The sequence below is a fragment of the Lepidochelys olivacea genome, assembly GCF_965140295.1.
Source record: "Lepidochelys olivacea isolate rLepOli2 genome assembly, chromosome: 1".
Taxonomy (NCBI): Eukaryota; Metazoa; Chordata; order Testudines; family Cheloniidae; genus Lepidochelys; species Lepidochelys olivacea.
In genome coordinates, this window is record NC_140411.1 from 154,750,785 (window position 1) to 154,894,963 (window position 144,179).

At 45.7% G+C, this 144,179-nt stretch overlaps 1 protein-coding gene across 7 annotated transcripts; it reads right to left on the reverse strand.

Moving 5' to 3' along the window:
* Positions 1 to 10,997: 10,997 nt before the first annotated feature.
* Positions 10,998 to 78,502, reverse strand: BCOR (BCL6 corepressor). Of its 7 annotated transcripts, none has more exons than XM_084638755.1 (15): positions 78,022 to 78,502; positions 57,534 to 57,663; positions 55,889 to 55,967; positions 51,929 to 54,754; positions 51,189 to 51,242; positions 50,601 to 50,784; positions 40,255 to 40,536; positions 39,566 to 39,817; positions 32,147 to 32,475; positions 31,316 to 31,585; positions 24,183 to 24,349; positions 15,276 to 15,421; positions 13,628 to 13,705; positions 13,264 to 13,414; positions 10,998 to 11,921 (listed from the first exon to the last, which is right to left on the reverse strand). In XM_084638755.1, exons 2-15 carry the CDS (start codon positions 57,617 to 57,619, stop codon positions 11,627 to 11,629), a joined length of 5,199 nt encoding a protein of 1,732 aa, XP_084494881.1. In that variant the 5' UTR covers positions 57,620 to 57,663; positions 78,022 to 78,502; the 3' UTR covers positions 10,998 to 11,626. The 7 variants fall into 7 exon arrangements, with proteins under 7 accessions (XP_084494881.1, XP_084494880.1, XP_084494877.1 ...); XM_084638751.1 differs by having other exon boundaries at positions 10,999 to 11,921; positions 39,566 to 39,919; positions 78,022 to 78,501; XM_084638752.1 differs by lacking the exon at positions 78,022 to 78,502 and adding an exon at positions 77,404 to 77,467 and having other exon boundaries at positions 10,999 to 11,921; positions 39,566 to 39,919.
* Positions 78,503 to 144,179: the final 65,677 nt, after the last annotated feature.

Consider the following 144,179-nt stretch of genomic DNA (forward strand, 5'->3'; position numbering starts at 1 on the left):
CCCCGCCATCTAGGGGACTCATTCCTCTAGATCTCACTGCAGTCACTCACAGAGAAGGTTCAGCAAGGTAAATCTAGCCATGTATCAATCAGAGGCCAGACTAACCTCCTTGTTCCAATAAGAACAATAACTTAGGTGCACCATTTCATAGAATCATAGAATATCAGGGTTGGAAGGGACCCCAGAAGGTCATCTAGTCCAACCCCCTGCTCAAAGCAGGACCAATTCCCAGTTAAATCATCCCAGCCAGGGCTTTGTCAAGCCTGACCTTAAAAACCTCTAAGGAAGGAGATTCTACCATCTCCCTAGGTAACGCATTCCAGTGTTTCACCACCCTCTTAGTGAAAAAGTTTTTCCTAATATCCAATCTAAACCTCCCCCACTGCAACTTGAAACTATTACTCCTCATTCTGTCATCTGCTACCATTGAGAACAGTCGAGAGCCATCCTCTTTGGAACCCCCTTTCAGGTAGTTGAAAGCAGCTATCAAATCCCCCCTCATTCTTCTCTTCTGCAGGCTAAACAATCCCAGCTCCCTCAGTCTCTCCTCATAAGTCATGTGTTCTAGACCCCTAATCATTTTTGTTGCCCTTCGCTGGACTCTCTCCAATTTATCCACATCCTTCTTGTAGTGTGGGGCCCAAAACTGGACACAGTACTCCAGATGAGGCCTCACCAATGTCGAATAGAGGGGAACGATCACGTCCCTCGATCTGCTCGCTATGCCCCTACTTATACATCCCAAAATGCCATTGGCCTTCTTGGCAACAAGGGCACACTGCTGACTCATATCCAGCTTCTCGTCCACTGTCACCCCTAGGTCCTTTTCCGCAGAACTGCTGCCTAGCCATTCGGTCCCTAGTCTGTAGCTGTGCATTGGGTTCTTCCGTCCTAAGTGCAGGACCCTGCACTTATCCTTATTGAACCTCATCAGATTTCTTTTGGCCCAATCCTCCAATTTGTCTAGGTCCTTCTGTATCCTATCCCTCCCCTCCAGCGTATCTACCACTCCTCCCAGTTTAGTATCATCCGCAAATTTGCTGAGAGTGCAATCCACACCATCCTCCAGATCATTTATGAAGATATTGAACAAAACCGGCCCCAGGACCGACCCTTGGGGCACTCCACTTGATACCGGCTGCCAACTAGACATGGAGCCATTGATCACTACCCGTTGAGCCCGACAATCTAGCCAGCTTTCTACCCACCTTATAGTGCATTCATCCAGCCCATACTTCCTTAACTTGCTGACAAGAATACTGTGGGAGACCGTGTCAAAAGCTTTGCTAAAGTCAAGAAACAATACATCCACTGCTTTCCCTTCATCCACAGAACCAGTAATCTCATCATAAAAGGCGATTAGATTAGTCAGGCATGACCTTCCCTTGGGGAATCCATGCTGGCTGTTCCTGATCACTTTCCTCTCATGCAAGTGCTTCAGGATTGATTCTTTGAGGACCTGCTCCATGATTTTTCCAGGGACTGAGGTGAGGCTGACTGGCCTGTAGTTCCCAGGATCCTCCTTCTTCCCTTTTTTAAAGATTGGCACTACATTAGCCTTTTTCCAGTCATCCGGGACTTCCCTGGTTCGCCACGAGTTTTCAAAGATAATGGCCAATGGCTCTGCAATCACAGCCGCCAATTCCTTCAGCACTCTCGGATGCAACTCGTCCAGCCCCATGGACTTGTGCACGTCCAGCTTTTCTAAATAGTCCCTAACCACCTCTATCTCCACAGAGGGCTGGCCATCTCTTCCCCATTTTGTGATGCCCAGCGCAGCAGTCTGGGAGCTGACCTTGTTAGTGAAAACAGAGGCAAAAAAAGCATTGAGTACATTAGCTTTTTCCACATCCTCTGTCACTAGGTTGCCTCCCTCATTCAGTAAGGGGCCCACACTTTCCTTGGCTTTCTTCTTGTTGCCAACATACCTGAAGAAACCCTTCTTGTTACTCTTGACATCTCTGGCTAGCTGCAGCTCCAGGTGCGATTTGGCCCTCCTGATATGATTCCTACATGCCCGAGCAATATTTTCCAATATTTCTTATTGGAACCCTCTGTGAAGTCCTGCCTGAAATGCTCCTTGATGTAAAGCCACCCCCTTTGTTGATTTTAACTCCCTGAAGCCAACCCTTTAAGCCATGTCATCAGTCACCCCTCCCTCCATCAGAGCAACGGCAGACAATCGTTCCGCGCCTTTTTTCTTATGTGCGGACGCCATACCAAGGCAAGCATGGAGGCCGCTCAGCTCACTTTGGCAATTAGGAGCACATTAAACATCACACGCATTATCCAGCAGTATATGCGGCACCAGAACCTGGCAGAGCGATACCGGGCTAGGAGGCGACGTCAGCGCGGTCACGTGAGTGATCAGGACATGGACACAGATTTCTCTGAAAGCATGTGTCCTGCCAATGCATGCATCCTGGTGCTAATGGGGCAGGTTCATGCTGTGGAACACCGATTCTGGGCTCGGGAAACAAGCACAGACTGGTGGGACCGCATAGTGTTGCGGGTCTGGGATGATTCCCAGTGGCTGCGAAACTTTCGCGTGCGTAAGGGCACTTTCATGGAACTTTGTGACTTGCTTTCCCCTGCCCTGAAGCGCATGAATACCAAGATGAGAGCAGCCCTCACAGTTGAGAAGCGAGTGGCGATAGCCCTGTGGAAGCGTGCAACGCCAGACAGCTACCGGTCCATTGGGAATCAATTTGGAATGGGCAAATCTACTGTGGGGGCTGCTGTGATGCAAGTAGCCCACGCAATCAAAGATCTGCTGATATCAAGGGTAGTGACCCTGGGAAATGTGCAGGTCATAGTGGATGTCTTTGCTGCAATGGGATTCCCTAACTGTGGTGGGGCCATAGACGGAACCCATATCCCTATCTTGGCACCGGAGCACCAAGCCGGCGAGTACATAAACAGCAAAGGGGTACTTTTCAATAGTGCTGCAAGCTCTGGTGGATCACAAGGGACGTTTCACCAACATCAACGTGGGATGGCCGGGAAAGGTACATGACGCTCGCATCTTCAGGAACTCTGGTCTGTTTCAAAAGCTGCAGGAAGGGACTTTATTCCCAGACCAGAAAATAACCATTGAGGATGTTGAAATGCCTATATGTATCCTTGGGGACCCAGCCTACCCCTTAATGCCATGGCTCATGAAGCCGTACACAGGCAGCCTGGACAGTAGTCAGGAGCTGTTCAACTACAGGCTGAGCAAGTGCAGAATGGTGGTAGAATGTGCATTTGGACGTTTAAAGGCGCGCTGGCGCAGTTTACTGACTCACTTAGACCTCAGCGAAACCAATATTCCCATTGTTATTACTGCTTGCTGTGTGCTCCACAATATCTGTGAGAGTAAGGGGGAGACGTTTATGGCGGGGTGGGAGGTTGAGGCAAATCACCTGGCTGCTGGTTACACGCAGCCAGACACCAGGGTGGTTAGAAGAGCACAGAAGGGCGCGGTACGCATCAGAGAAGCTTTGAAAACCAGTTTCATGACTGGCCAGGCTACGGTGTGAAAGTTCTCTTTGTTTCTCCTTGATGAAACCCCCTGCCTCTTGGTTCACTCTACTTCCCTGCAAGCTAACCACCCTCCCCTCCTCCCTTTAATCATTGCTTGCAGAGGCAATAAAGTCATTGTTCCTTCACATTCATGCATTCTTTATTCATTCATCACACAAATAGGGGGACGACTACCAAGGTAGCCCAGGAGGGGTGGTGGAGGAGGGAAGGAAAATGCCACACAGCACTTTAAAAGTTTACAACTTTAAAATTTATTGAATGCCAGCCCTCTTTTCTTTGGGCAATCCTCTGTGGCGGAGTGGCTGGTTGGCCGGTGGCCCCCCCCCCACCGCGTTCTTGGGCGTCTGGGTGTGGAGGCTATGGAACTTGGGGAGGAGGGCGGTTGGTTACACAGGGGCTGTAGTGGCAGTCTGTGCTCCAGCTGCCTTTGCTGCAACTCAACCATACACTGGAGCATACTGGTTTGGTCCTCCAGCAGCCTTAGCATTGAATCCTGCCTCCTCTCATCACGCTGCTGCCACATTTGAGCTTCAGCCCTGTCTTCAGCCCGCCACTTACTCTCTTCAGCCCGCCACCTCTCCTCCTGGTCATTTTGTGCTTTCCTGTACTCTGACATTATTTGCCTCCACACATTCGTCTGTGCTCTATCAGTGTGGGAGGACAGCATGAGCTCAGAGAACATTTCATCACGAGTGTGTTTTTTTTTCTTTCTAATCTTCACTAGCCTCTGGGAAGAAGATCCTGTGATCATTGAAACACATGCAGCTGGTGGAGAAAAAAAAAGGGACAGCGGTATTTAAAAAGACACATTTTATAAAACAGTGGCTACAGTCTTTCAGGTTAAACCTTGCTGTTAACATTGCATACATAGCACATGTGCTTTCGTTACAAGGTCGCATTTTGCCTCCCCCCACCGCGTGGCTACCCCCTCAATCCTCCCCCCTCCCCATGGCTAACAGCAGGGAACATTTCTGTTCAGCTGCAGGCAAACAGCTCAGCAGGAACGGGCTCCTCTGAATGTCCCCGGAAGAAAAGCACCCTATTTCAACCAGGAGACCATGAATGATATCTCACTCTCCTGAGGATAACACAGAGATAAAGAACCGATGTTGGTTGAACGCCAGCAAACATACACTGCAATGCTTTGTTGTACAATGATTCCCGAGTACGTGTTACTGGCCTGGAGTGGTAAAGTGTCCTACCATGAAGGACGCAATAAGGCTGCCCTCCCCAGAAACCTTTTGCAAAGGCTTTGTGAGTACATCCAGGAGAGGCACGAATGCCAGGGCAAATTAATCCTTTCACATGCTTGCTTTTAAACCATGTATAGTATTTTAAAAGGTACACTCACCGGAGGTCCCTCCTCCGCCTGCCGGGTCCAGGAAGCAGCCTTGGGTGGGTTCAGGGTGTACTGGCTCCAGGTCCAGGGTGAGAAACAGTTCCCAGCTGTCGGGAAAACCGGTTTCTCCGCTTGCTTGCTGTGAGCTATCTACAACCTAATCATCATCATCTTCGTCCCCAAAACCTGCTTCCATGTTGCCTCCATCTCCATTGAAGGAGTCAAACAACACAGCTGGGGTAGTGGTGGCTGAACCCCCTAAAATGGCACGCAGCTCATCATAGAAGTGGAATGTTTTGGGCTCTGACCCAGAGCGGCCGTTCGCCCCTCTGGTTTTCTGGTAGGCTTGCCTCAGCTCCTTAAGTTTCACGTGGCACCGCTTTGGATCCCTGTTATGGCCTCTGTCCTTCATGCCCTGGGAGATTTTGACAAAGGTTTTGGCTTTTCAAAAACTGGAACGGAGTTCTGATAGCACGGATTCCTCTCCCCATACAGCGATCAGATCCCGTACCTCCCGTTCAGTCCATGCTAGAGCTCTTTTGCGATTCTGGGACTCCATCATGGTCACCTCTGCTGATGAGCTCTGCATGGTCACCTGCAGCTTGCCACGCTGGCCAAACAGGAAATGAGATTCAAAAGTTCGCAGTTCTTTTCCTGTCTACCTGGCCAGTGCATCCGAGTTGAGACTGCTGTCCAGAGCGGTCACAGTGGAACACTCTGGGATAGCTCCCGGCGGCCAATACCGTCGAATTGTGTCCACAGTACCCCAAATTCGACCCGGCAAGGCCGATTCAAGTGCTAATCCACTTGTCAGGGGTGGAGTACGGAAATCGATTTTAAGAGCCCGTTAAGTTGAAATAAAAGGGCTTCATCGTGTGGACAGGTGCAGGTTTACATCAATTTAACGCTGCTAAATTCAACCTAAAGTCCTAGTGTAGACCAGGGCTTAGATGAAACTGTGGAAACACACAGTGCCTGCTGAGCCAGTCAGTTCAGTGGTGAGTAGCTTCTCATCAGCAGCGCTGCATGCTGCAGTCAGGCTCCTGGATGGGTGTAGCTTTCTCTCTCCATTTTAAAAACAAACACCACACTGAACATCTGTGAGAACCCTGACAATTGTTTGACAAGCGAGATGGACGTGTTACACTTCTCTTCCTCTGCCCTCCCAGCACTGATGTATATTTTAACCACCCTGGGACAGGGCAAAAGCAATACCAAACTTTTGATAGTAAGTTCAGTTTGCTTGTCTGAACCATACAGTCCAGTAGCAACTAATCTGCCTATTGCTCACCCTACTGTTGAAGAAATTCTGCTGTACTCTTGCTGATGTTGCCTGTATAATATTCATTAGCCAAAGTTAAAAGGTATAAATTGATTCTTGTATTAAATAGATATTCCTGTTCAATTATTGACAATTTTGTGAATGGCTTAGTATTTCAGTTATTCTGAATTTTTAATATTACATTGTTTTATAAATGCATATTTACTTTAAAAAAACCACACACAACTGCATCTATTAACATATTTAAGAGAAAAATAAACCATCCAGGCTGGTGTAATGTACTGTGTAGCATTACTTTGGGTGCTTCCTAAGCTAGGAAAATCTTGTTTAATAATAATTTTCTCATGAATATGTAAATCTGCATCAGTGCAATACTTCACTTCTGTCACTATTAATGAGTTGCAAATTAATGTGACAACAAAAGGAAAATCTATTTAGTGGCAGAACTGTACTGCATACCTGGTGAAAGAGAGCAGCCGATTCCCATCACTTCAATCTCATGGAGTGTGTGTGTGGGGGGGGAAAGTTAACATCTAGACTAACACCATACTACACTATTTACCCAACTGTGAGTTAACACTTGTATAGCACTTTTCACCATTTTCAGAGCCCTTTACAAAGCATTATCATTCCCATTTTACAGATCAGGGAAACTGAGGCACAGACACTGCTGGGAGGAGAACAAAGAAATGTACCATGCAGAATGAGGTAAGAACTGTAGCCGTATAAAGCATCAGAAGTAGCAAAAGGTTTCTAAGAGACTTCTGAGTGAAATCAAAGTTGAAAGGCAATGCTTCTTGTACCAGTTCATCACGGTTGTTACTTGCAAGAAGATACAATCTCTCCACTCTGCAGTCAAAGCGAACCAGTTTGGAAAACAAAACTAGCATGATTAACCTAGGAGTGAACATATACACACACAAACACACTGAGAAGCATTACATGCAACAATTCTTTTAGATCTGTTGGGGTGTTTTTCATCACCTAATGAGCCAACCCAATCTCATGGTGTGTGTCCGGTCTGATTCCTCCCCGAAGCAGGTGTATCTCCAGAATATGTAGAAATGAAATAGTGTAAATACAAATCTGTTCCCATAAAATATCAACATATTTGTGGCATCAAATCTTTTACCATAAATTCCCCTTTTCTGCCTGTGAATCAACACTGACATAAAAAGATAGTGCTCACAGACATAATTTTAAACAGACACTTTTAAAAACTACTTTACATTGTACAAGTTAAAAATAGTAATGCCTTCAGTTTTCTTTTATAAACTGAAATAATCTGAGTGTTTAAAGACTGTTTCATCAAGTATTACAGAATCTGTAGGGGACTAGAGCTACTGCTGTCTATATTTACCTTACTCTGACTTGCTGATCAGTTCACATTAATGCTTAGTCCACAGATCAGTCCTCAAGTACATCTTGTGCTTGGCAAAGAAATGAAGGGGGGTAGCCATCTTCATACTCTCTCTATTGTAGGATCAGCATGGCCCCTAGCAATGGTTAGAGCAGACTCAGGGCTGCTCTATTTTACCCTCTGCTTCCTGTGGCCATGTCTCCTACACTGGGAGCTACTACAGGACTGCTTCAATAGCTGTGTTGCGTGGGTACTCCCTTACATGGAGTGCACTCCCCAAGGGCCATTTTCAGCACCATGAAAGGTTTCTTTTGTGCCAGTTACTATGTCTATAGCTAGAAGTGTTGCTTTTAAAGCTCTTTGGAACAGCCAGGCGGCAGGATTCTGGAGTGCGTACGGATGAAACAAAACCCCAAGCCAGCACTCTTTTAGGGGAGAAAGGCCCCAAATGGAAGATTGCATGTGTAGCTGGGGACCTAAATAAATATTCAGCCCTGTTGGGAATCGGAGGGAGCAAAAGGTAGGTTTAAGCATCACAGAGCTGAGCTTTTTGCATCACTCGAAGGAACCATTTCCAAGATCAGGCTTGCTCCCCACCTAGCCTGGAGCAGGGTGTTTTCTAGACTTCCTCAACTATCACCAAGTAAATGCCAACCAAAATAAACTGTACATTGAGAGAGCTGTGAGAGCAAAAGTAGCCACAGGCACCACCGCAGTTCCCACCTGGTTTGTAAGCAGCTGAATCTGACTAATTACCGATGGGAATTGAGGGAAACTGTCATGGGCAATGCCAGATTCTGAGCAACATGATTCCAGACAAGCTGGTGGGCAGACTCGCAACTAGAGAGCAGCTCCACTGCCTCCGAAAGATGTTGATCGAAGACAACTGGGCCAGCAAGGTCACCACAGCACATTCTGGCAGGTGTTTGGAAAGGAAGTAGTCCTACATGCTGCATCATAAAAGAGAACAACTATTTTTTTTTAAACCGCATCAGGGATAAGTGTTGTAAGGAACTCCCCTACCATTGCTGTATTTACATAGCATAGACAGGTCCTTAATGTGCACAAAACACTTTGTAACAACAGTGCAGGTTTCTAACTGAAATTGAAAAAGTCCTGATGTGGACAAGGCGTGGGTGTATACTGAGCATTATGAAAGGACCCCATTGGCTGATGCTGAAGGTTCTGACTAGGCAGATATTTATTCTGAGCACATTTCAGACCATTCCGAAGGAGGTGGTTCAGAAAAGGAAATATACTTCCATTTCCTGTTTACCCACTGAACATGAAACCCACAGAGGTTTCCCTCCTTTACGCTCCATGCCCAGAGATGTGGTCTCTGCCAATACACCATAAAGTGGTATACTGCTGATACATACCCAGAAATCACCAGCCAATCAGCAAGCAGCTGACCAGAGAAAACAGGTCCAAGAAACATGTGTTTTTAATACTTGCACACAACTTAATTTCTATGCTTAAACCCTACTCTTGCCATGGAAATGAGAAGAAATGCAACCAGCAATTAAGAACAAGAACTTGCCACTTTCAGTTGCTGGCAGACAGCTGAGCAAAGCAAAATGCCTATTTCCAAAATCCAGCTGCAGACTATGCATTCAAAAGAGGAGCTCTAAAACGTGTACTTTTTTTTTTTTTAAACAAACAGGGGAACTTGCATTTTAAATTTAATTTGCTTTCGTGCAAATACTGTAAAACTGCTTCAGTGAGTGCGTTTCTGCTCTGACCTTCTACAAGCATCTTGGCTTCCGCCACATGTGGGTGTTGGGCCTATTTCTGATCTCACATTGTCATAACTCCTCTGGCGGGAGGTAGTCTAGATTTAAATTCGTGCCCAGATCAGAACCTGCCCATGATGAGTAACACCACTCCTCGTTGGGGGGGAGGAGTCAATGGGGGAAGGTGCCAGAAGACGCTTTAACCCTAATGCTTCATGTATTCTGGGCCCTTTTAGGAGTCAGCCAACCTCTAGCATCAGTTAGTGCAACCTCACAGATGCACTAACTTCACTGCTTCTCAGGGACCAGTGGGCCCTGGGAAGCAGATTTCACTTGCACACAGTGAGCCAGTCACAGCTCCTGCATGCCCCTAGTCCTTCTTCCCTGTAGATCTGGGGCTGACACTGAGCTCTGTGGCAATTGGAGAGAACACTCAAGGGCATAGGAGGTATTCTCAGGGATCCATTTCTGACCCCCTTTACAGTCCTCATGCATTTGGAGAAATTTAGGTATTCTTTTACAGGAAAAACACTCAGTTATAACTTGCAGCTGGCACAATATGAATCTTTGCTGTATTTCCCCAAATCTTAATACAATGGAGGAAGTGTCACAGTGCAAAAGAGAGAAAACAACCCAAGAAAAAATAAAAACCTTACTGTGTCTATAGAAAGTCAGATGTTTGTATGACAGCCCTCAACGGTTCCTTTAGATTTCAGTCCTGTAGACATTTTACTTTGGCTAACTGCATTGCTTCTAAATCTATTTAAGCACATGATGGTAGTACTGGTCAGAGAGAACATCCAATATATTGCAAAACTGACGTATAAGGAGGTTTAAGTGTTTGGTTTTCACACAGGGCACACTTTAATATTAGAGATGGATCTGAAACAAAAAACTCAGGATCTGGTTCACAATGGGAACCTGTTAATCTAATGTACCAAACTTGAACACTGAATCAAAAGACCTAGACAATTAGGAAAGTTAGATCCACATTTGGAGGCCAAAACCCCCGGATCTGGAAGGATTTGGTTTCAGGATATTTTGGTAAGGCACTTTATAAAGGTATGAAGTTTAAAACCAGGAATTTGGTTCAAGGCTGTCTCTTATGTAACAGGAGAGCACACACGAAGTGCCCACAGTGTGCCCACATACTCGATGCCTCTATACAGAAATTATCTAACAGAACATCTACCCTCTCTCTTGTTTTTTTCCCATTAGGAACCACTGAGAAAAAAAATTCAAATCAGTCCAACTTTAAAGATGACAAGTCGGAAAAACATAGTAAATGGATTCACCGTTCTTTAACGAAAAGGTACTCCAGAAAGTCTTGTGACTACTGTTTTTTTAAACGTCTGTCCCTGTAAAAGGCTCATGAGATATTTTTCTTTTGACCTTGACCATAGAAGGCTAATATAGATTCATCATCATATTTTATAAATGGCTCCCCAGCACCTGAGCCATTCCTGCTTGGCTCCAGTAAATGATATCAGATCCTCCTTTTACAAACTTTAAGAAGCTAGTTTGTTTTATAATCGTGCACAGAATAAAACTCATTTCAACATCTTCATTTTCTCAACAGTTTTATTGCCTTTAAGAAAATTTTTGTAAAATATAAATACAAAGGCAGGAGAATTTACTTACAAAGTTAAAACACAGATTTCAAACGTAAACACACAATTCAGAAAATTTTAGTTTATGTACAGTTTCAAGCAACTTCAACATATGTTAGTTTTTCAATATTTTACAAGATACAGAAAAAATAGTTCAAAGTCTTCTTTAAATAAAGAGCATAAAATGTTTAAACATATATAAACAATCCGGTTTGATGTGTGAAAACTAAATTTCACAGCTTTTAAATTAGGATATAAAAGTTCATACAATTAGTTGGTGTATATGGATATGGTTTTAATTTATATTACAAGCTATTGAATTATATTCAATAGTGCTTACCTGGCCGAAGCAGGTAATTCTGTAAACAAAAATAATATCATGAAGTGCCTTACCAAATTCTATCTCCCAAACAAGCCACATGACTTTGATCACATCACCTATAAAAGTATGTTCTGTGTAATCAGTGCTTTGTATGAAACAAAGTCAATGTGTGGGTGTGTTATATTTTTTAAATGTGTTCCAAGTAAAAACAAAAAGTATCCCAAAGCCTGTGTGCATTTAAAGAAACATTATATAACAATTTTGTAAAAACTGATTAAAGTTCTTAAAAAAAAAAAGTCCCAAAGTCCATCAAAATGGAATTCAAATCTCTTATATAAAGGAAAGATATTTTAATATTTAATAGTGTCCTTTCTTTACAGAAACAATTGCATTTTTAACACATATACATAAAGAATTAACTTTATATGGTACTATACATTAAATATCCTGGTGGCTCACCAATGGATATCAGAGAGATCATCATCATCTGGATGCAACCACTCAAGTGAAGATCCAAGTAAAGTCTGAAGTTCACTTGTAAACTCTACTAAGTCCAAGAGTTCCTTGCTTTCTGGATTGAAAGCTTCAAGGTCCTTAGCACAAGAGAACAACTGACTCAAAGACGTCTGTTTGTAAAACTCTGCCTCGGTGATCGTGACAACTTCTACATTAGGGAAGTTGCAACGGAATATGCGGGATGACATTTTCAGCCTCTTTACTATGTCCGACAGCAATAGCCAGTTTCGTGGTCTGCAGAACAAAAAAAAAGGGCTTAAATAATGGACATGAAGTTATAATCCTCCTGCTTATGTAAGCAGTAGCTTTACATCGTATGTCAAATCCTGCTCACCATACTCCTGCAAACACTTTTACTTGCATCAGTGAGACTAGCTGTGGGATTAGAATTTAGCAGTGTCCAGCTGCATGTAGATAGACATGCACAAAAGCCGTGGATGACATTAGTATTCATGTGACAGGCTAGTCATATGATATATCAACACAGGCCTTGACCCCGTAAATTGTGGTTCATAATTTTACACAGGTGAACAGTCACACTGACCACTACTCACATGTGTAAATGTTTACACAATGAAGCCTTGCCTTTTATTTAGCAATCAAGAGTTAGCTTACAGTTAAATAATCAGTATCTTGGGCAGCTATGAATTCTAAAAAAGCAATTAATGGGAAAAAACAATGGATTTTTCAGATTAATATTAAATACTAAATATTAAATTCAATTTTTATATTTGTCAAATTTTGATTAATGAGCATTATTTAACCACAGTCAAAAAAAGCTAGTCCGACATGGCTTATAAACTCTTCAGAAATAATAGGTTGTGAAGAAACACTGTAGTTTTAAGTTCTGCAACTGTTGCAAACTATGAACAGTTGTTTACTGAGCTGATTCACATTTAGGAGATACTACACAACTAAAACAGTCCAGGTTTCTGCTTGTGATTAACAGTGTTCCTATATCTGTATACAACCAATATGCTATAAGCCATTTCTCGATGTGTTTGATCCAATGCATTATTCATGGGTCAAATCCAGCTTTGCACTGGAGCATTAAAACTGTAGTAACGCTGCCATGTTGTCACTCATGAAGTGTCTATTAAGTGATAAAGAGATGCAAATTCACAAGGAAAAATTTCAAGATAAAATGTTAAATTACTTAATATTAATCTGCCAGAAGCAAATGTGTTATTTTGGGACCATCAAGATCCTTTTTGGGTGGTGGGAGGACGTTTGATATATCTTGGGTTAAAACAGTAATTCACTCTTTTCTGGGATGTAAAACCAGCTATCTATGCTAACAGCATTTTGTAAAGCACTTTATACTATGGCAAATACAGTCAGCACAAGCAGAATGTTTAGACTGCAATTTCTTTGCGTACCCTTACGCTTTTGGAACTCCACCCTAGAATTGACATATCAGCTTTCTTCCCTACCACCTCACACAGTGGCACATGGTATGAATAACTGTACAGAAATACAATGTAGAGTTTAAATAGTGCCTGAATGCTGCTTTTAGAATAGCACAGACTCCTGCTACCCCAAACAGATTATTTCATAAATCGGTATCAGTTCTTACCCCTGAGAGAGACACACTTGGATATTGTAACATGGCAAGAGAGGCCCATCTGAAAATTCAAATTCAAACACATCGCTAAAGCCATCTTCATCCTCATCACTTGGGCCAGGGGGATTTGCCAGGATGTCAAAACCAGATTCATCTTTTGGATCTAGTTTAAAAAAAAAAAAAAAAGGCGGGTCCAATCAGCATTAGGTGTATATTGCAAGTCTTGCTTTATCATCCTGTAACTGACGCAGTAAATAAAACTAGACACTTCCCTTCAAAACTTCCTCTGGCATATAGCAAAAGAAACTCCCCCACATGCTAGATAATGTTTTGAAACTTCTTCACATACAAAAAATAAAGGATAACATTTGCTCACCACACACAGAGCTGCCACAGAAATCCCAGTACAAACCAGGGTCATCCACACTTCGACCTTGCAGGTCAGTTAAATACTCTAGAGAGGGAAACAACAACAAAAACAAACTAATCAAAATGGAAAGCTGTATGATACACTGCCCGCTAAGCTTGCCAGAGTCACAATATGCATTCATACCTCCCATCTAAAATCCACAACATATTCTTGATGCACATACTATGAAGAATACCATTCTTGTGACTATTCCTGGAATACACTTTTCTCATCTCCCCCCAAGCCCTAGGGGTCCCTTCCACCCCCCTCAAAATCCTCAACAAAACCCAACTCTTTGCAGAGACAAATTTTGACCCATGAATTCCTGAGCTTTACACTGCAGCACCTTAATTTTCTGAGAGATGCAATCTTGAGCCCTTGAAAAAAAATCAAATTTTTCCATTCTCCACAATTTTCAAAGATAAGGAATTTGGGAGGTAAGTAGCAGACATGAGAAGGGAAAAGGTTTTCACACTACGGGCTGGTCTTCACTGGGGATCCAGGCTGCTGAGATCGATGCAGAGGCGGTTGATTTAGCAAGTCTAGTGAAGACCCCCCTAAATCGATGGCAGAGCACTCTCTGGTCAACTCCAGTACTCCAGCTCCCCGAGAAGAGTAAGGTAAGTCTATGGGAGAGCATCTCCCATCGACGCAGTGCAATGAAAACACCAGGGTAAGACGACCTAGGCTATGTCGACTCCAGCTATGTTATTCACATAGCTGGAGTAGCGTAACTTAGATCGACTTACCCCAGCAGAGAACACAAGTCCTAAGGTTACATAACTGTGAGGCAGTATTTAGTTTGTGAATAGCCTTAAATTTTGGGGCATTTACCAATGAATAAGATGGAAGTACATTAGGATTAATTTGGGAACGCCAACCCATTGGACTCCAATACAGACCTAAAGCAACTAACGATTCCACAAACAGTACCATTTTGTATTTATACACAAGTATTTAAACTCGTTTGTTACAAACAATAAAAGAACAGGATATTTTTCAGTTGTGAGCCAATGAAATGACAAAAGGATTTTCAATTGTGTTTACCTTAACAGGGAAAGTGAAGGTATTAAAATAATTCCACACCCACCCACTCCATTTACATATTCAACTCCTTCATATCATAGTTTTTTTAAAAATAAAATGGTAGGCTGAACTTTTATAAAGGTGAAAACTAAGGGGAGGAATAAAAAAAATTCTCTAAAACTTGACACTAAAAGGTAAAAAATCTGTATCACCTGAATAGCTGTAATGAATTATACTTAACATATTGCTATAACATTTGGTAATTTTATTTTAGTTTCAAGTAAAATTTTATGTACCAATAGAAACTACACTGATCAATGTCCAATTAGCTGGTCTCCAAACCATAAAATCTGATGGCAGCATATCACACATCCCACATAGCATATAAGACGATAGTATCCATAGACATGCTTCTAATTTCTACCACTCAGTGTTTTCTTGGCAGGCAAAATATAAAGTCTGTTAAGTGTGTTCTAGTAATCGTTATTTACATTGAACAATAAAACTTTGGTTGTTTGGCGCCTAGGAGGCAGAGACAGGAAATGTCACATTACATTCACAATAGCAGACAGAGTATAGAGTTACTCACCGGTTAGAAACGTTTCCATCAGTTCACTATGTGTCATTTTCACAATAGTTCTACCTGAGTAGGTAGCAAGCGTTGGATCAGCGCCATAAGAAAGTAACAAGCGGACAATTTCTAAGTGATCGTTTTCTACTGCATCATGGATCGGCCTAGGAAAAGATGTCTTAGTGTTAAAATTTTAGAAACAGTGGGCCAAGTTTACCCCCTTTCCCCAGTGTAAATAAGGAGTGACTCCACTGACTTCAGATTATATATGGTACACACACACACACTTTATATATACACACAAGACAAATTAAAAAATCAACACAGAACTATCAAGAGATCTACCAGTCACTACCTTGCACCGTTTGCTTGTGCATCATCATTTCATCTTTCCCCACTGTTTCTTTTCAGAGCAAAAGCAATTTGGAAAAAGGCACTTTTGCTATATGCCTGTACATTGCCTAGCACCTCTCAGTTGTTACTGTAATAATTACACTGATATAATGAAGTGCAGAATTTGAACAAATTTGTATCACCACAATATACTTCACTATAGGCAAAGCACAACAACATTCCAAATTTCAGCCAATTTAACTTAATTGGATGTGCTGGGGAGGACACACATCTACCCAGAGGATAGCTGAAAGTCAAAGTTACCCAAGTTTCAGAGTAACAGCCGTGTTAGTCTGTATTCGCAAAAAGAAAAGGAGTACTTGTGGCACCTTAGAGACTAACCAATTTATTTGAGCATAAGCTTTCGTGAGCTACAGCTCACTTCATCGGATGCATACTGTGGAAACTGCAGAAGACATTATATACACAAAGACCATGAAACAATACCTCCTCCCACCCCACTCTCCTGCTGGTAATAGCTTATCTAAAGTGATCACTCTCCTTACAATGTGTATGATAATCAAGTTGGGCCATTTCCAGCACAAATCCAGGTTCTCTCAACACCCCCCCCCCAAAACACACACTTTAGATAAGCTATTACCAGCAGGAGAGTGGGGTGGGAGGAGGTATTGTTTCATGGTCTCTGTGTATATAATGTCTTCTGCAGTTTCCACAGTATGCACCCGATGAAGTGAGCTGTAGCTCACGAAAGCTTATGCTCAAATAAACTGGTTAGTCTCTAAGGTGCCACAAGTACTCCTTTTCTTTTAAAGTTACCCAAAGGTTCTAACTTAAGTACATAGGAGCCATCTGTGAAAACTTGCCATGAATTAAAATGTCACAGTATATTTATTTAAGTGGTAGTTTATATATATTCACAGCATGATTAATAAATTCCACTTGCAGAATACTATTAATCTAAAAATCAAAAATGCTGCATTAAGATTAATATATAGTGTAAAGTTACATAATAAAAGTTAGAAGTTTTACAGCAACAAACATTAAGAATGTGAAAAAAAACCTAAAAGTATCCTTTGAGCCTACAGAAGCAGTAAACTATTGTGCATGCCTATAATTCTAAGTTAAGACACCTCCCCCAAAATTGTAATTAATATCTGTCTTTAAAAATACAGAGTCAATGTAACTGGAGTTATTTGAAAGTCAACATACTACACCATTGATCTAATGAGCAATAGGTCTTAAAATCCCAGCTTTTAGAAGGAAGTGAGTAGAGGAGGCATGTAGATCCAGAAGAGGTGTTTACATTCAACAGACTCTAAAGCAGAGTAAATTCACTTTCTCCAAGAGGTAAGAGTCCTTTTATAGGCTTCCACTTTTAGGCTACCAAATAGGAGCATTGTTACCGCTAAACATGACACACAAGGGAACTTAAGCTTTCAAACTCAAGTATTTCCAGACACAAGAAAAAGTAAGATACTGTTTACAATTACAGGTTTCAGAGTAGCAGCCGTGTTAGTCTGTATTCGCAAAAAGAAAAGGAGTACTTGTAGCACCTTAGAGACTAACAAATTTATTTGAGCATAAGCTTTCGTGAGCTACAACTCACTTCATCGGATGCATTTAGAGTGTAACTATCAAAACGGTGTGCGCTTTTTATTCAATTCTACACTATACAGTGTCTTATACTGCCCTCATCACGGTAGCATCCAAGTACCTTCCAGAAGCAAACGATGCAATGTGACCAACATCCGTCATACGTGATTCTGTCTCGGTCTCATTCCCCAAATAGAAAATCGTGTTAGTGTGGTATCTTACTTTTATAAATTTTATGAACACGATTCTGTGTGTTGATATTAGACAAGCAAGTGGAAGATGTGTACCTTGCACTTTTGTAGAAGTTGGTGAGGTTTGAGGTGGTTCTTGGTTCCTGTGGAAGCTTGTCCCCCAGTTTTTCCACAGGCCACTGAGAAAACTCTGCCTCTACTATACAAACAAATTTACCCTTTCAATGGACAGCTCAACTGTGCTGAAGGAATGGAGTTGTCACATCTGGTCCTCATCCCACAGCTTTATGAGAACTTTTAGATATCCTGGCCCCAAACCAATGAATGCCTTGAAAATGAGGATTAAGACCATGAAGTTGATATGGTATTTTAGGTCATATCATAGATTTTTAAAGCCAGAAGGGACCATTATGATCATCAACTCTGACCAGCATAACACAGGCCACAAAACATCACCCAGTAATTCCTGCTTCAAGCCCGTAGTGTAGTGAGCAGAGAACCAGTTCAATCTGCTTCTGGTGGCCCATGCAGCTGAGGCTGTTATGGACAAGAAGAAATTTTGGAGTTTCTTGCTTCTACACTCCTCTGGCACAACAGAACTCTGTACAATAAGGGCAAAGCCTGTCTGTGCTGGAGACAGAACTTTCTCAAGGGCTGGTCTGAGACAGTGGAGTGAACTCCCCCAGAAAGCAAGGATCACCACAAACCTCACCACTTTCCACTCCAAATGCAAGGCGCATTTCTTTGACCTTGCCTTCTCCAACACAAAACACATAGCAACATGCATTAAAAAGAGACAACCAAATATAAAACCCTACCAAAACAGGACACTCCATTACCCACGCTTTTCCTGCTGGGGAGGACAAGAGAACAAACAACATGTGAAAGATGTGTAGCCAAGTGGCTTAATGTGCTACTGGAAGGCATTCCAATACTATGGTGATGAACATGGTGTAAGAACGTACATAGAAAGAAGAGAAGCTGAAGTCTGAGTCACTGGCCCATATGTGATTGCTGAGCTATTGTATATATTTGTATTGATAATAGCAGAAGGGACAACCTCTGAACTATGTTGAAAATGCACACAAGGTCTGGTACCTGTAGGGGACTAAAGCAGATACTTGCTGGCTAGACGGGATGAACACTGATAGCAGATCAGAGTTAGACTGTTTGCAGACATTAAGTACAAATTTTCTATTAGTGATATTTATTGGAGCCTTAAACTTTGAATTCTTTGGCTTTCAGTGTCTTATTATGATTTTCTAACAATTATTTTTATTGATATTTATTTACAATCTTAACTATGTTTTAAAGAAGTGGTTTGTCTGAGATGTTCCTCAAAGCCTTTCTACACAAGGAACATTGTGCAGAAGTTGCACTAGTGTTACTAAATCAATGTAGTTGCCCTGAGGGGGCCTCCTCAGGGGAAGCAGTATCGGATCTGCTGTACTCTTCTATGGAGGCATGCTGCTCCTGCTCCATGGGTCAACCAGATTGTGAAGAGGTCTGTCACAGCAGGTCTGACTGAGCATAGGAGATCAGAACACCTGCTGCATTCAGTGCCACTCCTCTGGGGGCAGGCTTGGCTGAGGCTATGAGCGATGGGCTCAGAGGACCATCCCTGCTCCTCTATCTCCTCCCCCCTACTGGCCTGTGATGATTGCAGCTTGCTGTGCAGAGCAGCTGTCTAACTCACCTCCCCTCCCCTCCCCCCGCAGCAAGTGACCTGGAGGAACTGCTTCCCCTACTTTAGTGCAGCAGGAAGCCTGCACAGGAAGCAGCTGCTCTTCAGGGCCTCAGAGCCCTATCTTCTTTGCGCGCACACACCCCAGTGGCAAGCAGAACTGCCTAAGCTTCCTTACCCACCCTCCATCCCTCCCTGCCACGGAGAAGCGCCTCTTTTTTGTCTCCCTCGGCTGTCCGCAGTTGGGTGAGAGAGGGGGAGGTGAGGAGGCTGCTTTTTTAAAAAAGTAGCAGGAGTGACAAGTTAAGGTGGCTTGAGAAAAAAAATGGGATACACAAGACCATGAAGAAGGGAAGGGAACAACACAGGGAAAGGTTGAGAGAGAGACAGCAGGAGGAGGAAATGAGAAAAGGAAAGAGTACACCACTCAGAACAAGAGGAAAAATATATCTAGAGATAGGGTAGATAAAGAGGAGGAAAGATGGGAGAATAAAACAGACAGTCGTTGCACTGTAAGCATACGGGGTTAGCAAATGAAGTCCCTACCAAAACAGTGTAAAGGCACAAGCAGGTACTAATATTTATACTGATGAAGAGGAGATAAGGAGATTTCCTGTTTCAAGTGGTGTTTATTGCCCTCTCTGTAAGCTGCTAAAGTACTTCTGCCAGGGATGACGACTTTTACCTCTGGTCCATAAAGATACACCAGAATGCATGAAATAATAGTTATTTTACAAAAAGTTCCCTTGGAATCCCCATACAGGGCTTTATTCACTACCACCTCCCACAAAGTATTTATTTTATGGGAATTTCAAAGGGAATTGCTACCTATACCTACGGGTACAATTAAAGTGGTACAACCTGTGTGTAGACAGGCCCTTACAAAAGCAGGAGGTCCCTCCTTGGGAACAGGGGTGGGCTGCCAAAGCAGTAGCATCCTACACAAAAGCATGGATTCAGATTCTCTCCCATGTATCACCTCTTCTTATCTCCTCTTAAATTAGGAAAATTTGCAAGCAGAGGTTTATAATTCCATCACTGGGTGCTAGCAATACACATGCCATTCAAGTTTTGTGCTCAGTCTTTATGACGCCATCAGAATTCCCTTGCTGCAACGGTAGCCCTGTAATTTAGTAGTTTGTTATTTTATTAGGCACTGTAGTGTCTCCGTGCCAGATTTTTATTTAAATACATACCTTTATATAAGGGGCTACCCTATAAGAGCATATGAGGTGCAACCTGCTTGGAGGGTGGCTACTCCAGTTGAAGTTCCTCTAGTAAAATTAGCTGTTACAGGAGATCATCTTGTCAAGATTAACACAGGAAAAAACATAGGAGGACACCAGTTTTGGCTTGGTCCTTAGGAAGAGGACTGACTAAATTCAGCTGCTAAAAGAACAAAAAGCTGACCGTGAAGAGTGAGTCTAATGTCCTAGTGAACTGACCACAGAATCTGTGACAAGAGAGAGAGCCTGGTAATAGAAATGTATGGTTGCAATGTGCATCAGACTTCAGCATCCCCAGCGTAAAAACTTTTAGGTTTAAAACAGCCTGCATCTCAGCTGAAGAATGTCTGCTCATCATGAAAAAATGGAAAAGTGCACATTCGTTGTTACAAATAAGAAGGAAGAGATAAGGCCCAACATGCCAATAATGGTACTTGCAAATATCAGATGGCTGTCTTACACCCGTTGTTGAAACGGAATACAGTTAAGAGCATCTTTGAGACACAATTTAAAGATCTCAATCTTTTCTACAATAATCTTTGATTAGCCAATAGTTTAGCAACAAAATAGACACGTATTCGCAAAGGCTGACACTACAGCAATAACTAAGTATTCTAGTGAACATCCACCAAGCACTGGATTTCTAAAACCACATTTGACACCCAAGATCACTGTATTCAATACCGGCTGGATTCTGTCACCTTTGTTCTCACTGAATTAAACTTTAATCCACAAGTAGTATCACTGGTTTAAATTATTACTCAGTGGGAGTATGGGTAACATGACTGTGCCCTACTCATGACACCAAAATGCAGTTGCACCCTCTAATTTCTTCTGTTACTCAGGTTTTGTTTTTTTTTAGTTCAGCAATATTTCATAGGATTTGGACCCTTCAAAAAATATAAAAAGGTAAGTAATAAACAAGAACACCCAAATATTACTCAGGAAACTTTCTTCCGTTCATGTACTTTGCCTTATTTTCTATCTTAAATATGCATATCTAAAAACGCCAGAGACAAGAGGAGACCGCCCAGTGACTTATCAAACCAAAGTTATTTTTTGAAGTACACATCACTACAGTACCCAGGCACTCAACATGAGGAAAATTATATGCATGACAATTATACATAGCAGACTTTACAGTGATTTCATAAAACCCTCAGATTTCAGGAAGCCATAAAGACAGCGTCATATCGTTCAGACTCCAGCAATAACCTCAGCTGTCACATCTTTTCATTGACAGAGCCAACCAACAGAGCTGACCAAAGGTAGAAGGCAATACAATTCAGATCCTAAATTTGGTTAACTGGGATCAATTTGAAAGCCAAGACAGGCAGACCAGAGAAACAGATAGTGCACGTAGATGTGTCACTGTGGGTTGGCCTTAAACTCACTTCAGCAATCTGATGGAACTCTGAGAATCATTGGTTGGCAACATCAGCGTTCCCCATCAGAGGGCAATAATGTATATTTACAAAAAGAAAAGGAGTACTTGTGGCACCTTAGAGACTAACCAATTTATTAGAGCATAAGCTTTCGTGAGCTACAGCTCACTTCATCAGAATGTATATTTAGTTCAGTAAAAAATAAAGCAGTCAACATTTTGTATTTGACTACTGTTCCTTTGATCTGATAAGTGGAGAACATACTTGGTAGCAGAAGAGATGAAAAACACAAGGTGGCTGAGAAAATCCCTCCCCCCCCTTTTGGGGGGGGGGGGGGAGACATACAAGCTTACAGGAGAAAATACAGTTCAGGCTCCAAGGGAGAAACGGTATTTGTCTTATGACCAGCACTATCTTATACTCAGATACAAGCTTGGCTATAGAAGCCAAAACAGAGGAGGAGATGATCCTCCTTAAGGAATCCTTCACAGAAACTTGTGCTCTGTATCCTGCTGAACTTCAAGAAACAACCCAGGCAGATCTGATTTGGAATAAGCTGTCCTACTCAGAAGCCTTTGAAACAGCTAAGAGAATCTGCCACCAGGAAGCAAAGGGAACCACAGGATGATTTCTGAGGGCAACACCTATGAGTGAGCTGTTGAACAGACAAGCTGATGATAAATTGTATTTTAAGACACATTTTTTCCAAAACACGTCAAAGAAATATGACTAGCTCCTGAGTGCATACGTACTAATATTTCTTCCCTGGCATAACTGGAATAATCTCCATTTGTGAATTTGAACTTATACATACTAACAACTGTTTGGAAACTTTCTTAAGTCATTTTTCTATACGGATTATTTTGGCAAGTGAGCTAGAAGCCATTTAGGATTCTTTTTTATAGCAACCTTACTTATGCGTGACTGATTTAGGGAGTCCCAGAGATGATATCCAAACAAAAAACCCTCCACCAAACTCTTTTCTGTTTAAGATCTCTCCCCTTTGTATTTTTAAGAGGTGGGTCATGGGAAAGGAATTTTTTACTATTCAGCCCTAGATTAAATGTTTCTCCAGAAACATCTTTCCAAACTGATGGGCTGGTAATGACAGACCATCATGGACTTCTAATGGACCATCTCTAGCAGGACTCTTGGAGCTTTGTTTTTCTGAATCCTCCCACCAACTATTTCAAGCTGATATGCAAAAACTTTTAAAACAAAAAAGAGACAGTCATAGTTATGCTAATTTTATGTCCTGGGTAGAAGGTGGGATATCTGATAAAACATTCAAGTTAACTAACTGCAGGAGCACCTTCCCCCTAGGATTTTTAAAAGAAGTAGAATATAAAATAACCTGCCCCCAAGAAATCATGCTCCTTAATATATTTAAGAAAAGTTGTCACCAGATCAGAGGATGAACCATTTACAATTAAATTAGATAAAGAACTTTCTTAGCACAAAGAGATATACATTCAAAGCTTGAGAAATCATGCATGGCAACTTCCTCAACCCCCACTTACAGAAAAAGGCTCAGCATCTACTCAAAACAGGAACTAAATGCATATGGGGATTCTGAGGAAGGCAAAATATGCCAGCAGAGGAACCATCAACTCAAAACACCAAAGGAACAGATCTACTTTAAAAATTATCTTGTTTGCTGAATTAAAAGGAATTTGTTTTAGATTAAAAATAAATCAAATTAGAGTATCAAGACACACAAATATAGCTAATGCAAGAGAGGCTCTCAAATAGAGTGTTGCTGGGCACAAATTTTAATGGAGCAAAAACACAACTTTAGCAAAAATAAAGGATGTGGAACGTATAAAGAGGATCATAGCCTTCAGGTATCGTTTCCTCTGGATGTTCAATAAGAAACTCCATAAAACTCCAGAGAACCAAGTATACTATTTCCTAGAAAAATACCAGTATATCAAACACTATTAAAATTCATAGGTAAAACAAGCGGTAAATCAAACAACCCACAATACAAAAATGTGTCTCCCACAGTGGAAAAGAAAGTGACAGGAATGTGAAGATTCTCTCACATCAGTTTTGGACAACAGAAAAAAAAAATGAATTGACGGTTAGAGGCCAGATGTGCTAAAGAAACATGAAAAGGAGGACTTGTGGCACCTGTAGCTCACGAAAGCTGATGCTCAAATAAATTGGTTAGTCTCTAAGGTGCCACAAGTCCTCCTTTTCTTTTTGCGGATACAGACTAACACGGCTGCTACTCTAAAGAAACATGGTGTAACTACTTCACAGGAGTTCTAAATTTTCCAGTGTATAAACTTTAGCTAACTCCAGAATTTACAAGACCAAAGAGTGATAGATCTAGAAAGCACACCAACTTTTGGAGAAATTAATTTTCTTTAATCATTCTTTCAAAACAGCTAATACCATGTATGTGACATTTATCCCATCATGTGTTATTTCATTAATGTGCCACAAAGCACTAGTTATTTTATCTTAGTAACTATAACATTGCTAACCTGGTTCCATCCTGAGCGCTGCAGTTAACATCAGCCCCATACTCTAGGAGATGTCGCACAATGCTCAGCCAGCCTCTGGCGCAGGCCTCATGGAGGGCACAATAACCTGCATTGTCACGATGATTTACATCACAGACCTTGTTTTCCAAACAATACAGAACCACTTCCTGAAAATAGAGAAGGGGGGGAGAATAGATAGGTCATGTTATTTGTTGCTGTGGAGATGTGCATACCTTTAACATGTTTGGGTTCTCTCTCTTTGAATGGGCAGTCTCAGGTTGGAAAGAAGTGGAGGGGGGGAGGAGGAAAGAATCATGTGGTTCTCATCCCCATAGCAGTAAAATTTTAAAAGCCAAAGACCGCTGTTTTTTCACAAGCAAGGCAGCATTGTATTGCGCAGCACTAAGATCTCTATGCACACCAGTGGGATTTTCTGCATTAACTAATGGTAGAAAACACAGAGAAAGGATGTACCCATTTCACACTAAATTATGGCTTCTGTTTCCTCAGAATTTGCTTGATGTAAACTGTTAGAAAGGTTATTAATCTTATCCCCGTGTATTAAATATGTATATGAAAATGTTCCAAGCACAGCAGCCATGTATTCAATGTTAGCTTGATAAAGAAAGTTTGTAAAGACATGAAGGACAATGGTTTCCATTAGAAAACTAATCATAAGAAAATCCTAGCTCCAATGAAGTCAATGGAGCCAGAATTTCACCCATAGTGATTTTCTTCATTCAGAACTAGAGCCAGATGCTCGTTTCCAATAAATAACCTATCACTGTGGGAAGCCATGTGGATTTAACACAATTCATCTTGCAGTCAAATTTACCATGGTTGAAGGCCTAGGCCATCCTCAGCTCTGTGCTCTCATGCAACCTTGAATCAATGACTGCTCCATCAGTCAACCAAAAATTTGGGAATAGTGCAAGTTTCATTTATTTTTGTGGGAGGCACAAACAAATGATGCAGTAAGTAAAACAGCTCATGTGCTCTAAGATTAGCTGCAATCCATTAATTTTGCATTCTCTACCTTTAAAGGTCAAGCAGTGAACTATCCGCATGTTTATTTGGAAGCAATGTGGGGTAGTTTCCTTTCTCAGACAGGAAGAAATAAAATGCTGGGCTCAATGCATAATATTCTTTCAGTTTCAAAATCTACCAGAAACCCTACAATAATCTGTGCTCTTGGTATACCTGACCTGAGAATTGGTATCTAGGATACAGCATGAAGCTGTTCTTTTAGCAGGCCCTCACTAACCAAACTAAAGTGGATAGCAGTAAGCTAATGAGCTGTCTATCCCAGCCAAGGAAAGAAACCCAGTCACATGACATTGGGATCAAGTGCATCAGCCACTTACTGCTGGTGCACTGATCAATTTACCTCTATCTCAGTCGTCTGGTGTCTCACCAACCAAAAGCTTTATTGTTCCTATTAATAATTCTGAAGGCCAAAATCAAAGAACTATGGTCTTTACCTGAATTCCCCCATGCCTACCTGAAAGGGTCTGTATAATTAATTCTGGAACCTGAATTTGCTTTAAACATAAAAAATGTTGATTGAAAATTTTCAGACTACGGGATTTTTACTTTGGTAGAAATTCATGTGTGTGTGCAGACACACATTTTAAGGGACATCATAAAAGGGACTGATTAAAAGAAAATGGTTTGTTGTAGCATTTTAGTAATTTTTCACTGCAACAGGGAAATAGTAATGTTGGTTTCAAATATAATACTGCTCAACTGTATATAGTTAAAACACAATTGGCCAAATTATGCACTCAGATTTGCATTTGCTTATTCGAAGGTGGAATGTGGCACAATCCTCTTTAAAAGATGAGTAGCATGTAGCCCACTTACTGGACTAAGTATGAAGCCCTTATTGGTTGCAAACTAGCTGACTTTTAGCTAACAGCAGTTCCTATAATATTGAGCTGTAGTTTTAAAATGCAGTTACCCTTTAAAACAATTTTAAGCCTCCAAATTTAGTTTTTATTAATTTTATTTTTATTTTTGTAAAAAGGAAAGACTTTCTAGGACAAAACATTTACTGGACCAAAAGCTAATTTTGTTGGACAAGTTCATCTTAAGAGGCAACAAGAAGAAGGTTATTAACCACAAAATGTAAGCATGAAGACCATAAAACTCTACATTGTTAATTAATTATATGCCTCATTAACATTTTTTTAAAGATGATTTACTCAACTCGTAGAAATTTAACCATCACTGCTGAATGTATGAACGTGTGGCAGCACAAACATTTTGGATTCATAAGCCTCCTTCTCTTTAACCTTAGAGAAAGGTTGTGAAGCTTGCATGGGCTAATTTAGATATATTCATGTGGCCCATTTAAACCAGTGATCTGAACATCACAAGCTTAATAAATCCAAAGAACCAGCTAGTTTGCCACCAGCAAAAGCTATACCATAGCTGTTTTCACTGCCTGCAGTTTCTTTAGCTAAATAGTAATGTTAAGGAAAACACCACATATTTAAAAAGCTTTAAGTTTTAATTCTATCCTCATTATAAAATGTAACATGCCCGCCACAACTTTAACATATTTAAAATAAAGAGGGCAGATCTTCCCCCCACTCCCAGATCTTAATGGGAATCTCTCCCTTTCCACATGAAAATGGAGGTCAGTTTTCTCTGTGCAACATGTTCTCTCACCCTAGACCCACAGATGGCTATATGGATTATCCTCCACCCAATCTAGTGTGGAAACCGCTGGATAAGATAAGATAACACAGCTGAAGTCTGTATTCTCTTTTCTGCTGAGCCACTCTGCACCATGGAGGTAGCCTCTTCTCGACCTTACGGGGGGGTGGGGGTGGGGTAAACCCAGGGGAAGCGGCCGCGCAGCTCCAATGCAGCCTCGTGAAAAGGGGACTAGGGAAGAACAACATGTGGCTGGGAGGTGGCACAGAAGCACAAGGCTTTGGGAAGATGGTCCTAGCCTGCAGGGCATCCTGGGAATCCATGGATTGTTCAGGCCAAGCCTCCTGCATGATCCATAATGAGGCAAACCCCATCCTCGATCTCCACTGAAACAATGGGGAGAGTCCCTGAGGGGAATTTCAGTCCTCTTCTTCCAGGCTCCTCCTGCATTTATTGCCCTCCCCTCATCAGCTATCAGAGGTCTCCCTAATGTCGCTGCCTTTCCTGGCATGATGTAATCCTGAATTGACTTAGGGAGAAGACTGTTGAAAACTTTCAGGTACAAACACTAACTAAAAGCACCACGCAGAATGAAAAGGAGTATTTGAGCTCAAATCAAATACAGTACGTAAGCCTTTAGTGTGTGGCTTTCTGCTCCCTACAGGCAACAACGAACAACAACAACAAAAGAGTGTACTTAAAATTGTACTTAAGTCATTTAAATAAATATTTATTTAATGGATCTGGTACAGAATGTACTTATAATACTAATATCCTAGTTAACTAAGGGCCTGATCCAAACCGCCTTGAAGTCAATGGAAAGACTCCCATCAGTGTGCTTTGGATCAGACCCTAAAGACATATAGGGCCAAAGACTACTCCACCCTACTTGCTTACGTAGCCCTATTGGCTGCAGCCAGGCTACACATCTGCCCAGATGAGAGCCAGATTTATCACTAGATACTTTATCCCTGTTTCACGCACACTCACATACACAAACAAATACTCCAATCTAGGGTAAGTGACAGTCATAGTCATCTACACTGTACTACGCAAGAATTAGAACTGAAAATGTTCAAATATGGTCAAGGAGGTAAAGTAAGCCTTCATTTGAAGACAAGTAAGTGGACAATCTGGGTAGGGGCTTGCAGAGATTCTAGAGCTTCCAGTGCTACTCGGCCCTATTGCAAAAAGAGACCCCTTTGCTGCCAAACATAAACCACTAAACTTTCTGAAATTCCAGGCATGTTCTTTACTCTAGTCATCTACAACAGGGTCTGATGGCAGGATTATAAATCATCATTCAGAATGGGAAGGTGTTGTGGGAGAGGGGAGACAAAAGCACATTACCTGCTAAGAAAGCATAGAGGGAGAGAATAGTTTTATCAAAGGCTTGTAAGCAGTGTCAAATACATTGCCTTCATTTAAAACATTGCATCAGTGTTGTACCCCCCTTCAGTATTATTTGGATGTGTCCACACTGCAGTAAAAAAAACCTACCACATGGCCACGGCTGGCCTGGGTCAGGTGAATGGGGCTTGTGAAGCTCAGGCTGTGGGGCTATAAAACTGGACATTTGGGTTTGGGCTGAAGCCTGGGCTCAGAGACCCTATAAGGGGAAGAGGGTCTCTGGAGCCCAGGCACTAATGTCTGCACTTCTCTTTTTAGCCCTGTAACCCAAGTCCGAGTCAGCTGACCCAGGCTCTGAGATCCGATGCCACAGGTTTATCATCGCAATGTAGACATACCATTATAAACCTGAAGAAGTCCTCCCCATTTTCAATTCATGTTGCTGTGCAGAACTGGCAAGGGAATGAGTAATGACAACTGAGAGCCTCTATCTACAAGGACACTGAAAAGGGAGTTCCAGTAATTTTTCTGGATGAAGCTAAATTCCGATTTTCCAGTGAGCCTCTCCCACTGTTTCACTGAGTACAAAGAGCAAATGAGAGTTAGATGTAACATAAGCATAATGGGGTTCTTAGACTTATGCTATGCATCATTCAACTATACGTCTACTGAAGGCTCCCTGCATGCACATATCATTTATTTCAGCAGATGCAACCCCAGAACATGGACTACAAAAGGAGGACCTGGTCCTAGGTGGAGAGAAAGCTAAAAAGGGGCCTCATTGTCTTGCTTTGCACAGAGCTCTGAAAATCACACAGCTAGTCTTGCATAGAGAGACAGATGAAGTGTCTTTTAAACATATATTTGGAGTTATTTGCTGGGGACCTACAGAATGATACACTGAGCTCTCTCAGTATACTTGGATATATGCGCTCTAGATCGGGGTGGGCAAACTACAGAACGCAGGCCAGATCCTGCCCGCCAGCCATTTTAATCTGGCCCTCGAGCTCCAGCTGGGGAGCGGGGCCTGGGGCTTGCCCCGCTCCGGCACTTCAGCCGGAGCAGGGTCGGGGGCTGCTCTGCGCAGCTCCCTGAAGCAGCAGCATGTCCCCCTTTCAGCTGCTATGCATAGGGGCAGCCAAGGGGCTCCACTCCGCATGCTACCCCTGCCCCAGCGTTGCCCCCGAAGCTCCCATTGGCCGAGAACCATCTGGCCTCGCCTCCACATAGGAGCTGGAAGCAGCGGGACATGCCACTGCTTCCGGGAGCCACTTGAGAAAAGAACTACCTGGAGCCCGTTCACCTTACTATGGAAGAGAGTTTTAGGCTCTGATTCAGGGCCATCCTTACCCATACGCAAAGTATGTAGCTGTGTAGGGCACTAGGAAATTTGGTGCACCAAATTTCCTGGTGCCTTGCGCAGCTGCATGCTGCTCCAGCCCCTACTCTGACCCAGCCCCCCTCCCCTGAGCTTGGCAGCTGGGCTAGGCCAGCACTCACCGGCAGCCAGAGTACAGCGACCCGGCCTCAGCCGCACTGCCAGTGAGTGCTGGTGGGTGGTTCCTCCCTGCCCCCCAAGCCAGCCCCGCCCCACGAAGACCTGGAGCCAGCCCCCTCGCTTCCACCCCCCCACGGCAGCCTGGAGCCCCAACCCCGCAGCTGGGCTGCATAGGGCCCCAGAATTGCTAGGGACGGCTCTGCCCTGTTTCTACCCAGACGTATGCATGTTCTTAACCTTATGCACTGTGTGTAGTCCCATTGGCTTCAATGAGACGACTCAGAGCGCTCACGAGCATCACACAGCAGTATGACATGGGAACTGTGGTTCAGAGACTCAGCTACTGCAAGAGCAAGAAAGACTCTGGAGCATTAAAAAAACCCTATGTTTAAATTTCAGGTCCCATGGGAACAGAAATAATGCAAATTATGAAGATTCCCACAGCAACTTCATAATAACATAACTTCTAGCTAAAGTAAGAAAACCCAGAACTAGAATACGTGTTTGTCTAGGCTAAACGAAAGATTTTCCAGACTCAATTCAGCCTTCCAAAGTTGGAACAGGCTTCTGCCTAAACAAAGGTTCCAAACAAGACAAAATCTTTATGGGCTAGAGCAAATCTTTCAAGCTGGACAGGCCTCTGCTGAAACCTGGCTTCCAGGCTGACTCAATCTTCAAAACTGGAGCAAGCCTCTGTCTAACCCAAGCTCCCAGGCCAAACTGCCTCTTTCAAAGCGAGGGCAAGTTTTATAGCTCCTTATCCCTGCTCTGACGAATACCATCAAGTCAGTAATCACACACTTGTGATGAACCACTTTTGTCACAGCAATACTTTGTAAGATTGAGACCCTAATAGGCTATTACAAAATGCCACTATATTTTCCCCTCCCCCAATAAATAAAACCATGTTTCTGAGACCTCAGAAATGGTGGATTCAGCAACTGATTTTTGTAGAAGCCAGGTCTGTTTGTTTAGAGACGTATAGATGCTGAGAAGCGTCCAACTCTAAAAACATTCAGAACACTTTCTGCAATATATCCAAACACACAAGTGGACATACCAAACATTACATTCTGGCTCAAACATCAAAACTGTCCGTTTTCTTTTGTAAATTACATGTCCAAGGAAAGCAAAACCACAGCTCATTAAAGCTCTCCATACACCACACGGAACATTAATTTGTGATTTTATACAGTGTCAGACAATATAGCGGTGGGGTTTCAACCCCTTATAAAACCTTCTATGTAGGAGTCCAGTTCTCAAGGCACTGCATGCCCTCCACTCCCAGCAGCTATGACAGGAGTTCAGGGTGCACAGCACCATAGGTTTAGGCCTGACTTGAACACCCTATGTCCAAGAGAGTTATCCAGTTTTGCCCCTCACTATCACTGTAAACATTCAAATTAAATGATGCTTTAATGCACAATAATAATAACAACAACCCCTCAAAGAGTAGAAATGCATAAACTACAAATCTGTTTGTAGCTACCTCATCAGTGCACCAGGATTACAAAAACTAGAATCACAAAGTGATTTTAGTCCTGTGTACAAAAAAAGAGGTTTTTTTAAAACAAAGCAAACAGCTCCCGCATCTCAATTCAGAGTATTTAAAAGGGATTCTTGCCTCATATCCCAGACGAGCTGCCCTCTGTAGAAGAGTTTCGCCAGCATTCTTATTGACAATAAGTCTTCGTGCTTCAGGCGGCATGGGACGACTTGGGGTGGTCTCCTGAGGGGTGCTTGCAATCTGCAACTGCGAGGGCTGAGAGACAGGTAATAATGAGGAAGTCTGCTGCAGGCGATCATACAGCTTCTGCTCATATGATTTGGCTGGTGAAGAGTCACAGTCTGAAGTAGGCTCTGGTCGCTTTCTGAATCTTCTTGTTACTGTGACCTGTCAAAATCATTATTGGATTTTTCCCCCCTTTTTTTAACAATACACTGATGGGAATATATTTGGCCAGTTAAGAATTACATTTCTGTTCTCATTACAAAAATCTACTACTGTTACTAAATGTACAACTGCTCAGTCTTTATGCCCGCACTAGGCTTTATCTCAGATAGACAAAGAGAACAAATTCGTAATATGCAAAGAGTAAAAAGGGGGAGGAGTTTGAATAAAATTACAGTCCACCTTCGCTAGAACATCCTTCATAATAATGACCCTTTGGCTAGAACGACCCCAATCCCTAGATCCACCTCGACCCCTGCCGCTGCGGCGAGGGCTGACAGCATAGCTGGAGGAAATGTCAGCCGCCCTCCTGCCCCGGAGGCAGGACTTTTTCACTATAAAGAACGCCTAGTTCTAATGAACAAATGATTTGGATCCCAATAGGTTTGTTACAGTGAGGGTGTCCTATATTTGTACATGGCACCATAACATGTTAGCTCAAGTAGGCTGGCTCTGCTGTACACTCTGTGTGGTTAGTGGATGATTAAGTCCAAATAAAGATACCTTATCTTCAGCGTTTTCAATATCTGTGGTGTCATCGCCTGTCAGGGATGATCTCCTTCTCCTCTCCTGTAGTGCCAAGTGTTTTGTTTTACACTGACGTTTCCCTGATGGCTTCTCGCACTCAGAATCTCTCTGCAGCAGGGATGTAGCTTGGAAATCCTCCTCTTCATCTGTGCACAGCACATCTGTATTCTGGATCTCTTTAATTTTCTGCTGTTTGGCAGCCAACCTCGAGGCTGGAGTACAGCTTGGCTGAGTCTGCCTTTTGCTGTTTGCATTGGTGGATGAAAGGCTCTTCACTGGCGGAGAGACCATGAATAAAGGCAGTCCTAAATGGGAGGAAAGGCATTACATGTTGCATGGTGTGTTGAGAGGAAAATGCATAGTTAACACTTAACACTAACTCCTTTCCTGTTTAAGAGATTCACCAATTACATTTTCAAGTCATTAATATTTTAAATTTCCACATTCAAAATGTAAACATGCTAAGTTTAAAATAGTTGTAATTGTCTGATAAAACCACTACAGGAAATTCTCTATCACTATTGTGCCTAGGTACTGCAGAGGCCTATCAGTGCACTGATATGCAACCTACACACTGGAACCTCTAGCCCGAAGGGCAAAACAAGGAGCAGAAAGTCTCAGCTGTGAATTTCCTGGCTTTGGTGGGTGTAAATGACAAAATTAGTTTCCTTACCTGTAATTGTCTTATCTGAATGGGAACTCACCTTCTTCATCAGGCTGGGAACTTCTGGGCTTTTCTGCCTTTTCCAAGTTTAAGTGGCAGGCAAGAGGTTTGTTGTTTGGTTGGGGGGGGGGGGGAGATATTTTGTGTTCTAGTTAAAGAAAGTAAGAATGGGCATACTTGGTCAGACCAATGGTCCATCTAGCCCAGTACCAATACCAGATGCTTGAAAAGGAATGAACAGAACAATTATCAAGCGATACATCCCATCATCTAGTCCAAGCATCTGACAGTCAGAGAGGGTCTTTGGCGGAGACCACTGAGGGAAGACTCAAAGGACTCTATCCTCAAAGACAACAAAGGATGAAGAAAGCAGCATGTCAGTGTTTTAGCGCTTTCAAAATAATTCTGAAATAGGCTTGCTGTGACTTTCTGCCTACAAAGTAGATGGATTCCTAGTGGAGTGAGCAACTAGATCTTCAAGACAACTTTGATTAGATGCCCTGTAAAACTGGAAGATGAATTAAATAAACTATCTACATACAAAATATTGTGATGCTTTATCCCCTCTCTACATTTCCCAGAGCATTGGGCTTCCTCAGGCTTTAGTTCTACAGAAGTAGAATTTTACATGTAAAGTGTGTAGTTTTTCTAGGGCGCAAGGGGGTCTAGGATAAAGTGAGGGCAAAGAACATGATAATTTTAAACAGAAATCTGAATTTCTCTTAGGAACAGAATTGGGGCTGACCTCTGAACCACCTTCTTTGGAAAAAATTAAAGCAAAGCCGTCTGATGAAAGGGGACAAAAGTTTCCCATCCTAATGGCTACAAAGAAGGAAAACTTCAGTCAGATTTTATTGAACCACTTTCTGAATCACTGGGGGAAGTGAGAGAGATTGCTGTTTTTCTTCCTAGATCCACAGGTTCTAAGACCATAAATGACCATCGTGATCATCTAGTCTGACCAACTGTATAGCACCGGGCACAGAACTTCCCCAAAATAATCCCTATAGCATCTCTTTTAGAAAAACATCTAACCTTGAATTAAAATTTTTCCGTGACAGAGAAGCCACCACAACCCTTGGTATATTGTTCCAATGGTTAATTTCTCTCACGATTAAAAATTTACACCTTATTTCCAGTCTGAATTTGCTTAGTTTAAACTTCCAGCCATTGGATTGTGTTATAACTTTCTCTGCTAGTCTGACTAGTCCATTATTAAATGTTTGTTCCCCATGCAGGTACTTACAAACTGTAATCAAGTCACCCTTTAACCTTCTCTTTGTAAACTAAATAGATTGAGCTCTGAGTCTATCACTATAAGGCATGTTTTCTAATCCTTTAATCATTCTTGTGGCTCATCTCTGAACCCTCTCCAATTTATCAGCATACTTCTTGAATTGTGAACACCAGACCTGGACACAATATTCCAGCAGCGGTCACACCAGTGCCAAATACGGAGGCAAAATAACCTCGCTACTCCTACTCAAGATTCCTGTTTATGCATTCCAGGACTGCATTAGCTCTTTTGGCCATGGCATCACACTGGGAGCTCATGTTCAGCTGTATCTTCCATGACCCCCAAATCTTTTTCAGAGTCACTGCTTCCCAGGATAGAATCCCCCATCCTGTAAGTATGGCCTGTGTTCTTTGTTCCTAGATACATTTATCCATATTAAAAACATGTTTGCCTGCACCCAGTTTACCAAGTGATCCAGATGGTTCTGAATTAGCAACCTGTCCTCTTCTTTATTTACCACTTCCTCAATTTTTGGGTCATCTACAAACATTATCAGTGATGATTTTATATTTTCTTCCGAGCCATTGATAAAAACATTAAATAGCATAGGGCCTAGAACCGATCCCTGAAGTTCCCCACTGGAAACAGACCCACTGGATGATGATTAGGGCCCTACCAAATTCACGGCCATAAAAAACATGTCACGGACAGTGAAATCTGGTCTCCCACCATGAAAGCTGTCTTGTGTGTGCTTTTACCCTATACTATACAGATTTCACAGGGGAGACCAGCGTTTCTCAAATTGGGCATCCTAACCCAAAAGGGAGTTGCCCGGGGAAGGGGAGTGTCCTGCAAGGTTATTTTAGGGGGGTTGTGGTATTGCCCCCCTTACTTCTGTGCTGCCTTCAGAGCTGGGTGGCCGAAGACTGACTGCTGCTGACTGAAGCCCCAGCTTTGCAGGCAGCAGCGCAGAAGTAAGGGGGGCAATACAATACCATGCCATCCTTACTTCTGTGCTGCTGCTGACTCCGGTTCTGCCTTCAAAGCTGGGCTCCCAGGCAGCAGCCGCCGCTCTCCAGCTGCCCAGCTCTGAAGAAAGAGCAGCACAGAAGTAAGGTGGCAGTACTGCAAAGCCCTAGCACCACAGCTCCTTTTTGGATCAAGCTCCCTACAATTACAACACTGTGAAATTTCAGACTGAAATCATGAAATTTACGATTGTTAAAATCCTATGACTGTGAAATTGACCAAAATGGACCCTGAATTTGGTAGGGCCCTAATGAGGAGTCCCCATTTACAGTTACATTTTGAGACCTAACAGCTAGCCAGTTTTTAATCCATATATGCCATGTTAATTTTATATTGTTCTAATAAAAATGTCATGAGGTATCAAGTCAAACGCCTTACAGAAGGCTAAGTCTATTGCATCAACACTAATACCTTTATTAACCAAACTTGTAACCTCATCTAAAAAAGATATCCTGTCAAACTAACAATGTTGATTAGCATCAACTACATTGCTCTTGTTTAGTTCTCTATTAAAACAAATCTTGTATCAACATAATGGAGGGACTATCTGGGTTCAATGTTATTATTTTTACTGGGTCATCTGATGACTGAGGCTCTGTTGTTCCCAAGGGCCTCAGATCAGGGCTCTCTGAAGTGATGATGCTTTCAGAAAGGGAAATGTGGATGAAGCAAGCTGGAACTAGAATAGAGAGGACATGTGGCACTCAGGACAGAGACCTGCACTTCAATCTAGAGTCTTAGGAGAGCCATCTAGTAGGATGTTCAGAATCTCTTTTGGGATTTGTCTTCTTTCAGTTACCCATATAAGATCAATTTGCACAGGGCTTTCTGGATTTGAGAAAAGTCAACCAGCTCTTCAGAGTAAATGGCCAAACATGTGTGTCAAACATATGGCCCGGGGCCAGATCTGGCCTACCTGATGTATTTATTGGCCCATATGATGCAAAAATCTACGCTTTTAAAAAAAAAAATCGAAGTTTTTAGGTTTCTGGGCCATGAAAACCTTCCAAACATGAACAGCACATAACCAATGTGGTGTTGTCTTCCTGAATTTGCATACAGACTGAAACAGTTACTTAGGTACAAACTCACCTTCCCCTAAATAGTCTCATTGGTGTAACCTGTAAAGCCCAATAACATCCTTCAATGTCATCATTATCTATTTAATCACCAGTTGTTTTAATAGGGGAAAGAGGGCGAGAATAAAACTGAATGGGGGTGCAGTGGGAAGATGGTGGAATTAGGAGTTGCTGCAGATAAATAAATAGAGATAGAAGAATAGAGAAGACTCTAAGAGATGTGGAAGAGGGAGAGAAACACAAAAAGGGAGGACAGGAAAGGAAAAGAGACAGAGGCTGAAAAAGCAGTGGTCCCAAAGAACAGAAGGTCTTCCCACTGAGTGATGCTGAATGCAACAATAAGGTGCTGATCAAATAAAGTTTAGTTACTACATAAAGGCTAGGTTCTACTCTTTAACTTGCTTGAGATCTATGAATCATGAGAAAAGTTGGGGAACTATTGGATCAGAAGAGCTAAGGCCGACTTCCTCCTCATGCAACTTCTGAGCATGGAGAGGCCTATCTAGATAATGATGGGGAAGAATTTCCAAGTCCTGGTAAATGGAGAAAAACAAATCAAAGAATTTACAGTTCAGTGGGGATGGAAGTAACAGTTACGACAAAATGACTTGAAAGCCCTTAAGTGTCTCTTGAGAATGGGTGGGCCGGGCATAATTTAAATCATGTCCAAGGTGCTATTAAGGGCTTATTCTTGTTTCACATTGTCAAAGGGTGCCAGGATGCCTCTGGAAATAGCACTGGAATCTAAAAACCACATATTTCTTCAAGCCAAAATGTTAAAAAGAGAAGAGAAGGTCTGGCAATATCATATCAGGCATTGCAAAGGAAAGCTAGCATCAACATTACAGAACCCAGCTTTCTGGCCTCCCCTCTTTGGGGTCCTACAAGACCTCTTCTTCTGAGAGCACAAGAAGGAGCAGAAGATGGACAGGTCTGTCTGAGCCAGTGCCACACACACCTTGGTAGCTCACAAAGTAATAGAAAAGAGGTTTTGACTCTCCTAAGACAGCTGTCGATCTTCAGGTCCACTAAAACCTACCCCATCGATTAACATCAAAATCTCCATCCCCACCATGAACAATCCTGACTGAAATGAAGGATAGACAAGGTAATTTTTGGGACAATTTGGTAATTTTATGCAATCGGACTGGATACCATTTTAGAGATCTTATTGACTGGATTTCTTTTTGTTGGGGTTGGACCACCTGGCCTCAGCAATTCTCAAGAGATTCGGTATGGGGCAAGTGGAGCAGCTTTTCCTATGCCTCATCGTGACGGGGTCCTAGCTGAAGGTTGGATGAGTTGCAGGTTTTAGGCTATCAAATCAACCAAGTCTGTTAGTGAACAAGCAACCTGGGACATCTGATTCAGAGTGCTCAGAGCAGGTGGGAAGCTCCTCTTCATCCTCCAAGAACTGGGGCAAATATTAGAGCTTGTCTACGTTTAAAACACTGCAGCTGTAGCACTTCTGTGAAGACTCTACTGACGGCAATGGTAGGGATTCTCCCATCGCCATAGGTAATCTGCCCCCTGAGAGGCAGTAAGTACTTAGGTCAGTGGCAGAATTCTCCTGTCGACATAGTGCTGTCTACACTAGAGGTTAGGCCAGTTTCACACCCCTGAGTGACGTAGTTAAAAATCCACACCCCTAAGCAACATAGTTATATCGACCTAATTTCCTCATGTAGACCAGGCCTTAGTTACATCTAGGAGAGTCCTCAAAACAAACAGACTAGATTTGCTTGGGGGCGGAAGGAGGAAGGAGACAATACTTACAGCCTTTGATCTGCATATCCTGAAAGGGAGAAGGAGAGCTTCATCCTCTACTTTTAAGAGTGGGATGGAGGAAGAAGGAAGAGCTATGTGAGAAGATGTGGAGGGTCTGTGAGCAGAAATAGCCACATGGTTTGGGTTTGCAGGATGCCAGTCAAGACAGCACAAAGCATGTTGAGGATATGTAAGTGCAGCTGAGATTTTAAGTTGTTTAGGTTTGTAGGAGCAATGCCTCCTCAAATTACTGAGGTAACTAATCACCTGAGGTTTGACAGCCAGGGAAGGGGAGAGAGAAGACAAAAATGAAGCAGCATGTGAATGGTGGGAGGGAGGGGCAGTAAAACAGGGAAAGAGCCGTAGTGCTTGGCCCCTCCCTGGAATACTGTGGGCAGCTGGAGCTGGCCACTGTGACAGTTCAGGGGAGGTCTCTGGGAGCACACCTCTTCCACCCATTGGCTCAACACTTGCTGGCTGCCATGGTGATGGAGCAGAAATAAGAAGCGAGCAAGCTCCAGACTGGAGTAAGTGGGGAGACAGTCCTGCTTAGGAGAAGCCCCCAGACTGAAGTAATAGAACATCAGGAGAAGACTGCCAGCATGCGGAGCTAAATACAGGAACAGGAGCCTTTGATGCTGCTGGTTGGGCCTTGCTCAGCTATTGAAGCAGTTGTGGGGGTGGGGAGGAATCATACTGTTAGTCAAGGGGAATCCCTGTAGCGCTTCAGTGAAGAGCTTCTCCCGCCGGCACACTTAATGCACCTCCCTGAGAGGCCAGTAGCTATGCTGACAGGAAAAGCCCTCCCATCAACATAGCGCTGAGGTCAATATAATTGCATCACTCAGGGGTGTGGATTTTTCATACCCTGAGCGACGTAGTTATGCTGATGTAAGTTTACAGCATGGACCTGGCCTGAGATGCACAGTGAACTAGAGGAGCAGGAGAGAGAGAGAACCTAGCAAGATATCCTGAAGAACAGAGCCCTCAGTGCGTGGCTGAGGGAAGCTCAGTGCCTGCGCATGGAAGAATACTGGGGAGCAATGTCAGGGCAGTTCATCAGGCGTGTCTGTAGAGAAAGCAAACAGGCAGACTGCACTAAGGGAAAAACACAGGGGTAACCTCTTGACTGCCTCTAAGCCTTTGAGAAAGCAGAAAAACTCAGCAGTTCTTAACCTGATGGAACAGCAGATTCCCAAGATAGAGAATCAGAGTCTTCATGGTACTCATACTGGACTTCTTGTTTGTTTTTAATTATACCCAAAAAGCACTAATCCATTTAGCTATACATGCAGTAAGTATTTTTACATGGACTAACAACCTGAGATTTTTTTTTTCTAAATCAGAACTATTCCTGAATTATAAGAATGCCAAAAGATCTGCAGACACAAAGCTTCAATTTTAAAGTCATTTGAACCACAATTTAAAACAAACAAACACACACCACACACGCACCCCCGCCTGACAAATTTTAGCTAGTGATCTTTTTATAGTGGAGCTGTAAGTCCTTATACATGTGGACTTCTATAAAAACTGCTGACGATTCCTTAACAGTGGTGGCAGCATGCATCACTACTAATGCTATGCCAGCTGATGTTTCCCTAGTAGTCTCTGCATACCTTGTTCATTGTCACTTGTTTTGAGGGACTCTTCAGACCAACTTCTATTGCTTTTGACCTCTGACCTTTTCCTGGTGTGCCTTTCTTCTGTGCAGTCTTTGACCTTTGCAGTGGCCTCTGGCTGAACAGCCTCAGCTAAATCTTTCCTGCTTTGCCGGCCCAACTTGCCGGACGGGGATCTCTCTGGTGACACCTGCTGCTCCCATAGTTCCCTAAGATGCTGCAGGTGACGCTGCTTTTTGGGATGGAGCCCTGTTAATTCAATGCACACCTTCAGGTTGGTCACCTCATTACAATTGGGCTCTTCTAAGTGGTTAGAGGAATTGTTTGTCATTTCCCTCTCAGGCCAGTCATCTAATGGAAAAATAACTAAAAATTAATCAAAAAGCCCCCTCAACTTAAAACAAAAACTACATTTCACTTGCGGGGCATATAGTCTCAGCTTTACCACCACACTATGCATTTTAAAAGGTTTGGTCATTAAGGGTCACATGCACTAGGGTCATTTGCATTGCTATGGCTACAGTGTCCAATCACTAGTGCTTTACCCTCAGATACCAAGAGATTATTTTAAGTGAAATGACAGTGCTCAGATTGGTAACTATCAAGTTCATAAATGGAGACGTTAATTCATAGGGATACTCCTTTCACAAGAAATTCCTTAAGGGAGACCAAAGCAATGGGGTTACCTTTGGAGCTCCTCCTCTTTTTTGCCTTTGACACAGCTTCATCCTGCAGTTCATCCACATAGTTTTCGTTTTGGCTGGCCCCATTCTGTACTTTCTCGCCAGAGGGTTTACGCTTTCTATCCAGACGTGGGCATGGATGCTGACCGATATAGTCTGTTGACTGGTCCCCTATATTTTCATAGAGGGAATGTCTCTCCAGATAATATTTCTCAGTTGGAGGGTCTCTTTCCTCTGAGGTTTCAAGAAAATGATCTTGGCTGTTTTCTGCACTATTAAAATCACCTAAAAATAATTAAAAAACAAAACTGAGTCTGTTGTGAAATAACTCATTTCTGATCTCTTCAATTTCAATCTCCTAATAATATATCCTTATGATTTCTGAACCAAAACAAGAAATAGTTTATTTTAGATCAAATTTTGCTACAGTCAGCTGTAAAACAGCAACTTTCTCAGCAGTCAAGTTGAAAACCAAGCACGTCTTCAAATTTTCGGCCTTCAATTTTTAGCCAGCATCCAATCAGGCACTTCACCATACAAGTAGCCATAGAAATGCCACAGTATACTTACCTTTCTCTTTAATTCAGGGTTTTTCCAGGACTTTAAAGAATCACCTTTAGATATCAAAAGCACATACTCTTTTGAAAGAGCAACCTTAAAAATCAGATAGCAATGCAAGCTTCATTTCTGCAATGGCTTTTATAAAATTAATTTCAGCAGCTCTGATACTTTAAGTCAATGCAAGACTAATCATGCCAGACTGCAGAGCCTGATTACAAGAATTCAACCCTGCTACTGTGTGTCCTTGGATGTACAAATGGAAAACAAGTGAATGCACATTCTAGCACTCACTCTTTGATACGAAAAACACTTCAAGAATAGCTGTGAAATGATAAGACACTACCTGAATTTATTTTAAGGTTATATGAAGCCCTGTACACCTGTAATAATCTCCCAGTCACCGTATAGCAAGGTCCCTCCATCTCTTCCTTCAAAAAAATCCAGCACTCACTTATTCCATGAAACTTTGCAGCTACAGTGACCATATAAGCCTTGAAAAATTTACCTGATGCTACCTGAGTAAGCAAAGAGTCCTGTGGCACCTTCTAGACTAACAGACTGTTAGTCTAGAAGGTGCCACAGGACTCTCTGCCACTTTTACAGATCCAGACTAACATGGCTACCCCTCTGATACTTGAATAAGATTACTAGCCAAGGAGAAAAACCCTATGCTACCATGTCCCTTCAAACTTAAGAACCTGATTCAGGATCTTAAGCGCATGCTTAATTTCAAGGGGACTTAAACATTGTACAGGGATTCTTTGACTAGAGATTATTTCCTGAAACAGAACCCAAACAAACAAAATAGGTGCATACTACTTATTATGCACTATAGAATTATAGAAGGTTAGGGTTGGAAGGGACCTCAGGAGGTTATCTAGTCCAACCCCCTGCTTGAAGCAGGGCCAATCCCCAATTTTTCCTCCAGATGGCCCCCTCAAGGATTGAACTCACAACCCTGGGTTTAGCAGGCCCATGCTCAAACCACTGAGCTATCCCTCACTTAAGTAACACATCCATCAACTTTGAATTTTTAATATTATATATACACACACTTTTATATATTAGAGTTTACATCTCTCATAAGTCTTACCCTTTCTGGCTCACTCTTCTGTTGTCTTTCCCCCCTGCCCAAGTATTGTTTACAGTCCATTTCCTCTTTTCTTTCTCCCCATCTCCCAACATTTCAAATCCCTTTTGCTTCCATATACATTGTCATGTCTTCCTCAGCCCCTCTCCCCTCAAAACTGCTCTCACATACACAAAGTCCACTTAGTTTCTCATTTATCCCATCAATCTCTTCTCTTCAACCACATCTGCTCACCCACTACCCTCTTCCTTTCACTCACCCTGGCCCCATTTACTCATCTCCACCCATCCCATCTACTTAGTCATGCTTGTCCCTTCTTACACAGGGCTTGACACATTTTCCAGAACCCCAACTATCTGTGAACTATATTAAGGGTCCCCACTCTCCTTTTGGCAATGCCCAGGCAAGAAGAAAAGCCAATCCCCATTGACTGGGAAAGGCAGAGGGTAAATTGAGCTGGCTCACCACCATTCCATTCGCCAGTACTTCTCCTCGGTGCCTGCCTCCTCTGCTCCTTGAACTTAAAAGACAACCTTCAAAATGTGAATCAGCTACAAACCAATGCAATTACGTCTGCATGAATCTGCAGACAGAATGAAATAATTATGTGTAGTGCACAGTATTTCCTTAAATAGGTGCTGGTTCTGAAGTCTCATGTTGACATTTACATTGTCTTCATTATTTTCTATTTTACTGCTGTTCAAAGAACACAAAAGAGGACTATCCTATTATGAAAATCTCAAAAGTCTTCTACAAGCAGCATCTCATTGTTCAGGGGTAGTCAATTTGTGTGTGTCAAGGTCCAAATTTCTTGGTCAACATATAGTCAAGGTCCAGATTCCAGAAAAAAATAATAAAAAATCCCAACGATAATAAATAAATAAAATAATAATAAATGAGTAAATAAGGATTTCAGGGTCTGTTCAGTCTGGGGGTCTGGACTTTGCCCACGGTGTACCTATTGACTACCCCATCATAGTGTGTCATAAGTGACTAGAGCTTGAGAAAGGTTTTCTCCCCCCGAGGAGTTCATGCTAGTTTTCCTACCAGAACCTGGACCCTGCTTGGGGCATCATCTTTTGTAGCCTTGAGCGAATAGGTTCCTGACAAAGCCAAGCACCCAAATAGTCTGGCTGTTGGAAGGAAGGGGGTGAGGGGTGAAAAGTGAGCGTGTTTCCCAAACCTCTCCTCAGACTTCTCTAACTACTATAAGGATGGTATCAAGTCCTTCCTTAGGCTTTGTCTATGTTCTGCCACACCACAGAGCAGCTCCAAAACTACCACCATCCCCTGCTGACCACAATACTTCCCAGCTGAAGCAAAGCTAAATTGACCTCATGTCTGTCAGTTTTACTGCTGCCCTTAGGGTTTCCTTTAGCAGCAGCGATAGTGAAGCAGCCTCTGGTCAGTTTCCACTTACTGTAACCTGGAAAAGCTCTAAGCAGCAGTTAAGGCATTTCAGCTGTCTGCAGGCTCCAGAAAAAACACTGCATAAAAGTTTAAACTCCATTTAGAAGCTTACAAACTCAAACCAATAAAAGGACAAGAGGTAAAAGCCAGAGGCACTTTCTCAAGAAAGCACTATATTTGTCCTGTGGAATGTTCATGCCCTGACCATACCTCTCTGTGGCTGTTTGGTACTGTGTGAACCCATTTTTTAGATTGTTCATCTTATACATAACACTGATATGTCTTATTCTTTTTAAAAAAAGAAAAAGATTGGAAGACTGGAGCAGCGACCTTAATTTATTATACTCTTTCTCCAAAAAGTTACTGTCCAAAATCAAAATGCACTTGTAAATATTAGACACCTGCACATCTGATAACAATGTACTAAGAGTATCCAGCCTCATATAACATCAGCACATCAGATTTGTTCTGCACAAATTTAAAAGAAGTTGGACCGGCAACACTTTAAGTTATCACTTCAAAAATGTCTCTAAAAACATAAAATAAAATCTGATAAAGTGATCTACACACTCTCTCTCATCATTTTGTGTTTAACTCCCTGAACAGACAAGGTCAAAGGGTATTTCATCACATTTCTAGTAGTTACATTTTTTAGGTGTTCACCCATACCAGAAATTATGTAGCGTCTTTCAGATTGAAAATCACTGTTGTGGAACGGTCTCCCTGTTGATAATGCACTTTGGAATGAGAAAGGGCAGGAACACCCTGATTACCTCCTAGAGATCCCTTGTAAGGACCTGGAGGAGGAGCAATCCTTATTGTGACCATCCAGAGACTGCAGATGGGATCTGCAGGGAACAGCCATTTAGCACCCCCTCGTTACTAATGAAAAAGTGACATCAAATTATTGTGACATCCCTAAAAGTGACATCCCTAATTCTTTTATTTCCAATCAGGATCTGACCTAGAAACCCAGAATGCCTTGCAAAGAATAGCCCCAAGAATGAAGAAGTGGCGATGTTCACTTTAGTCTCATTATCATCAGTCCTTCATTCACATAGTTTTTCTGATACATTGTTTCTAGAGAGAAGAGCAAAACCACCACCAATGCCAGTCCACATGTCTGTGGCAAATAGCTGATGGGAGTAGTTCCACTCATTCCTGTCCTCTGAGTCTACCACATAAGCAGTAGGAAACTCAGTGATGCCCCCATGATGGCAGCATGATAACCTATTACTGTCAAGCTAGCAGGCCAGTTCTTTACTGACCCATTTTAAAAGATTAGGAACATTAGATGCTCAACGTATATAAAGCGTGACACATTATAATCTGCCTATGCCAATGCTGCAAAGTGAGGGAAGAGATATTCAGGCAGAATTGTAAAGTTATTAAAATATTTTGGGAAGCATACTGACTATACTGTATTTGCAGACTATCAAAAATACACTTTTCTACAATTTTACTGGTAATGCCCTTAAAAACTAAAGACTCATTTCTGTTCAGCAAAGTTCTACAAACAAAAAGTCTGGGCTTTCAGATGGCCCATAGTTTGGCACTGTCTTCTCAGGCATGTGCCCTACATCAAAGCATTATCATTATGGAGTCTAGTTATGCCAAATGCCAAGAAGTTGTTAGTTTTTTGTTTTTTGCTCAGAACAACTGCAGTATTTTCACAGAACACAACTCCTGTGAACTCTATTAATATTTTACCACCAGATTCCACTCTGTCCTGAAACTGGTTTGGAAAGCCATCTGGACCAAAGACACAGGACTCCCAAAATCCAGGTATGAATATCAAAGAAAAGTGCATTAGCACAAGGATAGTCTCCCCTCTTTGGGCCCATACGCAGAGTTTGGTCTTCCTCAGGCACTCATGCCTCCCCTGTACCCTTTACTCTGCTAAGAAAGCAAACTGAAAACGCACTTTGGAGTTTTCAAATCACCACTACTATTCAAATAATAAGCAGCAGAAAGAGACTAATATAATAGTAAATGCTAGTTTTCATATCAAACACATCACATAAGAAGGTTAACTCTAAAACAGCAAATGCTGCTACAGTGAAGGGCAACACATTCCTGACATCATTTGCTAACCGCAGTCCAGTCATACTAACTCAGCAACAAAAGCCACCTTTTACTATCCTTTAAAATTGGAAACTGTAAAGAATGACGACTCTACACGTATTGTTTTCCACTTGAAGGAGTATCCCCAGTGCACTGGTCACACTTTGTGAGAAAGAAATGATTATTAAAAACTTTTCTTCATTTTCTTCTCCATCTTCCTTTTCTTGCCAGCACAAATTCTATTTAACAACACATCTCCCATACAATGTGAACAGAAAACACATACCTTAGTTTTTAAACTGCAGTTCTTTCTTTATAGATAAAGTGGCAACTAGAACCAGTTTTTCCTCTCCTCTTCAGTGACTTCTCACTGCAGGCATTTAAGTAAGATGCCTTTTAGTCCTCATCCCAACTTTTCACAGGACACTTTATCTGAACATGAACTAGCATTCATCACCAAGATCACAACAAAAATAGAATTCATTCAGCCAAGTTGCTTGTCAAGATAAAGCAAGCCATATTCTGACTATCCCTTGGGGGGAAAAAATTCACATTTTCCCTCTCTGGATGTCTTTTCCCGGATATTTTCCATCCTTGTTCCCTTCACCTAAATCCATTATATTCAGAATCATGAGGCTTTTTTGCACCACTGCCAGTCATTGCAAGGTAATGCTGACCAAGCCAAATGGCAACAACAGAATGTTTGCTGTTTTGATCTTTCATTACTCAGCATGCATACAAGCAAGAAACTGAAGGATTACCCATGCTGTGTGCTAAGAAACAGACACCTAGCAAAGAGGCTGCAGATCAGTTCTTAACATCTGAATTTTAACCTCCTTGCAAATAAAAGGCATTATACTTCCATGCACAGAATTGCCATAATCTCCTCCTCACACCCACATTCCCCAAAATCTCTGAACATACCCGTTTTTATTTTTCTCTATTAAGGATTAAACAGTATCTCTCTACTGTAATATCAGAGAAGCAAAACTACCAGTTTGTCTATCAAGACATTTGCAGCTTGTAGAATTTTATTTACTCTTACATATTTTTGTATGATTTTAGTACTGCTCAAAAATTGTGGTGGTTTACCAACATGCTTGTGTCACATGACCTACACTGAAGTAAATGTACCTATCTGTATGCTTAAATCACTTGATCACTGAACATTTCTATGACTCACGACACACACATCCCATAATTTATTGTGTTTGTGCTATGGAAATGCTCTATAGAAGCATTGCCACAGCAACATTTACTAGTCACCTTAGCAACAAAGCAGCTTCACTACTGTTCGCATATTTCCCACTGAGTCCTAAACAAGATAGAAGAGTATTAAGACACTTACAGTTTATCCCTCTATTTAACCAAGTTTGAATCTTTGTACTCTTCTGCAGAGAGAGAGAGAGCCTATTCCTAGCAACAGTCTGCATTCTAAACACTGAAGAAACGTCTTAGAAGTCATTAGACAATGTGAACCAGTTTATTACGTTATCATGGAGTTTTGGGGGATGGCAAGGCTTTACCCATGTGCCACTTGACTAAACCCCCGAGACAGCCCAGAAAAAAAACTGGGGCTGTCAGATGGCTGTACGAATTCATTTAAAAAAAAAAAAAAAAGGCAGAGTGGCAAAAATATTCATTATACCATTATTATTGCTGTAGGAGGCAAGAGTTATAGAAGTAGTGTCTGAAACTCCCACTAGATCTTAAGGCAATGATCCTGTATTATGTTCTATGCACAGACTACTGAACCCTGCACAGGGCCCCACTGACATGACTGGGGCCTTGCAAGGTCACAGCAGTTGAGCTGCATACCACATTACAGGATCAGGCTTTAAATTGTATTTGTTTTTCTTTCAAATTCAGGTTAGCCAGCTGAAGGTTCACAGCAGGGCTCAAATTTAACATTTTACCAAAAATTACTGATTAATCAAATAATTTTGTTCGTGCATTTCCTGCTAGCATCTGGAAGGCCTACTGCTGTAATATTAGATAGAAATTTATGAACATTATATAAAACAAAATGTAGCATCTTTTCAGCATCAAGATCCAACATAGGAGGCAGAGCATAAGCTAGGAGAAGTTCTGAAATACAGTTGTTTAAAGTTCTATTCAATTTTAAACCTTTCAGCAGAGATTAGGAATTGGATGGTAGGGGTTGGGGGGGGGAATGAGAGTATTTACATTTTCTCCTGTGAGCATGGTTGTTGAAAGCCACAGCTGGTAAATTGAGGAGAACACTAGGCAAAGTTTATCACATCTTTGCCAGTTGTTATTCGGTTAGAGAGATGGGTCAGGATTCCCAGCAATTCAAGCTGCACCAGAGCACCAAAAATACTATGCTAGAGGCATTCAAGAAGTGCAAAATTCATATCCATGATTTAATCAGCTGCTATACCAAGGAGCAGAAGGTGAAACAGGGCCGTAAAAATTTTTTACTGAGACCAGGTCTATACTATAAACTTACACCGGTATCACTAAGTCACTCAGGGGTATGAAAAATCCACATCCTTGAGCAATGCAGTTATACTGACCTAACCCCCACTATAGATAGTGCTATATTCTCCCATCAACATAGCTATTGCCTCTTCCGGAGGTGCATTAACTACACCAATGGTAGAAACTCTCACGTCGGCTAGTAACATCTTCACTGAAGCTCTACAACGGTGCAGCTATGCCGCTGCAGCACTTTAAGGGTATGTCCCACTACAAAAATGATGTTGACTTAAGTTACATTGATGTACAGCCAATGAGTAATTAAATCACTTTTGCATAGCCACACTATGCTCCTTGTGTCGGCAGCGCACAACCTCACCAGGAGCACTTGTGCCAATTGTACTGTCAGTGTGGGGCACTGTGGGATGGCTTCAGAACAGTGTAAGCAATGCACTGACACTGTGTCAACCTAATTGCTACGCCTCTCACAGAGGTGGAGTTATTAAGTTGGCATAGCGGACCGAGTTACATCGGCAGGAGCAACATTTTAATTAAGATGCTTACAGAGTTAGGTCGACGTAAGCTGCCTTGCATCGACCTAACCCTGCAGCGTAGACCAGGGCTAAGTGCAGACCTGCCTTGGGAACCAAATTAGTATCTGCAAGCATAGTTGCTGCAAAGCCCATCACATGCAAGAGAAACTTGCTAAAAGAAAGCTGCATTTTTAAAAGTTTATAGATTTTGCAATTTTAGCAAGCCTATAAAACTTCCCATTAATTCATAGCTAATTAATTGCGCACAGGAACATACTCACAAAACGTCATAATACCCTCCCCCACACCCAGCAATTCTTTACTAGTTCCAAATGCATTTCATCCAATGGAGTCTCATAAGCCAGAACACTGCTAAGTTATGGATTTGAGACAACTGCAATTGTACGGTTTGGTTTTATTTTTTTGCTATTTTCTGCATCTTCAAAAGTGTAATTAAGATTACATTTATAATAGTGAGGGATAATCCTCAAACAAGTGAGATGTGCATCTGAAGAAACTTTTCTCTCTCCTTCCCTCACCCTCCGGACTATTCCCTGTTTTCTCTCTCATTAATCAACTCCGGTTTGATCTACTTTTGGCAATAGCCTGTTCTTCCCTTCAGCCTACCTCTGTGAGAGCTTAGGTGACCTGCCCTCCCTCCAACAGTGGCATCCAGGTGGCACGACCCAGATGCTGCTGCTCTTACACCACTTTGATGTTTCAAAATGTGTGTGGGATTTAATGGAGGCCATTACAAGTGTGCAGTGCACTCTGAGGTGTGAGTAATGCTGGGAACTGAAAGCTCTAGCAGTAGCACCCTATAGAAAGTCTATCATGCTTATGACCAGGCAATGGGATACTGTAGAACAACAAGGCCTCATTGCTCCTGAAAACTCACTCAATAGACCTCAGGGAATAGGAGGCTGAGTTTCTAGAAGCTAAGCTTGGTTGCCATTCTGATATTAGCTGTAGATTAAAAATGAAATCTTCACTGTTACTTTGCCAAGCTACTTTTTTGTTCACATATTTTATTTTAGTGGCCGCAACACCACAGTAACTTGACTTAGGTGAGGAACTGAGCAGGTGCAGATCATCATCCTGTCCACCAAAATTATTAAACAAAGACCAGGACAATAACTCACAATTATTAAATCGCTTAGATGACATTTTCTACCAGCCCTACTCATAAGTTCCCGACTATGCACATCAACCCAACAAATTATACATATACTACAGACCATCCAGTGTTCTACTAACGTTTTTCTTGAATTGCAACTTTGAATTTTCTGCAAATACGGAATAAAACAGTGATCAGCTCCTTAATTACCTTGTTACAAGCTGTTGCAAGGAAAACGGTTTGGACACTGATGGAACCCACACCACTTGCTATGAATTAGAACTAATTTTACAAATATACATTAAAAAATTAATATGACTTAAGAAAAAAAGTGCTTTGTGCTTTTTGCAATAGAGCTCAATGACAGTACTTCCATACACTGTCCCACGCTACTGCAAAGTCTCTTTCCCTTGGTCCAAACAACAATGGCATCAGCAACAGACAGTTTCACAGCATGGTGACTGCCCTTGAGGACTTCTGATGGTCTAACACATACATACCCTGCCACAGTAATAAGTGGAGGGGATGAGATAGTTACACATGCATTTTCAATTTCACAGCTACAGTTTATTTATAAATAAAGTAGATGCGGTAGATTATATACTTGACTTCCCCTGCCACCCTTCCATTTTGCCTGCCCCCATATAGTGAAGGAAAGCTACATTACTGGAACTTAACGGTGCCACCCGTTTTTAAAAAGAACGTCACAAAAGGGAAAATCGGAAAGTTCTTAAAAACTTTAAAAAAACTGATGGTGCAATAAGAGCCTGGGTTTTTAGTTTAATCTGTTAAGGTACTAGTTCATCTACTGCAAAGTAGATCCATTTAGAGCGAGAACTACTATGACAATAACCTGCCGAAAGGTGCAACTTTCAACCGACATTCATAGATCAAAAAATATGCATGGAAAACGGCAGAGGTCACAACTCTATATACGAAAAGGTGACTAGATACGGTTATGTAAATTTGTATTAGTTACTGCTGTCACTATTAATCACTCTTTTATTTACAACATTCTGTAGTGATAAAAATTCTACTAGTTTCCATATACTATGTAGTTTTAGGACAAACTGCTACAGTATACATACATACACACACACACACACACTTCAAAAAGCCTTCTAAATGTGCTTACATCTATCATTGTCATTTTGATCAGCAATGGCATCTTCCAGAGTGACAGACTTTGGCTTCTTTTCATTATTTCCTTTCAAGTTTTCCCAGTCTGCCTGGTTGAATCTGCAGACCTCTGAGTCTTTGGTTGCTGTGTGGCCTTCTCTCTCTTTCATCTCCAACTCTGAGAAGCGCATCATTGCACGCTAGAAAGAGAATTGATATGAAAAAAAATCTCACAATAAAAGCTACTCCATTTACCTTACCTTATATGAAAGTATTTCCAAAGAAAAATCTGCTCAAAACCAAGGTTTGAGATATATATCTAATATATAAAAGTTTAAAATATCTCAGTTGTATAAAAATATTCAAAATTTCTAGTATCTATATGTAAAAATCCACACAATTCTTTCATATATAAAGATATACTGTATATAAACAAAAACATTCTGTTTTGGAGGTATAAGAAACAAAACAAAAACATAAAAACAGAAACTGCACAATGAATAAAGACGACCATGGCCCACAAACTTCCCTTTGTGTATTTGGAAATGAAATTTAACTCAAAGGTTTATGTAAGATTCTAGTAATAAAAATTTGAAGAACTGACCTCACAGTAAGCAGCAGGTAGACATAAAATACTGTCCTCTTGTAATCCTTCCATCTATGTAATTAAAATGGGCACTCAATGGATCATTTAAATAATTTCATCCATTTTTATAAGCATAACCAATTCTTTTCTTAACAATGCACAACAATTTGGTTTAACTCATCTTTTAATTAAAAGTAAAGTATCTTAAGGAAATTCCTATACAATATCTGTCATCGCTCAACATCAAATTCAATACTGCTTCTATTCTTTTACTACATTCTTGATTGGTGAAAAGGTTGCATAAAAGTTGCATAACACCCACCAACACATGGCTGCTACTCCTCTCCATCAAATGTCACGTATGGTATACTAATCAGAACTTCTGGATACCCTTTGCTATCTTACAGTACAAGCCTACTGAGAAGCTAAAGCAACCACGAGTCTAACATATCATGCATTCTTCAGCTTCCCTAACTGCAGAATATTTAATACTTATGTTATCAGCACTTTATCAGTTCTCATTTAAAGCATTTTTTAAACTGACTAGTGAATACATATAGTTCACATCTACTACTATTCACATAACCTGGCTTCACAGTTTTATAAACAAAAAGTTATTGTTACCATTTCTGGCAACATCTAGACCAAATAACATATTCCCCACCTGTGTAGGATATATCAAATTTAATACTTGACTGTGACTTTATAAACAAAAAAACACAAACAAATGCTTTGGTAGTTAAACCTCACAGACTCACCTGCAGTGCCCGCTGCTCTCGGCTGAGTTGACTAGAATCTGCATACAGTTCAGTTGTAACACACTTGAATCGATCACCTACATAGCCAGCAGAGTTTGCAATTCTTTTTGCCAATTTAGACGGCTTGGGTTTCAAAATTTTGCCATCAGTAGCTTCTAGATCATCAGTTCCATCTTTGGTATATGTCTGATTAGATTCAATATTTGACTGTATATTTCCCATACAAAGTTGTTTTGCACCATCCTGTACTTTGCCAAAACACATAGCTGGACCATCACTCCCATGAGTATTCTCTAAGAAAGCAGAGGAAGGCTGAACTGGTAATCTTTCTTTATTTTGGCTTCCTGATACATCCTCTTTCCTTAAATTGAACAGTGATGAATTCTGAGCCTGTTTAAAATTATAGGTTTCGTGGAAATCATTATTTCTTCCAAACTCTTCTCTCATTACAATAAAATCTCTGTGCTGCAACACTTGTTCTACCTTGCGCTTTGTGGAGTCACTAGTCTGATTACTGCTTTCAGTAGTAAAGCCAGTTTTTGCTACATTTGTTTCACTTTTCACATCTTGTTCATCTCGCAGAAGATCTGTAAAGATGTGTTTGTCACTTTTGGCCGCGTTCTTACTATGACTTGAACTTTGGTGTGATTTTGTGTTCTTATCAATAGGTACTTCATAATGTGTCTTTGTACTGGTTTCCAGCATCTCTGGCAATCTGTTTCTTGTAGCAGGATCCTCATAGCGGAGCCTTTCATGTGACCTAGATCTTCTTTCTGATTTTTCATCCTTATTTATTTCCAAAACTGAATGCTGTAACAACATAGGATGTACCATCCCCATCCCCAGGGCATCCTGATAGGTCATAAACTCTCCTCTAGCAGCTGGCAGGGTGTATGGAATGCCAGGTTTTGGTGCCAGATGCCCAGGGAAAAGACTGCCATTGGGTAACAAAAGTGGATGAGGATACACAGGTCCTTTTCCATGTAAAGATAAAGGGCTTATAGCTATACCCTCTGGAACAGGAAACGGGAGATAACTTCTTGGATACGGCAATGGTGGAGATCGGAATGCCTCATTTGGAGGTAAAAACATGGAACTTGATGCAAGGGCATTCTCATTTGCTTTGAAACTAGATTCTTGATTATTGGATTTAGTCACTTTACTGTTATGTTTTGCAGATGTTGCTAAAGGTTGTCCTATATGCTGTATGACAGACGCAGTACTTTCCATAGCACTCCTGTTTGTCTTGGTGCAGTCTACATTGGCGTTTGGAGCTGGTGAAGCAGATGCGGGCCGACCTCCGCTTGACACAGACCCTGAAATATTACTGACTACTGCTTCTGTTCCACCCATCCGAGGGCAAGAAGAGCTTCGCTGTTGTGGTATCACCCAGTCTAATGCTTTGTTTTTCAACTGCATGTTTTTACCACTGGTATCTTCGTTCGGACTTGGACCAGGAACAACCCAGGATGAAGGTGCGGTGCTAATTATTTCAGGTCTATAAAGAGGACAACCATTTCCTGAAGGAAAAATAGTTTCTTTCTGAACATCACTTCCAGGTAAAACTAATCCACTTCCACCTCGGCTATGAACTAAAACAGTTGGTGCCATTTTTTTAATAAGGTCAGATTTGGTTGTCTCTGCATCAACCACTTTTGATGACAAGTCTAGTGGTTTGTCTATGACATCTTTGGCAGTTGTTTGTTTTTCTAGTGGCAGAGGTGACCGGCTGTCCTTTCTATCGTGACCTGTTTTTCTTACATGTGTTGTAGCTTGCTGTGAAATTTCACCAGTGTCATGTGTTTTGGGAACTTTTCCATTAGACAGTCGGGAAGGAGGAAATTCATTACTTACACTCACATATGGCTTTGGGAGCGTAACTGAAGAAGGAGACGTCGAAATTCTGGAAAACTGTTTGTGATACTCTGAGTAGGTATCCCCAACTTGTGTGGGCAGATGAACTCTAGGAGATGGTCTCGGCGAATGAGATAACAAGATAGCAGGGTCTGTTGACATATTACCTGCAGCTGACTTTGCAGATGGGACTCTGGGCTGTTTGCTGTTCTGAATATGTGGATAGGCATGAGAGTCAACAGGATTTCCAGGACTGACTCCCATCTTCCAAGACAAGCTTTTATCTGGACAGTGTACTAGTGGGGGAATTGCTGGAGATGCTGAAGCAGCCGAGATCCTCATTGGTGAAGCTAAAGATGATGGAATGTGGGGAGTAACGTAGTGAGAAGGCGGCAGGTATAAAAAACGTTCACCATTTGTACATACAGGTGAATACGTCAGATGTTGTGGTAAGCTGTATGTGGACTGCTGAGGTAGCAATGCCTTATACATGTTCAATGAATACTTATTTGGTGAGTCAAGAAAAGGATATAGAGCGGGTGTTGCACCCTCCATATAAGGATTTACCCAGGGAAGCCTTAGGTAACTAGCACCATTGACAGTAAGAGGACTTTGTTTGTCACTTGAAGTTCTGTCCAAGCCTAGCGTTTCCCCTGTTGGAACAGAATTTTTTTGTATTCCAGGTGGTGTTTTATATATAGCACTGAAGCCATTTGGGGGTTTTCCAGAGACAGATGCACTTTCTATTGCTTCAGAGGGATTCGATTTGAACTGTATCTCTGGATTTCTTTCAGGAGTAAATCCAAGACCAGCTATAGAACTTGTAGCATCCCGTGCTTTCTCTGAGCCAAGTCCACATAAACTGGAATAGACAATACTGCTGGGGACTCTAAGTCCTTCCCGCATAAGTCCAGACCTGTCCATGCTCAGAGCTGCAAGACTGTCAATGCGATGTGCTGTGGTTGCATCCACCTTTGTAGAATAAGAAATGTGTTATTTTTGCATGTTGTTAAAAACAACATTACTCAAGACTATAGATACATCTTTAATTTTGAAGAGAAACAATACTAATACAAATACATTGTTCATTGTTAAAATGTATGTAGGTTGATTGAACTGGTGAACACAACTGCCGGAAATAAAACTCATTAATTAAGATGTTGGCTGCTTCGTTTTTGTCTTGGAGATCCTGACTAGCTGTAAAGGGGCACCATTTACTAAAACAAGTTTTTAAAATGAATAATTTGACAAATGTGTTGAACCTTTTGCACTTGGAACCTAACTTCGTTAATACTGCCTTTAAATAATCATCTCCTTAAATTTCCACTGCTCAGCAGAAACCCTTTCTACAAGGCAGATGACAGCAACTATGTCATCCCAAAATGCAATCCCTTCAGGGGCACAAGCCTTTTGAAATATCCAACAGGCATCATTTTTATAAGTCTGTCTGCAAGGGAAAATCCAAGATAGGAGGCTACGTGTGGTCCACACCCAAACTCGCCACCCCTTTTCTACAACAGTAGTAGTGGGAGAACAAAAACAAACAAACAATCTTAACAAATTTATTAACAGAATTATATAAACGGGTTGCCAGTGATAGCAAGGGGCTGGACTCAATAATCCAGGAGGTCTCTTCCAGTACTATGCCCCTATGAAAAGTACATCAATGAAACATTGCTGAAATTTTTTGATTTTCACTTCCAACTTTTTAAACAGATAAATCAAAACACCAGCTATTTGGCTATTTAGTGACTTTATAAACTAATCCTGCTAGAATCACAAGTGTGCCACAACACATTATTCCTAATGGCTTAGAAATAACAGTGTTGGTGTTGTACCACTCTGCATAAAAAAGAATTAACAAGATAACAGAACAGAATGAAATTATTTCTACCATGAGGCCTTCTTCACACCTTTGAAAAATAAAAAATAACCTTTTACCACAGCTTGAAGAAGGCCTCTTACCTGAAGGAACTTGTGTCTTAACTGTAGTCCTTGCTGCACTTAAAATATTTTAATCATTTATTTAAATGAAACTTCTCACAAAAATGAAATTAAAAAAAACCAAACAGATGTTATTTCAGTCTAAAGCTATTAATCTCTTACCACACTGTGATTCAGATGATTTTCTTCCCTTAATTCCAGTCTGCTTTTCGGAGCATCGCCATCATTTACTGGAATTTTCCTATTAAAAATGTAAGCTTACTATTTGAAAATATTCCTTGCATATAATATTAATAAAAGATTGTAAGGCTCCATATTTCAATTTCCCCATAACAATCCCATATGAAATGGTCTCTATCCTCTACATTAACTCACAAAAAATAATGATATTTAAATACTGCCTGAGAACAGATTCAAGGTAAAAAAGGTTTTGACATTACATTAAGAAAATGTTTCAGTCCACTTCAAAAGAACGTATCCCAGAAGGCTGGTGACTTGTTAGTTTTTTTTCTTTAAAAAAAAAAACAAAAACAAACTACTTCATATCTAGTGATAATTATGTCATTTAACGTACCATATTCACATACCATCTCTAAGTGTTAGCAAAGAGAAAATTAAATATACACTAATGTCATACAAGTGTCACCTATTCCATGCTAAAGAGGAAGCTCCACATCTGCGCCATACCAGTGTTACAGGGCTGGGACTTTTTATCACGGAAAGCACTGATAAAGAATATACTTTAGTGCCAACTTTCAAATCCCATGAATAAAACAGCTGACATGAAGCAGAAGGAAAGTTTCATCATTACCCAGAAGAAACAGTTTCAACCATCTGATATTTAAAGAGCTAACAACTACTTGAAAAAAAACTGAAGTTACACTCCTGATTTTTTTTAAATCGGTTACTGATACAAATAACCCCTAATATTACTATACCTGGAAGCAATTAGGAAAAACAATAGCAAAACTTTTTTCCCCAGTTTGTTTACTGTGTGTTTGCACAGAGCTGGCAAATAGTCACTTTCACTGTTTCCCCCTGCATAGATTGCAAACCCCTGTTTCTGAGGGGCTGTCAGTCAGCAACAAAGAAGAAAGTCATTTAAAAACAGAGGAGGAGTGGGGAAGAAACAGGAAAATGTTATAGTTTAAAAAAAAAAATCACAAAACTTGGCTGGGCTACTCAAAGCTAAGTGTAGTCTCTGAAAGTACTGTTGAGGCTTATTGTTTTTAAATAAACTAGATTTCAAGTTAGTGGTGTCCCTTTAGCCATAGAGTCCACTTAGAAAATATGTATTAAGAAGCATAACTAAGATTCTTGAATTAATAGTAGTAGGAGAAAAAAAATAACATATGGGATGACAATAAGGAATCCAGTACCTAGATAAAAAGGACATTGTTTCGATTTTTAATCACTGGGCAAGCCATTTGTTTTAAGGCACTGAGAGGCAAATCAGATGGGACTGGCATGCCTAGCATTTAGAGTTAAAAGAGTATGTATTTGGATTAATACTCCTTCATAGGAATGAAAAAATAAATTAAGTGTAAAAGTGCATTTAAAGGCTGCTTAGGGGAGTAATATTTTTTAAAGGACACTACTGCTTCACTGAACCAGGTGCCTGTTAAACAGTAAATCAGGGACTGGTCTACTGCTGTCACACACGTGTCTTTTTTCCCTCCTAATGCTGGCCTGATCTCGATGCAAGAAGGCAGCTATCTGCTCCGGCATTAGGAAAGCGAATGAACTCTGAAATCTCACATCACAGAATCTCAGCGTGGTTTAACTTGCCAGAAGCTTAAATATTTACCTGTCTTCATTAATTCCACACATGCGGACCCTTTCATTGCTCATCCAGCTATGAACGTTGCCATACAGGGGAGTTGCAGAAAGCATGTCGTCGTCTTAAAAGCGCTGCTTTTTCTTCAGGGTTTTATATTCTATTAAAACAAAAGTTAAGGAGATTAGTCTAGGAGGAAGTGCAAACAGCACAGTGGAGCAGCCAGCCAGCCTCCCTCCGTGTAATTAATAATGAATGCAGGATTGGTGTGGGGAGTGAGCTGCCTACGCTAAACGCTAAGGGACAGCTACCCTGCAATAAAGGAGCAAATTGAGGGCATTTATAGGTCAGAGGAGATGGATCTTTTCCCTCATGCACAGCCACAAAATTAAGAATCATTTCAGGCTATCGACAATTTAAAAAAAAAAAAAAGTTTCTCCAATGCATTTAATTTGAACTGAGAAACAATTCGACTGGCAAAGTCAACACTGTTCCCCAAAAGTGCTCCATGCACCTTATGTACACCCAAATAAGGAGAGATTCTGCGCGCTGGATAGTACGTTTTAAACTGGGGAGAAAAAAAAAATCTACGTTAGGAATACACAAGAGCAGAAAGTGCATTACAACAACAAGTATATACCCTCTATATCACCCACCCTACTAACTACTGAGAATAACTCGTACCGTACGAGTTAAACTGAAGAGGCGCTTCTGCGGAACAGAGCTAAAGGAAAACTCCCTTCTAACGTTTGCACATGGGTTAAAAATAGCAAGTGGGTTGCTGAGCTCCCCACCCCTTGATTTGATTAAGCACCAAACCCTGATGGCTTTTGCATTGGAGCTGCTGCGAGTGCTTTCAGTAATTCAAATGACGCCTGCTTACTCCAGAGAAAGGAATCATTAGCAGGCTCGCTGGAGGAGTATTAGCAGCCCGAGAGGATAGGCGCGGTGTGGTGCAGCAGCAAAGGCAGGTGAAAGGTAACCGGATTGTCGCGTCTAGCGACGGAGGGGGAATGCCTTTTCTTCCCTTTCTAATGCCATCGCCACCCCCATTAAATTCTAGTTTGCTGCATGAGTGAAGTGTCAGGACAAGCTGCGTTTTATTAACAGGATTATCGCGGCGCATGATTTATTCCAGTGCAGGATTTTAATTGCTCTTTGGAGGTTGAGTCGTTTCTTTTGACTGAGCTTCAGCCTGCATCCTGCTGTTAAATGCTGGGTTAATAAGTAGGGGGAGACTGTAATGCACAGGATATCCCTCAGCTCTTCCTCTCTTACAAAAATAGAGTCCTTCAAACGGGAGGCACGACATTCTTTTTACACATGCAGACAAGCCAGTAATGGATGGTTGACCATGGGGAATTTAATCCATAACGTTTCCCAGAGCATATATGCCTCTCGAGTAAACTCATTTCCTTTGTCCGAGTCCACGATATGCAAATGATTACTTTGCTATTTAATGGGGAAGAACTCCAGATTATGTGTTTAACACACCACTTCACACCCGTTCAGAGAGATTCAGGAAATAAAACGGCAGGAAAGCCCCGTGTTCTCAAACATTTTTTTCTCCTCCTTTCCTTAGAGAAGTCTTTTGTGTAAAGCCCTATGCCTGGAACAAATGTATATTAATGAAATAGCATGTTTCCCCTCCTCCCTCCAGAACTGTTAGCTTTCAATAATGAAGTCCACAAAACCTGCAGTGAGGACACAAAAATCTGTAGAGATTAGATAGCGCACTATCATTCAAAAGGAGTTATTTCACTGGAAAGACGGTTTCTGGACAGATTTACTGGTTTCCAGATGCACGGCTCGTAATGTTTTCAATAGAGCAGCAGCATGGAGAGAGTGATTTAGGGTTTTACAGACGGTTAGTAGCCGCCCCGTGCGCTGCCTCATCTGTAAGGAATGGACACAAAGTCCAAATAGATATGGCTGTGTGTAAAGGGGCCCACTGCTCTCCCTTTTTTAAACGGAGGGCACGAAAGGCAGACTGATATTACTCATTAGCGGAACTGCTAATGCTCCTCGTTTCCTCACTGGAAGTGTATCATTAACATCAGCTGCGGTGCCTGAATTAAAGCCTGTCAAGCCCCTGCCATTTGCAAAGAATGAAATACTAAAAATTACGTTCGCGGCTTCAAGGTTCACTCGCTGGATCCGGCAAGACAAGAGATCAAACTCAAAGGGCCCAATAATAAGGCAGCCAACGCCCGAAGTATTTAAAAAACACACCCTACTTTTCGACTGCAAGCCAAGAACCACCCCTCATCCCCCAGCTGCACGAAGTTTGCCTGAGGCCGAGGTGTCTGTGCCGGCAGGCTGCGTGCGGCTGGAAGCACAGACCTGCTACTGAGCGCTTGCAAAGAAATATGTTGCAATCCTCTCTCCAAAGCACCACTGCAATCCCCTGAGTGAGCGAAGACACGTCCCCCGCGCGCGCACACACTCGTTTCGCGTGTGCAGCTGAGCAGCTTCTAGAGGGCGTGCAATATTAATGCCCTCTAACAGGGCTACACTGATCCCAGTTATCCTTTCGGAGCGGAGGGGGGAGGCGGTGGCTTGGCGATCGCTTTCGGGGTCGCGCGGTGCCGTGGATACGTACGTGTGTATGTATTTATAATCGCCGCCCTGATGAACTTTTTGTGAACTGTTTAAAAGTGGAGGTCTGTTGAACAAACAGCGGCGCCACTGCCAGCCATAATTTCATTGCAACAAGCAAGAGACTTTAACTCTTCCGACTCCTTTTTTCCCTCTGCGGACAAGGGGTCGCAAGATGAAGGAGGGTGACCCACCGCCCTCGGGGATGGCTCCCCTCAGCGTTACAAATAATCCACCTCCCCCCAGCACCCCTTTGTCAGCAGGCAAATCCCTCTGTCGCTTCCACCAACCTTGAAGCATTTAATACGCAAGGGGGGAGAGGGGGCTCCTGCCCTCCATTTACAGCGGGTCCGCCACCCTCCCCGCAGGGAGAGGGAGAAACGCGGCTCCTTTGGTATTTTCCTCCACGGATCGCCCCGATCTCTGGGCTGGAGCGTTCGCGGCCGCGCTCCAGAACACAGAACTGTGCGTGTGTGACTACAGCCAGGGCAATAAAGGACGCGTTTAAACCCTTGCCCGCCCAACTCGGATCCAGTTTCCCGAAACATCCACACCACGGCCGGCTACTTCCAAGCTGGTTTATCCAGTCCGGAGTCAGTCGGTGCGAGACCCCGCCGCCTCCGCACGAGAGTCAACGCTGCAGCTGCTGCCGTGCAGCTCTCGCGTACGTACCAGCACGGACTGGAAAGCCCGTTCCCCTCGGGGGCAGGAATTACCGATCGCTGCTCCGCCAACTCCTCGGAAACTAGCCTGCTACCGGGGTTGCCCAGCAGAATTCAGCCTCCTGTGAGACAGGGTGGAATTTCCTCCTGGAGGTGTCTGGCGGGTCGAGCCCTTTGGTGCTATATATAGAGCGTGATACACACGCAATGTCAGAGCACTGCCGGCGTGTTAAAAGCACTTAAAAACACTAACCTGGCTCCTTTTTTCTCTTGCCCCCTTCCCCCTCACTGCCAGGCAGCCTGAGGCGGCCGCGCTGGTGCCCGGAACACCCAGTCCCCGGCGCTCTCCGCGCGCAGCCACAGCCCCGCGATGCAGAGACAGACACCGACACACACAGCGCTGTTTGGGCATTTGATTAAAAAAGGGAAACGTTTGGGTCTCCCTCGCAACGTCAACAGACTTTTGGCAGCCATTGACGCCAGCAGCAGCAAAGTTTTGTTAACACACTCCTGGCTTGGAAACTAGAAAAACCCGATGCCGGGGGCCAGGGGACGCCGCCGCTCATTCTTGCCTCTTGGGCAGGGAAGCCAGTGTATAAAGTGGTAGCGCCTTGCCCCTCCCCCCACTTCCCTTGAGTCACTATTGTGAGGACGTCTTCTTGATTAGGAACAAGTGGAAAAGGTGAAAGCAGGGTAAGGAAAGGAGAGGACGCCCGGCTGGGGACTGGCAGCTGCAGAGAGCCAGGAAGGGGAGAGAATGCAGCGGCGCACGAGTTCCCTTTTGGCGCCTTTACTCTTTCCACCTCCAGCTCCTTCTGGCAGCTCGCCAGTTTCCACTGCAAAAGCCACAGACCCACCCTCAATGGGACTGCAGGCGGCTAGAAAGCTTCATGGGTTAAAGTCTGCAAGTAATGTAGTAAGCAAGTGGCACCGACAGAGCAGGAGGTAGTCAAACAAACAATCTGACCTTCGGAAATGAAAATAGTGCAATAAATTACCCCGTCCTGATTGTCTCCAGGCCACTGGAATGATCCTTTCTAGGTCTGTGAAAATCCCTAAGAGAAGTGAAAAGGGATTGGGGATTCATAGCAATCGACTTCGATTAGACCAAACTGTTCAGCCGGACTTTGATTTATAGAGCAGGACTCCTACAGTATTTAGAAGCCTAAATACGGACAGCTGCTTGTAAACGTGTTTAGCCACCTCGTTTCTCTTATACCTATGGCTAACATATTTACAAGTTATACAATTACCGACACCGCTGTTAGAAATTACTTTAAAGACACCATATTGCACAGTTTGATACCGAGTGTACAGCTTTGGCAGCGGCGGTCCAATATTAGACCAGCGGTTAAAGGGGAGGGTTTTTTTAAACTAAAAAATACCCGAGGTATATTTTGAAAGATCTACACAGCATCACTGATTTGACACACATTTTGCAAGCCAGGCTAGGAAGCAGCAGGCTAAGTAGCCGCCGCATGGATCTGGGGATTAGAAAAAGAAGTTTGACCTTTACCCGTGACGTGTGGCATTTCATTTAACCATAAAGCTAAGTACAAATGTGCCAGCTAGGTCTCTAAACCGATTTAAAATACATATTGAGTCATGCATAACACTAGTGCATTTCGGTTTAAGAAACACACACACGAGGGTCGGTGTCTATTTTAAGATTTTAAAACAACCTCTTTCCTCTGCGTGTTGACTCCTCTTTCCTGCCGAGGCTCCCACACAGTCACGTGTAGCGAGGCTATCAGGACTTTCTACAGTGTAAACAAAACGCGGCGGAGCCATCTGAGGGCAGTCAGAGCTGCTGCTCGGCATCAGCTACATCGGGAAGAGGACGGGGACAGGGGTGCGCCCAGAGGGACTCCACCCACAGACAGACAGACAGACGCTGCAGCCGCGGGAGGGGGAAGTGGGGAGGCAGAGATGACTGTGGCCTCTGTCTGCGGCTCTCCAGCTGCCAGCGATTGGATTCGCGGGGGAGGGCCGCAAAGGGCAAGCCCCCGGCCCTGGGGCCGACAGAGAGGATCAAAGGGGGGGGAGGGGGCGGAGGCATTAGACACTAGGGGGCCGAGGAGGGTGTTTCCCACTGGGGCGAAGGATACGAGGGCCTCCCGGGGGCCGGGGACACGGGGCAGGAAGGCAACGAGGACTTCAATCGCTCCCCATTCACGGCCAAGCACTGTCCCTCCATGCCTGGCCCAGTGACGATTCCCTGCCCCGTGTGGGAGCCCTCCCGCACGCACCCCTTTCTCCGCCTCGGTGCGTGATCAGGGGCGCGGGCAGGGGACGCTTCACCGCCAGACGCTCCCGGGAGGAGGCAGAGCAGCAGCGCTCGGTTCACGTGCGGCGGCTCCGCTCGGTCTCTCTCGCGCGTCTGAGCCTGCCACAGAAAGTAACTCCGCGGCGCGGCCCCGCTCTCTCCCCCAGTCCAGCCCCCAGCAGCTGCCTACGCTACCAGGCGAAGCGGTGCCGCGCTCTCACCGCCATTTGCAAACAAAAGTTTTAAATTAATGATAAACCTGGGATCGGAGGAAGGGCGGCGGAGAGGAGGCCAACGAGGGAAAGTTAAAATGGCTGGCGAGCCTTCAAATAACCCTGGCCGCCTCGCCCACGTACGCGACAGAGTCCCAGCCTTCCCTGCCAGCGCTGATCCGCTGGGGAACCACCCCACCTATTTTAGGGAGAACCCCCCCGGCACATGGGGCTGGGAAGGGAGCACCCGGCTCACTTTGGTGAGTTCACAGAGGTGCCGGCGTCTGCAGGTTAATTAGATCTGCTTCAGCGTGGGGCACATGCTTGACCCGGAACCCCCCCCCCACTGAAATACATCGAGGAGGTGGGGGGAAAGGAGGATATTTTATTTGCTGAAGCAGAGACACGGCTGGCACTCAAGCTGGGGTTGCTTAGGGTGAAGAGGGGCCTTGACACAGGGAAGCTGACCCTCCCCGGGCCACCCTGGGAGAGTGTTAGAAGGGGTCACCGCTGAAACGTGTACTTGGCAAGCGGTGAGTGGCGACACCAGTTCCATTGCGCTTCTGCGCCTCTCCCCCCGCCACACATTTCCCTTGTGTGAATGGCGGAGCTGAAGCGGAAAAGGCTTCGGCTCCACGGGGAGGGGGGGTGTTCTAGAGTATAAATCGCGAAGGGCAGCTTCGCATTTCATCCTGCCACTTCTCCAGCAGCGACATTAAGAACGCCCCCTCCTCCTCCTCCGGGGAGGAGATGAGCGGGGGGGGAGAGGTAGCTAGGCGGACATGCTTGCCAGAGAAGGCAGCTCCTGCACCATACGCCACAGAGCCACTAGATCTAAACCCCTTTTATCGATGGCCCTTAGCCACAGTCTTGACCCCCTTTCCAAGCGATAGTTTAGGCTCCCTCTGTCACCGACCCCCTCGTCTGCATCTCTCACTTCCTAGACCGTCCGCGCCATTTTAGAGACACACAGAGGAGCGAGGGTTTCCGCCGCTGCTGCCGCCAGAGACAACAGGCAGCAGCCGAGCCTGAGCTGCGCAGAAGGAGCAGCAGGAGAGAGATAGATACAGCCGGCCTGGCACAAATGTGCATTTCAGGTAATTAAGCGAACATTGCATCCGCCGAGCGGAGTCTCGGGGAAAAGGGAGAGCGCGCAGGGCCGGGCTCCCTCACCCCATTAACCCTTCAGAGTCCTTACACCTCAGGAGCTTTCCATGTTGGGTTGATTTAGTATGGCTATTGCTTTTAAGAACACACACACACACACACACCTTTAGCCACCTTTCCCTCCACACACACACGGCTGGCTTTGGCCACGCTCGCTGTGCACATCTAACTCAGCTCCCTGAACAAACGCGTTTTCCATCCCACCCTTCCCACTTATTTTGCCGACAGGAAACTTCAGGTTGGAAAAAAAATACCCCTACACATTGAATAGATAAGTCCGCCTGTTTCTGTGAGAACCGAGCGAAATGGTGCACTCATTTCCGCAGCATTATCTGGCTATAAATACCACCGTTCCGGGCCCCTTCTCCTCCCCACACGGCACCCCCTGCTAGAATGATTAATGGGACATACGCCCTTGGTTTTCCTCTGACCGCCCCGATCCACGTTGCTTTCTCTCGCAGTCAGCTGCTCACGCTGTATCGTACGGTGGGGGAGCACCCCTCCGACCCCCCGCAGTATCCACAGGGGACGTTAGCAGATATTGATCACGGACGAGTTGATTTTGCATAATTGTGGCTGACAGTGCCTGTGGTTCCCTCATTTACGGAGCAACAGCTTTGAGATGCTGATTGATTAGGAGCAGCCCCCTCCCCTCCTTTCCCCAGACAGACACACAACCCAGCACCAGGAGGAGGCAGTTTGAAGGCGATTCTCTCCGGAGAGTAAAGCAGCTACTCATTATACAGCAAATGGCCGGCGCGCCGGCAGCGAGATATTAAACTTGCTCCTCTGTCTAACGTTTTATCTAGCTTAACTAGCCTGAGATCCTTCTGCTCCCCGCAGGACTTTGTCTATGCAGCAAGGTTTGTTTGGAGGGAGAGGGGCGGGGGACTCAACTGCACCGTTTTAGACACAAGATGGACAGTTATATTCAGCGATCATTTAAGAAAAGCGCTTGGGAAGTTGGAGCGGCTTACAAACAACTCAGTCGGCGTATGCTTAGCAATACTTGAAGAGTACCACCCCGCCTCAAAATATATACAGTGTTTACAATGCGAATGTTTCCCCCTCTTGGGAAATACTTTCCGAGTACTTCTGAAAATCACGGAACATTTTAGACAGCAGTTATAAACAAGCAGCTGCGCGCACGTCTATAGGTTTCTACATAACTACTGGTCCCAAACCCTCACATCATCTTCTTCAGACCGTTTAAAGAAACGGTTATCCTATAGAGACCAGGTAGGCATGTGCCAGTCATCTGATTTTAAGACTCTTCTTCAAACAGCAGAATCGTACGTTTATTACGTGAATCCGAAAGTTACTGTAAAAGCAAAGCCAGGCTTTCTGTACAAACTTTTGCGATGTTCCTCTGGGTTAATAACCCACAGTTGTAGGAAGACTCACACAGACATCGGTCGTACAGGGAAACACTAAGGACCATTGCAATCTCTGCTTTTTCGTCTTAGAACTCGGCACCAAAACAAAACACTGAAGCAACTGCTATGCAGATGGGCGGCTATGAATTTTTGCTGCTGCTTAGAGCTTTAATTACTCGCTCTTGATCCGTGGGACTACAGCACTACACCGCCAAGGTTAAAATGCCCTGAACAGCTCTGAGCAGATGTGAGCGAGTTGGCAGACGCGCAAATGAGGTCTGCCTCTAAGCACGATAACAAGTGACTAATACATTGCATATCTCTGAAAGAAAATTATTTTTCTCTAATTTGCATTAGCTTTTTTTAAAGCCAGCGACAGTCCCTCCGCAGAGGCAACACTATAATCCTGGAAATACTGCTCCGTGACTTTAAAAGATTTGGAAGAAGGAAGAGAGTGCCAGTATTTTGGCGACGGAGACTTGTTTATCTTTCCGCCTTAGCTTCAAGGCGAAACTAGTTTCGCAAGCAATGTTCCTACAGAAATGGCATACGTCATATGAAAGATTAATTTATAGCATTGACGCTAAGATTATTGAATTACTATTGGAGTAATTTCCACCGTCAATAGCACAACGTTATTCATAAAGACTCAACAGCATAAGAAGAAGAAAAAGGGAGACCGAAGAAAGATAATAAAGGTAGTTACCCTTAAACAAAAATTATACTCACTGTGTGAAATTAAGTCTTTCTAGAGAGTTCCAGGCCAAAGGAAAATAGATTTTAGAGGTTACTTTGTGTGTAAAAACATAAGGATTCTCTGTTGCAGTTAAAACTACCTAATTTGAAAATACAGGCCAGATCCTACAGTTCTTAATCATACAAAACTCCATCTGACTTTTGGGAGACTTCCATAAAGGCTGTGGGCTGAGTTTGGATACATAAGGAAACCTTAAGGACAGACAGAAATAGGTAGGTTTCAGAGTAACAGCCGTGTTAGTCTGTATTCGCAAAAAGAAAAGGAGGACTCTAAGTCTCTAAGGTGCCACAAGTCCTCCTTTTTTTTGAGAAATAGGTAGTGAATTTTCTCTTTAAGTTTCAAAGGCCTTTGTTTTAAGAGCAATAGCCTGATCAATTACTGTCTCATTTTTACTTTTTGGAGCTGTTTTTGACCCAGAATCTTACACACCTTCCTGACAACATACAGTCTAGTTGAGCTGAGAATGCCTACAACTGATCTCAGAATAACAACTTTGTTTTACAGCAGCACCTGCATTAAAAACAAACAATGCAATTCAGCATATTGTTTTTGAGAAATGCTGTCCAAGTTGGAGTCATCTCACATCGTCAGCTCAGTCTATGGGAAATTCAGAACATCATCCTCCCATGTGTACAATCCCCTGCACCACAGGGCCTGCTTTTCTTCTCAGGGAATGCAACGGGAACTTTGCTATTGCCTTCAATAGGATCTGGCCCGGTATATGCAAATTTCAGCACTTCCAGGAAAGGGAGCAGGGCTTAGTAGCCAACATATTTTTTTGCCAAATTCCGAGCTGGTTTAGACTCCAAAGCAGCCTGCTGTTGTCAGTGCGTTTGCCCTTGCTGACGGCCAGGGCAGAATTTGACCTTTAGACTCTCTCTCAAGTCTAACAAAAGGAATTGAAGTCATATCTATATAGAGTCTCTTGTTTTAGAGAGACCCTCCACTCCAGGAAGAGCTTTTCCCCTACAGGTGTATTACTCAACTGCGATATCTGGGGGTCTGTCTGAAATTTAGCCCAGGTCCGTGCACACAAGTTGTGATGAGAAAAATCACACCTCTCGCGAACTATTACATTAAAAAGCAACTCGCCCCCCCCCCCAGCTCATTAGTTCTTGATCCGCGCGGTCGCTATCTGTGCGAGCGCTCTGCCGTGCTACTGCTGCCTGCATAGTGAGAGCTTTGTTGTAGGTGCCGAAGAGGCGCGGGCTACTCGCGCTCCAACAGCTGTCACATTATTTGCACTAGCTGTAAACAGCCTTCACATCCCCCACACACACACCGCATAGTTAAATCCAGACTAACAATCCACAGTTCGAGATCAAACCAACAGCAGCAGCATTGTGTCTGCCTTCAGTGCTGTAGCATCAACTACTGCAGCTGGTTTAGTCCAAACAAGGAACCCCCTCTACCCCACTCCTACTGTGGAGAGAACTCTGTTTGTTTCATCCGATTTTTCGAACAGAATCTTGCTGCTGTCCGATACAGTGGAGTTCCTTTTATTAATTTCCCCACCAGAGGATATTTCAGGTTTTCTCCAAACTCCAGACAGACCAAGCACGCGCGCACACACTCTTTTCCTTGATAATAAAGTTTTGTCACAACTTCAATTGTTTCTGATTTCCCGTCACAAGAAGCCCCAAAGCTGCAGCTTTGACTTTCTCCTGTAAAGTACGCCGTGCCCCTCACTATGTCTCGGTCATTGTAGCGTTTGGAAGCTTAAGGCCCCTTGTTCTGCTGCAGAAATGTCACGACTGAATGGATACCAGTAACTGCCCCCATAGGGGTGAGGACAAGTTTCCTTTATTTTGTATTAAACTGACTTTCCATAATCGTCAGTATCGGTGCAAATTGCACCCCAGCTCCTCTTTAAGTATAAATCTCACTTTATGACTTAAGATATTTTTGTTATAAAGTTTCCCCATCATTAAGGCCTATAGTAAGGAACAATCCGCTTTAGCTGCATTACAATACCGAATCTACATAATGGACCATTCCAGATGGCTTTGCTCAGGTTGATATCCCCAGTGACTTTTTGGAGTGAGTAAAGTAACTACGATTAGATTTTAAGATATTGAGTCAAATCTGTTTGCCTCTAGTTTGACATAGCAAATGAAAGGGGCTGTGCGTCATACTTACATGACTACCCTTGGGTTTCCTGCACCCTTCCACCTCCCTCTTGCTTTGAGCTCTGCACATTTATTGATTATCCCACAATGGACATCCCTTATTGTCCCAAACACTTGAACAGAAGAAGTACTTTATTTTCTATCTCCATATATCCAGTTAAAATAAACGGTCACTTCTATTGATTCCACTCAAGTCTTAAGAATGTTTCTAAACTGGACCTTAAATCATGCACGTGCAGTTTCTCTTTTCCTACTTTAAAAATCTACTATTCTGATGCAAATCAAACTTTCCTTGTGAAATACTCTGTACAATAATTAAACAGCAGCTTAGCTATAAGTTGCCTGCTCTTTCATTGATTACACTTGTGCTAGTATCTCTCCCATTCTGTGCAAATTTTCTGTTGCGAAGGGAAAGGTGGAGATTTCGCTAGAACTGACTGATTTAATTTATTCTTGGCTAAATTATGTATGATTAATTGGAATGTATATCTTTACAGAAATGTTTAACAATAAGCTTATTCGCCTAAGAGTTTTAAAATAGATTAAATTTGATAAAGAGACTGAGAGCCGGCACGCAGATGCACAATATATAGCTTTGTGACTGGCTGCAAGAAAAGACTGACGATTTTTTGTTTTGTTTTAAAAGAGCATTGTCATCTGGGCCCAAGTATTGCTAAAGGTTAACGTTTCTCAAGGCAGGCACAGTGGCTATTACTGACATGGTAGGTCTGCACTGAACTTCCCAACCAGCTTCCCCTGTAAATTATTCCAGTAGGTATTTGCAGGTTGGTGGCATCGACTATTCATTGCCTGTACGGAGCTAAGAATCTGCTTGCCTGGTAAAACCCATTGCTAACAAAACAATGTCAGCAAAGGCTGCAACACATTCTTGTGAGAGACCAGCGATTCGTGCCTACTGAAGCTCTTTCAGCACAAAGGCTTTTAGAGGAAGAAGAGAGAGGGAGGGAGGGAGGGAGGGAGAGCTCTCGTGTTTCAGGGCTGCTGTCCCCTGGGAACGAAGAACCAAGTGTAGCTTCAATCAAATGCTCACTTCTCCTCCGGGAGCTCAGTCGGAAACCTGATCTCACTAGCTTATGCCTGCCTCCATGCATATAGGCTTGCTTTCCTTTCATACCAGCAATTTGTATAAAGAGGAGAGCCAATACAGTTTATTGAATATGCGATCTCATAGTAACGGGTTCTTTCTATAGCTAAAATAAAACAACCTTGAAATGTCTGCTCAGGAGGGCCCTCTCCTCTCTCCCCACCTCACTAACTTATGGGGAAAGTGATAGTTTAAAACTTACATTTCACATATTTTCTTCCCGACTGGATCTTCCGACTTCAGCTACCAACAGCTATTTTTTAATGGGCCCTTTTAACATCAAGTCACATAGCCATTATACTGTTTACCATTAAAACACATTACAGCTCTATTTTTAAAAAAGGCAGATGTATTTTGGGTCAGCATTAGCTGAAGTCTACCTCAAACATGCCTATGCCAACCTTCCACTCAGGCCCTCTGGCCAAGCTGCGAGGGAGCTCAGACCTTGCCCATCCTCCCAAAAGATGTAGGCCTTGGGGAGGATGTGCTAAAACGGCTGAAGCAAATGTTGGCCACACATATGGTAGGTCACAATTCACTGGACCAGAAGAAGTGGAGAAATGAGGGGAGGACTACTTCCTGCTGCATAGTACTGTTCTGAGCTACCAAATTGCTTTGGCTGGAATTGGGACGTCTTATTTCCCCTGATTTTATATCCAGGCAGACCTTGGAAAGGGAAAGTATATGGGGCTGTTTTGAGTACCAGATGGATACCTCTATGGTTAATTGTGCTAATGAAGCCCCTACATAAACCTGTAAAGTGTTTTGATTGATATATTTGGGGATGTATGTAAAAGGTATTGCTTCCTGAGGGGCCAATTAAATTTGACCCTAACAATGTATAATGGCTGGGAGTGACATGTTAAAAGTAGTTCCCACAATGAGGGCTAATACATTTGGATACAGGGATGAATGAGGTAGGGAGATTCAGAGTGCAGTTTGCGTGCAGGCGCACACACTTCTGTTCACAACTATTTTAGCAGGCACACTATGGTACCCAGATTATAGGTGATTTCAAATACCCTCCTAAATGTTCAATAGTATGACTCTAAAAACATGTTACTGTCTGTCTTAGCAATAATATGTGCATTAAAAGGTCCCTACTTCTATGAATTTAGATTCTATAGCACCAGTGGGTGGATTAAGGAACCCTGGTGGTACCTATCCAAAGTCCTAAACTATCATGTGGAAGATGTTTGGGTCACAGCAGCAGCAAATCTTCCAGTGAAAATGGATTTCTCTCTGTCCCTTCTAATACCACTCAAAAGTTTTCTGAGAATTCAAAGCAATACTGAGAATCTGCCTCTCAATCCTTAATTCACTTCCGTGTGTCTATATGCTGCAGCATTAAAAAAAAAACAGATTAACATCAGCTAATATCCGACCTTAGCAGAGGAAGTACAACTAACCAAATATAAAACTGGATGAATTTAATTCTTTCCTCCTTCCCTTTGGTGCACAAAAGAAACCCCCACACAGGTAGTGTTTTTGTTTGGGTATTAGTTCTAACACAAAGCATGAACCTAGATGTAATTGTAATATTTTCTTAGTTATTTAGGTAAAATGTCTATACGGTTTAGCTCCTATGCTATAGAACTACTGAGTGGTTGGACTTATACAAAAATATGAAAACATTCCTGATAATGTGTGAATGCAAACATCAATTACTTTGGAGTACTCATTTGTTCAATTGTCCCATTGTCTGGACTTTTAAAACTAAGAACACAAGCTTAAGTATTTTGTGGTATGAAGCTATTTAAAGGCAAGGGTCACTAGGTGATACATTCCAGAGTATTTTAAATGAACACTTAGGGTAAGAGTTTAATCTGTTTTAAAAATTGTGACAGAACTCTTACAAGTAACTGTTAAATGGAAGTATTGACATACTTATACCATACTAAAATACATTGAGACATCTGTAAAGTGAATGATAGCATATAGCTTTGTTATGTTATTGCAGTTTTCAGTGGCATGGGAGTTCTACATGTTTGCTAAGCATAGTTTAAAGGAAAAGTTAATTTGTGGCCTACTAGATAGACCACTGGACCTAGGCTCTAATCTTGTCTCTTCCATTAATCTGCTGGGTGAGCTTGGGCAAACCACTTCACCTCGCTCCTACCTCAGTTTCCCCAACTGTAAAATGGGGATAAGGATGCTGACTTTTTTGTAAAGCGCTTTGAGATCTACTTATAAAACATACTATATAAGAGCTAGATATTATTAAAAGTGATCTTGCTGATATTAAATTAAGGTGATAAAACTTGCATGAAGTACTTATTGGTGTGAGTGCTGAGGTAGAGTGGAACTTTTAACCTACTCTCTTTCCTAAGGGTCACGCTCAACTCTATACAAAGAATTTCCAGTGTAGTTGGTGGAGTCTGTACTTTCTACTTCAATTGTCCTATCCAAATAAAGCTTGTGTGTGTGTGTTTACTGTCACACTAACAAAACAAAATCACAAAAGAGTTTGGGGGAGGAGATTAAAAAAAAGCAAGGATTTTATTATACTTTTTTAAAAAAAAAAAAAAGTAACAATCCTTAAGTGAAATAGAATTGGCATATATACTTTCACTCGGAACTGGGCATTTACATTCCACTTTCTAAGAATATGTATTTTTTAAAGGGACTAGCAATGTAAATATCTTTCCCCTCCAAGTTTCAGATTCTTAAACTCTACCTTACACTTTAACAGGTCTTTTAGTTTGTACCTAGACAATAAATTTAGTTTAATTTAGCTTCCGGTCTTTAATTTTAACAGGTCTCCTCTCTGCATGCAAATCAATATGGCAATTACCATCTAAAAGCTCGCCCAGCCCCAGGTCAATGTAAATTGATCATTGTCCGCCTTCCACAAAATAACACCAGGAGTCTGTGGTGCATAATGAGATTATACTGGAAACTGTCTTTCAGATCACAAATTATATTTTATGCTGTCAGGGTCTTCTCCAAGCGGACTTCCTTGCATGCCTAATCACAGGGCACCAAATCTATTAACGTATAAAGGTAAATTTCATACAGAAAAATAGCACCAAAATAAGCCCTACATCATCTTAGTATGCTAGTTTGCTATTTCTAAATATATATGTGGGCAGGTAGTAATGAAAGAATATTAACTTGTCCCACTGGTAAAAAATAGTTTGAAAAATCTTAATACTAGTTGAAGGTTGTTTTGTTGTCCGGCAAAAAGAAAAAATAGAAGCGCCTCCTGCAAATTAACAGAACTTCTCTCAGGGAAATATTTTCTGTGAGCTGGTGGCCTTCTTGCTTTCTGTCCCTAACTAGTCAACTCATCCATTAAAAGGTGCTACACATGACAGAGAAACTCTTGTGAAACATTCATTAACTTCTGCTTGAAAGATCGTTCGAGCTAAAGGTTCAAGTCCTGACAGCCGAACAGGTCTGAGGGAAAGGTCGATTCAGAGTAATACTCCATATCAGCCTCTTCGGTGAAAGGACACAAGGATTACATGTAGCCAGTGCTGCTCACGGACAAGGGAACTCCCCCTGTCTGCAGATGAGGCCTCCTCTGCCTCTCATTATACACACAGGGCGAGAGCTTTTCGATGTAGTTAAAAGGGGTTAGTCTGGCTCGCTGGAAGGAATCTACTTGATCTCTGAGTGGTTAGATTACTGCAAAAAGCAAGAAGCATAACATTCATTCTAGCTACCATTCATTTTTAAACAACATCAGTTTAAGGAGGAAGTATTAAGCCTGCTGTTCCTATCCTGTGCACTGCTGTTCAAAGGCCCACACTAAAATGTGCTATAGATGTAGACCTAAGAGACAGTATCACATGTCATCCGTGTAATGAAGTGTATTGCACTATCCAAGTCCTACAAACAGATAGCTGAGTGGCCTTTTGTGTACATCAGCCAACATTAAAAGGCTTGAGTAAAACAGGAATTAACTCCCTTGTCAATGGAATTACAATATTTTACACCCCCACTACCAGGAGCAAGATGAGGCCTTTAGACTGAATTAGTCCTTTAACCACTCAATTTTCAAAGTCTTATGGTTCTTTGGAAGACAAAAAAGTCACAGATTTTCATTCCTATAATTTAGACTTTAGTGTGGGTATTGTTTAATTTTTTAAATGGCAGCCTTACATTTTTTATGTCCACAAATTACGGACCAATGTGATTTAAACCTTGTGTATTGTTTTTCAGTCCTAGGACTAACCAAAATTCTCCATCGGTGATTCTACCGAATCCTCTAAACACTAGCTTAGAATGGCTATGAACCGTCCTGATTTTTTAAAAAGCCCCTGTTTATGAAGAAAGTGAACTGTTTTGGGTAGGGTTGTTATGAAATTTGCCAAATCGCAAGGCGTCTATAGATGAGGATCTCATCCTGGTACTGAAGGATAGGGACTCAGTGTGCACAGCACTCTAGCCTGTGTCCACCAGGCTAGTACAGACCCCAGAAATATATTATTAACCACTCAGTACACTGCAGTTTGGGCCCTCAGTTCTCATATGTTAAGTACTTCTTTAACATTAGAATAACCTCAGAAGAGATCTGTGTGGTTTATTACGAGGTTATTTCAGTTCAGTCTCCAGATTCTTGGCTTGGTTTTCATGGGCTCTTTTTGTGGTGGTGGGCGGAGGGGAGGGGAGAAGAAGGAAATTCTGTAGGGTCTATTGGTACTCGTCTCTATTAGATATGCAACCAATCTACCGTTTCCGGTGTTCCTTCTATCTAATTAAAGATGTATTTAGATGTGAAGTGTAAATAAACGCTGAGCTGCCTGCTGCCCTGGCTCCGCGCTGACTCCTCGGGAATATTTCCAATAAGGCTGGAGCGCCCTGAGCCAGGGCTCAAACAAAGAGGAATGAGGATGGTCTGCGCTGCAGGCAAATCCAACACAAACCAGCTTTTATCTACGGCTCTGGAGCCTTAACTCCTTTTAATCTGCACCGCATAGGCTTACACAACACGGTCGCCTGTATTCCACTGACAACGTCTTATTACAAAAGGAAAACCCATACGCTACTCAAAGTAACCCAAACAGGAACGCAAGCCTTAGTCCCTGTTTGCCTTTTCGGGCCACGAGGTATGACCCTCCCTGTGAAGTCCGCTGTGCTTCAAAACAACCTGAGGTAGGTTTGCCTGCCTTTCCGTGTATACATTAAACAAACCGAGGGCAGCCCCGTGCTATAAAACAAAGTCGACTCCCTCCCCACCCCCAGGTCATTAGGGCTCCGGGGTGGGAGGGGAGAAGTTGATCCGATCTGAAAAGCTCTCGCGGAAACTCGCTTTCCTTTCGGTATTCGCCCGGAGTGGTTGTGAATCTCCGCTGTGGGTTTTCCATCGTGACCCGGGGGAGGGGGGCGGAGAGAAGAGATGGGGAAACACGAACTGCGTGCTCCGCTCGCTCGCTCGCTCTCTCGCGGGGCCCCTTGCACGCCAGGCTCAGCCTTTGTGCGCCCCTCTGTGTTTGTCTGGCCCCGCACCAATCTGACACGGGGTTAACGCGCTCCTCAGAGTTTCTAAACAGAGGAAACTTCTGGGAACGAAATAATCTGGCACTCGCCTCGTAAACTCTTTTCCTGTTGTGGGAAACAGCTCTTAAAATGCAATTAGATGCATGGGGTAAGCCCACGATCCACAGCGCTGCCCCTTTTCCCTCCGGGCTCCTTCCAATCGCTTCTCGGGTTCTTTTAACTACTCCAGCCATCTAGATTTTCCTCATCTTTAAGGGTTAACAAAAAATACCGCCGTGACCTTTTCCTCTCGGTCCCCCCACTCTCCCTTTCAGGCTCCGGTTCTTGAGCTCGCAGGGAGCCTGAACGGCTGTCTAGACCGATCTATCACAGACGGACAAACAATACCAGGAGAAGCCCTTTCCCGGTCCCTCAGCCTCCGCCACTCACCTTAGAAATGGGGAAGGAAATAAAGAAACAGTGTCCGCAACATAATCCTTCACTGTACATGTGTAGCCTTCAAAACAGCCCACCTTCATGCCTGACAAATAGGATTTTGTCTGCTCTTTTAGCGTTTGCTACGATACACACTTTTTCTATTCCACGACCATAACACTTAGCTCAAAGTGCCAGGGCCTTCCCCGCCCTTCGAGAAAGACAGGGTCAGTGTGGAAGGCAGAACAAGAACAACCCCCTCCCCCAGTGAACAAACCTATTAACCTGAAAATTTAAATGTTTCTTAATCACGCTCTTTCACACCCATCTATAGTCAACTGAAGTGTTGCTCTGTCTCTAGCTCTCCCTAAGAGTTGCGTATTCAAGAGGGACGGTACTAGAGGTGGAGGTCCAATCCTGCAAAAAGCTGGGAAATAGCTAATGAGCTGTGCAACTCATTGATCCAGAGCATACTCTCAGTCACATATTTGTGACAGCAATTCAAAGAGCGGAACTGCAACCCCTGCCTGAACGCCCCCCGCCCCCATACACCCGCCTTCCTAATCCCCCCAAAAGCAGTTAAGGTGCCCGTTGCCTTGTCTTCCTCTCAGAAAAACTGACGGCTTCCACTTAAAAACTGAAAGGAAAATTAATCCGTGTGTACAAATGCAATTGCACCGAATCCTAGACAAATATATAAGCACCAACGTCTCAGTGAAGAAGCTACATTAATGGACTCGCGTGACAGAAGCAGCCAGACACGATTCTCCAAGGTTAACAGAATGTAAATGTTCTGCGATTGGGGGGGGGGGGGGAATGCAATTCTGTTGGCAAAGCTGAATTAAACACCCAGTAACAATTGATGTCGGTGTCTGGTGTCTGTTTCCAACGCCACGGCAAGAAATACTCAAGACTGTACTTAACACCACCTTATGGAGAGGTTTCCTCCTTTTTATCTTTGTTCCCAGATCGTACTAGTACGGTCGGCTACACAGCCCTTTGCCAATCCCCACTTTATAGGGAGCGATGACCTCTTCACCACGGAAAAGTTAATAAAGCCTTGAAACAACCAGGCTTCGCTACCACATTGTAGGCGGGCTAGGCTCTTTTCGTTTTTAATACAAAACACGAATGCAAAGCTGCAGGCTCCGAGGAGCAGATGAAAGCAATGAGCGGACTTTCTGCAAAAGATTCATTAGAAGAAATTAATGCTGCAACAAGCTCTGAGGCGAGACCATTAAACACAATCCCACAGTTCGTCAGTGTTACACCAGTCATTGGTTCCCCCCTCCCCTCCTCCCGCCCGCCCGCAACCTCGGATCCTACACACATCGCGGAAAGAAGAAAGGAAGGAAGAGAGAGGAAAAAAAAGAGGAACGTGAAACCTTCGCAAATATCGCCCCCGGACTCGCCTCACGAACATCAAATACATGCCCCATATGCTGCGCAGACCAGCCTCAGAGTTGGCGAGGGCTTGCAGAAAATAGACCTGTCTGTCCTTCCCTGATCAGCCTTTGATAGCAAGTTCCTATCGTCCCTGTAGTTTTTTTTTTCACTAAAAACTAGATTTAAAATGAATAAACTTCTACATCAGACCGGACCCCATACCAGCAATGATCTTTGAATGGGTAACCACGGTGACTGGCTCTCTTTCCTCCCCCCCGCCGCCCCCAGCTTCAAAGAACAAAAACCCCTTTGCATTCGCAAATCAACGAGAAAACCTCACGCAGCAGCTCCTTTAAAAACAGCGTTAAAAGTCCACCCTTTACCTGGCCCTGGAACAACCAGCGCCTGAAAGCCCCAGCCTCTTCCCCATGAATGTGGCTCTTCTCGCTTGGGCTTCTCCACCAGATGCACTGGCGTGGAGGGGAAGCCGAGTACGTGCCCTCCCTCTCCCCTGATTTAAAAGTGTCCCCCACCCCCTTCCCTTGGGAGCAAGCCGTGGCGGCTGCCAGAGGTGGGGCTTTCACAGCCCTTTCCAGATCGGAAAGCGAGACACGACGGGAACCCCCCACCTCCTCTTTCCTGCTGGGGCGCAGACAGAGCGCAACCGGCAGCTTCCCCTTTGCTTACCCCACCCTGCCTCCCCGGGGGCATCTTTACCAGCCAACTGCCGATAAACTTCCTCTCCGCGGCACCCACGCCCGCGAGGCTCGCCCCAGGAGGCCCCACCGCCCCCAGGCGGCCAGCGACGGCTACCTGCCACCCCCTCGCCCCGCTGGGCTCGCCCATTTCAGCCCTTTGGGCCCCGCCACACAGCGAGCCCTCGCCCCACGTCCCCCAGGGGAGCGCTAGGGCGGGCCGGGCCGCTCCCCAGAGCCCCGCCGCCCCGCCGGGAAGGGACGCTCCGGACTCCGCGCAGCAGCGAGGTTTCGCGCAGCACTGACCTTGTGCTCCGGCAGGGAGAGCAGCAGCGCCGAGTGCGGCCGCCCGGGTCCCGGGGCTGTAGTCCCCTCCTCTCCCCGGAAGGGAAGCTCGGGCTGGGTGGATGCAAAAAGTTTGCTGCTCCCCTCCCCCTCTCTCGGGGCGTGTGTCCGCGCTGCGGCGCTGGGCGGGGGCGCTCCGTGCCACGCGGGGGGCAGCAGCAGAGGCTGGCGGGGCAGGTGGCCGCGGCGAGGGCTACGCTGCTGCTGCTGCCTGGGCTCCGCAGCCCGCCAGGCTCACTCGGGCTGCGGGCGCTGGGCTGGCAGCGCCATGTTGCTGGCTGCTCCGGGCTGAGTGTCCCCTGCCGGCGCCGGCTGCCCTCCTACATCGCGCTCCCGCCGCGGGGCCGGCGTCTCCAGTGGCCTGGCCGCGGCTTTGTGTGTGTGGCTGGGGATTTAATCCCCCTCCGCCGGGAAAGCCGCTCTTCCTCCCCTTGCCGCTGGGAGCCCGGGCTCCGTGTGCTGCACGCCGCGCTCCCCTCACATCCCCCCCCCCTTCCTCCTCCTCCTCCTCCTCCAGCCGCCGCCCCCGCCTCCCCCCAGCGGGCGGGCGCTGCGCTGAGGGAGCCGCCGCCAGCAGCAGCAGCGCCGCCGCCGCGCTCTCCCGGAGCAAGTTACCCCCCGCCCGCGTTTCCCTTCCGAGCCTTTTCTCGTCCCTTAATTGATTCTCTCCCTGCCCCCGGCCGGCCGCACCTCGGGGCTGGCTCCCCCTTCCCTTCCCGTCCCGTCCCGTCCCGTCGGGCGGGCACGCGGCCCCGCTCCCCCCACCCCAAAGCTGAGGGCGTCCCGGGGAGACTCCGCGCTCTCCTCAGCCAGCAGCGGCTGAGGGGAAAGTGTCTCCCCCGCCCGCTGCTCCCCTGCTCGCTACCCAGAAGGCCAGTGGAGAACCGCAATTACCATAAAGCTCCGCTCACTCCGCTCCGCCAAGCTGTCAAAGCCCGGCGGCGGCGGCGGCGGCAGCAGCTCGCTCAGCCAGACAGCCCGCCGGACGCCGCTCAGCCCCAGCACGCTGCCGCCGGGGAGCGCCCGGCCCGACCCGACCTGGCCCTGCTCCTGCTCCGCGCGCGCTTCCCGGGCTCAGCCCCGCTCCCGCTCCCGCGCGTGGCGTGGCGTGGGCTCTCGGGCCCTGTCTGAGCAGCCGCCGGCTCGCCGGTCTGCCTCCATCCGCTCGCAGCAGCCCCCTTCCCGAGGGGCTGTGTTGGGGCGGGGGGGAAGCTCTTTATTCCCCCTTGCCAGTCTTACTCCGAATCGCCCCCGCTTGCTCAGGTGAGGGGACTCCCCCTCCCCCGCCGGCGAAGCGCTCTCTTTCTTCCGCCCCTCAGCCCCACCCGCAGCACCCCTTCCCCAGCTGGAAGTGCCCCTTTGTTCCCTCCCGCTCGCTCTCCTTGGCACTCCCGAAGTACACGGTTTCCTTATCAAGCCCGCCGCTGCCCCATCAGACTCTCCATTCTCAGTCACACGCCCCCCCCCCCGGCTTTCCCGGCCCTCCCCAGCTTTTCCGTCCCAAGTGCTTTCCCCACCTCCCCCCACGCCACAACACAGGCCCTTTTTAAATTCTCATTGACAATCGTCCTCCAGTGGAAGATTGCCTTTATCCCCCCCCTCTCCAAAACACACTTTCTACTTCGCTCCCCCCCCCGCCCCCTTCCCGTACTGCGTCCCTCGCCCGGCAGCCCTTGCCCCAAAAATGTCTTTCTCCACATCGCAACGCTCAGCTTCTCCTTCTCATCACACGCACCCCTCCACTGGACTGCTCTACTTCTCCCCACATTTCCCCTCTGATCCCTTTTTTTAAAAAGCACCGTATCTCAACGGCTTCCCTTTCGGCGTGGAAACGCCACTCTGATTATAAATCTGTTGCCTGATCCAAGTCGGAGACTCCTTAACACATTTTCATGGCGTGTGAATTGTTTGGAAATAGTGGGGTGGGGTGGCGCTTGGAGAACGCAGTTCTCCTTCCTGGATTTTCTACTGCTGATTTAAGATTTCTGCATAGGTTTTGGAGCCCTTTAATCGCTGGGTTGGTGGTTATCTACTGCATCTATTTACTTTGGCAGCGCAGCTTTTGGCTCAGGCAGCTCAGCTGGTAAATTTCATGTTCTTAACGCCCGATTTGACAGATACTCATACATTTGGTTGCTCTGCGTTAGCGGTATAGGTATACAAAGTGCTCCGTCATTTTTCATAGTGTTAGTAGCTGAAATTAACAGCAGAAGAGAGACTACAGCATAACCCTACCCCCATTTAAGGATGCTGAGGGGGAAATCCTGCTCGCTTTACTCACACAAGTAATCTTTGGATCCCGATACCGGTCCCATAGAAGTGACTTGGAGTTTTGCCATTGCATCTAATGGGAGCAGAAGCGGGCCTTTATTAGTACTGTTCTTTGTTAATTCTGTCCAGATAGAGCACGGTTAACGTAGGCAATTTAACCCATTGTATTTTTCATCTCTACGTGGAGGATTCAGTGTGAGAAATTGAATAACGTGTTCACCTTAGTACTTTTACAAACCCTTAATCTTGACTAAAAAAGGCGTCTATTCAATAGGGGGAACAAAAGGTATTGGTTCATAAAGATGTATTTTGTAATGACAGGAGTGACTTGTCTTTAAAGGTGGAAAAACAGAAGTTCCCTAAAGAAGACTGGACTAAAAAACAACTGAAGTGGTGAATCTTAGAAACCAACAGCGTTTTACCAGGCAGATAAAAAATTAAAAAGTTCTGACAATAGAGTTGGTATTCTGTGAGATTTTATTCATACTGTTTTAGCTTTCCACGGTATGTGTCTATTTAAAAATATCGTCCCTTTCAAAGCAGAAGGGAAATATCAACTGTTTGAAACCCGAAACTCTAGACACACAACTGAATTGCCTTGCCTTCAAGCCTCTAAAAACAGCTGATGCAAATGAAATGGGATTTTTAAGCAGTAGGTAGATATCTAGGCTTAAGAAAAGAGTTGCAAGTGCCTTAGGCATATACTGAGCATCTGAGATGTTTTCCACTGTGATGATACCAAGGGTTCACATTCAAACACTGAAAAAAGTTTCTATATTTTATTCCAGGTTTATTGGGTTTACATCTGAAAACTATCACACAGGTTTTTTAATCTCGGATAACAAGCAGAAGGACACCTGGCCTATTACCTTGTAAAGCGATTTTTTTTATAAAGACGTTTTAGGGCTAGACATTAAAAGTTATTAGACTGAACATACGTGAGTTACAGACACAGAGCTGGAGGAAAGGCCTCTGGTATTTTTGTTCCCCTGGGGAAAAACCTAATTAAATTGCTTTTTTTTTTTTTTACTTGAAAGGTAGAACTATAGGTTCCCCTCTCCTTGTGGGTAAAGTCTGCAATTGGATTGAGTTAATTCTCTGTAAAAAAATATTTTCTTCTTTACATTTCCTGATTCACAGTGTATATGAAAGCTGCATGTTGTAATGAAACAGTTACCCCGTCCCTAGTTTAAAAAGGGCCCTGTTTCACACGTATTTTTAGAACTATTCCTGTTCAAATTATCTTGAGAAAAGACCAAACTGATCACTCTTTTATTTTTTAAAACTACTTTCTTTAACTTTGTTCGTTGTTCGGAGGAACAGAAACGTGTTTGTTCTTCTGTCTGCTTTATTGTTGTTTTCACGTCCCAAAGCTTTGCAATTGGAGAGTGGCAGATGTGATCCACACTTCCCTGTGAAGCCATTGGAGCTGCAGTTCAATCCCTCAACCGGGTTGGCTCGGTTCTTCTGAACGCACAGGGCTGCATTTCCTTCAAGCCGATGAAGGCAACGCCTCGGTAAATTCAGAGCCTAGTGTTGCCTACAGACTATCAGGCCGCCTTCCCCCTCCCACGAGCCCTTAAGGGAGCTGACCCGGAGGTCAGGCCGCTGTACACTGCACTCAGTGAAGGAAGGATTTCAATGAAAGCTTAGAGAGAGCGCCGCCGTACACAGACGCTGGGGTCGTTGCGCTGATGTTTTTATAAAGTATGGTGAGAATGCGTTCACAAACACAACTGTTCCAATAACGTTAAGCACTTAACAACCTCGTAAAGACAAATCCATTGTTAACGGTAGAATGGGACTTCTAACATGAGGCCTTAAAAAGGAGGTTATTTCACTCCCTCTTTCATTTACCTGCCATTCCATGAATCACAATAGTACAAATAATACCTTATTCTGAAATTTGTGTGTACCTCCGTTATCACTCTTACTTCTAGACTAGAAGGTGACAGTTAAATCCCAGACCAGCCCTCAAAGAAAATCTTATGGCTAGTGCACTAGATTGGGACTTTAATCTTTGTGTGCCTCAGTTCTCCATCTGCAAAATGGTAATAATAATACTTCCCCACCTTACAGAGGTACTGTGGGATACATTAAATAATGCATTTGTGGTGCTCAGAAACTATGATGATTAGTGCCATGAAAAAGCCTACATATAACCGATCACTATCCTGAGCTTTGAATTGTCCTGCCAGTGTGTGTCTTAAACCAGACCTTTATCCTTGCAAATTGTAAGTCTGTTTTTAATGGACGTGGAGAAATCTGAATAACAAAGCAAGACAAGCTTCAGTCAGCCTTATGCAGGGTCTGTACAGTAGTTCTTTCAGGCCTAACACAATGCCAGCATATTGTTACAAAATCCTACAGACTCCCATTGAAATCAAAGTGAGTTTTCATATTACAACTCCTATAATTGTATTTTGTAGCACAGGGCAATTCTGTTCATATTAGATCCAGTTTTAGTTCCTTATGGCTACTGTCTGAGATTGTTTCCAAAGGGAAATGACCAAAATATTGCTTCACATCCTTCCCCCACTCAATAAAACAGTATCGGTGGTTTTGATATCTCCCAACTATGTTTTAAACCATCTTAACTAACAACAAAAGATTCAGTTTTATAATTTGTGTTCCAGGTTTAGGTCTGATTACTTAGTACCTCACAGTTAAAAACCCTGAATAATAACTATTATAATGGCAAAGTCTATGGCTTGTACAGATCAGCATCATTCAATAACCAAATAGGAAAAATATGTTTAGGTTTTATCAAAGTTGTGACACTCATCCGCATCAGAGAGAAAATTCAAAGTTGAGGCTGTTTTTCAGTCCTTAATTTATAATATTAAGGAAACAAACCCAGCAAAAGCTTTAAGGATAGTGTGTCAGCCTTGTTTGTCTGTTTCCTGGCTGTTTTTGGTACATGGCAGAAACCACACAAAATTGTAACAAACTAATTTAATAATTCCCACCTTCCTGAAATACTCTGTAGTCACCAGACTAGTACACTTATCCCTCCATTCTCTCTACTTAGGCAGTTTTATGTATCATGTACCTGATCAGCTCCTTGAAGAGGTAAATTACATAAAGATACGTGCTTCCTGGACAAAGAAGGCTGTCCCTTCGAGTTCGTCTTTTGGGAAGCATATTGGGAAAACCATGATTAATATCTCCAAAACAAAACCATATATAGCGAGTGAACAGTAGCTACCTCTTGAAGTTTAATATTTCAGCCATTTTGATTGTTTGTTGGTTCAAAACACTAGAAATAGTTAGGGAAGGCACTGGTGAGCAAAGAGTAGCTTTTTCTGCTGGCACACTGGAGAGCAGAGTTGTGTTATCAGACTCTGCCTGTCACTTCTGGGGTGCCGGGGAAGCAGCAGCATGCCCATCCCCAGGGGGAGGGTTCGCCTCCCAGTGCTCTGACAACCAATCAAGGAGCGATGCTGACAGGTTCTGAAAGGACTACTGTCTGAAATCCTGTCCAGTTTTCCTAGCAGGAAGATGCAGCTGCGAAGCAGGGGGCTGAAGGGAGGCGGGGGAGGAGAATTCTTAAAGGGAATAAAAAATAGAATACACTATTTTGGTTTTACAGCCCTTTTTATACTCTAGGTCGCAACGCAATGATCTAAATATTGGTAGCATACACGGACTGTGCATGCAGACACTGAAACTACTACGGAGAGAATCTGAGCTGTGAACAGAGCAATTCAATCTCTGTGCGCCCTAATCGCTTGCTAAATTCGTGTTTAAATTAAAGCCCTTTGCGTCTGAGTCTGCAGCTAATTTTTGCAGTTGATTTATAAACCCTCCATGATGGGGTTTTATACTGAAAACACTGATCAGACCCTTCAGGATGTACCAGGCATCTCTGTAATGCGCAATACACAGCGCCTGGAATCCCAGCCATTAGCGGCCTGCATGTGACACAGACAAACGACCAAATATCCACCAAGCTCCAGAGTTTAAATATCATACAATGGAAGGGGGAAACGCCATTATTTTAAAGCGTGTTTTTGCAGACACTAGCTTATATGTTAATAATTTGATACAATCGGTGAATCACCTCCAGCTACCTTATTTTAAAGGGGGAGTAAAGCCATGAGCTAATCCTGTTTCTGAAGAGCCAGTACAATTCTGCTATTGGTTTGATAAACAGGGATTTTATTCTATCTATTTTAGAGGTGACTGTAAGTTCATACTTTAGAATTAAACGTGAAAACGACAGAATGTACCAATGACTCGTCCTTGTGGGCTGACTGGTATTAAGTGACTGGATTTTCAGTTCAGCTGCAAGCCCAGCAGCAGCGGTTTTCCTAACTTGAATGCACACGTTTGAGATGGATATGTGCAGCCTTAAAGCACGGCGGAGGGAAAGCATAGGAGGGTTTCTGTGTTTGTACAGAGAACATCTCCAAATTTTTAAACATAATTATTTTCATGGAAGACACCGAGAGATTCCTTAGTCCTGTACTTAACTCTTCGCAGTGTTTTTAGCAATTAAGGCAAGAGGGGGGTGGGTACAAAGATAAGCCACTTTTTTCGCCCTGCAAGTGTGAAAGATAAGATATCAGTAAGCTGGGGCAAAACGTCCGTTTACAACCTCCCCCCAGCGATTTGGATCTGTCACCTCTTATCTCTGAAATGTTCATTTCGAAAACAGCTTCAAAAAGCCAAAGGAAAATAAAAGTATTTTCAGTTTAAAAAAGGCATTCACAACCAAGTTCCCTTCCACCGGTTTCTATAACTAAAACAAAGCAGTAGCTCAGTCAGTAAAGGTTTTCTTCTAAATGTGGCTGTTGGAAGCCAGAATTATTCACGTAATTGATTAAATTAAATAAAACTAGGAATAATTAAGATTTACTGTGCATCAGAGCTTTTGTTCTCACTCACTACACTGAGCTACTAGCCAGGCTTTTATTTTAGTAGTTAAGGGACTTGTCTTTGTTTTACTAACCACTCACTGAGTTGAAACTAAACAGGTAGCTGTATCTGGGAGGGTCACATAACAGTGTCAACATATGGTGATTGTTAATATAAAATAAGAGCCTCTACTGACTTTTTACAGGCCTTTTTAGAGTTAAAAACGGGGGAAATGCCATAGGACTGGCTGCAGATTGAACTAGTGCAGAAGTAGATTTTTTTAAAAAAAAGTCGTTCACAAAAGAGAGGGCTTTCTCAGATTTATACATCTAGTTAAGTTCTACAATTTCACCCTATTTTATATGCTATCTGCTTCTCATTGGAGCTAAAAGAAGGCGGCTTCTTCCCATCCCCTGTTGTAGGCACATCCCCAGACACCGCGGTCTGGAATAGAAGTAAAAGGACATGCAGCCCCTTTCTCCAGCCGGACAGGCCCAGACACACAATTTCTCCAATGTAACTTTTGGAGACATTCAGCACCTCTGAACTCGGAAGACAGTGCGGAAAGACGCAGGATATACAGCCCCCACCACCAGACACATAGGCATAGGACAACCAGCCTGGAATATGAAGTGACACTCCTCTGAGCACAACCACCCCCATTCCATCTTTCCACCAGGACAGAATCAGGACATGTTTATCCCTTCACTCATCCCCTACGACCAGACTTTAAATCCAGGAAGAGCCAGGAATCTCCTCCACCTCATCCCCTTCCCACACATGCTGAGAAGAGGGCCCAGGCATGAAGACACCCTCTCCCACCACTCCAAGAAACCGAGGCCACAGGGCCTGGTCCTGCTGAGTCTCCGCCCTCGGCAGCTCCTCTTCACTTCTCTCCCTCCGGTCATGCCCCGCAGGGTGCAGCTCGCAAACCCTGGCTCAGCCTAGACAGACAGCGCAGCCCTCCGCCATAACACACCCTCCCCACACCCCGTCCCCTCCTAGTTGGGAGCGCACACACTGATGCACGCCGGGCCCGGCCGGCTTAGCAGCCCCGTTGAGGCAGTTGCTGAGGGCGCAGAGCTGATCTCCATGCGAGGAGAGGGGAGTTCCCTGAGGCCAGGCGCAGCCCCAGGCTCCTTCTCAGAAACCCGCCGCAGTTATTTTCTCGTAGCGAGTGGGTCAGCAGCTGATGACAAAAAACCACCTCGCTAAGCCCTAGCCCTAGGCGATTAGTCATCCCCAGAGTTCCCCTAAGTCACAGCAACTTGGCAAGCCCCCAAGCCCAGCCGTTAGCAGGGTCTGCGTCTCCTGGCTCCCCAGACACCCTCAGCTACTGAGTCTGGGGCGACTGCAACAGAGGATGTGGGGGGGGCTCTTCGGGGGGCAGGAGGGGGTGTTGGGCTCCTTCCCAGGCGTTTCTCGCTCTCAAATGATTGCGAAGCGTTTTCTCTTCACAGTCACATCAGCAGCTAACGAAGCTCGGCGGCTGCAACCCACACGACTCTTGTTCCCTGCATTTATCCTTCAATAAAAGCCGGCTCCTTTATTAGAAACAGGAGACTTGTCTCCTACCCGCCCCTATCAAATCCCAACCGGCAAGGCGCAGCCGACACCTCCCCACCCCCTGACTCACACACACAGCCCCTGGCCAGGGGCAGCCCGCACTCCCCATCAACTCCCCAACCTGGGGCAGCCCACACTACCCCCATCAGGGCCAGCCAACCCTCCCCCCATCAAATCCCGACCACCAGGGCCAGCCAACCCTCCCCCATCAAGCCCTCCCCCGCAATCAGGGCCAGCCAACCCCCCCATCAACCCCCCCCTGCAATCAGGGCCAGCCAACCCTCCCCCATCAAGCCCCCCCGCCCAGCAATCAGGGCCAGCCAACCCTCCCCCCATCAAATCCCGACCACCAGGGCCAGCCAACCCTCCCCCATCAAGCCCTCCCCCGCAATCAGGGCCAGCCAACCCCCCCCATCAACCCCCCCCCCTGCAATCAGGGCCAGCCAACCCTCCCCCATCAAGCCCCCCCGCCCAGCAATCAGGGCCAGCCAACCCTCTCCCCATCATATCCCGACCACCAGGATCAGCCATCCCTGCCCCCACCAAATCCCCCCTCACCAAGGGTAGTGGCTGCCCCCGTCTAATCCCCCCCTCACCAGACGCAACCCACACTACTTTCGTTCCCTGCATTTATCCTTCAATAAAAGTCCTTTCCTTTATTAGAAACAAGGAGCTGTCTCTCCCACCTCCTATCAAATACCCCTCGGCAGGCGCTATCAACACCCCCACACCACATCCCCCCTCACGCCCAGGCGCAGCCCTCCCCTCAGAAAAATTCCCCAGCATGAGCGGCAGCCGCCCCCCCATCCCCCTTCACCAAGCGCAGCCAACACCTCCCTCCCCTTCTCTCTCGCTCTCAAATCCCCCATCACTAAGCGCAGCCAACCCAACCCCCTCCTTCCCCCGGCTCAGCCAACCACCCATCAAATCCCCCTCACCAGGCTCAGCCCCCCCCCCCGCCCCGTTTAAATTCCCCACCCACCCCCAGGCAGCAGCAGGTCCGCGAGGCGGCCGCGCGCTTGGCTTGTGTGGGACTCGTCGGAGCCAGAGCAGAGCCGCCGCTGCCTGACCAGGCTTCCCGGGGCGAGCCAGTGTGCGGGGCGCCCGCGAGCTGCCTGCCCCTCCTCCCGCGCCCCGGGGAGAGCCGAGCCGGGCCGGGCCGGGCCGGCGCGAGCTCCGTATGGCCCGGACTGCCGCGCCCGGCTCCAGCGGAGGCAGGTGATTCTGCCAAGCACAATGAGGGGTTTGAGCGCTGGATAATAAAGCGCTATTCAGGGGGCTGTGGGCTGCTGTGCCGGCTCAGGGGCGGTAGCTCTCGCCCGGAGAGGACCCCCCCCCGCCCCACACACACGGTCGGGCCCCAGAAGCGGAGAACTGGGAGCGCACCCCACCCTCGCCCCGCGAGGGAGGAGGCAGCAGCCGGAGCGGGGCCTCGGCTCCCCCTCCCCTAGGAGGGAGCGTAAAGCTCTAGGGTTGCAACGCCGGCTCCTCCTTTCCCTGCTGCCTGGCTGGCGGGCGGGGATCGCCCAGCTGCTTCCCCGCGATAAGGTGCAGGGTGTGAAAAGCGAGAGGAATCGGGCCTTGGCTCTCGCCCCCGCTGTCGGAAGCGGTGACCGCGCAGCCCACCCCTGGGTACGGCAGGGCTAGGGCTCGCCCCCCGGGGCCAGCTGCGCAAAGCAGGGGGCGCGGAGCTCCGGCTCCAGGGGCGAGTGCCCACTCGCAGCAGCGCTGTGACACGCAGGGAGGTCGGGCCCGCAGCTGCCCCCCACCCCGGGGCCTGGCTGGCCGCGCTCAGGCTGGGGCAGGCGTTGTTTTGCGATCTGGCTTTGCAGCGAGAGGCTGCGCGCCGGGATCACGCGGAGGGAGGGGGGAGCGAGCTGCGGGCTGTGTGGGCGCGGGGCTGGGAGGGCGGCTCCGCCTGGCTGCCTGCTAATCGCACGTTTTCCGCTGCTAAAAAGAAACCGAGAGGCACCGTGGCCGAGCCGAGCGCTGGCTGTGTGGCTGTGCCAGGAAAAGATGGCGCTGTCTCCCCTCCCCCCCTCGCTCGGCTTCCTCTTCCTCCCCGCCAGGCCAGCTGAGCAGGGCAGGTTTCCGAGCCCCCTTGGTCGGCCGGACCCCACTAGCCTCCCAGCCGCGCGGCGCGTCCCCGCCTTTCCCAGCCCGGTATTGGCGGGTCCCCTTTTCTCTGCAAGGCTCGCCTTTGTCTGGCGCTGCTGCTCTCTGGCCGGGGAGGCAGTTTGGACCGGGGGGGGGACTCCCCCAGCAGCTTCTTTCCTCCCCCCATTTCCTTCCTCTCCCCACGGGCAACAGGGAAGGGGAACCTTTGGCGGGGGATCTGGCTGGGTCTGAGACACAACGTGACCTCGCTGGGCTCCAGCTGGCTGCTGCTGCTGCCCTGGGCTTTGGTACGTGACGGGGCTCCCCCTCCTCCGGTCTCCATGGTCTCCAACACCTTTCTTGACGGGGGAAAGATCTAGTGTGCGTGGGTGCGCGCCTGGGGGGGAGTGGGCAGGAGGTGCGCAGCGCTGGTGGCCTGCTAGTGCAAGAGGCACGCCAGGCTCGGAGGAGTTTTACCTGCCTGGAGTTGTTTTATGGGGCTGCACACAAAAGGCGGCCCTGGCGCTTTGCATTTGGCCCGGTTAAACCTGCTCTGCTGGGCGGACTCGCGGCAGGATGGTGTCAGCCTCCCGGGCAGACGGGCACGTTGATCTAACAGTTCTGGGATCTCTCTCCCCCTCTGCGGCGCCCTCAGAGTTGCCCAAGTGCTAACTTTTTTTTTTTAAGTCTGCACATTCAATTCAGCGTTGCTCTCTCCGAGTCCTTTTCTGTTAATTGCACATGGCATTGGGGCGCTGCTCGCCAGGGAGGCATGAAGGCCTCGGAGATTAGTTGCAGGCTAGTTCCAGCCCTTCCTAATCGGACTTTTCTTAAAACAGCCCTGAGTTGTGACTGATTTTTCAAGGCGTTTTCACGGATAATATCTGCTCTAGGGACGTGGGTTTTGGGTTAGCCGCTTGCCCAAGCTTACAGCTACGAACTATGTAGGGAGAGGTCAGGTCTGCGGGGGCTTTGTGAGCCTGCAAATCTATTTGTGTAAAGATGATTTGCATTAAAGGAGCACATATTCCCTCCCCCCCTTAAATGTAAAATGCACAATCAGGGCTGGTGTTTCTGGGCAGAGGCTTTGTACCACAGTGCGATCTCACTGAGGGTGTCTATTTTGCCTTCTGTATACAAAGAGAAATAAGACACTTTATCAATTATTTCTGGCGCCATTATCATAGCTAATTGTGGTTTATTGTCGTGTAAATCTGGATAGCATGTGATCGTTCTCACATTCCCTAGTCTGACCAAAGGTTTTTTATTTTTTGTGCGTGGTCAGTTGTGACTTTAAAATTAGCCTGTCTAAATCCACGGCAATGAAAGGGTTTGCATGTGGCCTTTTCAAATGTTTCCGTTAGCGGACGCCTACTTCATCTATTTGGTGATCAAGAAATGGTTGTGTGGAGTGACTGAACCTAGTAACTTGTCCACTTGTTCATTTCAGGGACATTGATTTCTGGTTCCAAGGCACTCTGTTTTAGCACTGGCTACAGCTGCGGGGCATTTTACAGATGGCCTTTAGCCTAGATAAATATAAGCAAGAATGTGAAAGTTATTAGCCAAATAAATAAATCATTAATTTATGCACAATGTTATTTTAGCATAATTTCCAAAGAGAAATTATACCCAAGTGGCAGAAGGAAAAGCAGCACTCCGGGATACTTTGTCCTATATGTTGGGTTTTTACTTCCTCCATTTTAAATTTTGCCAAGAGCCTGACTGGCAAACTCAGTTGCTAAACGAAGGGAAATTCTACATCGTCTAATCATGCGCTGTTTAGAAAAATCTCGAGACGTTTCACTAACCTGGTCTCTCATTCAAGATTGAACATTAACAAATCTCGACCCCCTGCGGCACACCCGGAGGCCTTGCCTTTCAGACCTTTGTCTGCTTTTGGCAAGGCAGACACCAAGCCCTTTCCTCCTTAAATGCAGTTGGGCTAATACGATTACAGTAGGGCTAGTTTTAGATATTTTTTGAGATTAAAAATCATGCGGGCTGACCCTCGGAGCCATATTACTGAACCGATACGCTCACAGGGGCAAGTGCCTTGTCTGTTGACTCAGTTAAATGTTCAAAATCCCATTTGCATTTGCTTCTCGGCATATCATAAAGGTTTGATCAAACTCCCTTCGCCTAAGGAAACGGGCAGTAAATAGCAGAAGTTTACACAGCTAAACAAGCACAGGATAGGCAGGTTTTGCCTGCAAAGTGGAAGGAGAAAGAGTCGCCCAGACCTTCACTTAACTACGCTGCACCCTGCTCAAAAGTCTCCAGAGAGCTGCAGTAAAACCATGATTTGGGAGGATTACCAAGCCGATCTCACTTTGATACTCCTCGCCACGGGGGTTCCTCAACTGATTTGTACCAGGAAAATGGGAGCTGCTCTACGCTCACCATCATAAACAGCGAACGCATTTCTGCGGGCTCCCAGAGTAAATATTGCATAGAAAACAGACTGTGTTGGAAAGCAGAAATCTTCCACTTCTTAGCAACCGAGGGAAGCGTTGTACGTTCTCCCTTGAGCCAGGCTCGATGTGATTTACTTTCTGGTTGTGAGGCAGATATTCGCTTGTCAGTTCAAGGGCAGGACAGAAACGGTGCGAGCGGAGTTTTCTGAACAGAAATCTCTCCTTTCCAAGGCTCTGCTCTAGCCCCAAAAGTCACTCTCCGTCTCCAGCACCTTTTTCTGCGCGCAGCTGCCTTTAGTTTCCCTCCCTCCTCAGAAGGGTTCAGGGGGCTGGGGGGGGGGGTTGATTATAAATGACAGGGGAAATGATAAGAGCTGAAGCTACAGCGAGCAAACAGAAGCGGGCTCTGCTCTCTGAGGGCCCAACCCCGTTTTTTGCCATGGCAGTTTTGCCTGTGTCATGAAAGCAGGATGGGGCTCTACACGCAGACTGGATTTCCCAAGCAAGAATAAACATATTTAAGTCACTTGGCCTGGCAATTCGGTGCCAGGTTTATCTTTGTGTTACAGGGCTGCTTCTAAAAAATATGTGAAATAAGTGCATAATGACTTATCTGTAGGGCCCTACCAAATTCATGCTCCATTTTAGTCAATTTTAGGGACATAGGATTTTAAACATCATACAGTTCATGATTTCAGCCATTTAAATCTGAATTTTCAGGGTGTTGTAATTGTAGGAGTCCTGACCCAAAAATGAGTTGTGGGGCAGGGGGGGTCACAAGGTTATTGTAGGGGGAGTTGTAGTACTCCCACCCTTATTTCTGCGCTGCTGCTGGTGGCAGCCTTGGTTCAGAGCTGGGCAGCTGGAGAGCGGGGGCTGCTGGCCAGGATCCCAGGTCTGAAGGCAGCGCCCCCGCCACCAGCAGCACAGAAGGAAAGATGATATGGTATGGTACTGCCACCCTTACTTCTGCACTGCTGCCTTCAGAGATGGGTGCCCAACTAGCAGCTGCCACTCTCCAGTTGCCCAGCTCTGAAAGCAGCACAGAAGTAAGGATGGCAATACCATGACCCTCCCCCCAAAAAAAGAATAACCTTGCAAGCCCCTGCAACTCCCTTTTGGGTCAGGACCTCCAATTTAAGAAATGCTGGTCTCCCCCTGTGAAATCTGTATAGTATAGGGTAAAAGCACACAAAAGACCAGATTTCACGGGAGGAGACCAGATTTCACGGTCTGTGAGACATTTTTCATGGCCTTGAATTTGGTAGGTCCCTACTTATCTGGTATCACAGTCACTTCAGGGCTTGTGCTAAATCTGAATAGAAGAGCACCCTTTAAAGAACACTAAGGTTATGGCAAAAGCCAAGGAGCTAACATTTAGGACTTAACCTCCTTATCTCATGCACTGTTGTCTTTAAAAAAAAAAGTCTGCTTCCAAAATGTTGAGAAATTAAAATTATTGGGATTTTTGCCTGAATAAGGTCTGCAGGAGGGACTAATTATTTAGGGACTGACTCCAGCTTGAGAGAAATAGTATAAGGCTTCCCAGTACACTCATTGGCTTGAATGGGACTAATCACAGACTAAAGTACTAGTTCAGCAATGAGTAGGGCAGAATCACAAATCTTCAGCAAGGCTGGGCTTTAGCTACCAGAGTATGACTTCTTCCAACTTTTACATAAATTTCTTCTTGGGAAAGCATGCAAGGTTGAAATGTCTCTGCAACAAGTACATAGACATAGGCCAAAACCACACTTTTAAATAATGGCTAAGGAGCTATTATTGGCTGTTCATCTTTATTTCATGGGTTGTTTTGTTCTTTTGACATCTGTAACATGGCTGAATGGATTCTAAGAGCTACATCTGGGGTGCAGAGGCACATATAAACACACCTGGTAGGAAACACCCTTTTGAAGGAAAACCTTCAACTCAAACTGTTTTTTTCCAGCTATGCTTCTGAACAGGCGAGTTTGTTACGAATACAATGACCCCATTAACTGTAGCAGGGAAATCGGGATTACATCAAATATCTGTTCTGGGGTGAAAAGAACAGGAGTACTTGTGGCACCTCAGAGACTAACAAATTTGATAGGCACTAATTTTATTTATAAAGCGATGCTCAAAGACCAGTTAGGGGACCGTTCCTTAGTAGATTGTTACTGACGAGCTTAAAGAAAGTGGCAGTGTGACGCTGAGGTAGCAGAGATCCTTGGGTGAAGTATTTCTCTGCACTAATGCGAACCTGCTATTTAATCCATTTATACAAGTCTTCGTGTGATTGTGTCAGCAAAGTGGTTGGTGAGGACTGGGAGGCTCTGAGCACTGGCTAGGAGGAGGCTATGTTAGCAGTGTGTTTGCTACGTGACGCATATGTCACCTAGTAAGAGCACAGAGTAATCCACAGAGGTACCAAATGGATAGTGACAGCTGGGGGGAATGTGCTCCAGTGTCCTTTCAGCACCGGTAGTCTTCGCTGGCTTGGCAGCGATGTGTCTTGCAGCAGGGTGGTATATAGCTAGCTCTCACTCTGCGGCAGGAGGCTCTGACTGGCATTTGCCTCAGTCTTCGCTGAAAAGGGAGGACTCAGCTGGCATCCCAGAGATGACACACTCAGACTTCTAGACTTTTGTCGAGTATTTCTAGAAACACGGCGCCTTAATGAATCGACTCTTAGGAGCCCCCCTTGTTGGACCCTGAAACTAAAGGTTCTCGCCTACTTCTTGCACCATTGAGTTCTGAGAGAAACGTTTGACTAATTCTATGGTGCCCCACGGGGTGACTCTTGGGGGAAATGATCTGCCTTGTTTAAACTGCATTTGTTGCCACATAAACACGAGATGTTGCTGACTACCCCGCCCTCTGCTATCAGCAGCTAATTCAAACTATGTGCATTTAACCTGGAGCCTTTTTCCTGAGCACCCTGATTATGGTTTGGCATTCCAAGTCATTAGCAACAAATGGAGCTGGTTCTTCAACAAGGCAATGGCCCTCAATGATCTAGCCGTCCTGCATTTTCTGGGGCCCCAACGCTAATCCCTGCATAAGGCTTGCAGTTCTCCCAGTCAGGCCTGGAGTGCTTCGGAGTAGGAACAGCTAGCTAAGCTAATCTATTTTTAATTCTTTTTGTCCCATGAGGTCAAAGTTATTTTTATAGCCACATCTCCAGATCTCCCTCTCTGGCCTCCAAGGAGGTCTTAGACCAAGTAAGTAAACATACACCACTAGCCCCAGATGTTAAGTCCAGTTGAAGGCCTATGTCCAGGTTCTTAAGCAGCAGGCTTGTCTTATTATTCTCCAAATCCTGCAATTATGCAAATGTTCAGGATGTTTTCCCCTTTGATGTGAACTTCCTCAAAATTATCCCTTCTCATTATGGAGCATGAAAATGCCTCTTGGACATGTAAAATGAACTACAGAGCTCCTTTCATCCTCTTGTGTTGTGTTCCTAACAATAGTCTCTCAAGCCCTGCAATCTCAGATTCTTTGAAATTGAATGAAATAAGCTTCCCCAAGACTTCTCTGCCATAACTATGTTAGGGGCCACTCTGTGCAGCCTGGAGGTTTTGTTTGGGGAAGTACTGAAGGATCGTGTCCTGACCTAGGTCATTGACTTGGATGTAAATTTTACTTCCTGCTTACTCCTCCAGTTCCCAAAGGGCGTGGACTCTTGCATTGTTGTTCTGAGAGCAGCATAGATTTATGGTAGTATGTTATGACAAGTTGATCTGTGATCTCAAATTATGTACAACTAATGGGTTTACGCCCCTATCCAGCTAGGAATTCACATTTGCTTGTGCTGTTTTCCATCACCATTGACCTCCCTATCTCTCTCATGTGCAGTGAGTGTAAGTTGATACCCTCTTATCTGCTAAGAGAAGCTCATGAACAAGTCACTAGAGAGCATGAAGCTGACCAGAAGTTGGTGGTCAGTCATATTAATTTTATTCAAAGTGGACACTTTGCTTGGTCTGCCTGCCTGGTGAATTTGCAAGGCTTCCCTGACATCATTCCCTACTTCACTGTTTGCACATGAAACACTCCAGTGTGTGTTTAAGACATCAAATCACAGAGCTCAGTCTCTGAGACACTTAACTCAGTGTTTTGTTGCACCAATTACAATCTCTGGTTCCATTTCTGATTAGGAAGATTAACAAGGCACTGAATGTACCTTATATTTAGTATCTCCACAGAACAACAGGTATGATTTACAAGACCCCTGAAAGTCATAGCAGGTTTTCTTCATATAAGGGACTAGAAACCAAGCTGTGCCTTGAAAACTTACCTCCTTCCTCCCTCTTGAGAAAAATATTGTGGTTTAGTAAAGACAATTGGCTGGAGGTGTTTTTATGAAACCTCAGGAAAGTTAATAGCTTAAATAATCTCAAGAATATCTAGGTGTCTCTCTAAACCCCCTTACCCTTTCCCCTGCCATTCATTCAGACAAATTGCAGGGCTCTCCTGTGAGAGAATGGATTTCTATCTTTAAAACAGGTCCCATTGCCTTTTGCCTTTTTCTGCTTCTTTGTGATGTATAAAGAAGGGCTGGAAGGAGATTTTATGGGGCAAAGGGGTGGCATTCAGGGGTGTTGGCTGCGTATTTATTTATTTATTTATTTATTTTCATGAACATATCCGCTCTTACGTAACCTGTAATATTATGGCAGTTAGAGAACTAGTAAAATTGTGACATCACAAGACAAAGCTGCACAACTGGGAAGTGGTTTTTGTCAGACCTTCTAGAATTCTTTGTCCTGTTTGTTAACCACTATTTAACTCCATTGCCCAATTAATGTTTGAAAGAGAAGTCTATTTTAAACAGTTGTAACACCCTTGCCTATTTACAATTAAGATCTGAGTGTTCACAATACACATCTTTGAGACCTTTGGAAATATCAGGGATTAAGAGACTTGAAATAGCTAATTCACAGATATTAAGGCCAGGAAGGACCATTATGATCATCTAGTCTGATCTCCTGCATAACATAGGCCAGTGAATTTCACCCAGTCATCCGGCCCATAACTTTTGCCTGAACTTTTAGGAAGACATGCAATCTTGATTTAAAGACTTTAAGCACCAGAGAATCCACCATATCCTTAGGTACATTGTTCCAATTGTTATGTACCATCATTGTTTAAAACGTGCCTCTTATTCCTAGTCTGAATTCATATCATCAGCTTCTAACCAGTTTATCTAATTATGCCTTTCTCTGCTAGAGTAAAGAGCTCTCTAGTATCAGAAATCTCCACCTCTAGATACTTGTAAATACCATGTCAAATCAGCTCGTATCCTTCTCTTGGGTAAACTAAATAGATTGAGTTTCTTTAGTTTGTCACCCTAAAACAGGTTTTCCAGACCCCAAATCATTTTTGTAGCTCTCTTCTGAACCCATACTAATTTCTCAACATCCATTTTAACATGCAGACACCAGAACTGGTCACAGTATTCCAGTAATGGTCTCATTAATGCTGGAAGCAGAAACAAAGGCACTTTCTATATCTACTCTATATTCTCCTGCTGACACACCCAAAGAGCTGTAGCCCACGAAAGCTTACACTCAAATAAATTGGTTAGTCTCTAAGGTGCCACAAGTCCTCCTTTTCTTTTTTCCAAAAGTAGTGTTCGTCTGTTAGCCATGCTATCACACTAGGAGTTAACATTCATTTGTTTTCCAGCATGGCCTCTAAAGTCCTTTTCAGAGTCACTGCTTTCCAAAATACAGTTCCTCCATGCTGGAAATGAAACCTACATTTTTTGTCCCTTACTGTATGGCACTGCATTTGGCTGTATTGAAACATGTCATTCAAAGTGAGTCCAGTTTACCAAGTAATCCAGATCGCTGTGTAGAACAGACCCATCCTTACTATAATTTATCACGCTGCCAATTTTTGTATCATCTGCAAACTTTGCCAGCAATTATTTTATATTTCCTTTCAGATATTACTAAGATTTAAAAAAAACCCAGAAAACAATGAAACAGAAAAAAAGCCTTGTTTTGAGAAATAAAGATAAAAAGAAAAGGAGTACCTGGGGCACCTTAGAGACTAACAAATTTATTAGTCTCTAAGGTGCCACAAGTACTCCTTTTCTTTTTACGGATACAGACTAACACGGCTGCAAGTAAAGATGTCATTCAGACCTTCTTTCCTCAGGATAAAGAAGCAAATGAGACCAAATCCATGTTTAAAATCCTGTAGAGATCACCTTTAATAGTTGTTCTCTGCAATATAGTCTATTAAAAACACTGACTTTGTTTATAAGTCACCCATCTGCATGCAGGATATTGTTTTCAGCATACTGGGCACCAGTTGATCAAACTAAGGAGCATTTGTTTTGTGAGGTAGGCATTACTTTGCACAGGTTGACCACCATAAACTTTCACAGTGGCTGCAGAAGTCTTACAGACAGAGTGAAGTGCTTTTTCCTCAAAACTAGCTATTTACAGGGCTTTCAGATTAGTGCTAAACCATGAGATCCGTTAATCTATTGAAGCACAAAGAAGCGACTGCAGAACTCCTGCATTTTCTGCCTTTCCTCATCAGTAACACCTGAATCCAGCTGTAACTGTAAATTATAAACATGAGAAAAGAAGTGATCGTTGACATTACTCAACAAACCCTCGTTATGTTCATCCTTTTTACATTCTGGGTCATCTTCTGGACCTAAGGATGACCTTATCTAGGGGCTCAACTTGCCTGTCCAAGTATGTGAGAATATCAGTCAAAGGTTCCCGGAGGATAGATGTCTTAACTTCACAGCACCTACTTCCCTACTCCCCTCTTTATTCTCAAGCTACACCTGCAGTTTTAACTCAAAGACAGCTGAATGGATGCCAAAAGATTAGATTCACCTACATAAAATAAATTATGATTGAACGCCAGCTTCCTCTTATTATTTGTGTAACAGTCTTTCCTAGACACTCTTATCAAAAATCAAGGCCACATTGTGCTAGGCACTGTACGAACATACATTGAGAGAGTCTCTGACCTGAAGAGCTTTCTTATAAATTACTGTCCTGAGCCTCATAAACAGGCTTCCTCTCTGCCCTCATCCAAATGTTGCTTCTTTAGCATACACAGCTTGGACATGCATTAATATTTATATTACCCTTTCTACCAAATATGATGGAGACTAATTTTTGTTCTAGATTGGTTCTTTAGATCTTTTTAGAAAAAGTACCCATTCAGGGAATGAGTATACACTCTTATATCATGGTCATACACCATCCTAGAGAGATGATTACAATCAATACTAACCTTATTGGCGTAGGAATTGCAATCTAGACCAAGAGTTCATATATTCACAATGGACCAATAATGCATATATACTATGTCAGAGGTCATAGTACAGATTGGAGACTTTGGCCAGATCAGTTGGTGTGGTGTGGCTGCACCACTCACACGGTCTGGGGGTAAAGCTGGTTTAGCTGGCACAGGAAAGCTCACCCTACATAAGGGTGATCATCCAGCTGCTCAGAACTAGGGTCTCCTCTGCAACTCATCTTTCCTGCTGCTTGTGTATCCATGTAAATGGATGTGGCTACAGGAGAGGGGACATGGCACTGATACACCTGCATTATGCAAATCCCCAGATGCATCTTTGCCCCCTGGTGTAAAGTAGAGGAGCCTCAGGCTTCTGTAACACAGCACAGGGGGATCAGCCAGCACCGGGCAGCACCAGGATCAGGGCAGTGCAAATGTGAGGTTTAAGCCACCTTTTTGTACACACACCTGATATATGCTCTGTGCAGCATAACTACCCCAGAGGTTCTAGGCCCTTATATTTGAGCATGTAGGGGAAATTACTTTTGCAATGACACATGGTACAACTTTCAGCTCCTAACAGCACCAATCATTCAGATACCCACAGTTTACGATGACTGAGCCATATAGGTTTGGTCTTTCTACATACAGCCCAAACTTTCCTAGCTAAGAGAAAGGTTGTGTCTATAGATATATTTGTCTATCCTGATCATGGACATCTTCTCACACAGTTGTTATCACTGCCCTCTAAATCAGTGCTGCTCAAAGTGGTGGTCCGTGGACCAGTGCCAGTCCGCAAGCCATTGGCTGCCGGTCTGCGCGCACATTGGAAAAAAAAATGCCAGTCCCCCACATCAGATAGCTTGAGAAGCACTGCTCTAAATGACTGTTACGTAGACCTCACATTCAAAGTCGGTTCTTAGTTTGCCCTCTCTATAGAAAGTGAACATGGAGTAGTCACCTTTGTTATAAAGCATCATTGGGTTGGAGGTAAGTCACATGGGCTCCACATTAATTTCAATGCATCAAAATGCAATTTGTAATTTTATAAAGCTAAAGAGCTAAAAACTAGAAGACGTGCAGTTTTGGGTCACTGTATGCTCAGGATCATTTCCATCCTTTCTAGTTCACCTATCGCTGCACATAGCGAAACGATTCATTACAACATGTTCTTTCTTCCATTCAGCTATGAGGAAAGTTCTTCTAGTTTGATGTACTGTTTCTGGGCCTGCTCCTGCTCCCATCTGACTCTCTGGAGGTTTTGCCAGTTTCAAGGAGAACAGGATTGGGATACATGTGTCTAAAGCCAATATTGACATACCCTTGTTTAAATATCTTATATCAGAGGGGACCACAGGTACCTAGGCCAGGAGAACTGTTCCCCTATAAGCTATTGTTTCCTTTTTAAAAACACTGGAGACCCAACAGCCTCTATGAGGTCTCACTCATCCAACACAGATCTGTACTGTTCTCTGCAAGCTGTTGGCTGGCTGATGTAGGTGCCACGTAGCCAGTACAACTTTGCAGAACTTCAGCCTTCACTGTGAGTGAAGCTCACCCCTGAAGGCTAGCACTAGGCCTATGCCTCACTTAAGTCCTGTTTTGAAGGTGTAAGTGGGTCTTAAGAGATGCATAGGCCATGTGCTTGCTCTCTGAACAAAAGTGAGTTTCACCCTGTCTTTATTTTTAAAAATGTTCAGTGTTCTCCTATTAAGTATGGTATAAATAAATAGCACTCCAATTTATCTTAAAAATTAATTAAGATACACATCAACAAGTTCAAAGTTTTTCTGTGCCTATGGAGGTGTCTGAGCTTAAGCCAGTCACCTCATAAGAGAAATTAGGCCAGAAAGAAACGAATCCTCCATTTAAATAAATGGGGAAGCATTGGTCTTTGAACACCTCTACTGAGACTGGTTGTACTTTAAGTTGTTTTTCTTTAATTTAGGGCCAGACAATGTCCACAGGCTTCAGAAGAAGATAGTCTGTTCCTCAAAATGGTGTACATCTGATCTCCATGCTTCTTCCCTTCTGTTTTCTCCCTGTACTGTGAGATCAGACCACTTCAGCATGAGGGTAGGTGGGGCCTCAGCTGAGATCAGGTTTTCAAGTGGAGGAAACAATGGACTGGGCTGGGCTGGGAGGAGTGGGCAGAAGAATCAGAGAAAGGGGAAGGAGATAAGAAGCACATGTTCCTTGGTGTGGGGATGACTGCAGAGTGTCTGTCTTCATCTGAAACTCCTGACTGGATCTGGCATTAAAATTAAGGTAGTAGCCCACAGTTCCTGGCACAGATCTCAGAAGAACCTCAAGGGAGATTTGAAAATGCCACCAGGGTATCATGGGACAGTAGTGGAGGACTATATGAACCACTCCATTCTGAACCATTGTAGTACAGTCTGCACTGGCATTAAACCAGTGCAGGCTGAACTGGATCAGATTGAACTGGCACCCCGTTGAAAGCATGTTTAATCCAGGGATTTGGAGCTGTGCTCCAGCTCCACGCAAAAACCTGCAGCTCCACTGCTCTGGAGCTGCTCCATGCTCCAGCTCCGGGCTCTGCTCCAAAATCCTGGTTTAATCCATCTAAAGCATGCATATAAACCAGGTGGATCTGATGTGTTTTACAAGTGTGCTAAAAGGACCACGTGATTTTTGGCAAGGTAAATTTCTCTAGAGTAGTCAAGGCCCAAACTCGTGGTATAGGCTAGGGTAGTTAGGTTGGACTGTTAAGGCCGGGGCAAGAATTTTGAAAATTTTCTGCCTCTTAGTCTGCCATTTTCTTTCTAAATGCTACTTCTTTATGATAATCATCATATTTAAAAAGAAAATAGACAATTTTATTGTATTGGTGCAACCCTAGTTATTTCTGATGATGTTGAATGTCTACGGCAAAATAACAGCTCTCTTCAGGAGGCCAGCACAAGGTGCATAGACCCTAGAGGTGAATTTCAGCTGTAGCCCTTTTAATTACATTCAAATGTTCAGCTACTGTCTTATCAGTGAACACTGAGACTTGGAGTGGACACTGCCAAGAACAAGAAAGAGGGGCGCTGCCTTCTACCATCTTGAAGAAGGTTCACTGCCAGGGACATGCTCTGTTGCTCGTTTACTCTACCTCCAAATTCTTCATGTGCTCCCTTGCTCACGGGTGTGTGTTCTCACACTCTAATATACACACATGTATTTCCGTGTCAACATACACACGTTTGTTTCCATGTCATAGATTACATTGCATTTTATCCCAGATAAAGTTGTTTTAACACCTTTTTTGTGTTTATGGCTCTATCTTAAATTGATGCACATAGTCTCTTCCAGTCAGTGGCAGTAACATATGATCAAGGATCAACTGTTCTTGCAACCTGTTCAGTTACATTGCACACCTGGTCTTTGTGCTTTGGACAAAGTCAGTTTCCTCTCCCATTACAGCTATTTCTACAGCTCTGGCACAAGACACATCTGTGGCACAAGCGCTAACCTGGGGTGCAACAAGGGCCCTTGAGTCATTTGTCTCTTAGCCAGCGCTGTCTGTTCTGCTCTGCTGAGGATGACCCACTCTTGCTAGGTGTTCTTAAGCAATGTACAGAGTTATGGGGCTGGATATAGATTTTTGCCTCTCTCTCTGCTCTCTTAGGTTTAGTAGCTGTACTCATAAGGCCCTTTTGTTTGTTCGTTTGCAAGGATTTGTCAATGGCTGATGTCTTCCTTGCCTCCAACCCATAAATACCCTCTATTCTTTAAACGGGACCCTCTGTTATATAGGTAGCCTCATATGAAGAGGCAGGGATTTCTCCCCTTCCTAGAAAAGGGCTCTGAAACACAGGAAGGAGAGAATCCTCCTCGCAGCACGGTAACTGCTGGGGTGCCAGCCGGCAGAGAATGTTGTCCATTCACAGCTAATGATCGCCCCAGGCACTTGGTGATGGAAAATCCGGGAAGGCTGCAGAACTTGCCCAGCGCTGCCCAAAATCATTGTACGGACCAGTTCCACGTGTCCAATTTGTGCAAGAACGTTCTCTCCCCCCCCTTACCCCCCCCCGCCAGGAGAGTTTTTAATGCCTTTATGTGGTTCAGCAAAACTAGGAATTTTAAACAGGATTATTTGTAACAAGTGCGAAGCTAACCAGCGAGCTCCTCCAATGTGCTAGGCAGGCATGAGAAGTCACTTCGCAAGGAACAGATAATTCACACGTTCTGCGCTTTTCCCCTGAACCTTCGCATATGGAAAGAGAGAGGAGCGCGGATAAAACTGTAATCGACTGAAAGATGGGAGCGGGGAGCGACGTTAGCAGGAACACTTGGGTGCCAGACAAAAAGGCTGATGGCAACTCTCTGACGATGTTCAAGTGAAATCATAAGGCTAAATCTTGCCCGCGTTACTGCAGTCAATGTGATTCTTTGCAGTCCTGGAGCCAGCTGAATTTGGTCCTGAGTCTATTTCCCCCGATATTTTTCTTCTGTCCAGTTTCTTTAAGCCTCAGCAAGTTAACATTACAAATTAGAAGACCCACCCCCCACCCTATAGCACTTTCCTGAAATGATCCAGTGGCCTAGTTTTTTTCCATCATAATCCTTAAAACCATTAGATTTTCAGTGATGCCCTATCGAGATAATCAATCAACAACCAGAGAAGTTCGGTTTGTGGCCATTATATCTGCTTGCCTGAGTTTCATAGCAATAAGCCGCTAAAGGAACATGCTGTTATCCTTTGATGTGTGACACTGTCTATGAGAAAAGCCAAACTACTGTCTGTGCATGGAGTCTTTTCAAAGGAAGCGTTTTGATTGTACTAGTTCCTTATTTAGGTAGCTAAGAGTAGGAAGTAGCAAGCTTGGGCTACCTCAAAGGTGTTTATTTTAATTATCTTTTGGCTGTAGCTTCCATCCTTCTTCTTTGTATTATCGCTACTAAAGTTTATTTGCAGAACTAACTCGAATTATTTTTTGTTTTTGTTCTCCACCGTGTGCTTGTGTTACTTTTGTACCATGTGCCTTTGTCAGTGACCACCCCTCCTATTGCTGTATTTACTTTAGCTTAAATTAATTCTTAGTTCAAGAGGACAGTGTGTACATTAACCCTCTGGGTGTTTGTCTTTTTTTTTTTTTTTTTTTTTAGCCAGGAGACCCTTCTGATCATGTAGAAATTCACAGATGTTTAGGTCAGAGTGACCATTCAGTCTGACTCGTATCCACAAGCTGATTTCACCCAGTGATTTCTGCAACCAGTTCAACACTCTGTAGGCAGATGGGGTCTGATTCTCCTCTCACAGAGATCTAAATCCGAGTGACATCATTCAAGGCAATGGAGTCACTCCAGTGTAGAAATTGGTGTGAAGAGACTCAGGCCTTCAATCTCACAGGAACTCTTCTCCAGTTTGGCTAGTTTAAATTCTACATGAGGTTGAGAACGTTTACAGATTTGAAACAGCTGCTGGTCTTGCTTTGGCTTGCCTGCTAAAATATGCCGATCTCCTTTTAATCTGTTTCATATTCACAAATTAAGCACTTAGTTTAGGCAATAAATCATTAGGCAGTTTAGGAGACTAGCATGAGACAAACAAGTGAAAAGGGAAAACAATCACCTACAAGTATATTAAAGGTAACTGGAAAGACGCGTTTGGAAAACCCTGCCTGCATTCCCGTGGGTATATAATGCACAGAGCAAATCCTGTAAATTCTGACATCCTGCCAAGAAACACTTTCCCGCGCCCCTTGGACGGCGCTCGTCCTAAGAAAACTGCAAGCAAAGAAAATGTGGCTGTTCCAGACAGTTGTCCCCCCGCTTCACGCAGGCTCCATAAATTTAGAAGATTCCAGTCTCCTGCTTTGTTTGCCCAGGTATTGTCTCCCCGGGATTGTTATACCTGAAATGTGCTATCCAAGCAGCAGGCTGGAAACAATGACTCACTCGAAATGCGCAGATAACCTTGCATGACACATTCACATCAGACCGGCCTATTCGTTTTTTTCTTCTCTGCAAAAGTGCAGATTTTTCTCAATATTTCACGACATTGCTGCATATTCCCCTCTGTGGTTTGCATCCGAGGTGGTTCCTGATGCCCAGGGACCCCTGTACAGCAATTGTCGAATCGATTAGCTCCACTCTTAAAGGAACCCGAGAGGAGACAGAAACCGAAGAGCAACTTTCTCTCCGGAAAGAGACCTCCTTTTGAGCCTGCTTGCCGGGATCGCAGCGCGTCTTCTGGACTTCTCAAAGTTCTCTGCGCAGGAAAAGCCTTGAGGCAGAGATGTGGCTTACTCCGGGAGCCAGCCTCACGTTTGGCTGCCTGGCCACAACACAAAGGCTGCCAGCAAATGTGCTGGGAGGAGGACTTGGAAGCAGCACAAACCAGGAAAGGGGTCAGATTTTCATCTCAGTACATTTGCTTCCATTATCTGATTCAAACCCGCACTGTACAGACTGGGGCGCCCCTTTTACACCGCAACATTGTGTAGAAAGAGGGGATCTCAAGCCGAAAGGCAGCCTAGGATGGTGAGTGCGATCTCCCACAGGCTGCGTGATTTCCCAAACCGCAGAACAGACCCTCCCTTCCAAGGGGAGTCCGGGCAGCCCGCTTTGCCTGGCCGAGGTGAGGAGCTGTCAGGCTCTAGTTTACCTGAGCCAGAATCCGGCATGGGGAGAGATGCGCACTAGGCCGGGCTCAGCCTCGCTCCATTTCCACGTAACCCCGTGGTCTCCCCCCGGCGCCGACGGCAAATGTGAAGGGCAGGCGAGCACCATTCGGTTTGGAAAGCTGAACGCTGATTGCCCTTTGCAATCAAATACGTGCCTGAGCTATCCGCCCGCAGTAACTCCAGGGTTTGCGTGGACCTGTGACTTACTCCTAATCAGCCGGTTTCAAGGTGTGAACAAGTCTAATCCTATGTACCTATCGGAGCCACCTGAAATAACAACCCCCTCCCCCACCGCAAGAGCCCTGAGAACAGCCTCATGCCATACTTTTTAAATATTTATGACATCGTTCCACGGTAACATTATCCATCTAGCTCAAGGACGGGCATTTCCAGAAATCTGCCAATGACCAGGGATCCCTGCCCTTCGGCCCCAGACAAAAGACCAGTGGCAATGCTCGGGTTGCGGAAACTATTTCAACAGAGACCTGGTTTGGTTTGTTTGTTTGTTTTTTGTTTTTTTTTTTTTAAAGGGCTCCGTGCTGGGTTAGCCTTTTAACCCCGCATTCCCTAGTTCAATCCGGACTCCAGCACGCCAAGCACTCCGAAGGCAAATACTGTACATCGTTCCCAGCCCCGACGGAAAAACATTAAAGGGAGGGATGAAGAGATCCGGGGGGGGGGGGGGTCGGCACAACAGAGAGGGAGCGGGAGGGGAGAGAATGGCGATTTAAAGGGACGCACATGAAAGAGAGCAACACAGACCTGTGACCGTCCGCCGTGTGAAATTCGATGAGATCTCTTTGCGGAGAGGCGCTGTCACAGACTATTTATCTCTCGCCAGAGTGGAGGCTCCGGTTCCCACATCGCCTGTGAGTAACAATGGCAGCGATCGGCAGCTTTTCACGCGCTTCACTGAATGAATGGATTGCGGAAGATGCCTGTGCTCCGCTCAGATGGCTTGACTGATTCATCCCTTTCGTACAGCGCCCGCTCGCTCCTGCCTCTCTGCCAAGGGGTCTGACCCGTTTGCCTGAACAACCCCCCGTCCCAATTTTCCAATTTCTTTGACTTTGGAAGTCTGCCAGAAATGTCGGTGTGGCTGAAGCTAGACACAGCGATCGCAGTCCGGAGTGCTTTCCCCCCCTCACCCGCCTCCACCTCCCAGCCCGATCGCCTAAATTAACTTTAAGCTAGTTTGGCCATTTTTCAGTTTGAAAAGAAGGGGAAAGTGCAGGTCATTGGAGCATATTGGGGATGGGTGGGGGGTTTTTTTAATTGGAAACGACAGGTCTTGGGGCTTGAAAAGCATTTGCTGCACAGTGCACTTGGGCTGCTTTCCCCCCAGTCATTATTTCTTTCATTCGTGTGTTTGTTGTCTGTGTGCACTGGAAAGCGAAGAGTTATACCGACTGTTTTGTAGTTGGGGGTATGCGTAACCCAATGGACAACAGGGGTCTTAGAAGCCCTTCCAAACTCTGTCGTCAATAATCCACAAACCAAAGATTCGACAATACACACGGACCCACTGTGGTCTATAGCGGTGGTCCTCGGCTCTAAAATACTCTTAATACGCTGTCAATGTACAATAAATATTTTTTCTTTACATAACATTAATTAGTTGGTGCCTTTAAGGTAATCTGAGCATTCATTTCCTCTGGGAAATGGGATCTGACTTAAACCAACTACATCAATAAAAGTAAATTGCTATGGAGCCCCATCATTCCAAAGGCGGAAGGTACATGACAAGGTGGGTGAGGTAATATCTTGTATTGGACCAACTTTTGTTGGGGAAAGAGACAAGCTTTGGAGCTTACACAGTGAGGGCAGACAATGGAAGATCCCAGCAATACCTAGGCTCAGAGGACAGTAGATGAAATCCTAAACTTCTACCCAGTGGTTATTAGCTTGGATGGATTTAAAAGAGCCCCCCCCCCTTTATATTCAGATCGCATGTTCATTTAATTCACCATCAAAACTTGGGGTTCCCTTTCTGAGCCCAGCATAACACTTTCAAACGTCCTGTCCATTTTCTGCTGAGTTTTATCATCCGGTGGGCTTCTGGCTGGCTAAAGCAGTATACAGTGATTAGGCCCCTATGGTGGGAGTACGATGATCAAATGCTGTCTGTTTAATTAAACGGAATCCTCTGTCGACACAGATTGAGTTGTATTTCACTTTGACATTCCTGTGACACTCCTGTAGCCGCCTTTCCCCCGCCCTTTCTTGATCGGGGGAGGAGAGGGACGAAGTGGAGTCGCAGATGAAAAAGAGACAAATCGAGACCTGAAGCCAGGAATAGGGGATCAGTTACAACCGTGAAATAAGGACGCCACAGCACTTTTTCTATTCTGCGTTTCCAGCACAAGGAAAGCTAAATCCTCCGCTGAGGGCCTCAGTCCAGCATTTATTTGACACACATGATGCATGGAAGACCAAACACTATTCTCAGCGCAGCCATTAGTTTTCGGCTGGCAAAGGTTTTGATCCAGGTGAATTATGCTGATTTCCGAATTTCTCAAGTTCAGAAGAAAAAAAAAAAAGGAGGGGAGGGGGTTGTAACTTTTTCAGACCGATCTCCGATACAACTCTCCTGCTGGAAGCTCTATCTAACGTCTCCCCCTTCTCCCCCCCCCCGGCACACACTTTGCCAGAGACCCCCTCCTCCTCCTCCTCCTCTTGTTTCCTTCCTCTCTGCCCCCTCCTCCACTCCCCGCTTTGTGTTTCCCTGCGGCGCCGCTCCGCATGTGCTGGTGGCCACAGAGTGAAACTGACTAAAATCTGGAGCTCGGCAGCGCTCTGCGGCAGGCGCTAGCTTCACCGATCGCAACGCTAGTCACTTTCACTGGCGGCTAGCAGCGCCGAGCGAGCGAGCGAGCGAGCGAGCCCGCCAGCCACGCAGCCTCGGCAGGAGGGAAACGCTACCTAGCGGGTGAGAGACATAACATGGAGAGGGGAGAGTCACCGAGACAACATGGAGGGGGGGAGGAGGGAAGAGACCATATGGAGCAGGAGGGGGAGGGAGGCGACATGGAGAGAGCGAGAAAGAGAGCACGGGAACGGAACGGGGAGCGAGGCAACATGGAGGGAAGGGGGCGAGCGGAGCGACAGCACCCGGGTTAGAGAGCAGAGCACGAATTGCCAGGGAGAGCGTCAGGTTCAGGAAAGTTTGAGAAGTAGCCTACGTGCCCCCTGAGCTTGGGAGGATGGTGACTCTGGTTGCGCGGTGGTGGCTGCAGATTTAAAATGGTCTGGGGGCCTCAGCCAAGGCTCACTATTCTCAGTGAGGAGGAGTGCTTTTGTCCCGTTCCCCCCCCCCCCCGCTGTTCCCCAAATACAGCCTTTCATCACCCCCATGGAGAATTTTTCACTTCCTGGCCTGTTTCCAACTGTTGTTTCGTGACGGAAACATAACAGTCAAGTGAGAGTCTTGACTTGTGATTTGCACAATATCTTCTAGCCCAGGAGTTCAATTTTACAGCACATTTAATACAAACATTAAAAAATCAATACATCAAGGGAATTGTTAATGAAATAGTGTGCAGCCATAGGATAGAAGTTCTGCAGGAAAAGTGTCTCATGTAGTAAAGCTGAATAGAGTGTTGTTTTTTAATGACAGGTTTCAGAGCAGCAGCCGTGTTAGTCTGTATTCGCAAAAAGAAAAGGAGGACTTGTGGCACCTGAGAGACTAACCAATTTATTTGAGCATGAGCTTTCATGAGCTACGGCTCACTTCATTGGATGCATAATTGTTCTCTTAAAACAAATCATATCAAATCAAAATATATTGACATGTCCTTACAGCAGAACAGGAATCTGAATAACTTGACTTATCCTTGCACAGGAAAATGACATTAGAACAGGAATCAGAACATATTGAAAAATCAGAATGCTGCTCTAAATCGCAATACAGGGATTAGGCAGTATTTACATAATTTTACAAGAAAAAGAAGTGTAGAATCCTGCTACATTGGCATACATGGACACCAGAGGAGGAATCTAGATTTTATAAAAGATAATCACATAAAATCTCTGTGTATGGTCTTTCCTTCCCTCTCATCCAGAATCTCATCATCTGCCATTTCACTGCTGCAACATCCTATACTCTGGCCTTGACAAACTCAATAATATCCCTTGCTCAAATCCATTCAAAATGCTGCAAATGATCATTTCTTTAGCTCTAGCTTAGACCATGTCTGCCCTCTCTTTGCATCTCTCCATTCTCACCTTTCTCCATCCCATCAGCCATAAACTATTTTCACTTTCAAAGTCTACCATGGCCTATTCCCACCAAATATCATCTCTCATACCCTATGGAGATTTTCTTCAATACCCTCATGATAGCAGCCTTCATCTCCCACTTCTTAAATTTTCAAACAAGCAACTTTGTGTTTTCTCCCATGCTACCCTTCTCCCTTGGGAAGAGTGGGAAGAGCTCCCTCTAAACATCTGCAAGGCTATCTCTTCATTTTCTTTCAAAGCCCTCCTTACAACTCTCCTTTGCCAGTGATGCCAACAAAATACTTGACAACAGTTTAGGCTACTGATGAGCAGTGACTCCTGCCAACCATACTGACCAATATTGTTTTCTTGTGCTCTTCCTGACTGTTTTATCCAGCTGTTGTCTCCTCTTCTTACTTTGTAAACTCTTTGGGACAGGGACTCTTTTGGTTCTGTGCTTATACAGCCCCTAGCAGAGTGAGGTTTTGGTCCCCGACTGGGAATCCTAGGTACTACTCCCATACAAATAATCAAATAATAACAACTAGGGTAATACTAAAGTCATGGGCTCCTAGCACACTTTTTAATAGTCCTTATGAGAGCCAAGGATACACAAGTTAGTGCTTTCCTGATCAGAACATTAAAACACTTTAAAAATAGCTGAATATTGAAATTGAAGGCATAATTTGGACAGCATAACTACAGACTACGGTATATCTGAAAGTGTAAGGCACAAGACATTTACCTTAAGATTGCACTTATCAAATAACTTCTGAGTACTTGTAAATAAACATGCGGCATTTTTCATCATAACACACTATGCCGCTATCAAACTATAATGCAATATATTAACAATCCGGCCAAGGTGCAGTATTCATGATAATAAACTTCACATCAATACTGATCGACATAGGAAATAACTTTCTAAAAACAAAAACACCAACACAGGATTACGGGGTTTCTTCAGTAACTGCATCAGTCTGAATTTCTTTGCCCTCAGAACAAATGTTTCAAATGCTTCCTCAGCAACTTTGGAGCTTGATAAAACATGTTAGTAAAATGATTGCTACATTTCTAAAGTATTTACCAAACACAGGCACAGATCTTTGCAGTCTTGCAGTAGTTTCTCTCACTTTTTCCAAATGCAAAATAGAAACTTGTAAATGGAATGGTTATAATGTTATGGTTCTGGTGTGGTCCAAAAAGTGAAACACAAGGTTTATCGTGGCCACTACCGATTCAAATCCCCTGGGCTCATGGAACCAGATACCTCTACGGGCACAGCACACGGTAGTAAAACTGCTTTGGATCTCTTCTGATTCCATATTTACTGGTGTAATAAAGGACTACAGGAAGTTTTGAATGTGCATACGCATTAGAACAAGGGACACCTTATTTCCCGTTTGAGACAAATTCACTTCGGTTTAGCAGTCAGTTTCACACTGTGCCATGATGGAGCGAGATTCCGGAGCGAGATCGGCAGCTTGGTCAGCTACAAGTAAACGATTCCAGCCCAGCAGGTCCTTGACAGCCGCAGTGCGCAGGCGCAAAATTGCCAAGGCAGAAGAAGGGAATTCTGTACCAGCTCCTTATCTCCAGTATCTTGCATTACGCTACAGACTTTCACTTCTGCTTTTCCTGCACTGTACAATCATTTCCCTCCCTGCATGAACACCCCTGCATGTGTAGGTCGCTAACTATATGAGATTGCCGACTCGGTGGGTAAGCGTGTTGTAACCCCATGTCCGTTTGCTATACCAGGAACTACGGAGATAACCGGTTTGATGTAAAAGAAACTTTTATTCCGATCTTAACTTGCAACTGGTCGTGTCCCCCACCCCACCCCAGCCCAGCCCAGCCCCCGGGGCCATGACAGAAGGCTGCCAAGCACACGGAGCTTTTCTTTTCTACAAAAAAGCAATTTTTATTAAAGTAGTCGCAAGTATTTTAATTTCTTTTTGACACAGATTATCGAACATAATGTTGGCGAAACAGGAGCGATCGCTATGTTGCTGTTATAAACGTTACAGACACGGCTACTGTCATGTGCATGAAACCTTCTTCCCTGTTGTTCCATAACAAATCTCTCTGTTACGGCTCTAGATTTATAGCGTGGCTTTACTAGGTTATTTCCCCGACCAGTCAAATTATTTCCTGCCATTATGTTGTTGCCTTCTTGGTCCTTTTCGGGCTGGGGGCTGCAGCAGGGAACTGTGTGTGTGAGAGAGAGAGGGAGATTTGGTGGCTGTTTCTTCCCTTGAAAGGCATTGACGTTAGGAGCAGCTAACAAGTTGCTCATTATGGGCTGGGGGGGAGGGGGCATATGCAAGACTAAATGATTGCGATCTGGAAAATTCAACAAGCAGCTGATCAATTAGCAGAGCCAACCAAGAAACAAGAGAAGCCCTCAGACAGAGAGAGGGTCAATGCCATCCTGCAGGAAAGGGGGGAGGAGTGGGAGGGGTGCCCGCAGAGCTGGGGGTGCAGCACCAGCTAAGAGTGCCGAGGCTTTGGGACATCCCCGTCGACTCTCCTCTCTGCCGGGTGCTCTGTGAAGCACTGCCAACGCCCGTCCAGAGAGAAGAGCTGCAGTCACGTTTGCCACCCCCTGCTTCTCAAGCCCACTGCTTGGCAAAGGCTCTGCTCCCGCTGAAAGCACCGCGGATAAAGCACAAAGCTTCACTGAATCTAAGCGTCGTTAGTTGGCAGGTCTCTAATTGAACAGTGCCACAAAGTCACCCAGCGCCCTCGTCTCCCGAGGCAGCAAAGAGCATGGTCTGGTGGGTCCCGGGGGAGGAGCGGGACTGGGAGGTGGGGGGAGAAAGTGTGTTGGGGGGGGTGCGGGCGCGCTTCTGTAAAATGCAACGTATCCGCCCACTCGAGCGAGCACGCTGCCATCCAGCGAGAGAAGCATTAAATCAGACGTTTGCCTCAAGAGAAAGAGCCCAGGGCGATGGCCTTTGACCTGCTGTACTCTCGGCTACCTGACCCTTGTCATTACCCGCTACAGCCAGAGCTTTGCCAGCTCCGGCCAAGGCTCCCGGGTCAGATGTGCCCTCTTTCAGCGGGGCTCGCCTCCGCTAATGCCGACGGCGGCCTCCTCTCCCTCTCCGGGGGGGAGATTTAAAAGCCGACCAAACCAAGCTGCCTTTCCAGCAAATACAATAATAAGGTATCTTGAAATAACTCTGCGGTTGGTGAGTTTCCAGCAATACCTCCTAATGGCCCTCCCAGTGCACAGCCTCTCTGTGTGCGCTAGCTGGGAAAGTCACCCAGACACAAGCACATTCCTCCCTTTTTAGGGCTCCCCGGCTGCTCCTACAGTTATTGCCTTCCTCTGGGGTAAGCCTTTTGGGGGTGACTAAGCTTCTTTTACAAAAAGCCCGCTGAGGAGCGCCTGGCTGAGAAGTTTCCTTCCCAGTAAGCCAAGCCTACCGCACGGCCAGTGTGATAAAGAGACCGCGGTATAGCCACCCCTCCGAAAGCAGGCTGTGTGGGCGGCCACTGGAAAACGCTTGAGCATCTATTTTGGAGAATACAGCCCTGCCTTTCGCTGTCGCCCAGGGAAAGCTGCGGTGTGGCATGCGGCTCGCCTTGGGAGAACGCCGGCGAGAGATTTGTTGGGGCGGCGGGGACATAAGGCGCAGAAAGGGAGAGAAAGAGACGGAGTCCTTGAGCTGCCCACAAAGCGGCGCCTACCCAGCCAGCGTCCAGACGATAAGCTTCCTGCCCGCAGCGAAAGGGCAGACGTGGATGCAACGGACAGGCTAGAATGGCCAGAAGAAAATTAAGACGGCAGACAATGGTATTGCACACCAATTTACAGAGGCGAACACACGCCTGCACCTCCTCCACCCAACACACGTACAGGTCCAGGTACATGCCACCCACACCTTCTCTATATCATACACCGCCATATACACACGTGTCCAGACACATAGCACGTCCATAGACCGCCCCCCTCCCCAGCGTACCATAGATACAGAACCTTATCCCCACCGGCCACACACACAGAGAAAAGCTGCCAGTTCCCACAATTAAAACAAATCGCTGCTCCGGGTCCCTTCGCAATATACTTGGCAGACTGGGAAAGAAAATTTAAGGACTCAGCGGAAATCGCCATTTTAGCAAACAAATCCAAGGGCTTCGCTGCTTGGCACCCTATCGTATCCCAGGGGCAGGAATCCTCCTTCAGTTCTGCTAGTCGCTTGAGGTGTCTGAAGAGGCGATATGGTTGAATGGAATTTCCCCCATTAGAATGGCTAGGACTTAAAGTCCAATTTAAGATGTATTTACTTTGCCCCCCCCCCCACGTGCTTGCTTGAGCCACATAAGTGCGCTTTTAAAAAATGAAAAGCAGTGCGCTGTAACTGTTCCTGCCTTCTCCCTGGCTTCTCTTTCGAGCTGGCAATACCATTGTGAGCGAGCAGCGAGGCCAGCTAGCCGGGTGTAAGTAATTAGTATGATATGTCCAACGTGGACCTTAGTGACATTGTTAAGGAGGTGAAAGCTTGATGCTTATAGGACCAAAACGCTGGCCTTTCGCTTTCACTCAGGATGTGTGTAACACAGAGAGTCCTTTCTCAGCTCGCCTGATTTTAACTTCCTCTAAATCTCTTTCTTGCTCAGAAAACAGCAACGAGAGACCGAGAGGAAACACGCTGCTGCTGTGCAAAATGTGGACCATGTGTGGGAACTATTTACTCAGAGCGTAACTGCAGGCACCAGGCGCGGGGGCTGGGACGTCTGTGGGTGGGGGTTCATTTTTTCCCTTCAGGCCAAAAATGCAGAGCGTGTGTAATCGTGCTTTTAAAATACTTCTCTTCGGATGCGTGTTGTTTTGTACCACAAGGACTTAGAGATCCGTCTTTGTGCTCCCCACGCGCTGTGGCGAAGGGTTCAAACAACAAAACGTTTCCAGTCCTGCAAGGTAGCAGCTGAGTTGCAGGACTGGAAGCTCCGCCGCTTGTCCAATTGGCTGCTGTGCAATACTAAAAATAAGTAATAACAATAACAATCCCCAGCCTTTCCTTTTCATAGATTTCATTTCGATGTAGCAGGAAGTGCCTCTGGCCTTGAAGCAGCCTATTGCCTGTCCTCCTCCCCCTCCCTTTCCCGGGGAGTGAGAGAAAAAGGTCTGCAGCTGACAAATATTATCCATTCTTTTCATCGATCGGAGCGTATACAGATGTGATAGCTCGATGCGCGCTGCAAAGCGGCTGATCCATCGTTTTCGCTTCTCTCGGAGACTCTGGTTCGTCCCCCCCTCCTCCCCCCTTTGTTCTCCTCCCCTTTCCCTCTCTTTAAATAGATTTCAAGGCGCTGCGCTGCCTGTTGGAGAGCAGCTGCTGAGCTCTCCAGAGAGAGAGCGAGAGCAAGAGCGAGCGAGCGCTTGCTTCCCTGTCAATAACCTCCCCCTTCTCCGATTTCCAAACAGAAAACAAGCCTCAGCGCTAGCAACCTGCGCTCTGCCTCCAGGAAGGAGTTAACCACAGCCACGCCAGGCGTTGCACCCCATCGTCCAACACAAGCTCACGTTAAAGGGGCAACTTCGTGGCACCCGCAGCCAGCGGCCTTTTAAAACGGTTATTTGTAGGTAGCAGCTTCGGGCTCAATGGCTACCGGAGGGAGCCAATGAACGGGCTGGCTGTGTGCAGCGAAAGGGTTAACCTCCTCTCTCGCTAGAGACTCCGCTCTCGCACGAAGCGTTTCTGGGGAGGAAGGATTTAACCAGGCCTCGCGCTATGGCTACCGCCACCCTGTCTGTCGCTTAAATTATGACCCTCCCTTGGTCCCCTGTGCGGGCAGTCCGACTGCTAACAGGCAGTTGCAATTAGTTTTCGAAAGGTTAGCCAAGGGCTCGGGCTCTGGCAGACGGGAGGCATTACGAAACCGTCTTTGTAGCTGCACTTACATACAAATTTTCCCTGAGCGCAGCAAGGCAGGACCAGGATCAGGGGCTCTTACTAGGAAAACGTGGAGAACCTGCACAGTAATTTCTGCTGAGTCAATGCAGGGCTTGCATTAAACGTGTTCCCTAGTTTGCTTTTTTTTTTTTTTTTTTTGTGGGGGGGGAGGGTTAAAAATCACCTGCTCCTCCAGGTCCCTCCCAGGTGTCGGCCGCTGTGTGAGAGACAGAAGGGTGCAACCCGTCCTCGGAGCTGCTTGGGCGAAAACGCAGTGGGAGGAACGAGAAAGTGTTAACTGGAGAGATGTTGTGACAGATGCTTGTCCTAAGCGTGCTTGTGAGGGAAGGAGTTAAAGGCAGGCTATATAGATCGAGCTGTTCCCTTCCCCGGCCGGCTGTCTGAAGGAGCCGCTGCTAGAAGCCGTCCATCAGCAACCAGTCCAACCTGCCAGTGATAATGTGCGATCAACACCAAATCACCCCCGCCAGGCACGATCCATCATCGCTGCAATGCAACGGGCCCTTGTATGGATGTGCCTGCACCGGGGCGGGGACAGGAGGCTGCAGCATACACCAGAATTGAAATTGCAACAACCTCCTGCTCTCTGCTTGCACAGGCCTGCGAGCAGCCCCCCAGCTCCCAAAGTTACCCGGCCAGGGAGCGCGCGGGGCTCATCCACCAGCCCTGCACACACACACACACACACACCCCGCGGCTAACTCCGGCTGCTAGCCAGGGCTCCCCTCCCCCCGCTCCTCCCGGGCGAGCCTGACTGGCGTAAAATTAATAATTAATCGGGTGAAATTGATTAAAGGGCTCGGAGCGTGGGGGCTTGGGCAGGAGAATGATAATAGTTATTTCTACGGCTCCGGATCCGCCTCCCCCGAGGAGCCCCCACCCCTGCAAGGGCCCGGGGCTGCGGTGCCTACTCGGCGCTCGGCCAGGGGCAGACCCGCCACGTCCCCTCGCCCCCCAGGAAGGGGGAGGCGGCTGCGGCTGGCTCCCGGCGCTCCCAGCCCCGAAAGCATGGCTGCGCCGAGAGCCGCTGCAGCAGCAGCAGGGGGCGGAGGCTGGCCCCGGGTCTGGCTCGCGTGCGTGCGAAGCCGGGTCATCACCGGAGCTGCCCGAGGGCGGCGCTCAGCCCCACAAGGCCGGCCCCTCTCCGCCCCGTGTCAGCAGGGGACGCGGCGGGCCCAGGCACGGCCCCAGCCCGGCCGAGCCGGCGGGGGAAAGGGTTAAGCGGAGGAGGGGGCCCGGCTGTGTCGGAGCGAAACCGCGCCGCGCACCTGGGCTCAGCTCCGGAGCCAGCCGCCGCCAGCCTCCCCCTCCTGCCGCTCCGTGCCTGCCTGCCCCGTATCTCGGCTCCATCTCTGCAGCGGCGGCGAGAGCCGGCACTTCCCCTTCCCTCCGCGCGGCTCCTGCGCGCCCTCTAACCCCAGTGACCCAGATAAGAGCCTCCCCCGCCCCCTGCCACCTCAGTCCGGCTCCCCGCCAGCCCGCCTCGCCCGAGCGCCGCGGCCGCTCTTCGCACACCATGTGCGGCTGGAGCTTTTGTCCGCGGCCCGGGGGCTGGGGGCGGGCTATGTTCAGAGCCAGGCCAGGAGTCTCCGGGCCCTGTCCGCTCGATGGCAGCCTAGGCGTTGGTCCTGTTCGCTTGTGTCTGTGTCAAACCGCCCTGGGCTTGCCAAGGGAGCGGAGCTTTCAACACTTGTGTTTGTTTTATGTAATAAACCATAACAGTAAATCGTGCCTTCCCTCGCCCGGTAGAGCAGAAATCCAGAGCAAGCCAACACCGCCGTCAAAATATGTTTGATTAATGATCCTTCTATTGGAAATCTCCTTGACTCCGCCCCACGCAGCAGGCTGTCAGAGACGTCCCCTCCCTGGAGGCCCTTCCTAACCCCACTTTGTTTGCTCTTTTAGGTGCAAGTATTTATGGAGAATTTTCATCTTAATTTCTCTCCCGGATCCCTCCTCTCCCACAAGGTTTCAAGATGCCTCTAATCTTGTTACTGCATCCTCCGCTGACTGCCAATTCTAGACGACCCACGATAACCCTGAGTCAAGACTATTCACAGAGTGTCTGGGGGCAATTTGTGCACATATTTTATGATTTAAGATAAAAGGGACCCAGACAGGTATAATGCCTCTTACAGGGTCATGCAACCACATGGGGTGATGAAAATGGAGCAAGCAGGCCTCACCCAGAGGGGTTGTGAAGTCATCTTTGCTGATACTGTGAAATAAAATAATGGAGAACATTCTGAATATGAAGTACCTAGATGGTGAAAATCTTTCACACAATAAATAATACCGGAAGACCTGAACACAAGTGTTGGTGATAATGCTCAAACATCCTTTTTAAAAAGAAACCCTTAATCCCCGTGGTCAGACTGATAGTATTGAACTAACCCATTTCTAAGAAATGAAGACAGCCATACCTACAACTGGAACCAGTGACAAAACTAGCAGAAAAACCTAGAGTGTAAATCTGTCTCCCTAGTGGTATTTATAAGGGGGCTCACCTTAGTATGTAAATGCAGAGTAAAAGAATACATTGATATCACACTTGGTTAAATGGGAGTTGTGTGGTTTCCTGAGGAGTATATAACCAAGCACAGGAGGTCATCTTGGGAGATGCAGAACTACCTTTAATGTTACTGATCCTGCATTCCTTGCACAGGCAAAACTTCAGTTGAAAATTTGTTTGTTTTTCTTTGACAAAGGCAAACAGTCCATTGCACTATTTTCATACTTAGTCGAGTACCCTGCACAATCAGTACAGTCAAGGGGATGGGCTGCAGGATGACTCCTCCTACTCCCAGCTGCCTACCTTGGCTATTGGGGAAGCCGCACTTCCTATCTCCAGTTATCAAAAGGCAAGGCACTATTTCTGGTAGGATGGATTATTTTTGTCTCCTTTCCTCCTTGGTTCTCTTCCTGTTTTTCTATTTGTTTATTGATTCCCCTTATCTAATACATATTGTCTCATCACCCTTATCACATTTCTTTTCTCTCCATCCCATCCTTTCCCCCACTCCTCAGTTAAACCAGTGCAAGTTTTGTATATAGCAAGGCCTGTTCTGGTGACCTTGCTCTCTCCTTCTGTGGCACACCCTTATATGGCACTAAGGTGACTGCTGGAGGCACCATCATCTCCAAGGGGAAGTGTTTCTAGTGATTGGAGCCAGCAAAGAACTGAGAGCCAGGAATCGCCTCTTCTGTTCCCAGCTCCATCACTGACTCCCTGTAGCCTGGCCACCTCTCTTGAACTCCTACCTCACTGTATTCATCTGTGTACAATTATAATAATTTACTTACCTCACAGGTGTGCTGTGAGCATAACTGATATTTGTTCAGAGCTTTGCAATCCTCCCAGCAGAGATGCTGTATGATTTAAAGGGTGGAAAAAATGTTGTTTTGTGGCCTCTGCAAGGCACTTCCTCCTCTTGTGTAGGTAGTCTGTATGTGCGCAGCTGATTCAGTGCCACACCAAGGTGCCTCAGCCCTATGACTCTGTGACATGACAGGGGTGGGGAGAGGTGCCTCTGAATTTTTGATACCATACTGGCCATTTATTTAGATCTAAGGTAAGCTCTGTGGAAAGATGGGGCCCTGGGGTCACAGATCCCTAGTTACTCAAGTCCTGTATTCACTGGGAAATTTACCCAAGTCAGGTATTAGTGATCTAAACGTCGGGGGGCCACCAGCAAAGCAATATATAGATACCCCACCCCAAGCAACTTCTTACCCAAATTGACTGGGCTCTTCCCACAAGAACATGTCTGTGAGACCTCCCCCGCAGCACTCTTTCCGCCTGCCTGCAGCTCCGGTCAGGCGGTGACAATCTCTCTCCCACATGCCTGCTTTGAAGCGGACTTCTGGCCAACCGCTCCCTTCCCCCATGGGGATCCCGAAGAGAGCAGGCAGGACCAAAGCCAAACTGTTCGCGTGAGAAATGAAGACAGGGCTATTGGGCTATTTATTGTGTGTCACATCCCTGCCGCTTGGCTTGAGGCCGGAGAATCTGGGTTGGCCCCTGGGGCCTTAACCCACCTCACAAGAGGCACCACCCTGTTATGGGCCTCTGCAGCAAAATAACGCCTTTCTATTGGGGGATGCCAGAGCCCCCTGGAATGATGTCCCTTGAGCCCCCCTCTAGAGAGGTAGATCCACAAAGTGGCCTGGGACCTCGAGCGATCCCCCTAGCTGAGCTCAGGAGAAACAAGTGAAAATGAGGAAAAGAACATAAGGAAAGTTCACGAAGTAAACAGCTATTTGGAAAAAAATAAATGAGCTGAGCGCTGGGTCTCTTCTGAAATCGACATAATTAAGGGCGCTACCATTGGGCTCCGTACAACTGATGTGACCTCCACAGAACAGTCCCAAACCTTCTCGTGTGGTCTCTGCGAAGAGATAAAACTTCACTGGTAAAGATGAGTGTCTGTGCTGGGTAAATGCAGTTCTTGGCTCTGCTCGAGAACCATGCCTGTTTTCCTTTTCCCTTCGCGATTTCATCCTTTCACGTTCTTCACCAGCTGCCTTTCCTAAAAGAAAACCCGTGCGTTTCTAGCTGCCCGCCTCAGTTTGCACTGTGCATACCTCAGACACAGCCAACGTGAATCCATTACGCCTCGATCCCATGACACAGGTTTATGCGGATACCCTCTGATTTACATTTTAAACACAGCAAATGCACGGTCTGCTAGCACGAGAAGAAAACCCAGCGTGTAACTTCAAAGGACCTTCAAGGAAATGCAATTAACTGCTCTAATTATCAGTACACGCCTTGTCGAAAAAGACACAGGTGCTCGCTGCAACGCGGTTCCACCTGGTTAAACAGAATCGTCCTACCAATGGATGGACTCTTTCTCCCTCAGTCTGGGACCTGCTACGATGCCTCTACATTTAGAAACCTCCTCACTTCCTCTATCCTCCTCTCCTCCCCCGTGGCTGAGGCAAGAGAGCGATCGCTCACGGCGGCTAGGCTTTGTCACACGAACACACACACATACACACAGAGACCACATTGCTTGCTGCTGCCTGGGAGAGATGCATAGTGTTTATTTCCCGGATCCCACAAAGCAGTCACCTTCTGACGCGTTTCTTCCCCTGCTCCCCCCACCTCCACTTCCCTTCCTGCAGCCTGAAGGGAAGGACCGTAGGCCACAATGATAATACAACATTTAGGTTAATAGGGCGTGTTCTGATCTGTTTTCCCCCTCCGCCCGCCCTTCACTCCCTAACGACATCGATCTGCTACATTTACTTCTGCCTTTATCTGCCCCCTGGCAGCCCCGCCAGGGCTCTGAGTCACTGTCTGAGCTACCGGATCTAATACAGATTCTGAAATAACCGAGCCAGGAGCAACCACTAGCCTCCAGCCCGGTTACAGAGGAGCGAATCTTTGTCCACAAGTGGTTCGCTTCAGACAGTTGAACGTGCAATGTCATAATGGCTCCTATTGCTGGTAGACAAGGGAGGTGCTCTCGGCACATGCAGATATGGCAGGAGAGACAGGACCGAGAAGATAAGGACAACTCGGGCTCCCTAACGGTCCACTAGGAGGCGCTGCAGACGCCCCGTTGCCTTTTGCAAGAGGATGGAGTCATCTGGGATTCGGTGGCTTCTCATCTCATTACAGGGCATTAGGAGAAACAGGCAAATATACAGCTATTAAAATTAATCGCCTTGCGCCGTCAGATGAACATAATAGAAATTATTTATAGGCTGCCTACAATGCTTTTATCGTCATGGAGGCTGGAGGTGCTGGGTGCGGGTGTACCGAGAAGAATATGCGCAGGCTACAATAAAGGACAGCTGTACGGATCTGCGCTAGATCTTAAGGGAGCGCTGGAAAGTAATGAGCCCAGAGAGACTAACAGGAGCCCTTGTGGGAGCTACAGCAGCTCAGTTAGTGACAAAGGACTTAGCTTATACTGGCTACAAGTCCAACTTTAAAGTTTAGAGTCCAAACACTGCAGGTCAGCAAAGGTTGTGAGTAGGTGACCTCAACCAGTCAGGCGAAATGTAAACTGCAGACATTTTTCGGATGACTATAGGGAGATCTACATAAGCAAATACAAAACCTAGGCTTTGTGTTAAGTGGTCTCAAATATCCACTCTAGTGGATTTCTCTAGCAGGCAAAGTCCCGGCTTGCTGGCGTGCAGCAATGCAGAAACTAGGAGACTGTAAGCATCTAAGAAACAAATTGCGTCTTAAAATGGCTCTAAGTATTTTGTAATTACCGTACAGTGCAGAGAAGGTGTGCATGCAGGAAGGAATTCACTTTTCTGACTGCTGTAAACTCTGAATATTTGCAGATAACAGATTAAATGTGAATTGCTTGAGACGGCCAGGCATTTAGTTTAACACTCCTTAGAAAACTCTCTTACAGAATATATTTGCTGCGGCTTTATCTGGGGAAAAAAGTTCTCTCTCGCCTGAAGAATCTGTATTTTAGGTGCCAAGAGGGATTTATAACGTACTGCGTTCTTGAAGCAGGGAAAAGATGCCTATAGACCTCCCCTCCCCCTACCGTTCAGTGCTGGCGTTGGTGTTGTTTTGGCAAACAAAATTTATCTCGGTTTCGAAAGGGTAAACAGCTGTTAAATGAATCAAGGTCCTCTGGTGACAACATGAATGAATGCTGTTGCACGGGCGTCGGACAGCCTGTGTAGCAGAGTGTGGCTGGAGGAGTCAAAGTACAGCTAGCTCAGAGAAAGAAGCGAAAACAGTCCCAGTTTACAAAGGCTTGCGGAGAAGGGGCGAGAAAGCCCAAACAGACGGGAAGCCCTGCTCTGCCAAGCTCTAGAGGTTAATAAGTACACCGTCCCCTTTCCCCGGTCCGCCTGAGGCTAAGACTCGCAGCTCAGCGGGTAATTGACAGTCTCAATCCAAAACTGAAACATGTGTTAACAACGCCACGCATCCTAGGAGCTTCTCGGGAGATCGCCTTCTCATGGTCTTTATACATTACTTGAATCCAGCTGAGGAAAGTGTCACGAGGCTCTTACAGCACGTTTCTCGTCTACCTGTAAATCAACTCAACTGCTGTTTAGAAAGAAGCAGCCTCTCTATTTTGTAGCAAAAGTAGCAGGGCCTTTTTTTTTTTTTACTCTGTCCTCCCAGCGTTGGTTTCAATGAGGGCCCAGAGGCAAAGCATGCTGGTATTGCCCCCTCCCGGTCCACTCCTGTCCTCCCTATTAATTATGCCTTGGAATGTTGGCACAGATGCTAAACACTAAATCACATTAAATTGATTACGTTCTATTCTCCTTCTTTCAAAGCAAACAGACACGTTTTAAGCGTAGCCCTTCGGCTGATGTAGATCGTTATACGTATCCTTTCAGGGCTTGTTTTTATTTCCAATGCATCCATTCTACACGCTGGACAAAAAGTGACTGGAACGTGCTTTCTATGAGGCGTTGATCCACACGTAGGGCCCAATTCTGCAAACGCTTTTTCCTGATGTGCCGTTAATTGACTCCAGTGGGATTACTGGCGTCAGTAAAGATTACTCCCTTAGGTAAACGTTCCTAAAAACCGGACTACTTTAATAACTACTTTATGGAGATGTCTCGTGAGCAGGATCGGGCTCATGGTATAGGTTATTAGAAGAACTCACTTGTCCCCCTGCATGTTTATTGAAGATCTTTGTATATACAAAGACTAATCAGTAAACAAACCCAGGCTTAGCAGAAATGAATTTAGTATACTAGCACCTCTGGGATCCTCATTCATTATCACTCATGCTACAGAATTCATGTTTTTCTTTTTCTCAGAGGAGAAAGGCCGCAGATTTTGCCGACGTTCTAACGTCCTTTATAAACAACAGTGACGGTCAGGGGAAAGCAGGAGTGGTCGGAAGAAGAGAACAGGCTCAGAGGGACTTAGGCCTATACAGACAGCTGGGTTTCTAGGATTTTCAGGGAAGTGCAGACCCAAAGGGAGAGTTTCACCTCTCTTCCCAGTCAGTCACTCGGTGTTCTTTACATCTTCTCCTTTTAACACGCCATTTGCTAAAAGGAGAGACTCTATTCGCCAGCTAGAGGGAAATTCGGGGGCCCTATAAGCCCCCTAAAGTAGGAACTGATCAATTTTACTTTTGTTTTCAAGCTGCCCAGACACAGTACACAAAAGGTGATGATCAGCTGAAAAAAAGATGGACACCCCCCCTCCCTCTTTCTGAACAGACCCCCAGTAATTAACACGGAAGTGACCCCACACTCTTGCACTATTCCGCTCGGCCCTTACGCGGCTGTGCAGCGCGGAGACACCCCGAGAGCCCACAGCCTCTGGAACTGCTGCAGCCAGGGCCGGCACCGGGCAGAAGAACAGCAGCTCCCGCGCCTCGAGCTTCCTCCCTTCTCCCCCAGGCGCCAGCAGCGATCCGCAGGGGCAGGAGGCGGAGCCATAGCGCTAGGCACCGGCGCGCAGGGGAGCCAAGCGCCCCTCATTACCGCGGCCCCAGCGCGAGCCGCGATGCCTCTGCGCTCCCGGGAGCTCAGGGAGGGATTGCGCTGGAAGCGCCCCCTGGGGCTGGGCGGCTCCACACCGCCCGCAGCGCGAGGCTGTGACTGCGGAGCGCAAGCCAGCCCGGTCCGTGTGCGGGCTCTCGCCCTTCCACGGCAAGAATAATGCCGTTTTCGTGGGGGGTCGGACGCCGCGTAGCTTTTACCCGGGAATGAAAACACACCTTGGCTAAGGTGCTGCTCCCTTAACAGGGCAGCGGCTGGAGGGTGCAGGGAACAACACGGAGGCGTTTGCGATAAGAGCGGCTCCAAGCGCGGTTTAACTGCCCGGGGAAGAGGGTTGTGCCCCGAGCACTTGCAATCGACTGTGCTGCTTATCGGAGCATCGCGCGGGGCCTCCTCGTGAGCCAGCCCCATCCCAGCGCAGGGCTGGGGGAAACCCGGGAACCTTGGCTAGGGCCTGCGCTTGAGGCCGTCACGCCCAGCTGCTCGGCCCGGTGGAGCTGCCTGCTGCCAGCCAGCACTGAGTGAATAAGTGTGTGCTGGGGTGGGGGGGGGGGGTGAGGCCGTAGTGAGCTGTAGCTCAGGAAAGCTCATGCTCAAATAAATTGGTTAGTCTCTAAGGTGCCACAAGTACTCCTTTTCTTTTTGCGAATACAGACTAACACGGCTGTTACTCTGAAGCCCTACAAAGAGCGGCTCACCCAGCGGGTTCCCTAGCCTGCCAAGGGAGCTCTTCCCCTCTCCTTCTCATGCCTGTAAAGTTACAAGATTCTTAACAGAGGGGGCGTGCAGAATAGCCGACGGCACCCCCAGGACCTACTCCCGCTCGGCGACACACGTCCTTCCTCCCTCCCCTTGGTTATTTACGCCCGGACTGCACACAGCGGATTATGCCTTCGGCGCTCAGATCCAAGCGGCTCCTGGCTCCGGCTCGCTCAGCCAATCCTTTATCCCTCGCGTTCCCTTGGCTGGCTGTGCCTCCGGCGAGAAGCGCGGGGAGACACGCCAACAGCGCCCGAGGCGCAGCGGCTGAGCCCACGCACATATCTGAGGGTGGGTCTAAGGGCTGGTCACGTCGGCCGAGAGACCTGGCTGGGGCATTCCTCCCGGCAACCCCCTGCCCCCAACACATTCCTCGCGGACCGTGCTGGGATGGACAAGCTGCAGAGTGGCCGGGCAGTGGAGACACTGCGAAGCCCGCGGCTGACGGGAATGGGCTCCCCGGAACCGCAGACACGCACGATCCTGCTCCCACTCAGGCCCGCGGGGCTTTGGCCATTGATTAGGAGCAGGGTCTGTCCCGGAATCGGAGAGACGGATGCTCCCAAGCTCCGGCTCTGACGCGGGAGCGGCGCCTGCGGAGCCACTGGCTGAAGCAGCCCTTATTACCCTGCGCTGGAGACAGTCTCATGCAAAGCGCCGGCTGTTGTTTAGATTCAACCTGCGCTGAGAGCTGTGATGCACGGTGCCTCTGGCGGGGCACTCGCTACTTTTTAAACGGCATTGTCTCGCCTAGAAGCATTGGACTGGTCGGTTTGTTTGTTTTGAACACAATGGTGTTTACTGAGCATTTATGCAGCCGTGTATGATCTCAGGGAATCGATCTCAGCGGAGAGCAATCTCCTTATAAAGCTGCAGGTTTATTTTTACTTGAGGCAAAAAGGGGCCCAAACCCAGCTATAATTGTTTGTTTGGGGTGGTGAGTTTTCCTTGTAATCAAGCCTACGCAGAAGAACAGATTTCCCCCCTCCCCCCAAAAAACAATTTACAGAAGAAATCCCCTCCTGGCGCGAGGCCGTACGTGGCAAATGTTAGGCTGGAGAGAGATTTTATTGCAGAGTAATTATCCTCGATCCCCTTCCTGGTAGAGGTTTATAAGTAAAAACGCTGCCAGAACGCTATTTAGCGTAGCGAAGGCGAAACTGCAGTCAAGAGGCTGCTGGGTTTACACGCCCCCTGTTGGAAAAGACCGTGTAATTAGGAAGAACTCTCTCACCAGAGGAGGCTTGAGTTCAGGGCCTTGACGGCAGGGTGATCACTTACGAGGGAGAAGAAGAAATAGCTTCCCTCCTTCCTTAATGAAAACTAGTTAGAATTGAAATGACAAGACAGAAGATTGATACGCAGCGTGCAGCAGCCATGGTTTGCCTCGTGAGAAAAGCTAAGTAATGAACAGAAACTCCTCCCCTCACTGGCAAACACTTTGCTTTTTTAAAACCCGTCCTTGCCTCATACACACTGGTACTAATAACAGTAATAAAAAGAGATGTAGTGGTATCGTTAATAATATATTGCATGGTCATAGTCGCCCCAAAGCCCTTTGCAAACATGAATTAAATACGCCCCACAATCCCAACTCTCGTTTATCAGTACTCCCATTTTACAAAAGAGGAGAGGGAGGTATGGAGCGAATCAGTGATTAGCTGGGATTCACACAGCGAGGCGGTGGCAGAGATGGAAGTAACGTTTAAAAACCCTGACTCCCCATCCCCTACTCTAATCACTAGCTACACTACGTTAGTTTTTCATCAAAACACATAAAAAATAGTGCATCTCTCTCGCACCTCTAACCTCAAGCCTTAGTATTTAAAGCCTCAGTATTTAATCTAAAGACGGGTCTGAATCTAATTTTTTTTTTTTGCACTACACCAAAGGCACTCACATATTATTCAGGCAGGTTTCAGAGTAGCAGCCATGTTAGTCTGTATCCACACAAAGAACAGGAGAACTTGTGGCACCTTAGAGACTAACAAATTTATTTGAGCATAAGCTTTCCTGGGCTAAAGCTCACTTCAGCGGATGCATAGAATGGAACATAAAGTAAGAAGATCTATTTATAAATCCAGAGAACATGAAAAGGTGGAAGTAGCCATACCAACTGTAAGAGGCTAATTAATTAAGATGAGTCATTTAAACACCTTTTTTTTTATCCTTTTGGCGAATGCAATTAACAATCCCTGCATGAGGGATTTCAAAAGGCTGCTTACTCCTCTCTCTAACCTTATTCTGACACCTCATTGTTAGGGACAAAAGTGACTTATACTGGGGGCACCGATGAAAACTTTCTTTTCAAGAGAATGGCGGTACTTCACAGCCACTTTGTGGTTTATTACGAAAGGAGGCGAGTGTTTATGGTCCAACAGCATTACATTGGGCTACCTCGATTTTTAAGCCGTACTCCCCATTGATTTAAGGCATGTAAATTGCAGCAGTCATGTTCCACGCATTCATCAGTGTTTAAATGATAAAACTAATAATCACTCTAAATAATAAAGTAATCTGTTAAGTCAGCTGTGTGCTCATGATAACACCCCCTAAGTACTGTACATTAGCCAGGTTCCTTACATGTCTCACTGCATATTAAACTTTATGTTGGGTCCCTGTACTCCCAGTTGTTTCTTCAATTCATAGCCCTGTAGATGTCCTTAAGTTTGACTGTCTTTAAATTAATGCACTGAAGAAATATAACCCTACTTAATCATGGTTTCTGGTTCTTGGAGAGCAAACGGATAAGTCATCAAATTTTTTGTTATAAGAGAGAGACAAGAAAGTTGAAACTACGGACAACAGACTGGAAATTCCACACGTAAAAGAAGCAATGCACTGACGAAAGAGGAGACTGAATTAATCCCTGCAGTAGAGAGCAAATACCTAGCTTTGCGTTCTTGCATATTAATGTGCAGCTGTATTTAAGAATGCCAGAGCATAGCTGCCTGACACTTAAATATTGTCTAATCAGAAGCTGTAACCTCAGGCATATGCAAGAAGGATGTGTACACAAACACACACACAGCGTTCCATTAAAATTATAAGCCCTGGTCACTGGGGTCTTGCATTATTTAAAAAAAAAAAAACCACCATGGATGTGAGGTTTATAACAACATAAGATAAACCAATACGTGGGGAGGGGAATTGCAATATAACCTGCATATGCCGGTGATGAACCTAGGAGTCCCAACACGAAAGAACAATTAAACAGAAGTGGCCTTTCTCGAAGAGGGAGTGAGCATAAACAAATATGCCCGGAGGAAACAGTCCAGTGATGACTCCACTTTTCCCACAAACACATGGTTAGTGATATGTCGAATACCCGAGACACACCATTGCTTTCCTCCACTGACAAAGCATTTTTGCGATATTCATCACTGATCTCTAAGCTGCCCGCTTGAAATACAAAATGTCAACAATGGTGTTTGAAATACACGTGAAGGAATGGCTGTAAGCGGGCGAAGCTAGCGCAGATATTTCAGCAGCTTTCTCTCGTCCTATTCCGAATTCACTTTCCCCAGTCCCAACATGTCTCGCAGGCAAACGCAACGCTTAAGGCTTCCCCCCTCTGCTGCCCCTTCAAGTAGGCTTCTTCCAGAATGCACCCGGCGTGTTCCTCCCCAGCAATACAGCTAAGCGCATTAATGGCAAGCAGTTTCATTTGTGCTACGAAGTTATTTGCTATCGCTTGGAGGAAGGAGGTGTTTGTTTCATGGCTGGAAAATGAGCTGGGAGCTCACACACTGGCTGCAAGCCTGAGAGCGGCGGGATTTACACAGATCGTGGGGCTTAACTAACAAACTGTGTGCAAGAAAAGGCCTGTTTGAACCAATGCCTTTGAGAATGATCCATCAGTACCATTAAGAGTAGCCAAGGCCAAAATCTACCCTGGGCTACAGGGGTGTATAAGGGAAGACAGAACTGAGCTCTCGGAATACAAAGTCTGATTGCAAAGTCAGAACAGGATTTAAAGGCCTCTCCCTCAAACGTGCCTCTTAACTCTGCCCTTCAGACCCCAGCTGGAGCACGCAAGTTTCTGCACAGAACAAGCGATCAGGCAGCAAAAAACCAACCGCACACACGCACGGCGAAACCAAGGCACCTCTCCCGGGTCGCAGCCCTGCCTCGCTCCCAGCTGCAGAAAGGAAACCCGCCCGCTTTCTGCCTTTCGCTTCAGCTGCGCCCCCAGCTCCCCCCCCCCCATCCCCTAGTCTGAGCCGAGTGTGTCTGTGGATGCAAATGGCGTCTCGCCGCCTCCCCACCCCCTCGCCCGACACCGCACAGATCTTCTGCCAGACGCAGATGTGCAAGCAAGCCGCCCGGGGGAAGGGAAGGGAAACTGCAGGAGCCACTTCCCCAGCCCAACCGCCTGCCATGGAGTAGCAGCCACCGGAGGGTGGCCGCCCGCACGGGCAGGCTGCAGAACTCGTGCTCAGCCGGCTGCAAGTGACAGAGCACACACCGCCTGTGTGCGCTGGGGTGGGTGGGGAGTGAGGGGCCCTAGCCCAGCGAGGTGGACACTGCCAGTCCTGATGCATTAACACTCCGGGACGGAAGAGGAAGGGCGCTGGGGAACAAAAGGGAAAGGGCGGGTGTCTCCGGATGCGTTGCTGGAGCGGCCTTGCCACCCGCGGGTACAGGCCATGTGTATTTGCAGAGTGTAATGTAATAGGAGCCCTCGGGTCAGGGGCAAGGCTTCAAACAGCAGCGATCGGCTGCGAAAGCGGCTTCACCTACTCTCCCGTCCCCTCCTGGCTGCTGGCTGCATTGCAAACCTTACCGTCCCTCCCTGCCGGAGCCTGCAGCACAGGCACCTTGCTTCGCTCCTTCTTGCCACGCAACGGCGTGTGTGTGTGTGTGTGATAATCCCCTGCCACTGCCTGCCGTGTGCAGCTGTCACACCCATGCCAACTGGCCCTGCCAAGGGAGGACAGCCCCGTTTGTTTGTTTTATTAAGCAAGCGCTCGCTGCTTTCTCCCCGCGGCCCTGCAGGAAGCTCCCCCGGCGCCGGGTATTACAATGCAGAAAGTGTGTGTGCTGGGGGGAGGGAAGCGGGATCTTTTCCGTGTCCGTCCCCCCCCCCCCAGTTTAACCACCACCACAGGCGGCCGGCTCTCGCGGAGCAGCCCCTCATTTCGGCGACAGACCCTGGGAGCATGTTCCCCTTCGCAGGGAATCGCGGCTGGAAAATGAACCTCGGAGCCGGATGCAATTGAGACCCCCCCCCCGTGCTGGGGGGGGGCGGGTCAGGGCCCGGGGGTGCGCGGGGGAGGGGCTGGAGCAGCCGCCGCCGCCCCGGGAAGCCGCTTGCGCCGCGCGTCCCTTTGATCCGGAGGCGGGGCGCAGTCACGAAGGTAACCGCGGCGGCCCGCAGCCGTGGGCCGCCCTGGCGGCTGCCGCGGGAGCTCGGCCCTTCCGGCTGTGTCCCTGGGGAACGGGCCCTGGGGCTCAGCTTGCCCGCGCCCCTGCCCCTCGGGGGCCCAGCAGAGCGCAGTCCCGCCCGGCCTCCTGCCGGCCTCACCCCGCCGCCGCCGCCGCCGCCTGCCCCGCCCGGCTCTGGCAGGGGCGCGGGGCTCGCGCTCTCCTGCCCGCTGCGGCACGTGACCCGCCCCGGCCTCGGCTCCTGCTGCCCGAGCGGCTGCCCGCCCCCCTCAGCCGCCCTCGCCCGGCCGCGGCAGGGGTTTGAAGGCGGGGGCCGGGGGCCGCTGCCTCCCCCGCTGTGTTCGCCTGGGCCCAGCGAGCCGCCCTCTGTGCCCCGCTCTGCACGGCCCTTGGGGTGGCGAGCCGGGGCCTCCTGCTCTCGCGCTGGAGCCCTGACTTTTTACACCGGTGCTCTTGGCTGCAGGCAGGTGTGAGATCTAGCCACCCCCCCCCCCCGCCTGCCCCTGTGTCCCTCCCCCTGGTTCCCAGGGCCTGCTGAAGAGGAGGGTGGGATCAAGCCTAACATTGAACGTAAGCACTTCCCACGCTTTGGTGGGGACGGGGCACCCACTTGGGCTGCCCTCTCTTCCTCCCGTCACGCTCCCCCCGCCTGAAAGTTTTGTCCCCAAAAGACTTTTTGTCACGTTCCCTCTGAGTCACAACACCTTCCACTGCTGTTAACTGCCTGAGTCACCCCCAGTGCCGCTCCCACTGTGACAGGTGGGTGGCTGGAACCTACAGCTAGGAGTGAAAGGGTGGCACCTCTGCCAACTTCAAGTCATCGGAAATCAGGAGTCAGACCCCCCCCAAAGTCACGAGATTCTTTTAAAAAACGATAGTGTGTTTTTTTAGGTCAGTTTCTTGATTTTTTAACTCCCACCTGCCCATCCCCAGGGTGGGTGCCTGTGACAATTAGCGTTGCCCGCTCTCCCACAAATACTAGGTAAGGGGATTTTGGCGGCTGCTGCAGGAGCTCTCACCCTCACGTCTGCCACTCTCCTGCCCAGCAATTAATCCTGTCCCTCAATCCCCCCGCCCCCATCAGTGCTGTTGCCACCCAACGCTCTTCAATTCAGCTCCCCCTCAGTTCAGTCCCCTTGCCCCCATCATCATCACTCCATCATGTCAGCCCCTTCCCCAGTTGACCCTCATCCTCCTTACTTCAGCTCCCCTGCAGTGGGCCATAGTTCAGCCCTCACAGCCTCACCTCTGCTCTCAGCTCTTCTTACTCTTCTTCACTCTCCCCAGGCCTGGGGGTGCTGCAGTAGGGCCCTCTCTTCTGCTTCCCAGGCTGACAGTGGGGAGCCCTGGCCACCAGGGGCTGATAGCAATTTCTAAATAAAGTTAAACCTCGCTCATGATCTTGTGCTAGAACTCTCAAATGTCAGTTTTGCTTTTGTTTTGTTTTCAGTCAGGGCTGAGTTCTGTTGGGAGATCATCGCATCTCTCACGTTAAAGTTGCGAGAGTTGGCATGTTTGCCTCAATGGCGCTGCTTGGGTGGACGGAGTGAGCAGCCCAGGATTTTCAGCCATATGATCAGCAGTGTTTGGTGGCAGTGGCAGTAAGATGATGGACCATCACTTCCAGGGGCCCAGCAGCCAAGCATCAAACGGCCTTTTCCGCAACATTGTCACCTCTTCCGCTCTGGAGGGCCCACTCTAGAGGGGGATACTTGGGGTTGCAGCTCACAATACACTTTCCATAGAGGCAGTCACCACCATTTTTAGTTGCAGTTTGTCCAGGGGTGAAAGTAAGATGGCTGGTACCGGCCCATACCGCTGACTTTAAAGCACTGCTGCTGGGGGGTGCAAAAGGAGCAGCTGCCCTGGGGCTGGTGATTTAAAAGGGCCTGGGGCTCCGTCCACTTCTGCTGCTACTATGGCAGCGGCCAGAGCCCCGGGCCCTTTAAATCGCCACTGGAACCCCAAGTGGCTCAGGAGAGGCAACGCGGATGGGCTGGCTGGGGGGACACTGATGCCCCGGCCCCGCCCCTTCCACCCAAGGTCCTGCCCCTTCTGGGGGGGCCGGAGTTGCCCCCCGTACCAGTAAGAGCTCAGTTTTACTTTCACCCCTGAGTTTGTCCCAGGTCATGGTTCGGCTAGGTGTTGACAACCCTCAATCTTCACTTGGGTCATTCACAAGTAACACACTATGATCTGATCAGGTAGGGAAGGGGACAGGATACGGGAAGGCCCAGTGCCTCTCCACTCTTACCTCCCACATTTCCAGGCACCAAAGCACAGCTGGTTGCTGATATTACAGTGCTGATTTCATAGAATCATAGAATATCAGGGTTGGAAGGGACCTCAGGAGGTCATCTAGTCCAACCCCCTGCTCAAAGCAGGACCAATCCCCAATTTTTGCCCCAGATCCCTATACTTGGTGCTCCAATTTTAAAACCCTTTCCAGCATGTGCCCAGACTTTTGTGTAAAGGGTCTGACTTCAATCCACTGAATTGGCTCTGATGAGGAGAGTCAGTTTTTAAACAATCTAATAAAATCAGCTTATGCTCTAATATATTATGGAAGCCTGGACTAAAACTATTGCCTCTCCTATGACACTGCTTGACCAAAGGAAAGAGCTCTGCCTGCTGGAGAAACATTTTGGGCTGTGTGTGTGTCTCTTTCTCTCTCACCCACCATAAATGAAAACACTTCACTGCTTTTTCAAATGCTCTTTGGTACTGGAAAGTGACCAGCATCATGATTCTGGTCCCAGTGAAAGCAAAGACATGTTCAAATGGTGAATATTTTAGAACCAGTCCTGCAGGTTGCTGAGCACCTTCTGTAAAGTGCTGAGGAACCTCAGCTCCCTTAAAGCCAGTGGTGAGCTGACAGTACTCAGTGCATTGTAGGATTAGGTTCTCAGGGCTTGATCCAGAGCCCATTAAAGTCAGCGTGAAGATTCCTATCAACTTGAATGGACTTTGTGTCAGGCCCTTAAAGAGGGTCATTTCTAATCTCTACGGCCCAGACGCACAAAGAAATGTAGACACCTAACTCCCACTGTAGGTGCCTAAATCCAAAGTTTAGGTGCCACTGAGAGCCTCCAAACCCCTCCTATGCTGCCACCTAACGACACAGACACCTACACTTTGGCCATGAGGGTCTCCCTGGCACCAAGTATCTGTTATTGGGGAGACGCACAAGGCCCCACTCTAGGCGTCCAAGCTCTGGCAGGTAAAGATAAGTGGGGCACTGCCTACCAGATCAGGCCCCATACCAAATCCAGCCAGAGGAATTACTGCCTCCCTTACACCATATTACCAAATGGCCAGAGCACTCAGCTAGGACCTGGGAGTCCCAGGTTCAATTTCTCCCTTTGCCCAATGGAGAGAAAGACCCCTGTTCAAATCGTTTCAGTTTTCAGGGGAGTGCGCTAGGCACTGAGCTATTGGAGTAGTATGCTGTGTGGGGAGGGGAAGAGGGGGAGCTCCATCACTTTTTCTTGTTGAAGCTGTTCAACTTTGGCTAAATAATTAAAGAGTAATTGGAACAGGGAGACTGAGCCCCAGGTCTCCCATCTCCTAGGAGAGTGCCCTAACCACCAGGCAGTGGCCCGCTCACTCATGCCCCATGATGCCTAAGTACCTTTATGTATCTGGGCCTAGCTCACTAGTTCATACTGGATGTAGGTTGGCAGTAACTCAAGGCTTGTGTGAATGAGCTGGTGGACTTCAGCTAATTCAAAGTGGATAGGTGTCTGTCATAACTGACATCCTTTTGGGCAATCTTGGCAAAAATGCCAAGTGTTCAATAATGCATTGATAATAATGCATCAGATGCATCCGATGAAGTGAGCTGTAGCTCACGAAAGCTTTTGCTCTAATAAATTTCTTAATTCTGAGGATAGTTTCCAGTGTTACAAATTCAGCAACAATTGTGTACTCTGAGATCAACATTTTCAAAAGTGGTCACTGATTTTAGACACTTTGGTTTTTGGTATTCAGTCTGAGACCCTTAAATGTCACAAGTTGAATACTCACACACTGATGCACTCAAGCCACTTTTGAAAAATTTTTCCTAAATTTACTTAATAAATATAAGAGGAACAAAGTGGGGGAGAGGGGGATTGTTTTAAATTTTTCTTTATATCAGAAGTTTACACACTTAAAAATAATTTCCTTTGCTACTTTTGCTAGGTATGGATGATATTCATTGTTTAAACACTGATTTCACTCTCTCAAGCCATCTGCTCCTCCTACTGGATCCTGCCGTGTCATAATACTGCATGTTATATCACCGGCATTTCCTAGGCAACAGAGTGTGATGGCATAAATACATCATTATGATTTCATACGAAAATGAGAAGCGAGATGGGAAGAGGAGAAAACCTCTCGTTGCAGATGTTGGCTTTACTAACACAGTACAAGCAAATAAAAACATGCAAAGGATTTTTAAAATAGTTACTTATGCTTGTGTTATGTTTGCCACAGTCACTAACTTTACTTTTGTTGTCTCTTAATATTTATTCCAACCAAAAACATTGTTAAAAACCAGTTAGGATTCTTTAAATAAACATAGCTCTAACATAAACATAAAAAGCCATGATGTTGCTAGTTTAGCCCTCCTCTAACCCTTGCAATCAACAACTGTGTTTTCACCTTCTCCACATTACCTCACCCACAACCCGCATGCCTCCTCCCTTCACCCCCACACAGAACGTGTAACCATAGACTAACCATGTGGAGTCATTAGAAAAGGATGCAGTTGTTCAGAATGATGAACTGGTGTTGTCTTGAAGTAGACAGAGTGGATGATGTAGGTTTTTAGATGATGGTTAAAAGTGTGCTGTGCTGGAGGATTGTGAATGGTAGGGAATTGTGATAAACATTATTGCAAACTGGGAAGTTATTGCCTGTAATATCTGTAGTAATGCAATTTAGATGCTGTAGTTAGGAAGAATGGTGTTGCATTTTGTTTCTTACCAGGTGATGTCAGGGGAACTGGAACAATTTGTATAGTGGGAGTGCTGAAAACTGTTGAACCAAACTATAAACCCTGTATATGATGGAAACCACTTCAAGCCAGGAGGTGTGGCAGCATCCGCAGCACCCCTAGTTCCAGCACCTATGGGTGATGTTTTTGTTCAAAGTAAAGGTTGCCTGTTTTGGGTGGAAGGAGGAGGCATGTAGGTTGTGAATATTGATGTGGTAGTGTGATGAAGGTGAAATCATGGTTGCATGGCTGAGCACTCAACTAGGGATGTCATGGCTTTTTAATGTTTGTAGTGATGGTAACTTTAACTGGTTATTAACAATATTTTTTTGTTTGGTGGGATTTCTACTTTAAAAACATCGATAGATGATGTGGATAGCTCATGTATTCTCATCTCTACGCTTCTTCACAGAGTCCTGCTAACCCCTGTGCCTTCCACATATCACCACTCTTCCTACTAGCCCTCCTCACAGCTACACTTATCCCCATATCTCCATGCAAAAACCCTGTTTCGTCTCTCTCTCCCCGCTTACTTCCCCACACGTACCATGTGCTTTCAGACCATGATCTAGATTGCTCCATCACTTCCACGTCTACAGTGCCTGCCATGCCCTCTATTCCTCTACCACAGTTAGCTTTTAAAACTCTGATTTGTGTCAACGTATCTCTGTTGATACTTATACACATCAGCAAATCATGACATAACTAGAATCAATTATCCGAGGAAGAGAAAAATAACTTCTTACAGGTTTAATTTTAAAAGTTAAGCAGCGGCCTATGACTGGAGATGCTCTCAGAGGCATGTGAGAGAAGTTTGGAGTTTACGGTCATTTGGCAAAGACATGTGAGCAATATTTCAAAGTGGAAACATTTTAGAAAGTTTCCTCTATGAAAGTTAGTAAATATCTCACACAAAAAATATAGACGATTAAATTGCCTTATGCAGAATTAGTCTGTAAAATCTGAAGGAAATCAAATAATTAAAATGAGAATGAGGGATTTTAGTTCTATCTTAACTGCAAATCTCAACACAGCCTTAACTATTGAGTCATTACTGATTCCTCCATAATTATTAGACTGAATTAGCTTATTTTAGCAAGTACACACAGCAGTTCTCCATAATCTGAACCTTTGTCAGCAGAGGTTGCTAATATAATTTACAGTTGAAGTGGGAAGTGGTAAGCCACCACCCACATCAAATAAAACATTCCAGATGGAGAATATAAACTAAAATGGGATGTGGAAGATGAACAATTCTGAATTTAAACTATACTCACAATCCTTCTAGTTGCAGACACATCGAGAGCCCAGTTCAGCTGCCTCTGCTCTGGATTCACGGTGGTGTGAGGCCATTGAAATTAATGGAGTTATTCCAGTTACACTGGTGCAAGTGAGAGCAGGATTTGGCCCTGATCTTGAGCAACAGGCAGACTTATCAGTATAGTAAGGTAGCCACTTGTTTATACAATTCCTAATGGATGTGATGTATTAGCCAGTTTTGTGCACTAAAATGTTTCCTGTCTCACCTAAGGGCTGAATTACAAATTTGCCTCCTCCTCTCTCTATTATCTTGACCCACATGAACAAACCCGGACAGTGGGCCATAACAAAACCAAGGACTAAGCCAAATTAACATTAATATAAACATTTTACATCCATGTAACCCTTTTGCCTCTCTTTTGACTGCCTAATGTGGCCCTAGACCTTGACCCATAAGCGAGAGGTAAGAGGCCAGGCACTGCTCAGTAGTATCAAACATTTTAAATGACAGGCTCCAAATGTGCTTAGCTTCATCAGGCTGTGGAGGACTGGATTCTCCTTTGTCTGAGACGCTTAGTGAAGGAAAATATTTGCAGAATGCCTGTATAAAAATATTTGAGGAGCCAACTTGTTAGGGGAGAATAGACATTGGGCATCTAACCACTGCAGTAAATTGATATTCACAAAACCTGTACAGCTCTAGGAGATTCAGCTTTGCATTCTCCTGTGCAGGCAGTAACCCACCCTGGGGTTCATCGGTTCCTGTCACCATCTATCATATCATACTCATGTGGGATACGGTTGATGAAGTTTAGGTTGACAATGAATAGCACTGTTTTTTATACATGTGAAAACAGTTAGGTGGTTGAAAACATGTTTATGTTATCCCTTAGTCCAATCAAGTACTGTACAGCTGTAGCCTATCTGAAGAATCATTAACCTTATGTTTGCTGTCTTATTGCTTAAATCATATTCCTTTCTACAGCTAAACTTTAAATAGACTTGTCACTACTGAGCACCTCCCAGTAAAATCTGACTTCAAGTTTAATGTAAATAGTAAAAGTGTCCTAACAGTGTATTAAGTACATTCATTAGAGGTAAGATTGAATTTCCTGGATTTGCTGTGAAATCAGAGTTCTCTTCATCCTGAGATTGTCAAAACCGTTCACAATTTGGAGCCAGGTTTCCCAAGAGTCCATTTCTGGGGAAATTTTACAAACTCACACTAATCTCAAGCTTGTGGCTGACCCTGCACAGTTGCACAAGAAAGAAAAAAGTGCAGTCTTTGTGTATTCACCCAGGGTCTATCCCCAACCACAATGGCAGTCTCGGAGCTTCTCTGAATGCAAGAAATTATTGTACAGGTAGGCCACGGCCTCTCCAAAGTGGATGGGAGAGAAAGGGCTGAGTTCCTGTCCCTGCTCTACACCACTCAGTTTGGCTGAAGCCTTGATCTTGCACCTATCGAAAGCAGTGGGAGTGTTGGCATTGATGTCAGCGGGTGCAAGGTGGACCCTGAGAGCAGAGGAGAGCATATGTTTGTAAAGGGGGTAGCAATGGCTATTTCTCCCTGCAGTAGTCACTGGAGCCCCAGGATGCATTGTGCCTGTTTCCATTAGAGTGGCACTTCACTGCATGAGCTCCAGTTTAGGGTTGTGCTTAAAAGGCTATTCCTGATATGGATTTGAGTGGGGGAGGGGAAGTGCTACAAGAAGTAAAGCCAACTCTCTGTAAATTAGAGTCTTCAGGTACATATTTTTTAACCGCAGCATGTGCTGGAGTAAGTGTTCGCTAGGACAGTTGCTTTCCTGTTCTGTGAGGAAACAGCAGTAGAAACACCTGCAGGTTAATGGAAAAACAACAGCTTTTATTGATAGTCATCAGTGGCCAGACCTGCTAACTTTATGACTGTCTACTTTAGGGAACTTCCAACCATCGCTAACACCAGTTCAGCTAAATCTGTATCAGCTCTGCTGGGAGCTCTCATGTCGATGGGGTTTTGGCTGCTGACAGGTTTCCACACCTATAGTGATTAGGTTTGCTCCCCGCAGAGTTAGTGCTGAAAACAGTGTTGGCAGCTAGAATTTCAACTACTATTTGGGCCCCAACATTGCTAACATTGGCTTAGAGTTAACATTGGGAAACGTTTGAAAAAACTAGCGTGGAGCGGGCTTCACTCACGTGAGAAGTCCTTTATTTTAAAGCCCCAGATCCATGAAACACAACTAAGATCTATGAGGTGAGGGGGAAAGAGTCGTAAGAGATTGAGCACAAATGATCTCCAGATCACCAGTAAGGCAAATCCTCACCACAGAGACACAGCTAACTAATTTCTGTTTTTTAACATACTGAGAAAACGAGTAGCCAGTATCAAATCATGCAAGAGTCTACGAGCAAAGTTACTATTGAGCAATGGATAATCCATCAGAACACCATTTTACAGTGTCTGTCTTTGTAAAAGGCCCCTTACTGTAATCGTTCTGAATTACATGTGTGTGACACAGTAGAAGGCAGGTTTCTGTATTTTATTGCACTGTTGCATTTAAGTTCTTTTTCATGTAAAAATGAAACATTCTGTTGCTTATATTACCAGAATTGTTTGTTTTTAACCATGTCATGTTAGATAGGGCCCATGATTCGATTTTCCCAGTCATGTCAAGTATGTCTATTACAACTGATAGTCCCATAGACTCCTTGTGTGAAATTGTATTAGATTAGAACAGTGGTTCTCAACCTATTTACCATTGTGGGCCGCATCCAATACTCCCTGTATGGCCCTGAGGATGTCACATGGGCCGCAGCTCTGCGCTGACTGGGCCACAAGCAGCCTATCAGCCACAGGTTGAGAACCACTGGATTAGAACATGTTATGCTTAGCGCATGTAATCAGGTAGTACACAATTGAAGCAGTCCGTTGTAGTGCGCTGAGATTTACTCAAGTTTAGCACCAGAGCTCAAAGTAGTGACATGGGCTGTCACTAAAGCCAGAAGGGACCATTGTGATCATCTACCTCCTTCCTAACATAGGCCATAGATCCAGGAACAGATGTTTCAATACTGTGTGTCACAGCACCTAATTTCTAGACACCGAGAAAATCCAGGAACAATGCTGTGATCTACAAAGCTGAGTTAGGGTATGTCTACACTACGAAATTAGGTCGAATTTATAGACGTCGGTTTTGTAGAAAGTGTTTTTATACAGCCGATTGTGTGTCCCCCCACACAAATGCTCTAAGTGCATGTAGTCGGCGGAGTGCTTCCACAGTACGGAGGCAACTGTTGACATCTGGAGCGTTGCACTGTGGGTAGCTATCCCACAGTTCCCGCAGTCTCTGCCGCCCATTTGAATTCTGTGTAGAAATCCCAGTGCCTGATGGGGCTAAAACATTGTCACGGGTGGTTCTGGGTACGTCGTCAGGTCCCCCTTCCCTCCCTCCTTCTGTGAAAGCAACAGCAGAGAATCATTTTGCACCCTTTTTCTTGAGTTACCTGTGCAGACGCCATACCACGGCAAGCATGGAGCCCACTCAGCTTACCGTCACCGTATGTCTCCTGGGTGCTGGCAGACGTGGTACAGCATTGCTACACAGCAGCAGTTTATTGCCTTTTGGCAGCAGACGGTGCAGTATGACTGGTAGTCATCTTCGACGTCGTCCTGGGTGCTCTTTTAACTGACCTCAATGAAGTCAGGGGCGCCTGGGCAAACATGGGAGTGACTCAGCCAGGTCATTTCCCGTTTAAGTTTCGTCTTATGGCGATTGAGTCTGACCGGCAGTGCACTGTCTTTTAATCAGCAGCCAGCAGAAGAGGATGGCCAGTAGTCATACTGCACTGTCTTCTGCCGAGCACCCAGGAGATGACGATGGCTAGCAGTCATACTGCACAGTCTGCTGCCAGCAAGATGTATAAAGATAGATGAAGTGGCTCAAAACAAGAAATAGACCAGATTTGTTTTGTATTCATTTTCTCCTCCCTCCCTCCGTGAAATCAATGGCCCGCTAAACCCAGTTTTGAGTTCTATCGTTGAGGGGGCCATTCAGTTTCTCGCAAAGCCACCCCCTTTGTTGATTTTAATTCCCTGTAAGCCAACCCTGTAAGCCATGTCCTCAGTCGCTCCTCCCTCTGTCAGAGCAACGGCAGACAATCGTTCCGCGCCTTTTTTCTGTGCGGACGCCATACCAAGGCAAGCATGGAGCCTGCTCAGATCACTTTGGCAATTAGGAGCACATTAAACACCACACGCATTATCCAGCAGTATATGCAGCACCAGAACCTGGCAAAGCGAAACCGGGTGAGTAGGCGATGTCAGCGCGGTGACGAGAGTGATGAGGACATGGACACAGACTTCTCTCAAAACACGGGCCCTGGCAATGTGGGCATCATGGTGCTAATGGGGCAGGTTCATGCGGTGGAATGCCGATTCTGGGCTCGGGAAACAATCACAGACTGGTGGGACCGCACAAGTCTGGGATGATTCCCAATGGCCGCGAAACTTTTGCATGCGTAAGGGCACTTTCATGGAACATTGTGACTTGCTTTCCCCTGCCCTGAGGCGCAATAATACCAAGATGAGAGCAGCCCTCACAGTTGAGAAGCAAGTGGCATGTGGAAGCTTGCAACGCCAGACAGCTACCGGTCAGTCGGGAATCAATTTGGAGTGGGCAAATCTACTGGGGGGAATGCTGTGATGCAAGTAGCCAATGCAATCAAAGATCTGCTGATATCAAGGGTAGTGACCCTGGGAAATGTGCAGGTCATAGTGGATGGCTTTGCTGCAATGGGATTCCCTAACTGTGGTGGGGCCATAGACGGAACCCATATCCCTATCTTGGCACCGGAGCACCAAGCCAGCGAGTACATAAACCGCAAGGGGTATTTTTCGATAGTGCTGCAAGCTCTGGTGGATCACAAGGGACGTTTCACCAACATCAATGTGGGATGGCCGGGAAAGGTACATGATGCTCGCATCTTCAGGAACTCTGGTCTGTTTCAAAAGCTGCAGGAAGGGACTTTCTTCCCAGACCAGAAAATAACCGTTGGGGATGTTGAAATGCCTATAGTTATCCTTGGGGACCCAGCCTACCCCTTAATGCCATGGCTTATGAAGCCGTACACAAGTAGCTTGGACAGTAGTCCGGAGCTGTTCAACTACAGGCTGAGCAAGTGCAGAATGGTGGTAGAATGTGTATTTGGACGTTTAAAGGCGCGCTGGCGCAGTTTACTGACTCGCTTAGACCTCAGCGAAACCAATATTCCCACTGTTATTATTACTTGCTGTGTGCTCCACAATATCTGTGAGAGTAAGGGGGAGACGTTTATGGCGGGGTGGGAGGTTGAGGCAAACCACCTGGCTGCTGGTTACGCACAGCCAGACACCAGGGCGGTTAGAAGAGCACAGGAGGGCGCAGTGCGCATCAGAGAAGCTTTGAAAACCAGTTTCATGACTGGCCAAGCTATGGTGTGAAAGTTCTGTTTGTTTCTCCTTAATGAAACCCTCCACCCCTTGGTTCACTCTACTTCTCTGTAAGCTAACCACCCTCCCCTCCTCCCTTCGATCACTGCTTGCAGAAGCAATAAAGTCATTGTTGCTTCACATTCATGCATTCTTTATTAATTCATCACACAAATAGGGGGATAACTACCAAGGTAGCCCAGGAGGGGAGGTGGAGGAGAGAAGCACCAGGAGGGGTGGTGGAGGAGGGAAGGACAAAGCCACACAGCACTTTAAAAGTTTAAAACTTTAAAACTTATTGAATGCCAGCCTTCTGTTGCTTGGGCAATCCTCTGGGGTGGAGTGGCTGGGTGGCCAGAGGCCCCCCCCACCGCGTTCTTGGGCATCTGGGTGAGGAGGCTATGGAACTTGGGGAGGAGGGCGGTTGGTTACACAGGGGCTGTAGCGGCAGTCTATGCTCCAGCTGCCTTTCCTGCAGCTCAACCATACACTGGAGCATATTAGTTTGATCCTCCAGCAGCCTCAGCATTGAGTCCTGCCTCCTCTCATCATGCTGCACCTTTCACCTGCAGCCCTCTCTTCAGGCTGCCAGTTACTCTCTTCAGCCCGCCACCTCTCCTCCCGGTCATTTTGTGTTTTCCTGCACTCTGACATTGTCTGCCTCCACACATTCGTCTGTGCTCTGTCAGTGTGGGAGGACAGCATAAGCTCAGAGAACATTTAATCGCGAGTGCGTTTTTTTCGCCTTCTGATCTTCGCTAGCCTCTGGGAAGGAGAAGATCCTGTGATCCTTGAAACACATGCAGCTGGTGGAGAAAAAAAAGGGACAATGATATTTAAAAAGACACATTTTATAGAACAATGGGTACACTCTTTCATGGTAAACCTTTCTGTTAACATTACATACATAGCACATGTGCTTTCGTTCCAAGGTCGCATTTTGCCTCCCCGCCAGCATGTGGCTAGCCCCTCCACCCTCTCCGTGGCTAACAGCGGGGAACATTTCTGTTCAGTCACAGGCAAACAGCCCAGCAGGAATGGGCACCTCTGAATGTCCCCTTAAAAAAAGCACCCTATTTCAACCAGGTGACCATGAATGATATCACTTTCCTGAGGATAACACAGAGAGATAAAGAATGGATGTTGTTTGAACACCAACAAACATACACTGCAATGCTTCGTTGTACAATGATTCCTGAGTACATGCTACTGGCCTGGAGTGGTAAAGTGTCCTACCATGGTGGATGGAATAAGGCTGCCCTCCCCAGAAACCTTTTGCAAAGGCTTTGGGAGTACATCCAAGAGAGCTGCGAATGCCAGGGCAAATTAATCATTAAACATGCTTGCTTTTAAACCATGTATAGTATTTTAAAAGGTACACTCACCAGAGGTCCCTTCTCTGCCTGGCGGGTCCGGGAGGCAGCCTTGGGTGGGTTCGGGGGTACTGGCTCCAGGTCCAGGGTGAGAAACAGTTCCTGGCTGTCAGGAAAACTGGTTTCTCTGCTTGCTTGCTGTGAGCTACCTACAACCTCATCATCATCATCTTCATCATCCCCAAAACCTGCTTCCGTGTTGCCTCCATCTCCATTGAAGGAGTCAAACAACACAGCTGGGGTAGTGGTGGCTGAACCCCCTAAAATGGCATGCAGCTCATCATAGAAGCGGCATGTTTTGGGCTCTGACCCGGAGCGGCCGTTCGCCTCTCTGGTTTTCTGGTAGGCTTGCCTCAGCTCCTTAAGTTTCATGCGGCACTGCTTCAGGTCCCTGTTATGGCCTCTGTCCTTCATGCCCTGGGAGATTTTGACAAAGGTTTTGGCATTTCGAAAACTGGAACCTAGTTCTGATAGCACGGATTCCTCTCCCCATACAGCGATCAGATCCAGTACCTCGCGTTCAGTCCATGCTGGAGCTCTTTTGCGATTCTGGGACTCCATCATGGTCACCTCTGCTGATGAGCTCTGCATGGTCACCTGCAGCTTGCCACGCTGGCCAAACAGGAAATTGAAATTCAAAAGTTTGTGGGCCTTTTTCTGTCTACCTGGCCAGTGCATCTGAGTTGAGAGTGCTGTCCAGAGCGGTCACAATGGAGCACTCTGGGATAGCTCACGGAGGCCAATACCATCTAATTGTGTCCACAGTACCCCAAATTTGACCCAGCAAGGCCGATTTCAGCACTAATCCCCATGTCGGGTTGGAGTAAGGAAATCAATTTTAAGAGCCCTTTAAGTAAAAAAAAAGGGCTTCGTCATGTGGACAGGTGCAGGGTTCAATCGATTTAATGCTGCTAATTTTGACCTCAACTTTTAGTATAGACCAGGGCTCAGGCACATAGATGTCTTATATAATGAAAGGGGAGAGAGAGGTGCCTGAGAATAGGCTCCACAAAGCCAGCATGCCAGGCGGAGAGTCACTTATACTAGACAGTGGGAGATGCCAACCAGAAGGCTGTGTGCTAAGCCCCCCTCTCTACGACAGTTGTTTAAATCCGGACTGCAGGGAGGCACCTAGCCAGAAGTGCTGGAGATGCTGCCGCACCCGCAGCTTGAAATGGTTTCCATCATATTCAGG

Bases quoted from the DNA above. Each gene is read 5' to 3' on its own strand.
- BCOR (XM_084638751.1), bottom strand. From the start codon at position 57,619: ATGCTTTCTGCAACTCCCCTGTATGGCAACGTTCATAGCTGGATGAGC. The intron at 13,415-13,627 runs GTGAGCAAATGT...TTTTTAAACTAG, and splicing joins CTGTGGCAGCTCTGTGTGTG to ATCCAAAAGATGAATCTGGT. The intron at 11,922-13,263 runs GTAAGAACTGAT...TTTGTTCTGCAG, and splicing joins CAAGTGTGTCTCTCTCAGGG to ACCACGAAACTGGCTATTGC.